The sequence below is a fragment of the Halichoerus grypus genome, chromosome 10 (assembly GCF_964656455.1).
Source record: "Halichoerus grypus chromosome 10, mHalGry1.hap1.1, whole genome shotgun sequence".
Lineage (NCBI taxonomy): Eukaryota > Metazoa > Chordata > Mammalia > Carnivora > Phocidae > Halichoerus > Halichoerus grypus.
In genome coordinates, this window is record NC_135721.1 from 138,234,509 (window position 1) to 138,370,528 (window position 136,020).

Here is a 136,020-nt window from a genome sequence, read left to right on the forward strand (position 1 = left end):
ACCGAAGCAGGGCGCGTTCTCCGTGCCCGCCGCTGCGGACCGGCACCCGCCGGTCCCCGCCGGACAGTCAGGCCCGCCCCCCGCCGGCCCGCCGCGTCCCCAAGGCGACAGGGGCGGGGCCGCCCTCCGGCCCGACGAGCGAAGGCGGAAGTCCCGCCCCGCCGGCCCGCCCCCTCTCCCGGCTTCCCGTGATGCCCCGCGAGGCGCAACGTAGCCGGAAGCTGGTGGCGGCGGGGCGGGCGGCCGGCGCGCGTCCCCGGAGCAGCTTGCGGCGCGCCCGAACCCGGCGGACTCCGGCGGACCCCCGGCGCGCGGGATCGAGTCCGGACCCCGCCCGGTAAGCGTGGCCCGAGGCCCCGGCCCGCTTGGGCTGACGCCCCGGCCCGGACCCCGGCCCGCCGCCCCTCTCTCCTCGGAAGCCGCCCCCACCTCGGTTCCTGGAAGCCTCCCGCAGCCGGGGCCCCGCGCACCCCGCCGCTCCCCTTCCTCCCGGGGAAGGGGCGCAGCGTCCAGACGGACAGCCCGGGGCTGCAGGCTGAGGGCTTCCGCCCTGGGGAGCTAGGGTTCCGTCCGGCGGGTGCGGGGGAGGCCGGTGTGGTCAGGAGCGGCAGCCTCGGCCTCGCCCGGCGCCGTGGACGACCCCCTCGGGGAGAGAGGGGGAGCCGCCCGGGAGGGGCTCGAACGGCCCTTTTCGGTTCCCGTGGGGTATGCGTCCCTCTGCCCCGGTCAAGGCTCCACCGCAGACCACCAACGCTGGGAAGGGATGGCGTTCGTTCGGGGCAGGCCTAACCCTCCTGCCGCGCTCTGGCCGTGACCGTGCGCCCGGGGGGATGGCCCGGGGGGTGCTGAGCTCTCCGGCTTGCTCTGGCGTTGCTTCCCGGGACCCCACCCCGCCCAGGTTCACAACAGATCCGTGCGTCCGGGAGAAGGGGCTGTGCTTTCGCACAGGTGCCCTGGATGCTCCCGGTGGTTTCTGTCTCCGTCGCTGTAACAGCCCTGGGGACCCAGCCCTGCCCTTCAGTCATCCCTTTTAATTAATTTATGATACGGACAGGTCCCAAGTTCAGGAGCAAGCGTTGTGCAGTTAACAAGTGGCTTATGTGGTGAACTAAGAAAAAGTGTCCTCATTTGGTTCAGCGTTTACCGAAGTTATGTCCACTTGCAGAAACCTGCATTTTACCGTCTGGTTTCAAGCTTTAAAGAGTTCTTGGATGATTTTTCAAGATAAACCGTATTTGTGGTTTTGAAAGTTAGGATGCATTTTCAGGTATCAAAGTTAGCATTTCAGAGTTGAAGGATGCTCGCATCCAAAACTGGCCCCCAAGGGGAGTGTCTTTAAAATCCAGGTCATTTCCTTTTCACACGTTACTTTGCTACTAGTTCTGCAAACATTTGGTCTGCCTAATTTTATTTTACACAATTAGAAATTCGGAGCATGCTCAACCCAGTTCTGACTTCCGTTTGCCGGCGCCTTTTGACCAGAATGTGAACCTCTGAGGGAAGGCACAGTTCTCTGGAAAGAGCACAGGGCTGAGTATGGAGACCTGAGCGGGCAGGTGTGCATGTCAGCCCCACACAGCAGGCCGCAAGGGGCTCTCCAGTGAGACAAATGTGTGCAGAGGGCCTTGTGAATTCAGATCCAGCCCGATGTCTCTCCAGGTGTGTGTGGTGTTTACCTGTTGATGCCTTTCTCATGCGGTGGCATAGACGCTCAGTGTGCTGAAAGTATCCCACTTGAATGAGTCCGACCAGGATGATGTATTCAGGTGTTTGCCCTTGAGATCCGATGGTTTTGGTAGACTGTCTGTACACAGAGTACAGAAAACTGCAGAGGGCAGAAGAGCCGCGGGTGGACTCTGAGTTTTGTCCATCAATTGTAAAAAACTGAAAACCAACGTTTATTTGTTATTTCCTTCAGCTAGCTTCAAAGTGGGCACTGATGAACACAGGAGTCCTGGCCTTGCAGATTTAGAAGGTTTGGTTGTGCAGAGAGTCAGGGTTTCCACCCGTGACTTATTTCTGCGTACTAAGATTACAGGTGAGGTACAGCCAGAGATCCTGGAATGTTTACACTGCACGTCCATAGAAAGCTCCACCTTCACTGTCAGCAGAGAAGCTGGCCGCATGAAATGTCCAGCAGCTGGGCAGGTGTCCAGTTCTGAGCCACTTACAGGGTCCCTGCGTGTTCTGCAGTGGGCTCGTGTTGCCGTGAGAGTTAGGGGCAGCAGCTCACAGGCTCCGTTCACGAGGGAAGGGCGAGCTTCAGGGGGACACACGCTGGTGGTGGTGGTAGAGGCGGCCTGGGGCCAAGTGGTGGCGGGGTGTGCAGGACCGTGGGGTTGCTTTATGGCCAGCACCGTGCAGGCTCCCACCCCCTTCCTCCAGCTTGAATCTGCTGTATCGCTTTTCCTGGTCATGAATCCAGTGGGCTGTTGCTTGAACTTGAGCTTTGCCAAAGCTAGGAGCTGTGTAAAGACAGAAATGGTTTTTCTCTTCAGCCTGAATTAAGGGCTGTGGTGCCCCGGCAGTGTCCCCGTGAGGCATGGTGGCAGGTGTGCCCTGCTGTGCTCATGCCGTCTGTCACCTCCACCCTGTGATGGGCCCTCGGAGGACATCCCTGTAGGCCCCCCACAGACCGGCCTCTGCACGTATCGGTCAGGGCTACTGCTTCGGCCCCACACCACAGGCTGGGGAGTGGAAGGAAGACGTGGCGTGCAGAGAACTGGGGTTCCCTGTCTCCGAAGGTTATTGGCCCCAGTCTGAGGTGTTGGCCTTTCAGGTGGGCAGTCAGATTGAGCGGCCAGTCTGTGTACGTTGTAGAAAGACCACCCCTTGCTATGGGCTTCGTCACAAGACGGGACGTTTTATAAATTATGCAGTGTGGGTGGTGTATGATGCTTAGACAAAGCGGACGCCAGTAATCATGTTATTCTTAATAATCGCGTTGCCTTTGGCTGGAAACATCCAGACAGCTCTGGGTTTTTCTTAGCGTGTGGAGGACAGATTCCTTCTGTAAGTGGTTCCCTCAGGCCGCCTGTAGTGAGCAGGGGCCTTACCCCGGAGCTTCCAGGCAGCTTCGTGGGATTTCTCTGAAGCTGTGTGTGCTAGTGTTTTTGCACTCACTCGTTTTCTCGTAAAGTAGCCTACTGGTAAGTTTTAAAACTTTGTGTTTCTCCTTTGCAGCATCATGGCCAGCCCCAGAACGAGGAAAGTTCTGAAAGAAGTCAGAGTGCAGGATGAAAACAACGTAAGCGTCTGCTCTGCTCGGGTGCTTTGAGGTTTAGCAAACCTCTCAGAGCTCTCCCTGTTACTGTTAGCCTCGGGCCAGTCTCCTCTGCTCCCTCTTGGGGCCACCTGTCGGGTCTTTGGGGTCCCAGGGCCCCAAGTGCCAGGGTGAGTCGCACGTGACCCTCTCCGCAGGTGTGTTTTGAGTGTGGTGCGTTCAATCCTCAGTGGGTGAGTGTGACTTACGGCATCTGGATCTGCCTGGAGTGCTCGGGGAAGCACCGCGGGCTCGGGGTGCACCTCAGGTCAGTGCCCTGCCCCTGTTGCCTCGAGGGCCTCCTGTCGGGTGTGCGGTGACAGGGTAACGCGCGCCACCTTGCCTGCTCCGCGCTTCTGTCAGGGAAGTGCCTGTGCCAGATTCACGACCTGGCTGGGGGCTCTTGGACGCCTAGTGCTAATAAGTAGGTTGGCTCTCTGGTTTCTAGCTTCGTGCGCTCCGTGACCATGGACAAGTGGAAGGACGTGGAGCTGGAGAAGATGAAAGCTGGAGGGAACGCGAAATTCCGGGAGTTCCTGGAGTCTCAGGAGGACTATGACCCCTGCTGGTCCCTGCAGGACAAGTACAACAGCAAGGCCGCGGCCCTCTTCAGGGACAAGGTAGGGACCGGCTGACCAGCGGTGCTGAGGCTCTGCCCGTGGGAGCTGGCGTTCTCCTGTGGGCTCTGACCTCCCTGCAGAGGCCGTGCGCGGTCTGTCCACAGACAGGACACGTGGGCCGTCGTGTCCCACCCGGGGGAAAGCAGGTGGCACGTTGTTAGCAGGGGTGAAGAGTGGGCCTTCCTCCCCACCCTCGGGGAGAGTGTCGCGTGCCCGCTCTGTACGTGGTGGGTGAAACTGCCGAGGATGGCAGCGCGCCACGTGGGGTCGGAGCCACTGACCAAGAACTCGCCAGCACCGCTGTTCGTTGCGGTCAGAGTGAGACCCTGTCTCGGTGTTGACATGTGGCAGAGAGCCCCCAGCCCGTGGCCGCTGAGCCTGGGAGGGACAGCAGGCAGGACACGCTAGAGCGGGTGACGTCTCTGTCCTGGGCTGGCTAATGCCTGTGTCCCCTCGGCAGGTAGCCACTCTGGCTGAAGGCAGAGAATGGTCTCCCGAGTCATCGCCTGCCCAGAACTGGACCCCACCCCAACCCAAGACTCTGCCGTCTACTGCCCACCGGTAGCTACTCCTCTGGCCTCTTGTCTGGCTCCAGACTGTTCTGGGCCTGGCCCTGATCTCGGCCGTAGCTCAGGACCCCATATTGGTGTGGGAACAGCTGCCATTGTGAGTTGCTCCCGAGAGTCAGTGGGAAAAACAACTCTGTGGGTCATTGAAGCAATACAGGCTCTCAGTAAAAATGCAACCCATAAGCGGTGTCTTGAGTGAAGGGAGTACCTCCCCATTTCTCAAGAGCCCGTTCGGTGCGAGTCCTTCCAGACACGCACCCATGACACGCGTGCATCTCCGTAGGAAACGTCCTAGCTGAGTGTTGTTTACCTCCTGTGTCCTCTCTGAGGATTGCCCACCCCCGAGTGCCGGTGTGATGCGGACAAGCTGGTCCCCCTGCGTCCTCTCGCATGTCAGAGGCTGGTGTTCTGGAGTGACCGGTCCACAGAAGGCTCCCTGTTTGCACCGTGGGTGCCCAGGGACCCCCACCCCACCCCTGCACTGTGCATTTTATGTGGAAGGTCCCTGGACCACTGCTGATGTGCCTGCTTCAGCCTCCGTCTCTCCAGCCTCTCTGCTGTCTCCCTGCCGGCGTGGGCTGGCGTGTGCCCGCTTGTGGCCAGCCTGAGCCTGAGCCGCCTTTCACACAGACTGGGAGGCCAGCTGGCCTTAGGTGCTCCATTCTTGGAGGAGCCCAGGTGTGACCAGGCGGATGTAACAGCATAGAGGCCCGGACGGTTCCCTCAGGCACCTGCCTGTCCTCTGTTGGCCTCGCTGACCTCTGACTCTCCCTTTCAGAGCCTCTGGCCACCCACAGAACTCGACCTCCTCCTCAGACAAGGCGTTTGAAGACTGGCTTAATGATGACCTGGGCTCCTATCAGGGGTGAGGCCACGGGCAGCAGGGGGTTCAGGCCCTCAGGGCTAGGGCCTGCTGCTCTCCGTGTGCAGGGCGTGCACAGCCCGCACGCGTCTGGTTGTGGTAATCCCCGGGCCAGCCCAGGTGTGAAGAGTGGTTTTGAGTGGAGAGAAAAGGAAAAAAGAGTAGTTTTCCTTCTTGGAACCAGCCTGACCTGTAAGCGAGTTTTGTCCTTGGAGCTGTCGGATTAAATCATCTGGATGCTTCTTGTAATAACAGGCTGTGGGCTTTGGGTGTTGCCAAGGTTCCTGGCTAAATGCAGCAGGAGGGTGTTCTCCAGTGAGCAGAGGGGAGCCTGACCTGTGCGCCCGCCTTGCTGTGGATGCGCGTCCTCCCCGGGGCCCTCGCACCTCTGCCCGGGGTCTGGGTGCCTCCCGCCTCGAGGCTTTCAGGAGCATGCTGCTTTTTGTCTCCCTGTCAGGGCCCAGGAGAACCGCTATGTGGGGTTTGGGAACACGGTGCCGCCCCCGAAGAGGGACGAGGACTTCCTCAGCAGCGCTGTGTCGTCCCTGTGCTCGGTGAGGACCCACAGCCGGCCCCGCCTGCAGGACAGCCTCCCCTTTCCTGCAGCGAAGTTTCTCTCTGACCCGGCCTGTTCCTTCCGGTCCCGGCGTGTGCAGTTGCTGACGTGCTTTGTTACAGAATGTGTGTTTCCCGCTAGTCAGGCGCGTTTCCTCCAAGCACGACGTCCTGTGTGGCGCGTGCCCGGTCCTCCTGTCCTGCCAGAGCACTGGGCACAGCCGGTCCCGGCGCTCTGCCCGCCAGCCCCGCTCCCCAAGCCACATGGGCTCTGGCACGCTCTGGGTCTGGCGCTCGCGGCCCTGCGCTTTTGTCCTCAGCGTCAGGTCAAACCATCATCTTCCAAGGAAACTTAACTGTGTTTTTAGACAACGTTCGTTCATTTTAGCGCTGTCTGTGATGGTAGCTGCAGACCCCTGGGGGTCTGGCCAGTGACGACTGGCAGCGGCCTGTCTCTGGGTGCCGCACGCGTGAAAAGGCGAGACGTCCTCCACGCTAACAGGACGGGGTCTTCGGTGCCCTGGGGGGGGGGAGGCAGCAAGTGCAGAAGGAGCAGACGTGACGGGTAAAAACGCAGGAAGCACCCGGGAGCGGCCGTGCGTCCGCCGCCACTGTAGGGTCCTGCGTCCTGGGTGCAGGGGGAGGTCTGCTGAGCACCACTGTCCACTGTCCTCTTCTGATCGTGCACACGTGCTGTTCCCCACGTGATGGAACTTGTCAGAAATTAAGGCTGCCCCTCCAGAGCCGCGGGCTGTGGCAGCCGCGGGCAGCCAGGGTCCCTTCTCCGGGTCCCACCAAACGTAGCACGTTTGTGTTTGTGTCCCCCTCCTACGGGTCTTTAATTCACCGAAGAAGCTGGATGTGCTTGTCTCCTGAGCTAAGGGTTCCTCTGCTTCCTTGGGGGGAAGAGGCTCTGCTGGGAAGTTGGGGTTTGAGAGAGACGTGCGTGTCTGTAAATAGTTTCAGTCAGTTTTGGGGGCTTAGGGGGAAGACCTCGAACTCAGAACAGGTCTGCCTGCAGACTAGGTGCCAGGCCCCGACCCCTTCGAGGGGAGGGAGGAGGGACCGAGGGCAAAGGGAAGCACGGGCACGTGCGTGCAGTGGAGGTCCAGTCAGGTGGCGTGGCGCAGACGCACGCGCTGGGCCGGATCCGTGGCTGCCAGGAGTCGGGTGCGTGGCGTTCAGGTGTGCCCACGGCTTGCGTGCCCGCTCTCCGTGGGAAGTGGGGTTGCCGCTGGGAACGGGACCCTGGAGGTGGCCATCCTGCAGATCTTGGGGGCGGAATCCGTCAGCCCCTTGCTGAGCGGTGGATGGCACAGCAGACAGCCTGCCTGTTCGGCCGCCCGTGGAACCTCGACGTGGCCTCTCTGTTGCTTCTTTCCAGGGCTGGAGCAGTTTCACCACCGGAGCGAGCAAGTTTGCCTCGGCCGCTAAGGAGGGTGTGAGTAGCCCATCCCAGCGCCCTGCCTGCAGGCCCACACAGGCTGGGCTAGTCTGGGGTCTGGGGGCAGACAGGGGTCTTGAAGGGGCTCCGATGAGGGGTGGAGGGCGTTCCCAGCCGCAGGGCTTCCTCCCAGGCCGTGTGCTGTTGGCCCTGAGTCTGCAGCAGATCTCAGGGCCCCTCCGTTCGCTGCTTCAGTGGCAGGCATCTGTCTGCGCGTCAGAGATGAGCTGTGTGCAGAGGGGCGCCACTCTAGAAGAGGGGTTTGCCGTGCTCAGGTGCGGCATGTTGTGAGCCCTGCAGGCTGAGGGTTCTGCCAGCCCTCCAGTTTCTGCTGCTGGGCACGGAGCAGGGTTCAGGCAGTGGGACTTCTCTCTCCCTCTTACCTGCCCCTCTGCCCAAGCGAGGGAGGGTTGGGGATTTAGTCAAGACACACAGGTGGGGAGTGGGCATGACCTTGGAAAGGAACAGGCAGAAACCGGTCTGAGGACATTACCCCAGAGGGGAGACTGTCGGGGGCATCCGGCAGGTTTCCTGGTCAGCGTGGCCTTGGTGAGGAAGGTGACCTGGAGAAGGAGGAGCCCAGGGCAGGCTCAAGGGGCCGCCTGGCTAAGTAGGCCCTGGACAGGAACGTTCTGAGGGCCAGACGGGTGCCCGCAGCTCCACAACCAGCAGGAACCGCAGGGCTGGCTCTGGGCCAGAGCGAAGGCGCTATGGACCCCTCTCCATGCTCCCCGTGGGCCGCAGTGCCCTGCATCCTCCCCCATGTGGCCTCGAGGGGCACCAGGCCCTGTGGCACCACTGCTCTGGTGCGGGGCCTCCGCTAGTTCTCCCCAGGCCTCGTCCCTGGAGGGCACAGCCAGGAGGTTCAGGCCCCTGTCAGCGGGAGCATCTGTGGCCAGGCCTTTTCTTTCTTTGTTTATGAAAGTGTTGGGGGTGCTGTGCTAAGGTGAGCTGTGGGATGGGCCCGCACTGGGTGCCAAGCAGGTGGCATGGTCGGGGCCACGGCAAAGCCCACAGCTGACGGGGCTGGGGTGGCCGTCCCCTACCGGGGACCTGCTCCCCCTCCAGCGGGGCCTGGCCTAGTGGGCAGCTTTGCTGGGCCCCTCGGAGCTGCTGGGAGGTGGGAGGCCATCAGGAGACAGGCCTAGGACCGAGTGCTGAGACCTGGGGATGTGCAGCCAGGGGTCTGGTGTCAGGACCGGTGACGGAAAGCCATGTTTCTTTTCAGGCAACCAAATTTGGATCTCAAGCAAGTCAGAAGGTAACAACGGAAGCTTCTGCGTTCCGTGCTGTTAAAATTTCTAGTTCTGTCCTGTCGTCGTCTAGACGCTGCCTGGTCTGCCCTCCTGGGGCCTGTGCTTGGGAGAGGGGGCGTTTCTGTGTGCATCACTTCAGGTGCTTGTGGGTCAGGGGGGTGAGAAGCTGCTCCTGTCAGGGCCCGCAGGGCTGAGGGCACCCGGACAGCTGTAAGGCTCGTGTGCAGTCGGCTGTCTGCACCCGTGGGTGGAAGGAAGCCTGGTGTTGCCAGGACTGCGGGTTGTGGGGTGGGGCAGGCTAGCCCTCCTTTCCCGGTTAGTTTCTCTCGCGGGCGGTGGTTTGGGGCGTTGGCGTTTCTCTTTTTCTTCAAATCTTGGTTGGTAGCCCTGGCAGGCCCCAGGTGGTGGCAGGGCTCTGGACCGCCTGTGCCCTGGTGGTGGGGTTAGCACACAGGCCGGAGGCAGCGGCCCCAGAGGCTGTCCCAGGACGAGGGTGGTTGGTGTTCGAGGATGGCCTGTCCCTGTTTCGGGCTCCTGACCTGCTTGCGCGCGTGTGGTTCTGGGGGTTGTACGTTGGGAGTGGAAAGCAGTGAGGTTTGGTGGCAGTCAGTGGGCACTCCAGGTCACTTTTGAGGACACCTGCTGGGGTGACGCCATGAGAGCGTGAGGCTAATTAACCCGTCTGGAGGTGCTTCCTGGTGGTTGCTCACCACTGCTCCTGCCCGAGCTCGCTCGCTCTCTCACTTTCTCCCTCTCTCCCCCTCCGCCCCAACCCGCTCCCTTGCTGTCTGGGTAAAGTTTTGGGGCTCCAAGCAGCAGCCCGAGATGGTAAGGCCCCAAGTCTGTTCTCGTGCATGCCATTCCCCGTCTCTGTGCTGACCACACGCTTTGCCCTGAGCTTCCCCGGACCGTGGCCTGTATGTGTCCTCGCTTACGTGCCCTCACCCTCGGAGCTTCCCGCCAGCCTGCTGGGCTCCTGTCTGGCCCATCCTGGCTGTTCAGGGACCCGAGACCCTGGCAGGAAGCCAGGGGTCCAAACCGGGGGGCACGGCTCCTCCTGGGGTGCCAGGAGCTACTGGGCAGATTTTCATTTCGTGGCTTGATCACCTCGAGCTCAGTGAGCGGAAGGAGGGTTATCCCAGGGGCAAGGTGCTCACAGGTGTGCGGTTACCCTGTCCATCAAGGCTACTGCTGCCTGGCGCGCTCCCTCTTAGCTGCCCATCGTCCCGCTGCCGCCCCACCCACCTTGGCTCTGTGCTCTTCCCTCTGAGTCAGGTGCCCGGTGGCGGGCAGGTGGGCTCACACCCCCTCCAGTGACCAAGGGTGCACCCGCCTGTACCCCAGCTGAGGGGGGTAGCATGTGACCTGCTGCCAGCACACGGGCTGTCCTCACGGGATGGGATTGCGTGGGCTCCGATGGGAAGACCCGCGGGAGGCCGCTGGATTTGCTGCCACTCTGGGCCTCTCCCCTCTAGAGCGGGTAGGCCTGGGGCAGTGTCTCTGGCCGCCCCCCAGCCAGGGTGCCTGGGGGGCACTTCGTGCAACTGCCTTGGGTGCCGTGGCTGCCGGGGGTGGGGGGTGGCAGGGAGCCCTGGGTGCTGGTGGGCCGCTCACCATCTGCTGCCTTCCCTCGGTCGGCCAAGCTCGCGGCCAGTGCTGACAGCACTGACATGCTGCCCGGGCTCACCTGACTTCCCTCTCGTCACACAGGCTTCGGAGCTGGGCCACAGTCTGAACGAGAACGTCCTCAGACCTGCCCAGGAGAAGGTAACGCAGCCGATGCCCTGTCCCTCTCCTCCGTCCCCACCCCCGTAGGCCCTCGTTCCAGGGGAGCAGCGGGTGCTGGGGGCTCCAACTCCCGCCAGTGCCGCGTGTCCCAGGGGGCCCCCACCCCCGGGCTCCGGGAGGCCTGGCCTCGAGCTCCGTTCCTCAGAGTGCGGCTGGGTGTGGGCAGCGCGGAGGCGGCTGCCTGAGCCAGGGAGGCCCCCCGCGGGCTGGGGCCTCGGGGAGCAGTGCCAGCCTGCCCTCAGGAGGTTGTTGCTGACACAGAGGCCCCCCGGGAGGATGCTGCGTTCCAGCAGTCTGGGCTGCAGTCGGCGGCCCCCGCCCCCTCTTCCCTTGTGGGGAGGGGGCCGCCGAGGGGGAGACGGGGTCACACAGAGCTGCCGCCATGTCTCCCTGAGACGGGTGACGGTGGGCTTTCTGCCGCTCGGCTCACGGCACTGTTTTAACCCACGCAGGTGAAAGAGGGAAAGATTTTTGATGATGTGTCCAGTGGGGTCTCTCAGTTGGCGTCCAAGGTAGGGCAGGCCCCGCCTGGTGCTCAGGCGCAGCCGGAAGCCAGTCTCCACATTCTGGGGCGCCCGGGCCGAGAGCAGGAAGGGCCTGGGCTCTCCGTGCCCCTGCGCGCTCGTGCGGCCCGAGTGCCCACTGAGCGGTGGGTGAGGAGGCTCAGCGAGACGCTCCCGTGCCGGCCGCCAGAGGAATATGGAAACGGCTTGGCGGGGGGAGGGCCTCTCACATCTGCTAACTGTCGCTTCTTTTTCTTCTGCCCTCATTCTGCTGCCGCTGCCCTTCCCCGGTGAGTGCGACCTTCCTGACGTGCTGGTGGAGGGCCGCCGTCGTCCTCCAGGCTGGTGTGGGTGTGCGCGGCCCCCTGCTTCCCAGCCCACCACTCTCCGCACGGGGAAGCCTGCAGGGGGCTTCGCACGCATGCTGTTTCCTCGAGCTCCCGAGCCCGTGGGCCTGAGCCTGGCCGTGCCGTTCACGTCTCTAAGCTTTGCCGGGACTTTGAGCGGGACACCGTGTATGTGTGTGAGAACCCACCCTGAGCTGCCGCCTCCCGTCCCCTTCCAGGTCCAGGGGGTTGGCAGTAGGGGATGGCGGGACGTCACCACGTTCTTTTCTGGGAGAGCAGAGGACCCATCGGACAGGTACGCCGGTTCCCTGGGTCTCTTCCACAAGGCCTCTGGGAGGCGGTCGGCATCCCCGCTGAGGGACAGGCATGTTATCCCCCAGGGGCACGGGGGTCACAGCAGCCCCCAGAACCGTAGAGATACCAGCCCTGTGGTAACTGCTGCTGCCCAGGGCAGGGAGGGAGGGGGGAGGCTGGAGAGGAGGGGCACCAGTGCTGATCCCTGTCTCCGTCTGGGTGGGTGGGGCCGGCGGGGGCGCCTCAGCGACCCTGTCCCCTCACTCACCGTCTGCTCCGGGCTGGCGTCCTGGGCTGTCTGCTGGAAGCCCGGTCGGCCTGGTTTCCCGTTCTTCAGCCGCAGGGTGGGCGGGGCGGGAAGACCGGCCGTGGTGGGGGCCGCTCCTGGATGGTGGCACGTTCCCTGTGCTCACGGGCACGGGCCGCACGTCTTCCTGACGCGCCTTTTGGTGGTTCAGGCCGCGTGGCTGCGCTCGTCGGGGTACAGCTCTGCTGAGGGGCTCTGCGGGGCCCCCTCTGTCTCGACAGCGCGGGGAGGGCCGACGCACTCAGGGCTCCCCTTTTCCCTCAGTCGCTGCAGAAAACCGGCGTTGTATTTTTTCCTTCACAACGAGCTCCTTTTGGGGTGGGGCTGACCCAGCCGGGCTCTGGCAGCAGGAGGCCCGAGTGCTTCTGGCGGGTTCTGTGCCCCAGACTCTAAGGTGGAGCTGCCCGGGGGCCTCTCCCAGGCCCCGTGGTCGTCGGGGTCTGGGTGGGGCCTTTGCAGTCTGGGGCAGGACACCAAGGGACGGCCTGGTGGCCCAGGCCGTTGTTCAGTCTCTCTCTGTCTTCCCAAGACCCCTGGAGGGCCAGAGCTACCAGAACAGCGGTGGGGACCACCCCCAGAACCGCGCCGTGGACCAGAGCTTCTGGGAGACCTTCGGGAGTGCCGACCCCGCCAAGGGCCACAGGTCCCCGAGCAGCGACAGCTGGACGTGCGCGGACGCCTCGGCCGAGAAGAGGAGCTCGGACAGCTGGGATGTGTGGGGCTCGGGCTCCGCGTCCAACCATAAGAACAGCGACCACAGCGACCTCGGGGAGGCCTGGGGGGGCGGTGGGGAGGGCAGAACCAAGACCGCCAAGAAGGCCGCGCTGCCCGCCGTGCCGGTGGACGAGGGCTGGGACAACCAGGACTGGTAGGCCCGCTGCGCCCCGGCCCCAGCAGCTGCGGCGGCCCCTGCGTCCGCACTTTGCCCCCACACTCCTCCCGTCTGACCCCAGAAACCAGCCATGGTGTGAAGACAGCACCTCAGCGGGAGCCGGGGGGGTGCTGCCAGCTGGCTCGGGCGCCGGCCCCGCAAGGCCGCGGTGCGGGACGGTCCGTGTCTCGCCCGTGGGAACCTGGCCGGGGTGATGCGGGGGCAGAGTCTGCTCCTGCAGGAGGCGGGCCGCGCCATCGTTCCCAGAACGCCCTCTAATAAACCCTCCCGAGTGCAGTGCAGCTCGTGCCGCGTCGTGTGCGAGGCGTGCGTGCGCCCAAGCGTCGGGTCCAGGCTTGTTCCAGGCCAGCCTTCCTGCGTGAGGGACGTGCCCAGCTCCCCTCCCTGGCCCTGCTTCGCTGCCGGGGCTGCTCTCCTGTGTCGCCTCTCCAGGGCCCCGCACACGGCTCCAGGGCCTCTGGCTCGGCCCCAACACCTGGGTCCTTCGTCCGCGCTCTCACTTAGCCGTGCCCGTCTGAGCCGAGGCGGCACCCCCAGGATGCCCCAGACGGCTGAGGAACGGGGACGTAAAAGTGAAGCGTAGGGAGGGGGAAGGCAGGCCAGCACGCTCCCTCCCGAGCCTGGGTCTGGAGGTGCACGGCCGCAGGGTGGGCTTGAGGAGCCGCGTGGCGTCCGGGCCTTCCCGGCGAGGTGTGCCTTTGTCGGGCTGGGTTGCTGCCGTGTCCCTGCTGGCACCTAGCTGTGCCCGCCGCAGCGGCCTCCCGTGCTGTGCTCCCGGGGCTCGGCTTGTGACGGATGGAGCCCACCTGGCACTGAGCACCCACGGCTGCCGCCCCCTTGTCCACGGTCACGGTCCGGTACTGATGAGCCTTTCTCCACGTGAGCCGCGGCTGTGGTGGGTCCTCCGTCCCCACACCCCCTTCCTCTGGCTCTTAGGTTGCTGTCAGCCGCCCTCTGAGCAGGCGCTGTGTGTGCCTGGGTCCTCCTGGGTGATTCGTGCCGGACGCGTCCATCACGGCCTCCGGCCGCTGCCGGCTGTTCGCGTCCCGGGACAGGCCCCCTGAGCGCGGGCGCCGGCGGCAGCCACTGTCAGTCTGTGGCGTGTCTGAGCGGGTGGTCACCGCGGGGCCGTCCCGGGACAGCCCGCTAGCGCCCTGCTCTCCCTGGAGGAGGACCCCCGAGGGGCAGGGGCGGCCAGCGTGGGGCAGCTGTGTGTGTGCTGCTGTGAAGGGCTCGGTCCCTGAGGGGAGGGGAAGCCCAGGCAGGCTGGGAGCCAAACCCACGGGCGGTCTGCGTGCCCGGGGCCAAGCGTCCCAGGGTGACGGTGCTCAGGAGGAGCCCGAGCGTCGGGCGTCCGCGCCCTGTCGGGACAGGCGCTTGGTTTCCGCACTGGGGCCCCCACCCGTCGGGATGGGAGCTCGCGGACCTGCTGGCGGCTCGAGAGGCTTCAGCAGTGCCCAGGCTGTTCTGTCCTGTGACTTCTCGTCGGGAGGCCACGTTCCGTCGGGAGCGAGCCACCCTTTGGTCTGGGAGCCTCCTTCAATGCCGCCTGCAGTAATTAGGGTGGCGTTGAGTTTTTAGACGTGTGCCGGCAGGGGGCACTCTGCTTCCCAGACCCCCTTCTGGAGTGCTGGGACGTGGCGGCCCGAGACCCCTCACGGGCAAAGACGGGTGCTCTTGTTGTGCCCGGGATGGGGCGCAGGGACTTCCAGCTCTGCGAGTCCTGGGGCTCGAGCATCTCCCTGGTCTTCTCCCGTACAGGGGTCACTGGCACAGAGTAAAGCAGAGTGATCTGGGCGCACACCACGTGGTTGCGGGTGGCACGGGGCTCCTGGAGGTCTCCAGTGGGTGTCTGCCTGGGACCTGGGGCCAACGGCGGCTCGCCTGGCTCTGGGTAGAAATGCTTGGAAGCCGTGTGCCCTCCGCCTCAGCCTGCATCCTCCCGAAGCCACCTGATGGGGAAGCGGTCGGAGGCCGGCAGAGCCGGGGGCACTGTGTGCACTTTGCAGAATGGAAGCTCTCTTCCTGGGTGGTCTCCCACAGGTCATCCTGTCTGGGTGGGGCGTGGTCCCGGGGGGCTGGGTCCTGCACCCGGCAGACCCAGGGTCAGTTCCTGGCCGAATCCCAGTGGTCCTCCCCGACCTGTACGGTCTGGCCAGCTTGGGGGGAGTCTGGGCTAGTGGCCACGAGGCTGCCCTCACCCCCTCTGGCCTTCTGCATGCAGTCTCACCCAGGCCCCAGCTCCAGGACGCTGGGCCGACCAGGGACTGGTGTGACCACGAGGTGAGGCCCCCTGGTTGCTGCAGATCCCTTGCCGAAGACACTGAGACTGACCAGCGGGTGCACTAGAAGGCCAGCCCTGCTCAGCTTCCTTCTCTCTCTGGACTTCCCCATGACCGTTCCGCACTTCCTCCTGGCCGTGCCCCTCACGCAGGTCCACCTCTGCCACCCGGTTCAGTCGCCCGGCAGGCCTCCGTGCTGCGACTGTCCTGGGACCTCACACCCAGAACTGGGGCCTTCCTGGAGCCCTACTCTCTGCACGGTCGGGTGTGCACCCCCGTCCCACCGGCCCTGCTGGGTCTGACCCAGCTGACACGGTCAGGTGGCTCAGCCCCTGCAGCCCTCCTCACAGCTGGGGGCTGGGGGAAGTGGGGCCTGTGCTTGGGGTGGGCTCAGGGTCCCTCCCTGCACGCTGGAGTGAGGGCCCATGATGGGTGACGGGCCAGCCAGCACACGGTGCCGTCCTGTCCTTTCTCAGTGACCCGGGTCAGCCCTGACACTGCTGACTGGTCTCTGGGGCTCCCGGGGTCACAGGTGATGAGCTCCTGCTCTGTGCAGGACTCTGGGGGGGCACACAGGTGAGGGTGGACAGGGTCCAGCCAAGGGTGCGGAGGACTTGGCTTGTATGTGTGCGGGCGGCGCCTCGGTGGGGTGCGTGTGAGTGCGTGTGAGTGCGTGTGTGTGTCCAGAGCGCTCACGAGCCACGCCTGGACACTGTCCAGGGCACGATTGTCTGTGGTTGCTGTGCCCAGCGCTCTCTGCTGGTCTGTACTCGGGCGTGTGGGTCCCAGGACTGGGCAGGTGCCCAGCACCCTGGGCACAGCATCCATCAGCACTGGTGTCCTGGTGTCCAGCCGTGGGTCCTCAGGCTCAGGCGGCTCCCGGGCTATGGCGAGTCAAAGAGCTCCATCTGGCCTACGGCCTGAGGCCCCTCCCAGCCCCCAGGAAGGAAGCTGGGCTCACAAAGCGGTCAGGACGGGGGTGGGGTGGGGAGCCAGAGGGGCACTCGGGCACCTGGAGCCAAGCCACCTTGGTTTCCTGGCCCAGGCCTGGGATCGTGTGCCCCCAGCCCCTAGCCACGTTCCCAGGTTTGGGGCTGGTGGACCAGCAGGGGCGAGGCAGTGTCCTCCCTGTGGCCAAGAGTGCGGGGAGGGGGCTGAGCCCCCTTGGGAGTCGGGCAAGGGCTCCCCTCCCCCAGCAGCATCTTTGCCCACTGAATGCTGCCAGCCTGCAGTGAACACCATGTCTCAGACTGTGGGCCTCTCCCAGCCCAAGAGCCCCGTGCTGCGCCCGCCCCCCAAAGTGCCTCTGTCCCCGGAAGCTGGACCCCACGTGGGCCGCCAGCCCTGCTGGGCTCCTGGTTGTCAGCTCCCCTCACCCCTCAGCTGCCTGGGGTGGGTGGTCCCGGGTCAGGTGGGTCCAGGGGTGGGGCTGGAACGGGTCTGGTGTGGTCAGTGTCCCCACCCAGGCAGCAGGCCTGGGGCTCCGGGCCTGGGGCTGTCTCACTGGCAGGGAGGGGCCGAGCTTGGCTGGCCCTTCAGACCCAGGAGGTCGAGGAGAAGCCAGGAGTGTGGGGGAGGCTTCCAGGCAGGGGCAAGAGTGGGCCTGGGCACTGGGGCTGATGCTGGAGGAGTCGGGAGGAAGTGATGTGCCCCCCCCCCACCCCCGGCCACCAGAGGCACCCGGCCCGCCATCTGTCCACACGTGATGGCCGTGGTCCCTGAGATGCCTGTCCCGTGATTCCCGCTTTGGGGCCAACCCAGAGGAGTGAGGGATAAAGGTGTTTGGTGCCGTGGGATCCCTGCCCTGCGGCGACGGGGTCCTTCATGCTGGGACTCTGTGCCCCCACTCTTGGGCTGTAGCTGGGAAGGGGGGAGAGCCTGGGGAGGGGAGGAGGCCAGGGGTGGGCCAGGGAGTGGGCTGAGGCAGTGACGTCAGAGGGACAGGGACCTTGATAAGCCCTCGCCTCTCGGGGCTGCGGCAGGACCAGAGTGGGGTGAGTGTCTGGGGACCCAGGGACGCCACCCTCGTCCAGAAGGTTAGTGACTCGCCTGTGGTCCTGGGGGGCTGGGTGATGGGGAGGGCCACCAGGGGTCTGCCCAGGTCTGTGATCGGAGGATGATCTCGCCTTTTCAAAGAGGCCTGGGGCATTGAGGGCAGACTGCGGAGGGTTCCGGTTCACAGCCATGACCTCTCTGCCCCTGGGAGGGGTCCCCCCGAGTCAGGTTTCTGGGGAGCGGAGGGGTCTGGCTTCAGAATGTGGATCAGGAGGGGACTCTGGGGACCTGGAGGGTCCAGAGCCCGTGCACTGCCGTCCAGCCCCCTGCAGCCCCAAGGACGCTGGCGAGCTCAGCAGCTCTGCACCGCGGGGCTGGCCACCACCTCCCTGGGGGTGGCTGGGGTCCCGAGGTGCTGTGCTGTGTGTCCCTTCCGCACTGTCCGCAGAGGCAGCCCCCCAGGCCGTGTGCAGCTTGGGGATGGAAGGGTGACCCCAGAGGGCTCCCTCGGGACCCCAACCCTACCTCCAAGGACCTCTCAGCCCTGCTGAGAGGCTGACTGGGGCCAGTCCTCAACCAGGACACACCCTCCTGGGTCTGGCAGAGGGCAGCTGCGTGACCCCCAGGGGTTGTGCTCAGACTGGGGTCCCAGCTCTGACGCCCCTCGGCTGCAGACAGGGTTTGCCCCTTCCTGGCTTCGTTCCCTCCCCAGGCCCCTTGGCCCCGGCAGCAGCTGTCCCAGTCTGTTCTAATGACGAGCGAGTGACCAGGCCAGCAGTCAGGGCCCCGTGCCGGCCTGTGAGAATGTCCTGAGGGCAGGATGCAAGACCAGAGGCTGTGGCTGGGCCAGACGCACCCGGGGGCGGGCAGGGGAAGGGCAGCTGACCCCTCACCCAGAGAAGCACCTGCCCCGCCTTGCAGGACACAGGTCCGCCGTGGACAGGGCATGGAGCAGCTGTGGGGTCACTGCATGTGGGGTGCCCGGTGTGGGTGGAGAAGCTCAGGAGTGGTTGGGTGGACAGACGGACGGACGGCTCTCCTCCCACAGGCAGCGCGCCATGAGCGCCCCCGTGTGCCCTCTCCTCAGGCTCTGGCTGTGGCTGTGGCTGGGTGTTTCCCTGGGACTCGGCCGGGGACAAGGTAAGGACACCGGCGGTGCTTCCTGGGAATGTGGCGCCGGTCCGTGCCCGACCCACCCACTCCGAGGGGCCTCTGCCTCCACTCCTGACGCTCCGCCGGGAGCTGTTGTTCGAGCTGAAGGCGTGCTCGAGGAGGAAAGACAGGACACCAGAGGCCACCCGTGTCCTCTGCCCAAAGCACCACCCGCGGCTTTTTGCGGGACCCTCGGCCTTGCCGTCAGCCCAGCGCGGGGAGGCTGTCGCGTGCTTTCTGACAGTTACTGACATGCTTGGCCCTGAGCTCTGTCTTACGCTCATGCTTTATTTTGAATTATTTCAGGACACCTCTACAATGTAAAACTTCCAAACAGCCCAAGTCTAGAGTAAGGAGGGAAACCCCCTTTCCCTCCTGTCCCCCCAAGGAGAGCACCGTTCGCTGCCCTCTGCTCCTGCTTCGGGTCCTTTCCCTGCTCACTGTCAGTCACAGGGAGAACACAAGGCTGCCCGGCTCTCCCCACCGCGTCTTGTGACCCAGTCTGATCGCTTCCCTTTGGGAGTGACACTCATCTCCGTGTCTTTGGAATACCCCAGAAGGGACGCAGTGCGGAACGTGGTGGACGTCCTTGCCGAGCTCCCCACGAAGGGGGCCGGCTTGGACTGATTCTGGGAAGGCCAGTCTGCAGCTGCCGACGCCCTGGCTTTGCCCCCGGCCCGGGCAGCTCCCGGCGAGTCCTGTGAGGGCAGGAGACCTGCCTCCTCACTGGTTGAAGCTGCCCCTCCTGGGCGACTGCCCGAGTCTCGCTGTTTGACTCACGGTCCCTGTTAAGAATGCGTGCACGGTAGAGGGGCACGCCACGCGGCCACACCTCGTGTGGAGGGAGGCATGGGTCTACTGACCGCTCTTCCTCAGTGCTGGTTTGGCATGCAGACTGGCCGCGGTCATCAGGCGTGTCCCTGGGTCCCCGTGGCCCTGACAGGATCACGCCACAGTGGGGCCAAGTCACTAGTGGGCCCACGGACACACTGAGCTCCGCATTCAGCAGGGTCCCTGCGGACTCTGGGCAGACCTGGGTCTCCCGGTCCCGAGGAGGGAAGGGTGGGTGGGGGCCCACATGTCCGGGCTGCCTGCCCCGGGGGTGACCCTGGTGAGGGGGCGCTCCTGGGGGGTTTCCCACTGGCAGGCCCCCCACGGTCTGCCCCATGCCCCACCAAGGCCCCCTGCATGCAGATCCCGAAGGCAGCTGGGAATGTCTCCCCCAACGTGTCAGAGGCACCGCGAGAGACAGAGGGCCCTTCATGAGCAGGAGTTGGGGGGGGTCCCGCTCACAAATGGCTTTTCATAGCTCCCCCATCAGGCATTCCTGCCTTTCAGCCTGGTGCTCCCGGGAGCCGCTGGGCACATCCGGAGGCCCAGTCCAGCTGCTTCTCCCTGTGAGCCGTTGCTCATTGTGTCTGCCCTGGGCGCCCCCTACCCCTGCCCTTCTCCCGTGCCCCAGCTCTCATGGGGCAGCCAGAAGAAGCCCATCTCTGTCCCCCTTTTCCAAAAATAGCCACCCCTGCCACAGAGCTTCCGGAAGCTTCCCCGGGAGGCCAGGCCGTATCCCAGGCCTCAGTCCTTTACTGCCCCTCCTCCTCCTCCCAGGATGGCCATGGACCCCACAGCGCTGTGTAAACTGCTGGGGAAATGAGGCGGCTCCAGGCCCCGGGGCAGGGGCCATGTGGGCTCCACGCTGCTGGTCGCCAGTGGGGCTGTTCCTACTGATCCTGGATGCTTGCCTGGGCCCCAGTGGGCAGGGCGGGGGGCGCCCCTCACAGAGCCGGGCAGGCCTCCCTGGGTGGGGGCAGTCTCCTCGCCCCTGGGACCCTCGGAGGGCCCGGTCCCCCTTCAGCCCCAGACGGGGCCTCGGGTTCTCCTGTGTCCCCCTGCTGGGCCCCCACGGCTGCTGGGTGCTGTCCAGGGGTCAGTCCTGACCACCGGTCGTGTGTCCCCAGCGAGCAGCCGCCTGAGGCTGGCTGTGCTGCCCGAGGACCAGCTGCAGATGAAGTGGAGGGAGTCGGAAGGGGGCAGCCTCGGCTACCTGGTACAGGTGAAGCCCAGGGCAGGTAAGGGGTCTGTGCACCTGGCGGGGCCGGCGGCCGGCGTGCTGGTCTGTGCCCAGCTCCTCCATCCCAGCACCCATGCTGTGCGTGGTGGGGAAGTACCGCGGGAACGGGAGCAGGGGAGGAAGTCCTATGAGGTCCCATCCCCACATCCAGCTCATGCCGACGGCGCCGTCAGTGCCTTTAGAAGAAACAAGGACTCCCTCCTCGAGCTTGGGTCCCTTTCAGAATTCTGCACGCCCGCGAGCTGGCCTCTGATGGGCAGGATTAACTCACATTTTACAGGAGGGAGGCCACGAGCACCCCCAGCGTGGTGCTGGCTGCTCGTCTGAAAACGTTTTCAGCAATCGGGGCATCTGGGTCACTCAGTCGGCCAAGCGCCAGCTCGATTTTGGCTCAGGTCGTGATCTCAGGGTCATGAGTTCAAGCCCCATGTGAGGCTCCACTGGGCGTGGAGTCTGCTTGAGCTTCTCTCCTTCTCCTTCTGCTGCTCCCCCCACCCAAAGAAAAAGAAAAAGAAAACTTCTCAAAAATTGAGGTTTGACACCCACAGGAAAGCCCGCAAACAGGAGTGCGTAGTTGCAGAAATTGGCAGAAAGCCAGTGAGCCTGAGCTCCCCTCCCAGAGTGGGAAGGTGCTCCCCCAGCCCCACTCAGGCCCCTTCCCCATCGCCATTCTGTCTCTGCCACCAAGAATAACCCCCTTTCTGACTTGGGGGCAGTTTTCTGATATTTTGATTAAGCCAAATTTACTTACCCTATTTTTCAAATCTTTTTAATTTTTGTTAATTTTTTGGTCTACTTATCCTATGAGTCACAGAGAGAAACATCTTAAATCACCACCTGTGCTAGAAACGTCTTCCTCTGCTTGTCTCACCAAATTTTGCTTTGTATGTTGAGGCCATGTTTCAGGTGCACGCGAGTCTAGATCTTTCCATCTTCTTACCGGACAGAAGCTTTCCTGCTGTGCACTGCTCCCGTTCTCGCTCGTCAGGTCTCCCTTACGCCCCCTCCACTGGGCGTGCCTGCCTGACATCATCTACTCAGCCTTCTCTCACCTGTCACCGTAGGTGCACCTTCTAAGGAGCACGTGAGCCCGTGGTGTTCGTCCAATGTGACGATCTTTGCCTTTTAATAGAAACATTTTTTTCCATTTACATTTAATGAATTACTGACATATTTGGATTTAAATCTATCATTTTCCTATGTTTTCTTTTTGTTATACTTGTTATATATATATGTATACTTTTTCTCTCCTTATCCTCTTTGAAACTCAATTTTTATGGAAAAATTTAAACACCTGCAAAAGAAGAGACCATAGTGTACTGAAGCTTCATGTTCCCATGATGTAGCTTTGACAGTTATCAACATATGGCCACTATTGTGTGATCTCTGTCTCCAACCCCTTCTATATATTGCATTATTTTAAAGCAAATCCAAGACATCGTATAATCATATAATTCTGTCTATAAATATTTTAGTAAAGGGAAGGACTCAGAAATAACTCCAGTACAACTAGCATGCCTAAAAAGTGAAAATATTTCAGAGCTACCATTAAATATTTTGTTGTGTTCTCATCTTCCAACTTGTCTGATAAATATTTTTTACACTTAATTTCTTTGAATTGAGATCCCAACAGAATCCACACACTTTATGTGGTTCCTAGGTCTCAAATAATCTTCAATTTATTTTTTTAAGATTTCATTTATTTGAGAGAGAGAGAGCACGAGCAGGGGGAGCAGCAGAGGCAGAGAGAGAAGCAGGCTCCCCGCTGAGCAGGGAGCCCGATGCGGGACTTGATCCCAGGACCCTGGGATCATGACCTGAGCTGAAGGCAGATGCTTCACTGACTGAGCCACCCAGGCGTCCCAGTTATCTTCAATTTAAAATAGTTTTGTCTCTCCCCTTTTATTTGACGTTTATTTGTTGAAGGAAGAAGATTGCTGGTCTTGTGGAACATCTGACATTCTGTGTTTTGCCGATGGCATCACCATGGTGCCATGTAGGTCGTTCTTCTCTCCCTGTGCCTCCTGTAGATTGGCAATTCCATCCCAGAAGATGGTCAGATTCTGGTTTCCTTATATTTTGTTGACAAGACTTCTTTATAAGTGATTGTGCAATTTCTGTTGTGCCACAAATGGAGGTACACAATGCCTGGTGTCTCCTTTTTTGAGAAGTGACGTCTTATGAGTAGGTATGAGTGGATTGAACACTTTCTATTCCATGTCTCCATCAGCCTGGTAGTTATGGTTCCTTCACTCATGTAGTGATCACCCTGGACATTGTCAGCAGGTCGGATACACAGCAGCTATATCACCTTCCCCAGGTAGAGACAAGGCTTCCAATCATCACAGTTGCATTTATCTCGTTTCCATGCATGCTATTTCTACATCTTCATTAAATCTCAAGATGCATCTTAATTATTGTACTTATATTGATTCAATATTAATTTAGACCAACTCACATGTTCACCCTTTATCTTTATTTCTTCCAGAGTCTCTTAATCTGGGATTTTTTTTTTCCTGCCTGAAAATAGTGTTTCCTATAGTCTGGGTCTGCTGGATGCCAGTTCTCTGGGGTTTTGTTTTTTTGTTTGTCTGAAAACGTCTTCATTCTTCATTCTTGAAAGATGCTGTTTCTGGGTATAGAATCTTGAGTTGGCACTTGCTTTCAGCACTTTGAAGAATCTTTTTATTGTCATCTGGCTTCTGTTGTTTTTCTTGAGAATTCAGCCACCACCCCAGTTGTTGCTCCATGAGCTGTGAGCCGCTCTCTCTCCTCTTGACTGCTCTACAATGCTTCCTTCTGTTTTGTTCTTAGCACATTTAGTCTGATGTTCTCGGTCTTCACCTCTTTTTATCTCACTTTGGACTCATGTGCTTCTTGAGTCTGCATCTTACTCTCTTACAGTTTTGGAAAATTCTTTAGCCATGTCTCCTCAGATATGGATTGTGCCCCGTTTCCTCTCTCTTCTTTTCATGGGACTCTACTTACACACATGTGGACCCTCTCCCTGTTCCGGTGCCTCTGACTCTTTCTTCTATATTTTTAATTCCTTTATTTCTCCATTTTTTTGAAGATTTTATTTATTAATGAGAGAGGGAGAGAGAGCACACGAGCAGGGGGAGTGGCAGAGGGAGAAGCAGGCTCCCTGGGGAGCAGGGAGCCCAACGCAGGACTCAATACCAAGACCCTGGGATCATGACCTGAGCTGAAGGCAGACACTTAACCCACTGAGCCACCCAGGCATCCTATTTCTCCATTCTTAATTCTGTGTTTTCTATCCTGACCTGTATTCCACTATTTATCTCTTCATTAATGTGTAAGAAGCTGTTAAGTCATTCTTTGAATTCCTAACTTCAGTTTTTTGTTTTTCCATTCCAGAATTTCCATTTGGAAAATGTCCATTTGGTTTTTTACATTCTAGAATTTCCTTTTTATTGTTTCTAGTTTGATACCCAAATTCATAGGCTTATCTCTAAGTCTTCAGACTAGTTAGTATAATTAATTTAAAAGCCCTTGACTCCATTGTCTGGAAAATCCGTGGGTCTCTTCCTATTGTCTGTTGTCTCTCTTAACTTTCTGTCACTTCCTCTTGTTCCTTGTACACCTGGTTGCCCTTCATTGAGTGCCAGCTGTTGTGAAAACTTATGGAAATAATTTATGACCTTATGTGACATTGTCTTACTTCAGAAAAAAATTGTGTTTGTTTCTGACAGAGGCAATTTGAACTAGCAGTTTTGGGTAATCTTTTTAAATTTTAGATGTCGAGAGTATTTACCCACTCTGTGACATGCACGCACACATGCATGTGCATAGACACACACCTGCCCACCTTGGTTGTCTCAATCTCTCCCACCCCCACCCCAGGGGATGCGGAACAGGAGGTGATGTTGACCACCAAGACCCCCAAGGCCACGGTGGGGGGCTTGAGCCCCTCCAAGGGCTACACCGTGCAGATCTTCGAGCTTACCAGCTCAGGGAATGCCTTGCTGGCGCAGCAGGAGTTTGTGAGTAAGTCCATAATCCTGCACAAGGAACCCAGACTCAGAGTGGGTGTGTGTGTGGAAAGGAGCTGTGGCCCCCCCTCCCCATGCAGCCCCCCAGGCCCTGCTCCCACCTGGGGGTGGGGGACCCTGACAGCCCCTCACGTCTTTCTGCAGTTGAGGATTTGAAGAGTCACTCTGTGAGCAGGAGTGGCCAGATGCCGCTGGAGGCAGCCGTGGAACCCATGCCCTCCCACGTGGGGAGCCCAGACCCTGAGCCCCGAGTTGCCTTGTCCCCAGGCCAAGACCCGCCCCCTCCTGGTGGTGCAGAGTCGGGTGAGGGTAAGTCACCTTCCAAGGTTTGCTCTTCATGTGGCCGGGATGCTCTTCCTCACGTCTGACCTCACATTCCAGCTTCTCCTTGAGCATGCCAGCCGCTCTCCTGCATTCACCCAGGCTCACGGGGGCAGGTCCCCCACTAGGGGTGCGCTTGGGCCCCAGTGCCCCTTGCTGCCCAGTCTGAGTGTGGCAGGTGAGAGGTGACACAACTGTGACCTCCGCAGGACTGCTTGGCAAGGAGCAGCACCCACCCAGGGGCTCGGGGGACAAGGCCCCTTCTCAGCCCACCACAAACCTGGAGAGGCAGAGCCAGGCCCAGGGCTCTGTGGGAACGATGGAGAAGTTGGGTAAAACCACCAGGGCACCAGCCTCTGTGGGCTTTTGGGGCGGGGGCTGCGTGACCCAGGGCAGGGCAGACAGGTGTGACATTTCTATCAGCCATGCCTCCTCCCCCAGACCCGGGATGTCTCTGACTTTGTCTCCCCATCATTCACACTTGGGATGGAAAGAGGTATCTCCCTCCTCAGAGGGACACGTCCCCTCTCTTGCCCTCACTGTCCCCCATTGGACTTGGGGTCTGCCAGGACGGTCTCCCCAACAACACAAGTCTTTGAGGGCAGGGCTGTGCCCATTAGATGGGGGTCTCCTTGCACTCACGCTACCCAGGAGTCCTCATGAGGGGCCTGTCCTGGGTCTGGGGCTCGGCCTGGAGGCACTGACTATAGACTCTCGGGGAGCCCCAGACCCAGGCAGTGGCTTTGTGTCCAGAGAGCTCCTAGGTCATCAGGACAAGCCACCACCCCAGCCAGCGAGGCCTCAGCCCAGAGCTGCCAACCATGCCGACCGCCCCCCCAGTCAACACCCCCTCGGCTAGCCTCTGCCCACTGGCCCCCACATTGACAACCACACACAGGGACTGGCCCTGCCGAGGTCACTGGAAGGCAGACGTGCCTGGGAGTCTCATTAACCCTCCCTGGGGGCACTCAAAGTGCTGACACGATGAACCAGGGCTCACGTGGGGTTTTCTGAGCCCAGTGAGGGCCCCCAAGACGTGGCCACCTGCCACACTTGAGGCCAGAGCCCCATGGCCCCTCACCCTCCACCAACCTCAGGGAAGGAGACCTGGGGGGCTGGAGCCCAACCTGGAGCGGTTGGGGGCTCCTGCAGTGGTGTGGGCCTGGCCCAGCTCCTCACCTCCCTCCCTCCCCACCCAGCTAGCCCCCAGTTCCGCTGCACACCCCCCACACCCGTGGACATGATCTTCCTGGTGGACGGGTCCTGGAGTATTGGCCACGGTCATTTCCAGCAGGTCAAAGATTTCCTGGCCAGCGTCATCGAGCCCTTTGAAATTGGGCCAAATAAAGTCCAAGTCGGTAGGTACCAGCCCCCTGCCCTGTGGCCCTGCTGCCAGGCGTCCCCACTAGTCCTACCAGCACCCACGGGAGGCCCAACTCTGAGAAACGGGAAGTCGGAGAGGAGGCACGGAGCCTCCTGGGGAAACCGAAGGACAGCCCTGCCAATCGGTATCACTGGCCGCCAACACACTGACCCCCCCGCCCGGCCAGGCAGGTGGGGGCTCCCACAGGGGCTGGGGGACGTTCTGGTGACTGTCCGTGTGTAAACGTGTGCCCTCCCTGGTGTCCCAGCGAGGCTGTGTGTTGGGTGGGCGGCTCAGCACCGAGCACCTGCCCCCCGCCCAGGCCTGACTCAGTACAGTGGAGACCCCCAGACCGAGTGGGACCTCAGCGCCTTCCGCACCAAGGAGGAGGTGGTGACAGCTGTCCGCAGCCTCCGCTACAGAGGGGGAAACACGTTCACAGGTGTGCCTGGGCCCCCAGCGACCCCACCCTTGGGGGGTCTGTCCAGGTCTCTGTCCCGAAGCCCCCGGCTCCATCCCGCAGGTCAGCCTCCCAGACTTGAAAACCCGTATGTAAATCAAGCCGAGTGTGATGTGGGTGCTGAGCCTGATTCACACCTTCGTAAAGAGCAGTTCGCCCCTTAATTATCTTTGATGAAAACAGGGCTTTCCGTCAGGCTGTCTTCCTAGAAGTGAGCGGCTCCTCTGATGGGTAGAAGCTTCCAGGAGGGGCCGCGAGTGGAAGCAGCCCCCAAGGAGCGTCTCCCGCAGGCAGAGCCCCGGGTCTCGCGGTGGTCCCTGCCTCTGGAGACCCCAGCCTGGCGGGGCCGGGACTGACTCGGTGGGCCCTATGCTGGGTCCGGCCGGTGGAGTGGGATCGGGCAGGGAGGGCGCCGCGAGGGGCGCGTGGGGCCGCACGCCCTTGATTCTCGATTGCCCAAGGCCTGGCCCTGACTCACGTGCGGGAGCAGAACCTGAAGCCCGGAGCGGGGACCCGTCCAGAGGCGGCCAAGGTGGTGATCCTAGTGACGGACGGCAAATCCCAGGATGATGCCCGTGCTGCTGGCCACGTCCTCAAGGACCTGGGTGTTGCCGTCTTTGCTGTGGGTGAGCAGCCCCCGGCCCTCGGCTGGGGTTCTCATGGCTGCGGGGGGCAGTTTGCACTCCCACTTCTTTGCCCCGGGCGTGGGGGTCCTGTGGCGTCTGTGCCACAGGGAGGACCCGTCCCTGCTCCGAGGAGCTGAGCACCCATGGGCGTTCAGAGGGGGGACACGATGTGGGGTTCCCGAGCAAAGCCCCGAGTTCTCAGTGCCATGTGTGGATGTTCCCCTCTGCATGTGCCCCACGCACAGTGTCACAGGCCCTGGCGCCCCCGTGACCTCGTTCTGCTCACTTCACCAGTCACTTCTTCTCTCTGTACCTTGGGAAGCGAACTGCAGATCTGGGGGCTCCTGGGGGCAGAGTACCTCCTTGGTGCCCAGATCCCATTGTATCATGGTTTTATCCCAGGCCCCGGGTTCACGAGTAGGTCTGGGGGTGCGTGGGACTCTGAGGAAAGCACACTGGCCTCCCCCCCGGCCGCAAACTCCATAGAGACCCAGGCACAGCCTGCCAGGGGCCTTTGGGAGCCCAGCCCTCCCGTACCAGCGCCCAGCCGCCGTCTCTCGGGGGGCCTGTCAGGTGACGCGGTTCCGGGGCCCGTGGGATCTTGGGTACAGGGCTTGGGAAGGCCCCCGCAGACCACTGGGTGACTCAAGCCGGGGGCCTGTGGTCGTGCTTGTAGGATGGGACAACAGCGCTGGGTGGGTGGGGTCAGGTGCATCCTGACCGCCCTCCCCTGTGAGCAGGCGTGAAGAACGCGGATGAGGCTGAGCTGCAGCTCCTGGCGTCCCCGCCGCTGGACATCACCGTCCACAACGTGCAGGACTTCCCGCAGCTCGGCACCTTGGCTGGCTTGCTCAGCCGCCTCATCTGCCAGAAGGTGCAGGGCGGGAGCCGGGGCCCCGGTGAGCGGGGTCACCCTCGCTGGCTGCGGCCCTGCCCGGCCACTCTGGGCAAAGGGAAGGGGCGCTTGTGGCCCCTGGATGGGACGCCCTGAGCCCCGCGCCCCTCGGCTCTCAGGGCTCTGAGGGTGTCTGCAGCTGGGGGACACCTGCCCTCCTGGAAGTGGCCGCCGGGGAGAGCAGGTAGTACCGCTAACGCAGGCTGCCTGCTGGGCCCCTGACCGTCCCTCGCACCCAGGTACACCGGCCGCTGCCACCCCGGCCCCGGACACCACCTGCACTCCCACCAGCCTGGTTGTGACCCAGGTGACCTCTTCCAGCGTCCACCTGTCCTGGACCCCAGCCCCCCAGCTGCCGCTCAAGTATCTGATCACGTGGCGGCCTTCCGGGGGCGGCACCCCGCGGGAGGTGAGTCAGGGCTGCACGTGACGCGGCGTCATGGAGGAAGGGCACCGGCCGTGGCCTGCGAGCCGAGGGGAGAGAGGGAGTGCGTGTGCTGCTCACGCCTCCCATGGCTGCTTGGTGGCCAAGGTCACCGTGGGAGGCGAGGACTGACCTCAGCCCCCGCAGAGCTGATCCTGTCCCCGCCCCGCACCCCTGCGCCCCGCACCCCCTGCACCTGCGCCCCACGCCCCTGCACTCCCTACCCCTGCACCCCGCGCCCCTGCACCCCTGCACTCCCCACCCCTGCGCCCACCCCGCGGGCTCTGCTGTGGTTCCTGTTCTAGATGGTGGTGGAGGGGCCCACCTCGTCCGCGGAGCTTCACAGCCTGACGGCCGGCACCGAGTACTTGGTGTCTGTGTTCCCTGTTGGCAAGGCCGGGGTCGGCCAGGGCCTGCGGGGCCTTGTGACCACAGGTGGGTGGGGTGGAGCCGGGCCGGGGCTGGGGCCTACCCTATCCATAGCCCCTGGAGCCTCCCGCCAGCAGGGGTGGTGCCGAGGCTGGCCTGGTCTCAGCCCACCTGCTGTGGGACCAAGGCCCGGTCGCTGGGCCTCTCTGACCCTCGGTGTCCTCTTCTGAGCTGCTCAAGCCTTTGTGGGGCTCTCACCCTCTCTGGCCTGCCATGAGCCCCTTCAACAGCTTTCTTGAGACATAATCCCCACGCCGTGCAACTCATCCGTTAGTGTGAGACTCAGCAGTCAGTCTAGTCCCCGGTGTGTCCGCGGTCGACTGTGGAGTATCATCCTCACCGGGAGACAAGCTCTGCTGCCCCCAGCCCCCCAGCCCCTGTCAATCCCCAGTCTGCGTCTGTCTGCATGGATTTGCCATTTCTGGGCCACACGATACGTGGCTTCCTCTGGGGTTTCTAACCTGGGGACGTGGCACCCCCACACTCAGGGCAGGTAGCCTTAACCAGAAACCCACAGGTGGCTGTGTTCCCCCAGAGCTGTCAGCTGGAAACCCAGCCCGAAATGAAGTCTGGCTGGGTCAGACTGGCCTGTGGGGCATCCCCCACCCTCCCACCTCTGTCTCCACTGAGACCCTCCGCAGGGTCTGCACTTACCTGGGCCCTTTGTCATTTGAGCAAGGCCCCCCTGGTGTGTGTGCATGCTCTCTGCAAGGTGCTGCATTCCTAAAGTGTCCCCCCTCCCCCAGCGCCTCTGCCTGCGCCCCAGGCCCTGACCCTGGCTGCCGTGACCCCCAGAACCATCCGCCTGACCTGGCGGCCCTCGGCTGGGGCCACACAGTACCTCGTGCGATGCTTGCCGGCCTTCCCCCGGGGCCAGGAGGAGGGCAGAGAGGTTTGAGGCCAGTTGGGAGGGGAGGCAGAGGAGGGTGATCTGGGGGTAGATGGGGTGGGCAGGGCCAGCACGAGTGCCACACCCCTGCAGGTGCGGGTGGGACAGCCAGAGGCGCTGCTGGACGGCCTGGAGCCTGGCACACACTATGATGTCTGGGTGCAGAGCTTGCAAGGGACAGAGGCCAGCGAGGCCCGGGGCGTCCGTGCCAGGACCGGTGAGTGCCCCGCCCCACAGGCTGCTGCCCCTGGGGCAAATGCCCCGCTCTGGCTCCTCTCAGCCCTCCACCAGGTGGGGAATCCCAGACCCCTCTGGTGGCCCCTAACCAGTTAGGGAGAGGACACTGGCTGGTCCCCGAGGCTACGATGTGTTCCACAGCCACCCTGGCGGCCCCCAGACACCTCGGCTTCTCGGATGTGAGTCACGACTCAGCCCGCGTGTTCTGGGAGGGCAGCCCGAGGCCCGTGCGCCTGTTCAGGGTCAGCTTTGTCTCCAGTGAGGGCAGCCACTCCGGGCAGGTGAGAGTGCCTGGGGCCACTGGGGGACCTGGGGTCCAGCGGGGACGAGGTGAACAGAGGGGGCCAGCACCCCCAGCCCCCCACACCCTGCATTCACAGTTGTTGGGTGTTGGCGGAGCCCCCAGCACCAGCTTCGGCCTGCTGTGGGGCCGACTCCATCCCGGCCTTTGGGGGCCCCAGTCTGCAGGGGCAGGGAAGGGACAGGTGTGAAGCGAGGAATCAGACAAATACACATAAATGACATCCGTGATGCGGGGTGCAGGGCACGGGAGGCTGTGAGCCGGGCTCTTTGAGAGAGGGGGTGGGGGCGGGCGAGGGCCCAGGAGGCCCCACACGTGTGGTGGGTACCCCCTCCAGTGTACATCCCAGGCCAGGGTCTCCTTCCTGCCAGGGCTGACCCCTCCCTGGCCTGGGGAGCTGGCTCCAGGCCTGCACCCATGTGCCTGTCCGCCTTGCAGGTGGAGGCCCCTGGGAACGCCACCTCAGCCACTCTGGGCCCTCTCTCCTCCTCCACCACGTATTCTGTCCGCGTCACCTGCCTCTACCCTGCGGGCGGTTCCTCCACGCTGACCGGCCGCCTGACCACACGTGAGTGGCTGAGGTTAGGGTGGGGTCCCCAGGCTGGCTTCATCCCTCCCCCGATGGATGGTTCAAGCTAAACACGTCGGCCCAGGTGCTGCCATGCGCAGTGCTGAGCTAGGTGGGTGCACATATAACCGGACACATGTGATGCGGGGCATGGGGCCCTGGAGGGCGTGACCCAGGGCACCTCAAGAAGCAGGGCCCGTGCCCAGCCTGCAGCCGGGCACTGGGAAAGGGGAGGAATGGGCATGGCTGTTGTGTGGGGTCTAGGGTCCCCTCTGCCCCCCCCACGGGCAGCCACCCCCAAGTGTGGTCCCGCAACAGTGAAACCTTCACGCGCACGGGGGCGGGTCTCTGGCGAGTCGCCCAGGGCGGGGGCGTGTGGGGCCCCCATGAGCCCCAGTGGGGCACAGCGGCCACTTCCTCAGGGCTGTTGCTTGTCCAGGCCCTGCCACCCCAGCCTCAGTGTCCCTGCTCTGTCTCCAGGGAAGGTCCCCAGCCCGAGCCAGCTCTCGGTGACAGAGCTCCCTGGGGACGAGGTCCAGCTGGAGTGGGCGGCCGCTGCGGCTTCTGGAGTGCTCGTCTACCAGATCAAGTGGACCCCCCTGGGAGACGGGAAGGCCCGTGAGGTGTGGTGTGGGGAGAGGAAGACCACCCTCCTGCCCCCCAGCTCCGGGAGAGCTCAGACCCTGGCGCTTCATCCTGGGGCACCCGCCTCCCCGCGGCCTGTGGGCGGAGCCCGCATGAGGACACCTGTCTGCAGGGCGCACACCTGTCCCTTTTCTCCGCAGATCTCTGTCCCAGGGAACCTGGGCATGGCGGTCCTGCCTGGCTTCCGAAGCCACTTGGAGTATGAGATCACCATCCTGGCCTACTACAGGGACGGGGCCCGCAGCGACCCGGTGTCCCTCCGCTACACCCCCGGTAGGTGACCCCTGCTCCGCCCCTCAGCTGCGTGAGGAGCAGGAACAGCCCAGAGGGACCCCAGACTCCAGAGCCGTAGACAGCTCCCTAGTCCCTGGCCCTCTGGCCTGACCGCTGGGTCCACAGGCTCTCCCCAAACCCTCCCGGCAGGTGTTCCCGGGGGGGACCGAGGTTTCACGTCACCGGGTATCCTCTAGGCTATCCTGGGGCTGACCTGTGCCAGCGGCCCCATCCGTGCCGAGGCTAGGGGCAGCAGGACGTGGTGGGAGGGCGTGTTGGCCACCCTCCGGGCCGCCCTCTCTGAGCCCCCTGCCTCACAGCACTCCGGAGCCCACCCTCCAACCTGGCCCTGGCTTCCGAGTCACCCAGCAGCCTGCGGGTCAGCTGGACCCCCCCAAGCGGCCACGTCCTCCGCTACCGGCTCACCTACGTGCTGGCCTCGGGCTCGGGATCCGAGAAGTCGGTGGGTCTTGGAGCAGGGAGGCCATGCCCCTCATGGGCCCCTAGGTCCCGGGCGCCGTGGGGGAGGCACGGCCCAGCCTGTCTGCTGAGGGGGGCATGTCTTCCCTGGCAGGACACAAACAAATGAGAGCAGAGATGCCCAAATGAGCAAAGATGCTCGGGGGGGAGGGAGGCTTAGGTGACTGTGTCCCCCCTCCCAGATCTCTGTCCCAGGACCCAGCAGCCACGTGACGCTCCCCGACCTGCTGGCAGCCACCAAATACAGGGTCCTGTTCTCGGCAGTCTATGGAGCAGGGGAGAGTCTGCCAGTGTCCGCCACAGGCCAGACGGGTGAGTGGGCACCAAGACCACCAGACCCAGCCAGACCCCAGACCCTCACACCCAGCCAGACCCCAGCTGGACCCCCAGCCAGACCCCAGACCCTCACTCCCATCCAGACCCCACCTGGACCCCCAGACCCTTACTCCCAGGCAGACCCCAGCTGGACCCCCAGACCCTCACTCCCAGCCAGACCCCAGACCCTCACACCCAGCCAGACCCCAGCCAGACCCCAGACGGACCCCCAGACCCTTACTCCCAGGCAGACCTCAGCTGGACCCCCAGACCCTCACACCCAGCTGGACCCCAGACCCTCACACCAAGCCAGACCCCAGCCGGACCCCAGACCGAGCCAGGGACCCGGAAGCCTAGAACCTTGGGGGCCTATTCAGCTGGGGTCCTGCCAGCAGGATGTGCTGTCTGTCATCCTCGGCACACGGCCCAGCCCTGCGGAGCTAGAAGAAGGAGACTGGGGTTTTCACTGAAACCTTCCCCATTGAGCAGCGCAACCACTAAACCCAGGGTTAAGACCATATTAGTCCAATAAAACGGGTGCAGGTTAGTGCGGCTGGGGGCTTCTGGCTGGAGCCTTGCCTGCAGGGGCTCAGAGCTGCGGAATGGGCTCATAATTCTATATCTGCATCCAGGAGGTCAGGGCAGACGTCCAGCCCGGCGGGAATCCTGAGCCAGCCGAATGCAGATCACAGACAGGGCAGGCGAAGGTCACAGGGAGACTACTTAGGGAGGCCCAGGCTGGCCTCCCTCGATGCACCAAGCTCATGGACAGGACATCCGTGGTCCCTGGGGGACTGCCACCCACAGGCCAGGGCCCAGCAGAGAGGATCCTGCTGATTCTGTTTGTGGCTGTATGCTGGTTTTCTTGGAAAATCACAGACGCTCAGAGCAGAGGACCCTCAGAGGCCATTCAGCTCGGCCACTCCAGCTTCCCTCTGTGTCCCTCCACCGGGTCATCTAGTTTTGGCTTGAATGCCTCTGGGGATGGGGGCCTCCCTACTCCGTGGTGCCTTCACCGGCCCATGGACAGCTTCAGAGCACCCCCTGTGCACCTGGCCGTGGAGTAAGCCCGCATGGCCAGGCCAGGTCAGCACACGCCCCAGGTTAGCGTGTCCCCACAGCCACGCATCTCCCCGGCCCTGCCACCTGGGACACGTTGGGTGGCCAGTTTGGGGTGCAGCACCCAATGGGAGCACCCCTGGCCAGGCACTGTCCCCAGGGGAGCAGGACACCGTCCCTGTCCCTTCCCCATCCCGTCCCTGAGGTGTGGGGACCACAAGCCTGGAGACCAGCAAGCGTGTGTGGATGGGGACGTGGCTCCAAGGCACCGTAGACTTGAGGGCAGGGCACCTGGCCACAAGGGGTCCCAGGTGGAGGCGAGGCCCCTCGCCACTGACCCAGACTCCCTTTGCCTCCCAGCAGCATGCCCCGCCCTCAGCCCGGATGGCCCCCTCCCAGGTAGGCCCCCCACCGTGTGACAGCTGAGCTCCCTCCCCATCCCCCACCTGTCCCTCCTCCTCCTCCTGTCGCGTCCTCCCGGGGAAGGTGGCCTGGGACCCCCACCCGCCATGAAGGGGCAGTGACAGGGCACCAGGGTCACGGGGTCAGTAGAGGCGGTCAGGCAGGACTCTCACCTTCGTAGGGGGTTCCCCATGAGGCTGGCTGGGCCTTTATTCTCACGTCTCTGTCGAGGTCACAGCTGGGACATGGCCATGCGGAGACGAGCCTGGGGCCCTGGGTCCTGTATGGGCTCCTGCAGGCTCTCTGCTAACCGGGAGCTGGGTGAGGGGCCAGGGCCGGGGGTCACACGGGGACGCTCCCGACACGGGGCTGAACTGTGAGTGGGAGATCTGCCCGGAGCGGGGGCGGTGCCCCTAACGTCAGAGGAGATGCAAACGCCTCGAGCCCGCTGAGTCGGGGCGGGTGGTGTGGCCGGCTGCTGGGCACCTGGCCGCTACCGGGTGTGGGGTCACCCCTGGAGCGCTGTGGGGGGCCCCGGGCGCCCGACTCCCACCCACCTGCAGGTTCTGAGTGTGCGTCCGTCGGTAGTCTTCATGGTCACCGTCTTCCCGTCTGCGCGCGTCCTGTGCGGCTCCTCTGCTCCTGCCCCTGCCTCCCTCCCTCACCTCGAGTCTCTGATCACCCCTTCGTTGCTGCCGTGGCCACGCAGGCTTCGACCTCATGGCGGCCTTCGGCCTGGTGGAGAAGGAGTACGCTTCCATCCGTGGTGTTGCCATGGAGCGCGCGGCGTTCAGCTGTGCCAGGACCTTCACGCTCTTCAAGGACGCTCAGCTGACCCGCCGGGCCAGGTGGGGGGCCGGGGGTGGACTGGGCCCCAGAGGGGCAGCTGCAGAGCAGGGGTGGGTGGTCACATCCTCCCTGTAACGTCCCCCCAGCCCCCCTGGGGGGGCTGTGGCAGGTTCAAGCCCCCAGAGCCGACCAGGGACTCCCCTGAGCAGGTGGGGTTTTACAGATGAATAAATCTCGCGTGGGTGGAGCAAGGCCGCGTGCAGGTCCTTTTCCCGCGTGGCCCCAGCATTGATCAGACTTGCAGACTTCTGCATAGAAGCTTGTGTCCCTTGAGAACTCCCGCGTCCCGGTGGGCGTGGGTCAGGCAAATCTGCAAGCAGCCGGGTGCTCCGCAGGCGCCACCCCGTGACCCGCCGTGAGCAAGGCTGGGGGCTCCCGGCAGCTCGCAAGCGCCCCGCCTTGTTTGTGGAGAGATCCTGAATCAAACGGCAGCTGTGATACGCATAATCCTTCCTTGAGTTAAGACCCCGCACGTTATCAGCACGGTCACATGCTTTGTGCTGGGAGTTTGAAAAGTACGAAGCAGATCACTGCACAGCACTCCCCGCGCGCTGCTACGATTCAGGCCTTTCTGCCCAGCACGGGCATGGCGGGCATGGTGGGCGTGGCTACGGCAGGTGCCGCTCTGCCCGCCGCCATCCTCCCGTCTGAGCTCATAGCTCCTTCACCGTCCTCTTCCTCCCGCCCAGCCCAACCTGCTCCTATGTTAACGTAACAGGTGGTGACTGGTCTCCCTGTGCGTGCGGGTGGCTGAAGCCGGTCTCTTTCTCAGTGGCCCCATCCTCCCGGCCAAGCTTGAATCTGGGGTTCTTTATCGGGGCGGGCTGCTCTGAGCATCTGGGGCCCCGAGGTCTACCCTCCCTGGATGGCGGCCACACGATGGCGGCTCTGCCGTGCTTGTCCCTTTTCTGCAAGCGCAGACTTTCCCAGGCCCTCGCTGTCGACGGTTCTGCTGGTGTGACCCCCACTCCAGATGTGATCAGCCGCCCCAGGCGAGGTCACCCAGCACAGGTGTCCCCCCACCGTGGTAGCTGCCACAAGAGGGGTTCTGGGTTGCTAAGAGCAGAGGGATCCCTCCCTGTGTTGGGGTCAGAAAGGCTCCCCAGGAAGTGGCAGACAAGTAAGGGCCACCAGGGAGACAATAGGGAAAGGGAAGGGCACTGAGGAAGAAGGAGCAGCCCGTGCCAAGGCCCTGGGGTCAGTTTGCTTAGAGAACCACAAGAATGGACAAGTCTGGGTCTTTTGGGCTCTTGGTTATCCTAAGAGCAAATGAAGGGCAAAGAGCGAGGCTATAGGCCTTTAGGAACACTGTTATTGGGTGACCTAACACCCTGTTCCCTGCCCTTCCCACCCTTCAGCACGCCCCAGCACAGACCCCCCGCCTGCCCACTCTGAGCACTCCAGCAAGCTCGGGTCCGTGGGAGCAACTCCCGAGGGCAGAGCTGCCTGTGGGCTTGTGGGCTCCTGACCCCAGGACACAGGCCCGGAGACCCTCCTGCCAGGCCCCCATGACCTGCCCCCTTCCGCCCCCGCAGAGCCCCTGGAGGATGGGGTCTTGGAGGACCCTGCCCAGGAGTGTCGTGAACACAGGCTGTGGTGGGCTGGCCTTCGGTCCCAGCCACAGAGCATGTCTCGCTGAACCCGCACCAGCCTGGGGGCGCTTCTGTCCCTCACATACCCAGTGTTACTGCTGGGGAACGGAGGCAGGAGAGGCCCAGCTTGGTGGTGGACCCCTGCCCTGCAGTCCCGTGGGTCTGGGGGGTGGCAGGACCCCACCTCGTCCCAGGCCTGCAGTCGCCCCCCACCTGTGCTCCAACAGTGGCCTCCAGCTGGCTGCCCCCCCACCAGAGTACACGGTGGTCTTCCTGCTGCGTGTGCTACCCGAGACCCCCCGCGAGAGCTTCGCGTTGTGGCAGATGACGGCTGAGGACTTCCAGCCCGTCCTGGGGGTCCTGCTGGACGGTCAGTCCACAGGGAGGGTGGTGGGTCCAGGTCCGTGGGTCCTGAGGAGGTCTGCGTCCGGGCCAGGCCGGGGACGCCCCAGGCTCAGCGAGAGGCGTCCACAGCTCGGGCCCCTGAGGCTTGGGGTGTATTTGCATGCTGCCCGACCGTGGGGCCACCCCGTTCTGCTCTGGGGGTCTCACGTGCTCCCACCCCTCCCCTGCAGCTGGCAGGAAGTCTCTGACCTACTTCAACCACGACCCCAGGGCCACCTTGCAAGAGGTCACCTTTGACCTGCCCGAAGTGAGGAGGATATTCTTTGGAAGCTTCCACAAGGTCCTGGAAGGTTCCTGAAAGACTGAAGTGCGCCCCTCGAGACCCGCCCCCGCTCCCCAAGTTCTGGAGCAGACCCCTCACACACAGGACCCGCAAGACGTGCCTGCCTCCCAACCACAGGCTGCCCGTCACACACCGCTCTCCCCGCCCCACCCCCGCTCCCCCCCTTTTCCTTGGCAGTCATGTTGGCCTGTCCGAGCCTCTGCCCCCCGGTCCCCTCTAGACAGAGGTCTTCATTTGGGTCAAAGAGCATCCAGCCCTTCCTGGGTCCCACAAATCCCTGGGAGGGGTCTGCAACAGGTGTGATTTGGTCTACTCTATAAAGGGGAAACTGAGGCCTCGTGAGACCTGGGGTGGAGTTAGGATCCTGACCCCCAGGTGCTGGGCCCCGCTGGTGGCCTGGCCTTGTGGGCACAGGCGGGTGCCCACCCTGGCTGGGGCTGCAGGGGAACCTTTCTGGTGTCCGGCAGGTGCACGTGGCTGTGGGCCGCTCCAGGGTCAGACTCTACGTGGACTGCCGGAAGGTGGCCGAGAGGCCCATCGGGGAGGCGGGCAGCCCGCCTGCCGCGGGCTTCGTGATGCTGGGGAGGTTGGCCAAGGCCCGGGGCCCCCGGAGCAGCTCAGCCACAGTGAGCACGGACCTGGTCCCGCTGGGCTGGGCCGGAGGGGCCACAGAGCCGCAGCCTCGTCTGGCCGACCCGCTCTGTGTCACAGTTCCAGCTGCAGCTGCTGCAGATCGTGTGTAGCGAGTCCTGGGCAGAGGAGGACGTGTGCTGCGAGCTCCCTGCGGCGGTGCGTGGCCTAGCGCCTGCCGCGGGTCCCAGAGTCTGGGGGCGGACAGCATGTCCACCATCACGGTGCTGGCAGAGATCAAGACAGGCTTCCTGGAGGAGGTGGCCTCTGGGCCAGAGCCGGAGCCCTGGGCAGCCGGATGCAAGTGTCCCGGAGGCCCTGGGGGCCAGGCAGGCTGGAGCGTGTCAGGACGTCCCAGCGGCAGGGGTGGCCACGGCCTTTCTCTGTGGGCACAGCTGGGGTGTACGCAGCGGGCCAGGAAGGCGCTCGTCTGGCGAAGCCAGAGGGACTGCCAGAGACTCGGGTGGCCTCCGCACCCTGTGGGTGTGGGCAGGGTTCCTCACGCTGTACCCACACCGGGCTTGGCCACGCTCGGGACTTGGGAGGGACTGGGAGACAGCCCGGGCGGGGCAGCCTGGGGGGTGGCACCCAGGGTGGGGTCCTTGCCCCTCATTCCCAGCCTCCCAGGCGTCCTGGAACCCAGGTGTCCGTGGCTACTCGGAGCTCTAGGTCAGATGAGAACAGCTAGGGGGCCACTTAATGAGTGGGGTCTCCTTTCCCCCAGAAGGATGGAGAGACCTGCCCTGCCTTCCCTTCCGCTTCCGCCTGCACCTGTTCTTCGCAGACCCCTGGGCCCCCGGGGCCCCAAGGACCTCCGGTGAGTCCATCCTCTCCTCCCCTGGGGTGACCAGGGTTCCCGGCAACATCCTGCTGCCACAGCACCGAGCAGCTGTCCCAGCCCGCCTCCAAGATGGGACGTGCTCCTGCGTCCCCCAGCTGCCTCGTCCACCCAGCCTCTCCTCCCCACCCGCTGCAGCTGCCCTCCCCTGGGCTGACCCCTGTCTGGGGATCCAGCATATCCCCAATATCCCGGTGGGAGTGCGGCCCTGTGCTGGGGGTGGCCAGTGGGTGTGGCGAGTCACCCACGTGGGTGGCCTCTGTCCTGGGTACTCGCTGTGGGGCCTGGGAGGCGGCTCTCCAGGCCCTGGACCCCCCCATGGGGTGGGGCCTGCAGTGGGAATGCTCGGCGGTCCACACCAGACAGGGGCCAGGATTTGAACCAGGACCTGCTGGAACAGGAGTCTGCTCTACCAAGAGGCTGTGGGAGGGAAGGATGGGCTAGGATTCTCTTGCCCCGAAAGACCCTTCCCCTTCTCCACCGAAACTTGGGGACTGCAGTCCAGGGCAATGCTGTGGGGCCCTCGGGTGGACGGCGCTGAGCCCTGACCATGCCCTTGCAGGGCCTCCCTGGAAGGATCGGAGCCCCAGGAGAGCAGGGCTTCCCAGGGCCCAGGGTGAGTAGGGGGGAGTCCCGTGGGGCTGGACCCTACCTTTCATGAGAATGCAGGAGCGAGCCCCACAACTAGAAGCAAGGTGCCCTCCCCAGGGAGCGGCCAGCTTCCCACCCCACCCCAGAAATCGCAAATCTCATCTCGTCTCTGACCATGAGCACTCTGACAGGTGAACTGTGTTGACACGGTCTTAACTGGCTTTTCTCCTAAAGCAGCTCCAACACCCTGTGGAAGTTGCTGGAATTTTCTTGTTGGACAAATGTCCTTTGAATGCTTTCCCCTGGGTACTTTTCTTACTAATTCTTGGGAGCACAGAATACTTTATGGAAATCAGCCACACATGTCAGTTGTGACCACGTTTGCCACACCAGTGTTGGTGCGGAGCAGGCTTGGGAGCAGAGATGGATGCGTTGGGTTGTGTGATCGCCACGTCCGTGTGCTCTTAGATTTAAAAACTCAAGTGTGGATATTAAGTAAGATTTGCTGCTTTGGACACAGCCAAATGATTTTGCTTCCTGGAGCTGTTAGTTTGGTGAATGATCTTAGTGTCTTCCTGAATCCTGAACTGCTCTCTTGCATAAACTGGGTACCTCCCACCCACGTGATGTGCGGCTGGGCTCTGTCTGCCGATGTCCTACTGAGGATTTGCTCACTGATATTCACACATGAGAATGTCTGCAGTTTTCTTTACGGAGTTCGGTACACTGATATGCTTAATTCACAAAGATTGCCTGAAGGCATTCTCTCATCCCCCCGCCCCCCGCAATCCCAAGTGGTGGAAATAGCGGGTGTCCCCTGTCCCTTAGAGATTTGGGAGAACGCTCCAGCGAGGCTGAGTCTGTGACTGGCCTGCCTGGGTCGGCTCTGCCACGGTGGTTTCTGCACGCCTCCGGGTCGGGAAGGGAGAGCAGGCCCGGGCTCCGTGACCTGGAGCCACGGCCGCGGTCTGTTCCCAGCAGTAGAGAGGGTCTCAGCAGGACCCCTCCCGGGGTGGGCAGGGAGGGTGAAGACGTCTCTGCACAAGCCCGGGTCTGGTACCAAAGTCAGCCGGAGGGCCAGGAGGGCCACTGAGGACAGGACTGAGGGAGGGGCTGCTGGAGGGCCCCCCGGGCCCTCTCAGCCCCTCCCCCACCTGCATCTGCAGGGGGAGCCTGGGCCACCTGGACAGATGGGGCCTGAGGGTCCTGGAGGTCAGCAGGGGTCGCCAGGGACCCAGGGCCGAACCGTGCAGGGACCTGTGGTAGGTGCGGCCTCCCCTCCCCCTCCTCCATGCTGCCCCTCCCCCGTCCTCTGGGACAGACTAGCTGCTGAGTCTCTTTCCTCTCCAGGGTCCGCCAGGGGTCAAAGGAGAGAAAGGGGACCATGGGCTCCCGGGCTTGCAGGTAGTGGGATCAGGGAGGGCGTGGACTGGGGACATGGGTCTCCTCTGCTTCAGACCTTGGCCTCAGCCTGGCCAGCCGTCTCTGTTCCCTTCTAGGGCCATCCCGGTCACCAGGGAGCCCCCGGGAAGGTCGGCCTCCAGGGACCAAAGGTGGGAGAGAAGCCTGCCACGGGAGGGTCTTGGACAGAGGCTGAGGGGGCGGTGGCCTGGCCAGTGGGGAGGGGCGTGTTGTCACTGCCCGGGGCGGGGAGGTGGGCCCTGAGCTGGGCTGGCCTCATGGGCTCTCAGAGTGCCGCACAGGTTCACAGGGACGGGTCACTGCGTGTCTGCTCGTGGCGGCCACGTGGGCATCCACGGGAGGGTGCGTAGTGGTGCCGGGCCCCCTCCCCGCCCCAGCTTGCCCCTTCCTCTGCCCTCAGGGAATGCGAGGCTTGGAGGGGAGCGCTGGCCTGCCTGGACCTCCGGGCCCGAGGGTAGGCACCACCTGCCCTGAGAGGCTCCTCCCACCACCTCCTCAGGGCTGAACACAACACAGGCCACAGCTAGAGGAGGTGACCCGGAGAGGCCTCTCCTCCTGGGCTGGAACCCTGCAGAGCTCCGCTGGGCGTGCGAGTGCCCTGTGCCCAGAGGCTTGCCGCACACTGTGGGAGGCTCTTTCCAGCCTCCCCTGGGCAGGTTGGACAGCCCCAGGCACCCCTGTGCGAGATCCACGTGGCGGGAAAGTGCCCGGGCTGCCGGGTCTGCCCGGGGAGGGTGGAGGGGTGAGGCTGGCTACAGGACGTGACCTGGGCCCCCTTTTCCCTCTCGGCTGCCTCACTCAGAAGCACCTGACCTCCCCATCCAACCGGGTCCATGCTGCTCTGAGTGGGGGCACCCAAGGTGGCCTCGGCCAGGTGCCTGTCCCGCAAGAGGCCGCCAGGGGGCCGGGGGTGGGGGCGGGGGGGAGGACCGTGGTCACACTCAGATGGCTGGAACAGAGCCGGGGCCGGGGGGGGGGGGGGGTGTTTTAGTGAAGAATCAGAGCTGAGGGGTGGGGCGGGCAGGGCTCTGCCCTGCATACGGGGCCTGGACCGGCCCCGAGGTGGGCGATGAGGCGCAGCCCGCGGGAGGCTGGGAGGAGTGAAGGATCTGGTGTGGGTCCAAGGCCGCAGGGACCCAGACCACAGGGAGCCAGGGTGGGAGGGAGGAGGGGCCTCGTTGTCCGGGGCCTGCAGCCAACCGCCCCTCCACACCTCTGCAGGGCTTCCAGGGCACGGCGGGGGTCAGGGGCACCGGTGGGGAGAGAGGACCCCCAGGGGCCGTGGGGCCCACGGTAAGTCCCCTTCCCACCTACCAGCTCCCCAGGAGTGGGGAGGCAGGGAGCAAATGTGAGCAAATTCCTCCCTCCCGACCGATCAGGCCACTTTATAAAGCCAGGCCTGGCTTTACAAGAGCTTGGGTTTGGGGCTCACCGGAGCAGAGGGAGCCCGGAGCTGCCCCTGCCAGACCCCAGACCCAGGACAGGTGGGGCACAGACGGTGGAGCTGTGGGCTCCAGGGTGTGGGGGCAGACCTGGGCTGACAAGCCAAGGAGGGGGCTCCAGCTGGGGACGGGGAGGAAGGCAGGCCCGGGGCGGGGACGCACTCCCTACAGGCCTGGGGGGCTTCTGCCTCCCCGGCTGGCTGGCTTGCTAGTGGCAGCCCTTTGTCCACTGGGGACTCCCTGCGGCCAGCTCCCTAGGATCAGGCTCTGCCTTGCCTGATCTACCTCCTGCCAGATGGGTGGGACCCCCGCCCCCACCGGGAGCAGAGTCAGGAGACGCGGACCCCAACCCCAGGCTTGGCACGTGGCCCTCACCTGGCCAGAGAGGAGCTGACCCCGGGCCTGGCATGCAGCACTCACTCCGCCCAGAGGGGAGCCAGGATGGGGTCCAGGCACGTCTCCTCTGCTGTTGGTTTACTTCTCTGTCCTGACCTGCTTTTCCCCTTTCCCTCCACTCCAGGGGCTGCCAGGACCCAAAGGGGAGCGAGGAGAGAAGGTGAGTAGGCCCCTGTCTGGGGTCCGGGCACTTCCTGGGGAGCATGGGGGAGGCACCGGCCCTCGTGCCGCTGGGCATGGACCGTGGCCACATGGCCCATCCTCCCTTGCAGGGCGAGCCACAGTCCCTGGCCACCATCTACCAGCTCCTGAGCCAGGCCTGCGAGTCTGCCATCCAGAGTGAGTGGTGTAGCTTCCTCGTGAGGACCCCAGAGCCTCCCGTGCCCCCCGAGCAGCCTCTGTGCTCTCAGCAGCGTGGGCCCCTCGTCACTAGCAGTCCCAGCCTGGCCCGGCCATTCTCCTTGGCCGTGCACCGTGGAGTAAGGGGGGGAAGGCACGTGGGGGCCCCTGTGCCCCGCGCCCCACCCTCTGATGCCCCCTCCACCCCAACCCCCAGCTCATGTGCTGAAGTTCCACTCCTTTCTCCATGAGAGCGCCAGGCCCCCCAGGCCCGTCTGGGAGGCCCCCAGGCACCCCGGCACACTCAGTGAGGCCTGGCTCCCTGGAGAAGGGGGAGATGTTGGCCCCCGCCCTGCGAACAGAGGTACTGGCCGTGTGGGGAGGGTCTAGGGGCCCTGCAGCTCCTCTCCAGGTAGTGGGCTCCCCACCCTCCCCGGGCCCCCAAGCCCACACAGAGGTCACTTAGGCAGGACTGGACACTGCCTGGCTTCCTGGGGTCCTCAAAGGGGCCCCTTCCCCATTCTCCCAGGATGCCCAAGATTAGGGTCCTTTGCTGTCCTGCCGTCCCCTCCCCCCATCCTCCTCCCCGCATGCTCGATGCCCCAGGAGGCTTGGTCTGATGACCTTGTCCTGCGTCCCTCCACCTGACTGGGGCTGCAGTGCTGGTCATGGCTCAGGTGCTAAGATGGATGGGAGGCTGATTAGGGGAGACAGAGCTCATGGGCCTGGATCGGGGAGAAAGGAGGGGGGTGGGGCTGGGGCACTGTGCTGTGGGCAGGGAGGGGTCCTGCCTCACCCCCCGGGCTGTGCATTGGGTTAGGGGAGAGGGCCTCACTCATGGGAACCCCTGCCCACCATGGCCCATCACAGTTCCCCGGACACGGCCTTTGAGGTGAATACCCCCTCTTTGACAAGGCTGGCACATGCTGTCATGAGGACCCCCCACCGAGCCTCCCCAACTTGGCGGTGGAGCCAACAGCTGGTGTCTGTTTGGGGCTCAGGCACCCACCTTCCCGTCAGTCAGAACAGGGTCCCTGAGAAGGGAAAGGAAAGCATTGCTTTCTGCACCTCTTCGTTCAACCATGCCCTCCTTCTGCTCAGGTGAGCCCAGAGCCCTCAGTCACATGGGCAGCCCTCAGCCTAAAGGAAGCGAGCCTCCAGGACCCCCGGGAAGAAGAGGTGAGCGCCCACCTGTGGGGAGGGGGAGCCCCGAGGGGCAGCTGCGAAGTGGGGGAGCAGCACGGACAGAGAGTGCAGGTGCCGAGGAGCAGGGCCTCCTGGCTGGTTGGGGTGAAGGCATGGGGGGTTCATGGGCCTTGGGGGAACCTCACAAGCCTGTGGGCAGATGTGGGGAAGCCAGGAGAGCCCAGGGAGGCCCCGGCTGGGGCGAGCATGTCAGGAGGGGAGAGCAGGGGCACACCGCCGCGGGCACCTGACCCGGGTGGGTAAAGGGACCAGGGCAGGAGGCATGTGGGAGCAGCGTCCTGAGGAGGAGAAGCCTGCTGCAGGCTCATGGCTCTGCTGGACACACTGAGACCCGGGGGGCACAGGTCCACGGTGCCAGGCGGGCTGGGCTGCTGTGGTTTGGCTCAGACCTGCCCACCCTTCTCTCCTGCCAGGACGGTTCCCGTGCTGCCCACAGTGACCCTGCACCCCTCCCCGGACTCTGGGCACCAAGAGCGGCTGTGCCGGCAGGAGGAGCGAGTCCGGGAGGGACCTGGGAGGGAAGGAGGGCGGTGGGGAGCCTTTCTTTTGTACTGTTTTCTATGCTCGGATAAACTGCAGCATGCTCGCCAAGGCAGGGGGTTGCTCACTACAGGGAGGGGTGTCCCCAGGGCCCAGAGTCCATCCCTGCCAAGTGGAGTCCAAGGCGCCCCACCCCTGGCCCTCAGAGAGAAGCTACCATCCTCCCATGGCTTCGAGGACCCCCACCCCGCCGTCGCCCTGTTACTGCATGACTCTGTGCCCAGGACGCGGTTTCCCAGCTGCACTCTGAGCTACCGGTGGGGGGGGTGCTTTGAACGCGGTGCGCAGCCCCTCCTCAAACACTGACCTCCTGGGCCCAGCCAGGCATTGGGTTTGGGCAGTCTCAGGGGGCTCCCCACCTCCCTAGTAGCAGCCCCCTCTCTAATGTCATAACGTCCGGCTCCCCTCCCACGTGCTTGGGCCCTGTGGGGACCCTGACTGGCCGGCCCCCTGCCTTGTCACTGCCAGGGCCCCCCCTGCTCCCGCCCAGCAGCCTGGACAGCGCAGCTGGTGCCGTAACCAGCCCCTGGCCGTGCCCCACACTCACTCACCTAGAAACCTCACCAGCTGCGGGTCTGGGGCCGCATCTGCTATGGCCTGTCGACACCACATCATGTTCCAGACTAGGAGGAATTTGGGGTGGGCCTCCTTTAGATGCGGAGGCCAACAAAGCCTTCCGAGGTGACATTTGAGCAGAGACAGAAACAAAGAGGGGCGTGGCAGGCAGGAGAAAGCTGTAGCAGGGCCACGGCTCGCGGGAGGCCAGGACCACGGTACCGCCCAGAGACGGCGGGAGGCTGCAGAAGCTGGAGCGGCGAGGGCAGAGGAAGCTGAGCCTAGGGCCAGGGGCAGGGTCAGCCCCACCAGGCCTCGGGCAGCACGGGGGCGTGGGGTCTGGACTTGGACTTAGGAGCAGGCCACCAGGGCTTCTGAGCAGGGGACTGATGGGACCTGGTGTCTGCTTTGCACGGTCTGTGGGTAAGACCTCAGGGACCTCGTCCGTTGTCCTCTGAGACGGAGGTGGTGAGGGCAGGTGGAGCTCGGGACAGGCTGCTGGCGGAGGCTGAGCCCTGGGGTGAGCAGTCTGGGGTGGGCGAGCAGGTTCCAGGTGCCCCCTGGCAGCCAAGGGCAGAGGAGGTGACGAGTCCGGGGCTCATGGGGACAGAAGTGTGGGGGCCGCTGTCTCAGAGTGAGGGGAAGCCTCGGGGCTGGTTCTCTGGGTGTGAAGGCAGGCCAGGCTCGGCCGGGGGGCACCGTCGGGGGGGGCAGACGGGAGGCACCCGCCCTGGATTGTTCGGTCGGGGAGGCAGGGGAGGGAGTTGCCATCCAGCATGAGAGCCCAGCAGGACCGGGCACCGGCTCCCCGCCCTGCCCGCCCCAATCTGCCACGGCCCTGCCTGCCACCTCCAACCCGGCTCGGCAGGCTGGAGAGACAGCAAGCCTGCCGCCCGCCCTCCCGACCTCAGCCCGTGGCCGACGGTACGTGTCCACGTGAGGCCACAGCGCACCCAAACCCTCTGCACACACTCACATTCCCACGCACGCACTCGCAGACACGTGCACACGTGTGTGCCCGAACGTACACCCGCCGCACCCGCGTCCACAGGCAGCCACCACCGGTCTGGGAGACCGTGCAACGGGAAAGCAAGGCTTCAGGGGAGCAGAGCCTGACCTGGGCAGACAGCCTCCACCAGACCAGCACGGACGCATGTCCCGCCCGCCATTGACCTAAAAATCACAACACCGTCAAAGAGGGAAGGATGCACAGCAACGACACGAAGCCAGAATTAACAAGAATGAAGAAAAGACCATCGGCAGCCCAGCGTGGAGGACACAAAAGGAGAAGCAAGAGTAAGGCAGGCGGGGCGGTTACGGGACCAGCCGGAAGACGTCTCCCCGGGGCTCAAAACGGGATGAAAAAGAGAGAATGTGAGTGTCGACATCCACATGGCGGGGGTCCAAGAGGAAAGGGGCGGCGAGTGAATGAGGACTGCAGAGTGTTGAAATACTTCGTTTTTAAAATTAGAGAAGATCTGAGACCTTACACTGAAAGGCTTAGAGAACCAAATGGGATCGATTTTTAGAGTACACCCTTAGAGGGGCGCCTGGGTGGCTCAGTCGTTAAGCGTCTGCCTTCGGCTCAGGTCATGATCCCAGGGTCCTGGGATCGCGGGGTCCTCTCCTTCTCCCTCTGACCCTCCCCTCCCCTCTCAAAAAAAAAAAAATACACCCTTAGATTCTTTAATGCAAAACACGACAAAGATAATAGAAATATTCCTTAGGAGTCAGCTCTGTGTTAGAAGACAGGAGCATAATGACCCAAAGTGTTGAAGAAAAAATACTCAAATTTTACATCCAGTGGAATTATCACTGAAATCAATGTGGTAAAAACATATTCTGAGTCCACAAATCTCAGAAGGGGAAACAAGATTCTCTTTGGCAGTCCAGTTGGGCTTCTGCAGAAAGGGGAGAATAACCAGAAATTAGACCCAATACACAGGAAACCCTATAGTCACTGAAAGGCAATGAAATTTGCTACTGACTGAATAATGAAGCCCTCCACACGGACAAATCACTACAATTCTAGATCCTTCCACGGTGGCTGGTGTGTGGGAGGGCAGGTTCCTGAAGGCAACCAAAGCGCTTGCTTTATTTGGCAGTGGGCGGCATGATATCAATTTATTAAATTCTTAAAACATACAAACCTTGGTCTTAAGTTGGGAGCAGCCACTAGGAGGAAAAAATTAGAACGTAAACCTTCAAGATTAGCCAACTAGGTCAAGTTTTCTTTTATGGGAGGGGACAGAATACGTAAACAGAAAAGAGAAACAGCTTAAACATATCCCAATGTAGCAGAAATTACAATAAATATAAGTGAGTTTAACTCGTCAAGAGATGAGCTCTCCAAATTGCGTGGAAAGGCAAGACCCAGCTTTCTGTTCCTAGCCGGGACAGAGAAGCCAGGATTGGACCAAGAACCACCAAGGCCAAGAGGAGGTGAGAGGCAGCTGTGCTCGGCATTTCGATGCGGAAGATGGAGTTTTCTACAAATGGTGCAGAGACAACTGGAGGCTTGAGGCAAAGGCATTGACCCCCCCATCTCACACCATGCACAAAAACTAATTTGAAAAATGTTATAAACTGAAACATAGGGGCGCCTGGGGGGCTCAGTCGGTGAAGCGTCTGCCTTCAGCTCAGGTCATGATCTCAGGTCCCAGGATCGAGTCCCGCTTCGGGCTCCCTACTCCACAGGAAGCCTGCTTCTCCCTCTGCCTCTCCTTCATGCTTGTGTCTCTCTCTCTTGCTCTCTCTCTCTCTCTCTTGCTCTCTCTCTCTCATGCTCACTCTCCCTCCCTCTCTCGCAAATAAATAAAATCTTTAAAAAAGTAAACTGAAACATAAAAGCTAAAACCAAACTTTCTGGAAGGAAATACATACGTACATACAACCTCGGGATAAGCAGATTTCTCAGAAAGGATCCATAAGCAATAACCATAGAAGGGAACAGTAATAAATCGCACCTCATCGAAATTAAAAGCTTTTCTTCAACACACCGTTAAGAAAATGAAAAACATAGTCACAGATGGGAAGAAATATTAACAACTCGTTGGAAGAAAGCGGTATGTAATGAGAAAATACTTCAACACTTCACTGAGCGAGACACACGGTTGGCCAGGGAGCCCCCAGCATGGCGCTCAATGCCGCGGGTCTTCAGGGAAGTGAACCGAAGTGCAGGCTGCCCTGGACGGCTCGTCACTGCTGCCGCGTGACCCACACCCAGGGGTCGCTGAGGGTGGCTGCAGGGGCGCGGGGTGCACGACCGGGCAGTTTCTCAGCTCCTTACGAAGACAGAAGCACCAGTCTCCTGCGGCCCCGAAATTCTAGGTATTTGCCCCAAAGAAATGAAAACACGTCCACACAAAGACTCGTGTGTGAGTGTGCGAAGCAGCATCATCCATCACAGCGCCAACCAGGAACATCCAAATGTCCATCAGTGAATAAAGACATGGCGGTGCATTCGTGGACATGAGCGATCTCATACAAACTGTGGAGGAACGGCCATCCGCAAAGGAGTGTCTTCCATTTCCACGAGGTTCTAGAACACGTGAAGCCTCTCTAGCGGTGGCGGTCAGGGTGGTGGTTCCCTGGGGAGCGGAGGGTGTCCTGGGGTGATGGAAATGCTCCGTCTCTTGACCTGGGTGGTATCCACATGTCGTCCACGTCGTAAACACTGACATGAGTCAGGTTAGTGGTTAAAGGTGGAAACACCCCCAAAAGGAAGCTGAACGGCTATGTAGTTGTCAGAAAAGGTAGACTTCGAAACCCAGAACACCGCCCGAGACAAAGGGGGGAGTTACGTAAGGGTAAACGGGCCCGTTCGGCAGGAGGACGTGGCCCCAGACGTGACAGAGCAGAAGCCGACAAACCCACAGCGGTCCTCGGTGACACCCGCAGCCGCTCAGGAATCGGGACGGAAAGTAGACAGAAGGCCAGCCGTCTGCAGCGCCCAGCCAGACCTCTCCCCTGACCTGACCTGGCCGGCATTTCTAGAACATTCCCCACGGCAAGCCGCACCTCCCTGTCAAGCGTATGTGGAAGTGGGCTGCGATCAACCACACACTGGGCCCCAAAGCGTCACGAATGTAAAATCAAACCGTCTGCAGTGGGACTGAATCAGAAGCCCACACTGAGCCCTGGGAAGCTGGCTAAAGGACAAGAGCACGAGTTACGCAGCAGGCGAGGAGCATATGGTAAGAACCCGGCCTCGCTACCGAGCTGCAGAGTGCCGGTGACAGCTCAGTGAGGGTGAGACGCGGCTGGGTCCTCGCGGGGGGGGCGGGGAGCAAAGGGACGCAACCGCGAGCCATCGGCCGCAGTTCACACAGTGCGGGCACGCACGTCCCACCCCGCAGCAATCGCTCCTGGTGGTACGACCGACAGAAATGCATAGATGCACCAAAACGTGCCCCGAGATGTTCACAGCGGGATTACGCCTGACAGCCTCAAACTGGAGACAGCCCAGACGCCCAGCGGCAGGGGGTGGGTAGATGAAGGCTGGTGTGGCTGCCACGGAATCCTGCGGAACGGCCGGAGCCCACTGCCTGGGGCTGCGCGTAGCAAATGGACGGAGCGTGGACACAGCTGAGGAAAGGAAGCTGGTGCTCCCAGCAGCGTGTGCTCCCCTCTCTGCGAAATCCAAGAACAGGCGAGACCGGCGGACGGCCAGGGGCGGGGCTGCGGCACGGCCGGTCTGTGCGGGAAAGCCGGCCAAGCTATGGCCTTGGTCGGTGCACCCATGAGGCAGGCAGATGTCCGGACGCGCCAGCAGGATGTCAGGAGGGGCCCCCGCCATCATCCCGGTGTCGTGCGGTGCCGCCCAACTCGGCGTTTTTATTCAGACTGAAAGGGAAAACTCTAGACTAGAAGGACCGGAGCCCGGGACCATCGTCCAGGTAAGCGGTTACTGCGGTAGAAACACACACTGGGATCACGAACCTGTCCTGTGAGGGCTCAGGCGGGAAGCAGCTCCTGCTTTGTGGGCCACGAGGTCTCCATGGAAGCACCAGGCCTGCCGCCGTGGGCCGTGGCCGGCGTGGCCACGTGCAGGCAGAACTCCGCGGGCCGTGGCCTGCTGGCCTGGGGGTTGCTGAGGGTGGGGAACAGCCGGACCTGAACACACTTGTGGAGGGAAAGCAGAGGTGCGCGGTGAGTTCGGGAACCCGGGCGCCGGCCAGGTCCCGTGACCGAGCAGCATGACGACAGCCCTCCGTGCCCGTCTCCACCCGTACAGGTGACGAGGTGAGGCCATGGAGAGGCCTGTGCCGTTGAAAGGAGGATCTATGACTTCATTTCCACGCTGGGCCCCCCAGGGCCACAAGGCAGGATGAGGGGAAGGCCCAGGCCACGGCCTTACTGGGGCTTCCAAGGCAGGGTGGGGCGGACGGCTCAGGACCGGCTGGTTTGGAGCGCGGGGCCGCCCCAGCACCTGGCCGCGGGTGAGTGAGGCAGGGGACAGTGGCTCGGGGAGCGGGAGAGCCAGGCATGCGGGTGGTGGGGCCCGGCCACGGGCGGGACGGGGGACACATGCCTGGCGCACTCTAGGCAGATGCCCGTCACTCCTGGGACCCCACTGCCCTGGGGGCTGTCCCTCCCCAGGCCTGTAAGGCCCCCAAGATGCGCTGACATCACAAGATGCTGATCGTAAAAACACGGTTAACACAATGGGAGATGAGAACATGCTCCACACAAAGACGGCACGGCACTCACGGCCGCTGAGCCAGGGCCCCAGGGACTGGGAGCAAGGACTGTGGAAGGCGACCCAGAAGCCAGCCTGCTCTCGTTTATGAAGCCGCTCGGCAGCTACTGTTAAAAGTTCACGGGTGGACCCAAGACCACGATGGGTCTCGGCGATGCCGCCCCGGCTGGAGGGTGGCGGGAGGGCCCCACACCGCAGGCCTCCCCCTTACCGCCAGAACGGGCCGGGCGGGCTTTCCGGGGACCGCAGCGTCCCGTGTGCACAACAGGGTCCTGGGTCCCTGGTGTCTCATCCGTCAGACTCACTGATAGGACGGCAGACAATCGTGCACTTTGTCACAAGGAAATGTTGCCTCGATGGAAAAAACAAAACCCTGGAGGCAAATACGACAAGACAGCGATGGTGGCTCATCTGCTGTGATGGGAACATGGCGCTGAGTTTTCGAGTGTGGATTTTCTGACATGGTGTTTGAGTCTTAAAAAAGCACAACAAAAACTGAAAACAAGAAAGGGACAGGCGAGAGTCTCCGTGCCATAGCCCCGTGGTCTCTCCCGACCCAGAAAAGAACATCCACGCTGGGCCCAGCGCCAGGGACCCTCCGCGCCGCCACGGTGCATCTGGACCTGCTTACGTCAAGACTGAGGAGCTTACATCTGAAATCCGTGTCCGGGCCCCGCCGCGGGGACCTGGTGCCTCCCGCGCCACATGGGGATGGCCGCCCCAGACAGCGCCCCGGGAGGCTGGTGCAGGTCACAGCGGGGCCCTGGGGGCTGGAGCAGCGACAATGCCCGGACTTAGACACTGGGGTCTCTGCATCCCTCTCCTGGACGCGAGGACCGCCCGGGCCCCAGTTGGGGTCCAGTGTCACAGGTGCCCCAGGGGAGGGCGAGGGTGTGGCTGCCGCCCTGGTTCTCGTGCACCCAGCGTCGCTGCCGAGGGGGACCAGCGGTCGGGCCTGACAGCAACAAGGCCCATCAGATGCTTGGTCACCATCTGCGCCCCTCTCCTGACCCGGGCACCTCGCAGGCAGGGAGGTGGGCTCCAGGGCCAGCTCCCACCTGCCATGCGGCACCCCTGAAGTAAGGGGGTCAGGGCAGGTGGGATTTTGGCCATCAATAGGGGGCCCAGATTCCTTAGCCTCCTGGGCCTTGTCCTCTATGAATATCGTCCTTACCCCCCCTTCCCTGGCACTCGGGGCCTAAGGGCTCCAAAGAATCAGGGAGAGCCCGGGGGCAGCACCTGCCTGCCCCCATGCCACCCCCAGGGGCACAGGGATACTGTTGGGGCCGCCTTGAGGAGGATGACACCAGGTACCCCAGGCTGGCGCCCTCAGGTCTCCTCGGCTGTGCTGGTCCCCCCCCATGCCATTTCTCAGGGGCCCCAGCCCCAGGGACCACACTCCAGAGGGCCCCAGGGTCAGCCTGGCTGAGCTGTCCTCAGGGACCCCTCACCGTGGCTACCACGTTTGTGCTTTAGAGAGGTGTCCCGAGGGGCTGTGCATAGAGGGGGACCCACAGGAGGTCGGGGAGAGCCTGGACAAGGGCCCGGAGCCCCTGGTCTGGACACTGCTCCGGGGCCCTCACAAACTACCGGTGACCAGCAGGACTCTGGCCGCATCACTAGGCCCCTGCAAATGCTTGCCCAGGACCCCCCAGGACCGCAGGAAGCCAGACGTCGGACTCTTGGGGGCAAAGGGTGCCCTCGCCGTGGGGCATGCGTCCCCTTCAAGCAGGCCCAGGCCCAACACCATTCCCCAAAGCCCCTGACACTAATTTACCCAGAATAAAACGAAACAAGAAAATCCCTGCTTGGACCCACCCCTGGCAAATGAGATCTGAGAGTCTGCTGCCCGGCCTCTGTGGGGTCCAAGAGAGCCTGCCTGAGGATGCCTCCGGGATCTCCCAGGGATGAGGGGCGTGTGCGGCTGGGGGGCCGAGGTCGTGGCCCTCAGACAGGGGGACACGCTGGGCTGCATGCTGAGCAGTCAGACGCGTGTCCGGGGCAGGAAGCCAATGTGTCACCATGCTCCAGATAAACTTTAATAAGATGTGGGCGGTGACCCCGCCCTCCAGACAAGAACAGGCGTTTACCCGCTGTCCTTTCCAGCCCGGCCGCCCCCCGGCAGGTCTCAGCAGGGCTGAGCCACACCGGCCCCCCCGGGGGCAGTGGCCTTTCCCAAGGCCGTCTTGCAGTCAACAGAAAATGGGGGGACGATTTAGCATATGACGTGACCCCACAGAATGCAGGAGTCCCTTGGACGGCCAGGCACAGAGCCCCGGCGAGCGGCCCATAGACGCCGCGGGTGTCCTGCAGGTGCCTGGCCCCTTCCCGCTAGATCATGCCGGCCAGCCAGGGCGGGAGGAAGAGGCCCGCGGTGCCCAGCAGGCAGACGATGATGAACACCCAGAGGAAGATGCGGTCGATGACCATGGCCACGTACTTCCAATCCTCCTTCACCTGCAAACACAGACACAAATGGTCACTCCCAGCCCACCGCCCTCGGGCCTCCAGGCCACAAATACCTTCTAGAACCTGAGGCTTCCTGAGGCAGGTTCTCCGTGTCCCCTCTTTGACACCAAGGTAACCACGGGAGGCTGGCAGGGAGCCCAAGTGCCAGGGAGGGGGAGACAGGGAGGGCCTTTGGGGATACGGGGGTCTAGGCTGCTTCATGGGGACATCTGTTCTCACTGGGAGAGCAGTGTGGGAGGGGCACCGTGGACGCCATCCAGTGCACCCCCATTGTGCAGATGAGGACAGTGAGGCTCAGACGGGACGCCCACACCTTGGCTATTCAGGGCCAGGAGCATCCTGCTGGGGGCCCCACGGTGGTCGGCATCCAGAGAGTGATGGTTGAAGCCCAGCTGCCCTCTGCACCTGCCCACCCTGCTCCAGGGACAGTGCTCACAGGTCAGCTGCCCTCCTGGGTCAGCAGGATCTCTTAGCTCCGTCCCTGAAGCCCCTCAAGGTAGACACAGACCTGGGCACTGCGGGCCGGCTCCAAGTGGGGCAGAGCTGCCCGGGAGAACAGGGCCCCTCGGCGGGGGTGAGGGAGAGGCCCTGGGTTGAGGTGGGGTCCGGCACGCCGAGGCCGGAGGGCGGGCGGTGGGCCATGTCCCCTGTGGTCATCCACCTGAAGAAAGGCGGTGGAACCATCCATGTGCAGATGGGGACCCGCGGCACCGGGTGGCTGGGGGTGGCCATGGTCATGCATCCCAGATCCCAACCCAGGCCGGCCGCTCCGCAGTCCTGGCTCCCGATCCCAGTCCTCAGCCTCCCCCAGGGCAGAGGCTCCACGAGGCGGACGGAGGCCGTGGCCACAAGCACGTCCTGGGTGGGCAGCCCGTCGGTGCCTGAGGGACAGGAAAGGAGGCGGCCCCCGCCTCAGGCCAGCCAGGCACAGAGGGCAGGATGGCGGAGGCAGGGGGCAGGCTCAGCCCTCCCGTTTGGGGGTGTCATGGGTATGGAGGGCTCTCCGCTGCCCTTTTCTGCTCTGATTTCTCAAGTAATCAGAGACACCCTGATGGTTTTAAACCAGACCAAAACCAGAGAGCAAACAAGGTCACTTATAAATAAAAAGTCCCTCCAGGACCCTCTGTTCCAGGAAGGTTGAGAAGCAGTCCATGGCCTCATCCTCCACTTTGTCTTTGATCCCCGCTGGGCGCGTCCCCCATCCTGAGGATGAAAGGCCTCGTGGACAAAGCTGCCCAGAGCACCCGAGGTCCATCCACGTCAAGGCAGCTTCACTCCCCAGAGCCTGGCGTCGCTCTGAAGCCGGAACCAGGTCGCGGCAGCCCGTCGTGCCACGCAGACAAATGCGGGGCTGGGCCCCGGCCGGACAGGTGCGCACGGCCGCCGGAGCCCCTCAGGATTCTGGTCACACTTCTACAGGCGTTAGTCACTCCTCAGCGGCGCTCAGCCTGCACGTCAAGTCAGGAGGCGGCCTGCTATTTCAAGAGCTGGCAGCAGAATGGGGTCCCCAGAAGCAGGTTCTCCCAGGCAGAATGTTCCGGAAACCTCCAGAATAGCTTCACAGCCTCTTGAGATTCCGCAGGGTGTCCCACTCCCAGGGGTGTGCTGCATGGGTCCAGGGCTCGCTCAGCCATGGGGCAGGGGGTCCCCGTGTGTGTCCCACACACAATCAGGGGCCGTGACCTGCCGGGCCCAGGCTGCCCCCAAGTGACGGCCCCGCGGACTGAGCAGGGTGGGCGACCCCCTCACTTCTGCCCATGCTCTGACCTGAGGGCTCCCCACCAGCCTGGACCCGTGTAGACACCCTCCCTCCCTCCCGGCTCTGTGGGGTCCTGAGTGTCAGCCAAGGCTGAGCTGGGACCCCTGGCCCCTGGTGCGACCCCATGACCAGTGGACAAATATCAGCAGAAAGAAAGAGGAACGTTCCCTTCCTGGTGGGGGGTCAGCAGAGCTGGCCAGTCCCCGGCCCACTGCCCACCAGCTGGGGGCCTGGGCTCGTCTGGTCACCTCTCCTCCAGGAACTGGGAACAACAGGAGCGTCCTGTCTCCGCCCTCGGGGCTGACACTCAGCAGAGGGACTGGGGACACTGGGCTCCTCTGATCCCTGCTGGTGAGTGAGGAGCCCCCAGAGGAGGACCAGCTCCCTGGGTCCCCAGGTCCCTGCGGCTGGGCCAGCGTTACTGCCCCTACACCTACAACTCCTTCTCCCCAGCTTGACACGCGGGGTGCTGGCCAGAGAGGCAGGACTGTGCCCCAGACCCCAGTCCACCCCTCCCCATTAGGCCTCCTTTCAGCCCCTCTCGCTTCCTGTCCACCCCTGCACCGGGGCCCAGCCACCCCCCGTCCCTCCCCAGAGACCCACTCCTGGCCCCTGAGGGGACATTCCCGGTGGCCAGCAACAGTGCCCAGACTTCCCGGGCAAGGCCGCCCTGCACCCTGCGGGCTCCCCGTGTCCTGGACGACACAGAGGACACCCCCACAGTACACTCTCACTAGCCACCCCAGGGACCGCCTGCCAGAATCAGACGCTCGGGGAAAAGACAGCAGGACAGGGTGGGGGCTGGGCTGCACGCACCCCAGAGCTTAGTAGCCTGGGTCTGGGCCCGGGTTTGGGGATTTTTCACCGGCCACACCCTCCTCCAGAGAGGAAAGGGAAGCAGACAGAGCCTGTCCGGCCACAGGCAGAAACTCACCGAGAAGTCTGTGTCTTCGGCCTTCAGATGGTCTGCGATGTACTGGACACCCTCGATCGCCCGCGTCAGGGCTGGAGACAGGGGCAGGTGCGGGGGGGGCACTTTGGTGCCCCGGGGTTTGAACACGGCATTTGGGGACGGCTCCTTCTTGCACCTGCATTTGCACGGAGAGGGCTGGTCTGGGGGCAGGGGCTCGGCGGAGCCGGCCTTCAGAAAGGCAGGGGAGCCGGCCACGGGGCCCCCAGCCGGGGAGGCGGCATCGTCTTGGGGAACGCAGTACTGGATGCTCCGAGACCGGCATCGAACACCGTCTTCCACGGCTTCGGCGGGGCTGGACATGTGCTGGACGCTCAGAGACCGGGCTTTGGTGAGCCCTGGGGCCCGGGTGCTGGCGGGTGGGTGGCGGGGGTCAGGCGAGGGGCAGGGGCTCCCGTTCTCAGCCTCTGAGGGCGGCAACGCAGGGACCTGGTCCGAGGGTGACTCGCAGGCTGGCTGGGGCTTGGCTGGCTCATCCGGGGGGCTGCAGAAGGACGGGGAGCGCGATGGGCCCCGGCTCTGGGCTCCGCCCACGAAGCTGGGCTCCCCCTCAGGCTCGGGCCAGAAGCCGGGGGCGCTGGCCATCTTATGCACGGACTCGATGAGCCGCCTGCAGTTGCCCTTGACCACAGACGGCCGCTTCATGAAGAGCAAGCGGGGCACCACATCCAGGAAGACCCGGCGCACCCACGCGGGCATGGTGTGTGTGCGCGGGGAGCGGTGGTGCACGTTGAGCACGAAAACCGTGATGACGATGGACAGCGTGACGAAGATCATGGTGAAGAGCAGGTACTCGCCGATGAGCGGGATGACCAGGGAGGTGGAGGGGATGATCTCCGTGATGAGTAGCAGGAAGACGGTGAGCGAGAGCAACACAGAGATGCAGAGCGTGATCTTCTCGCCGCACTCAGACGGCAGGTAGAAGACCAGCACCGTGAGGCAGGAGATGAGCAGGCAGGGGATGATGAGGTTGATGGTGTAGAAGAGGGGCAGGCGCCGGATGACGAAGGCGTAGGTGATGTCCGGGTAGACCTCGGCGCAGCACTCGTATTTGCGGGTGTTGTAGGTGCCCACAGCGTCCACAATGACCCACTCGCCGCTCTCCCACAGGTCCAGCTGGTCCACGCGGCTGTGCATGCTCACCAGGTCGATCTTGGCCTTGTCGTACGTCCAGGACCCGAACTTCATGGTGCAGTTCTGCTGGTCGAAGGGGAAGAAGGTGACGTCGATGCTGCAGGAGCTCTTGTAGATGGCGGGGGGTGTCCACTGGACCCGCCCGTCGTGGAAGAGGTGGGCCTTGGTCAGGTGGGTGACCGCAAAGTCCCCGTCCGCGCTGTGCAGGAAGAGAGGGGCGTGAGACCCACCAAAACCGCAGCCTGGCTCTCACACGCGTCTGGCTTCCCAGGTGAGCGAAGAAAGGCAGGGGACCCGGCCAGGGACCAGGCTAGGTGTAGCTGGGCTGGCGGCCCCGGGCACTTCCCTCATCTGCCTCAGCTTATCGCCCCTACCCTAGGGGGGACACGTGGCTTGGAGGACATCTAAGCGGCCCCCGTCATGCCTGACACACAAGCTTGTTGGTGACAGTGGCGATCACTTGGCGGGTAGAGCAGGGACTGGGGTCCTACACCTGCTAGCACCAGGGTGAGGTGGCACCCGGTCCGTCTCTGTCCTGGAGCTGCCAACTGTCTGTGCTGGGAACGAGCGGGCAGCCTGGGGCGGGGGGGGGGGGTCACGTCCCTGCAAGGGCCCGAGGTCAGGGAGCTCCTGTCCGCGGTGTGAGGGCAAGTGGGGCCTGACTCTGGAGAACAGCCCCACACTCTCCTGCCCCTGGGCCTAGGGCAGAGGGGATGGAAGGTCTCAACTCCCACCCGTCTCCCATGTAGATTTGTATCCAGGGGGGTTGGGGGCCGAGCAGCCCCTCCTGGGACCCATCACTGCACACCTGGCCATTCGCGCCCTCTGGAGAACACGGACATGAAAGTGGCTCTTGGGACAGAGCCGAGTCCCCTGCAGGTCACCCTGGAGGACGGGCCAAACTTGGGGTGGGGGCCTGCCTAGCCACCGTCTCCTGCCACAGGCCGAGTGTGCAACACCACTGAGCACCTTTTTCTCCACTATCCCCACGACTTACAGGTGAGGACCCCCTTTCTTGCACAGGTGAGGACCCTGGGCTGCCTGAGCAGGAGGGGACAGGGCCCACCCCTGGCCATCCGCCCTCCTGCCTTGTCCTCAGCCTCAGGGGTGTTGGCGCCTGTCCGTGGCCGGGTGGGTGGCAGACGGGGAACTGCTGTCCCTGGGCCTGGGCTTCACAGACAGCAATGTCCGCCTCAGTGTCTCCGCAAGGACGTGCACAAGTTGGCGTGCCACGCTGGTGCCTTGTGGAGTGAGAAGCCAGGGACAGCTGCTAACAGGCCCCACCCCGAGCCCTCATCGGCTCCTGGACTCGGCCCTGCTCTGCTCCACAGCTGGAAGCCCCTGGACGCAGGTTAGGGTCCCCAGCAGGTGCAACCTGAGCTGCGTGCATACCGCTCTCCTGGCCTCAGTTTCCCCCCGGGCTGGGCTGTCCACTCTGACCATGAACAGATGGAGGCATCTGGCTTGGCTCTGAAGCGCTGACGGGGAACCTCCCCACGGCCCCATGGACCCCCAGGACAGCACCCGTGGGCGCCACGCTGCCTTGACACTGCGGGGGGGGCCACCGCACAACCTGCCGGCACAGGCTGTGGACGTGAGTCAGGTGCCCCACCAAGGGCTCAGAGCTCGGCCGTCCGTGCCCGCCCACACCCACCATGGCCTAGAAGCCCCCAGACATCGAGCTCAGACGCCCCGACGGTCTCAGTTGCTGCCAATCCGATCCTATGACCTCCAGGAACCCTTCTGGGCTGACGTCTAGGTCAGTGGTCAGTGGAGACCCGCAGATGCATCCACAGGACAAGCGACAGGGGCTTTGCATGCGGGACACACAGCCTGGACTCCAGCGTGGGACTGAGGCTCTCTCTGGGGCGGGATGAGGTGGACTGTCCTCCCTCAGCAAACTCGCTCTGAAACCCAAAGCCTTGTCCCTCTGAGGCATAAAGCAAATGCGCAAACATGGCTCAGCAAACATTCTGCAGGGAGATTAGAGGCTCCAGTCAGCGGCGTGAGCCCGGGGAGCCCTGATCCCCAGGAAGGGAAGGGAATGTTCCAGAAGTTCACTGAAAGCAGCCCAGGACTAGGAATGTGCACCCAGGCCTCGGGGTCTTGATGCCCACAGACAAGATCCGAGTCTTCTCCTGGTGCACAGCCCGCAGACCCCCATGGCTGTGCACCCCTCCACCCCACGCCCCCAGCCTGGGGGGCTCCTGTGTCCTCGCCCAGTGCAGACCTGGCTCAGATCCCGGAGACCCTCCCAGGAGGGCGTCCCCCTCGGGACGTGGGGTCAGGACCTGCGGGCAGAGGTGGTCCCGTGGTGCAGCATCTCACTTCCACCGGCCCGCCCCTCGAGGAGGCGGAGGATCTCAGAAGGCAGCCCGGTGGGGTCCAACTTCCTCGCCCGCCCCTCGAGGAGGCGGAGGATCTCAGAAGGCAGCCCGATGGGGTCCAACTTCCTCGCCGTGCTGGCTTCGAGGCCCCCAGTTGTGCAGGGGCCGGTGCAGGGGCGAGGAAGCACCCGCCAGCAGGTTCCGGCCCCGCGTCCCACCCCCAGCAGCACTGTGCCTCCAGGAAGCCGCGGGGCTCCGGACGCTGGGACCCAACGGTCAGATCTTGAGCACACTCTGGCCTCGCTGCGTAGAGCTGCGGCCCCAGCAGAGCAGAGGAGGCTTCCTGGCCCGTCCAGGTTCCTGCCCAGGCCCCGCGAACCCCCATCCGTGTGGTGTTGCGTGAAAGAGGCCTTGCGAGACCCTCCTCCCCAAAGGGCCACCACAGAGAAGCCCCCAGGTGGACAGCAGAGCCTCCCATGCAGGGGGTTTCCCAAAGCCGTCTGAAAAGGTGCCCCCACCTTTCCCCTCGCCCAGTAGCCCCGGCTGGTCACCTGGCCGCACTCAAGTGCACACGGGCCTGGCCGGCGTCAGCCACCCCGCGGCCCCGTCCAGAAAGAGCCTCTATGCCGACCACAGCCCCACAGACAGGCTGGGGGCCCACACCCTCCCCCGGGGCCTGGAAGAGGAGAGAGGAGGGAATTTGAAGTGGCAGCCCCATCTCCCGGCCGCAGTCCTGGGGGGTCTGCACAGGCCCCGGAGCTGCTCCTGCCTGGGGAGGGTGGAGCTGTCCCCACAGCACGGATGCTCCCCTGGGTCCCAGGACGCGGACACCATGTTCTCTGAGTCAAACGGCCCCTGAGACCCGGGGCAGGGGCTGTGGGGAGCTGAGTGCAGACCCCAGGAAGGCTGGGGAGGCTGGAGAACCCCGGGCTGGTGGTTCAGCGGGGCTGGCTGTGGAGAGCAGGGAGCCTGGCCTGCGGGAAGAGCAGCACCACCGCCTTCCCGCTCACGGAGCTGACCCCCTAATGCGTCCCGAAAACCATCAAGCTCTTCCCACTGCCATTACTGGAATCAATTAAGTTGGAAGAAGAGCCCAATCGTTCTTAATCAAATAGCAACATTTTATAGGTCAGGCCCAGTGCCCGGGGCCCTGGAAGGAGCTTTGTACCAGAGCCCATCGGGGTCTGGCTGTGGGGGGCAGGGGTCCGCAGGGAGCTCAGTGCTTCCATTTGCTTTGTCTGTGGCTCTGTGGGAGCTGCGGCTCGGGCCCGAGCCTGAGACGGGATCACCGCCCAGCTATGACCCAGCAGTGACCTGGGGACACAAGCGGACGTCAGGCTGCCCCGGGCTCAGGAGCCCCAGCAAGGGTCTGGCAAAGGACAGTTTGGATCCCACTCTCTGCCTCGGCCATGCCTGGCAAACACCTCTGTGCTTCCGGCACAGAATGATGGTGTACGTGAGCAGGTTCAGCGAGGCGTCCTGTCCCACAGGCTGCTTGCTCAGGGCTGGGGAGGGGCCGAGCACCCAGGTGAAGAGGCACCCAAAGGCCAGGGGCAGCGGGCAGAAATGAGGCTGGAGTGGGGCGGGAGTCTGGGGGCTTCCTGCATGGAAGGACCACCGCCCGGCCAGGGGTGATCCGGAAAACACAAGTGCTGCTCCGGGCCCACGGCCCCCTTGCCCCCACGGGGAGAGGAACTGATGCCTGAGCGGAGCTGGCTGGACCCACGCTACACCCAGGACCCCTGTCCCCTGCTTTGCTCACCAGCGGCCCGCCCCCCAGACCCTCCACCTCCTCCTTGGCGCCCTCCACTTCCTCCCAGAGGCTTCAGCACAGGCTGCCGAGGGGGGGCACACACAGGTCAGTACCTCTTGCTCATGCCTGGATCCCCTGGGTCACTCACACCTGGAGACAGGTGCCTGCCGCCCCCGCCCGCTGACTTCCCCGGGGCTCACTTATTGTAGAGGACGATGTCCGGCCGCCAGATGAGCTCAGAGGGAATGCGGATGGAGGTGACGTTCTCGTAGTCAGCGGGGTCCCAGCGCAGCTTATAGTCATGCCACTCCTGGGCCAGGGCGGGAGGAGGAAAGCACAGCCGGTGAGGGGGGCGAGGAGGGGGAAGGGGGGAAGGGGGTGGGGGGAGGAACGAGGGCTGGAGGGGCCCCCACTCACTCACCTGCTTCACCCACACATTGGTTGTCATCATCTGGTTCTTCTCATCCTAGGACACAAAGGACAATGGCGGCTGTGACCCTCTGGGGGACAAACGTGTGTGTGTGTCTGTGTGTGTGTGTGTCCCTTGCTCTCTCTCTTGACCCTGAGTTTCCTCGCCCACAAAGACAGGCCTGAGATGAACATGGGGAGCAGGTGACCCCAGAAAGGAATGAGTACCTCAGCCCTGGAGGCAACCAAGTCCAGGACGGTCAGCCCGAGGGGACTTAGAGAGGTGGGGACGAGGCCCCTGAACTTCTCCAGAAGGAGAGTGGGGACAAGGATTGTCTGACGTGGCGGGTGGCCAGCGCCCGGCCCGCCCCCAGCTACGTCAGATGTGTGGGACGTGCGGAGGGCTCCCAGGCTGCTGGAGGAGAGCCTCCGCGCAGGCCCCCTGCCAGCTTGCATCGGCCCTCCCGGCTGCTCATGGCAGCCCGTCTGCAAGCTCCTAGGTGGGCAACCCCGGTATGCACAGGTCCCACTTGGTCACCAAGCTGGCCCCTGGACAGACTGCCCCTTTAGGAACAGGGTCCCAGGACCCTAAGGTGGACAGGTAAGGGGCTGGAGCAGGGGAGGTAGAATCGGGAGACCCAGCTGGTTCCGTCTCAAGGTCACTGTGTGGGTCACACCCCTCCACCGGCAGCTTCCCCCGCCACAAGCTGACATAGCCTGGGGTCCTGGGAGGGGAGCGAGGTGGGCATGTGGGGAGATCCATGGCCCCCCCAGTTGGATGAACTCCAGTGCCCTCCCTGCCACCAGAGCGGGCTGCCTCCTAGTGCGGGAAACTCAGGCCCTTCCAAACCCAGCAAGCCTGGAACCTCCTCGTGTGCACGAACCGAGCTCCCGGAGGCCCCCGCTGCTCCACGCTGCAGCCCATACTCCCAGGCTCCTGGGGTCCCACCCCACTGAACCCACTACCTAGTCCCCCCCAGCGGATGCCTCAGCCCTTCCAGAGCCACTTGGAGGCTGGACTCCCAGCACCCTCCCAGCAGCCTTCTCGGGTCCTAACCAGGAAGGTAAACACACCCAAACCTGTCTGGGCCTTGCTGGGACACATATTCCAGACCGGTGGACGGGGGGCTCTCCTAGGCGAGGTCTGCCAGGGCAGCCCAAGGCCCGCCCCTCCCCCACTCACTGCTACAGCACACACAAGCTCCTCCCGCCCCTTGCAGCTCCGGCACCTCCCCACCCCCACCCCCACCCCACAGAGGCATTTTCTGCTCTTTGCTCCTGAAGGAGATGGCCCTGACCTACTGCTGAAAATCTGGCATTTGGGTTTTCCTATGTGGGGGGCCTCCCTGTCCTCTGGGCTCCACCACGAGGGCACATTTGCGGGGTCCTGCAGGGTCGACACAAAGAGCCTGCGTGCAGTGCCGATGCGGCCCCCCCACCCCTCCAGGCTCCCCAGGCTCGGCGGCCACCGCCAGGCCGGCCTCCCCTCAGATGCGGGTGCTCCCTCAGCACGAGCCTCCGCGGCTGTGTGTGATGGGCCGAGGCTCAGAGCTCCCCGCCCCCCACTCTTGGCACCTACCACATCAATGAGCTGTGCGATGGACAGCCCAAAGTGGACAAGAACCACGTCCGAGATGTTGGCCACGGGCCGGGACCACTTGTTGTAGCCAGAGAAGAGTTTCTTCAGCAGCCGTTCCTCCGCATGGGCCCGGGTCTCCACGTGGCTGCTTACTATGGGGACAGGAAAGTGGTGCAGCTCGGCGGTAGAGGATGGCAGTCATCCAGGCTGCCCCTCGGACCTCCCACCAGGCCCTGGCTTCCTCCAGCTCCATCCACCTCAGGACATTTGCACATCCTGCCCCACTCCTGGCCTCAGTTTCTCTCCTGCCCTCTGGGTAAAAGTGTAACTTCCTCAGGGAAGCCTCCCCAGACCCCTTAGGTGCCCTGCACGGCACCCCAAACAAAGACAACAGTAAGTGCTGACTGGGAAGGAGGAGCTGGATCTTCAGCTAAAACCCGGCCTCAAAGCACAAGGTGAAGGTAACCGCAGGACTCCAGGACAGGCCCAAATGGGGGGACGGAGAGCCTGCTTCTTGTGGCTGCCGGTGGCCCTGAGTTCTCACCAGACACTGCCGACTCCAGCACCCTGGGTTCCTGGACAGATGGCCTTCTGTGAGTCAAGGGTGACCCCCCCCCACATACACACTCTGCTTCTTGAGGAGGGGCCACTCTGATCCAGCCCAGCCCCACTGACCAGTCTGTTGTCAGAGGGCCTCTCTGTCTCTCCTGGGCACCTGCACTGGGGTCACCGCATCATATGGGGATTTGGGGAGGGGAACAGGGTACCAGCTGCCTGCACTCAGCTCGGTCCTGCTCACCTGTATGTCCTAGACCGGATGTTAAGAGGGGATTCACAAGCACCCTAGGGTCAGTCTTAGACCCCCTGGGACCCTTTACTCTGAGTCCAGAGGCCCCCCTCCCCCAGCCTTATTCTGCCTGGTCCATTGCACCAGGAAGGTCCAGCCCACTCCTCACTGGGGAGGCCGGGGGCTGAAATTCCCTCCACCAAACTATGAATAGCAAGGTCTGCCCGGGGCTGGGGCGGGGGGCGCAGGGGGCAAGGACTTCCCCTGTCCCAGTGAGCTTGGGGGAGCAGAAAAGGTGTGGATGGGGCGCGGCCAAGGGCGGAAGCCACCCCTCTGCTCCCCCAAACCAGGAGCAGGCATGGGGGGTGTCTGCAGGGAAATTTGGCCGGAGGGATGAAGACGGAGAGACGGCCCCGCCTCTCTCTACCCAAGTTGGAGCTTCTGGGTCCAGCTCCCAAAACAGCAGCCCCCCCACCCCCACCCAAACCCCTCTCCGGCATTCGCGGGCGAGTTAACTCCTTCCTTGCCCCGCTCAGTCCGCACCGCGGCACAGCCTTTGCGTCTGGGGGTGGGGGAGCCTGGGCGGCCGCCCCGCTGCGCACACCCGCGGCCGGGAGCTTCCCCTCCTCTGGCTCTGGAGGTCCAAGGCCGCCCTGAGCTGGACGAAAGGGGCCGTCTGGCGCCCCGAAACTTACCGGGTAGGAAGCCGGCCCCCAGCAGCATCAGCAGCGGCGGGAGCAGCGGCGGCGGCGGCGCCCCGGGGCCCCCGAGCTCCATGGCGCACCGAGCGGGCTCTAGACGCGGGCGGCTCCCGGCTCCGCCGCGCCCCCGCTCCCAGGCCCACGCGCGCCCAACTTCATGCCCCCGCGCCGCGCGGGCCGCTCCGTCCACTGGGCCTCGTTCCGCCGCTCCTCCCGCGGGGCGCGGCGGCGGCGACCCGGCCGGGAGGGGAGCTCGGGGCTGTGGGCTCCGCGGCGCGGCCCCGCCCGGACCTGCCCGCCTCCAGCCGGCGAGGAGGAGACGGAGGAGGGAGAGGGGGAGGAGGGGGGGAGGAGAGGAGGGGGAAAGCGGGAGAGGACGTGAGGGGAGGAGGGTGGGTGGGGCGGGGGGCAGACCGCCAGCTGAGAGGGGGCGCAGAGGCTGCGCTGGGCTGACGCCTGGGTAAAGTTTCCCTCGTCCTCCCCGGGGCTGGGGACGTGCCCGAGCCAGGGGTGGGGGCCCGTAGTCACTGCGTGCGACTGGGGGATCCTGGCGCCGGGCTGGTTTCCGGACCACGACACACTGACCTCCACCCCCGTCCCCAGTCCTGGCGCCCCACCGCCTGCCTGGATGGGGGCCGCGCACCTAGGGGCCCCCGGCGGCCCGCACGCGCCTGGTTAACTCCATCACCCCCGCCCCGCTCCGCAGTTCAGAAATCACTAGCCCCTCGTCTTCCTCCCCAGCGAGGCGTTCAGGAAAGACCACCCCCTATCAGCCTGTCCCCCGTGGACCGGAAAGCGTCCAGTGGGGGAGCCCAGGCGCCGCGGCCGGCCCTCCTGGGGGAGAACCCTAAAGCGCCCGCCCCAGCGCAGCCGCTCTGATGCCTCTAGCTCCGGCCTGGAGCACGCTCTGTGGACAGTGGCTGAGGGGCAGCGGCCGAGGGTCTCGGCCCCGGGGGCTGGAGAACAGCCCAGCAGCCCCGGCGGACAGGTCTGGAACAATGTCCCCCACAACTGAGGTGCCTGGCGCGACCGTGCTCAGTGCCCTGGCAGGGGCTCTGCCCCAGGTGGGTCAAGGTGGCCGCCGACCCCGCAGCAGGTGCTCTGAGGAGGGCTGGGAGTGGCCGCTTTGTGCTGGCAACCCCAGTCTGCAGTGAGGAGAGGGCGTGCGCTGCTCAGAAACGCACCCACGGCCATCCTTGCACGCTGGGCTTCCAGGGCCCCCACACGGAGACTTTGGGTCAGGGATGCGAGCAGAGAAGAACCTGCAGACTTCACTGAGCTCCCTGGCTTAGTGCCTGCCCTTGAAGGGGCAGAATGTCTGTCAGGAGCCCCCTGCCTCTTTCCCCACCCGCACAGACCCTGGGGATGCTCCTGGGTGACAGGCATCAGTCCCAAGGGCCCCGACCCCTCCCCATCTCTCTCAACCCATACCCCTCCTTATCTCCCCAGAGGCCCTCCAAGCTGATCTCCTTTCCCCCATCTCTCCCTAGAGCCCCCTCCAGCTGGTCTCCCCTCCCCCATCTCTCCTGCTCTTGCCCCCTCCAGCTGGTCTCCCCTCCCCCACCTTTCCTGCCCCCTGCTCCCCAGCCCACCCGCACTCTGGCTCCAGGTTGAGCTCTTTACACCTCACACACCTGCTTTGAGACCTCCAGGGGCTTTTCTCACAGGAGCCCTCTGTCTGCTCTCCTACACGTGCCTACAGAGATTTCAAAATGCTCAGCCCTGAGCAGTGGCCAGTCTCAGCAGCGATGAGCTGTCATCCACAACACCCCTATCAGGTGGGCTCTTGTTATCCCTGCATCTGGATGAGGAGGTGGATGCACAGAGAGGTTAGGCCAAATGCCCAAGGTCACACAGCTGGTAGAGGGGTTCCAACCCAGCACCCCTGGCTTCAAGACCTTCAGTCCTTGAGCAGAGTGTGTCCCTACTGAGATGGCCTCCTGGTAGCACCGCATGGTCTGTCATTTCCTGGAGCAGAGGGAAGCCTGCCCTGGGAAACCTGGACTGCCCAGCCCAGCACAGGGCTCTCCTTCGGCCACGCCCACAGACCCAGAGCCCGGTCTGGTTTGGTTGGCGTCCTATAACTGCAGGCAGGACCCCCACCCCTCCCCCCTCCTTTTCACAGCCACCAGCTTCCCCTCCCCCCAGCAGTGCCAGATCCTGGATTCCTCTGATATTAGCCCTTCCACAAGCCAGCTCTGCGCTAAGCACTAAAAGGCCCACCAACCTGATCGGAGAGCTGGATTGACCCAGGAGCCAGTGAACAGGCCTGGCCTACCCCTGCCTGGATACAAAGGAGGGAGGAAGGCACCTGGGCTGACCCCGCGCCTCACCTGGACACAGGCCACAGGAGGCTTAGAACCTGCCGGAGCCTCCCCCTCAGAGAGGGGACCGGGGAGGGTGACAAGTGCCAGCAGATTGGAAAAGCCGCCTGTAGTCCCCTGTTTTTACCTCCGGTCTTGAGAAATCCCCTGTTCGGTGCTGTCCCAGAACAAATAGAACAGCGCCTTGCTTGACAATCTTGAGCCGATTCCATACTCCTTTATTAGTGACAGAGGCCAGCCATGCTCTGGGTCCTTCTGGAAGCCTCTTCCAGCTATCTCAGCATCCCTATGAAGCAGAGGTCATCGTTACACTCATTTGGCCATCTAGGAAGGTGAGCCATAAACAGATTTGTCACTAGCTGGTGAAGTGTCCTTTGCCTCATCCCATTATCCCTCGGCAAACACAACAGCTTTGGGGTTGAGAAGGATCCCTCATGCCTCTGCATTTAGGTTCATTCCTCGGGCCTTGGTAAAGTTGGGTGCTCCTACGATTGTCAGGCTGGGGTCAGATGAGAAGGGGGTGTATGGGGGGCTGGGCCAATCCGTGAAGGCTTCCTGGAAGGAGCACACAAGAACATAGGCCCAAAGACTCATGAGGAGGGTCCAGCCAGGCCCCCAGCCCCTGGCAAGGGCTTGGAGCCAGCCTGGCGTCCTGGCCTGCAGCAGGTCCTGGAACGGCCGTGGCGGGGGGGTGGGGGGGTGACACACCGGTACAGGGAAAGAGACTCTTGGCTCTCGGCAGAAGCCTGCAGCAGTTCGTAGGCTAAGTCAGCTCTACCTTCTGTTTCCCTTCACTTTGGCCAGCTCGAGTGGCCAAGATGGTGGCCCTTGATGGCCATTCTCATGGGCAAATTCAGCCAGGGAGCCCAGCGGAGGCCAGCAGGCCTGTTTCTCCTGGTGCCAGGGCCAGGCTCTGGCGGACATAGCCCTGTGGCTGGCGTGTGCACGCTCATACACATCTGTCCAACCTCATTTGGCTTTCCCTGCAGATTTGCTAACGCAGCAAGATTAATCGGGTCTAACTCATTAATTTGCAAGGCCCTCCCTCCCCACCTGCACCCGGCTGGAAAGCACTCTTGCGGGAGCCTAGAAATCATCATCGTAGCTGCTGCTGAATTAGACTCTTACTCCAGGCCTCCAGGCCCCTCCCTCCGCTGCTCCTCAGACTGCTGTCTCAGTGGAAAGGAAAAGCCCCAATTCACAAACAAATGAGACCAGCTTTGGAAGAGGGGTGCCCCCATGGCCCCAAGTCCCACAGCCTTTGTGGCAGGAGCGCTGTGTCTTCTAAGGGTGATCCCTGGTGGGGGCCAAGGGGAGGAAGGAACAGGCTCTTCAAAGACCCCTCCCCAGACGCACCCCCAGCCAGTGTCACACCAACAATAAAGATTGCTGCTGGCAAAAGTGGAAGGTCATCTCTGCAGGAGCAGCCTGTCTCCCTCCCTCCCGTGGCCCTCTCCACCCTCCACCCTGTCCCAAGGACATTTCCATGGTAACCAGTTGATGGCATAAACAGGGATTTGAATTAAAGGTGGGAGATTCAGCTGGGTCTCCAGTCCCATCAGCACTGAGAAAGAGGCAGCAAGGACCTGCAGTGGGGGCCAGGAGGGGCCCATCAGTACCAGGACCCAGTGGGGCTCCAGGAGCCCCCGTGAGGAGGGGGCAGCATTGGCAAGCTCAGTCTAGATGTGGGGGTCCTGCATGTACTCCCACGACCCTAGGGGACCTCCAAATTTCACTAGCCACACCCTGACCTGCCCACCCCTGTCTCACCCAGGCGACACTGCACATGATGTCCCTCCATTCTTTCTAGGATCAACTACACCAGGCCCTTCAAAACCCAAATACCCCTGAGGAAGGGGGCACATGAAAAGCGTGGTCAGTACTCCACTGGAAAGGAAAATTTCAGGGTGCTCCCCCACACTCTACCCCAAAGCCAGACTTTGTTTCTCTCCCTAGGACTTCTCACCACCAGAAAGTTTATTGTACCTTGTACATGGGTCTCACCCCACCCTGCACCTCTGCCAGCCAACAAAGTAAGTTCAGAGGGGAGACTGTAGGTCTTGTACACAGTGTCTGGCTTTTAGTAGGAGCTGGGTAAACATGTTGAATGCATGGATGAGTGAATGAATGGGTGGATGGATAGATGGGTGGATGGTGAATGGATGGATGGTGGATGGATGGATGGATGGATGGTGGATGGATGGATGGATGGATCGTGGATGGATGGGTGGTGGATGGATGGTGGATGGTGGATGGGTGGATGGATGGTGGATGGATGGATGGATGGTGGATGGATGGATGGTGGATGGATGGTGGATGGATGGATGGACAGGTGGTGGATGGATGGTGGATGGATGGATGGTGGATGGGTGGATGGATGGATGGTGGATGGATGGATGGTGGATAGTTGGATGGTGGATGGATGGTGGATGGATGGATGGGTGGTGGATGGATGGTGGATGGATGGATGGGTGGTGGATGGATGGTGGATGGATGGATGGTGGATGAATGGTGGATGGATGGATGGGTGGATGGATGGTGATGAGTGAATGGATGGTGGATGGAGGGATGGGTGGATGGATGGTGATGAGTGAATGGATGGTGGATGGAGGGATGGTGGATGGGTGGATGAATTGATGGATGGATGGTGGATGGATAGGTGGTGGATAGATGGTGGATGGATGGATGAATGGTGGGTCGATGGATGGTGATGGATGGATGGATGGTGGATGGGTGGATGGATGGATGGATGGGTGGGTGGTGGATGGATGGTGGATGGAAGGTGGATGGATGGATGGTGGATGGGTGGATGGATGGATGGATGGATGGATGGATGGTGGTGGATAGGTTAATGGTGGATGGGCTCATGGATACCTGTCAAAGGGCAGAAGGGAAGCCAGGCCCAGAGTGGGGCCCTGTTGCACCACCCATCAACCACACTCTAGCCTGGACCCTATACACTCAGGCTGAGAGGATCCAGGTGTTTGGGGTTGGTCCTGGGCTTCTGGGCATGTGATACCTGGGAGGGAGAAATGATCAGACAGGAGCAAGGACATTGGGAACTGGGGAGGGTTCAGAGCCACCCCTTTCACCTCATTGATTTTTCTGTCATCTATCAGGAGTGTATCAGGAGTGAATCAGGATTTAGTAGCTCTCACTTCATGGGGCCTGGAAAGGCCACCCTGCCCTCCCTCAGGTCGGGGGTTATGCCTGCCCCCTGGCTGCCCCTGAAGCACTCCTCTCAGTCAGTCCTGACCATGAGACCCTCCCCTGATGCACAGTGGACCCTACCCCACCAGAGCCCTGGGCTGGCCCTGGCTGCCTTTTCCCTGGGGCTACTAGAAGGACCCTGGTCTGGCCTTGGGATTGAATCCCCCAGCAGGAGCCCTGGTCCAGCACACACTACCAGTGGGGCCTTGAAGGAATGCTGTGTCCAACCCCCAGGCCATGCTGACCGCTACATGGAGACAAGAATCCTCCTGGTCCAGAGGGTTCCATGGGCCTGCCTCCCGGCTGGGCTCTGCTGCACAGCTCCCTGCTCTCAGAACCACGGACAGCTCTGCCCCTCACCTGCTCTGGCCTCTTGCAGGATGGCTTTCCTGGGGCCCTCATCTCCAAAGGGGCAGTGCCCTCCTCTGTCCCCAACCGCAGATGTTTCCAACCAGACCCCTTATAGAGACACCGTTGCAGGTCCCCTGACGGCCACACAAATGCTGATGGGCAGGACAGAGGGGAGAAGGTGGTTGGGAGGCCCCAATTTCTTCTAAGCATCGCAGTTTAAAGACCCCCAAATGTTTTCCTCAGAGGAGAGGAGTGGGCAGTAGCAGAGGAAGGAAGACTGGCCCCTCCCCAAGACACAGACGCTCACCCCGGCTCTGGATCTGAGTCGTGGACAAGCCGTGCTGCTCCAGGACTGGGGCCTGCTGCTCTAGCTGGTTCCCCGGGCCCCTACACCCTTGGTGTCCCATAGCTGAGTCTCTTTGCAGAGCCAACCTGAGTGGGGCTGGCCCTGCTCCCCGACCTTCAAGAGCACCCCTGCGAGCTGGGTGTCCTGTGAGCCGGCTCTTGCCCTCACCACTCTGCAGGATCTTTTTAGACAGAATATTGATCTGCGACTGGCCAGACTCCAATTTCACAGCTGAGTGTCTCTGCCCACCGCCGCCCCCACCAGTCCTGCCTGCTTCTCTGGTAAGTAGTTAATTATCTATAAACACATTCCAGAGGAGGCTCCAGCTCCAAGTGAAAGAATGCAGCATGAGGGATCTTTTGTCCTGAGCGAGGGGACTGGGGGCTTGTGCGGTAGGGCGGTAACACGTGGGCTCAGACCCTGGCTCTGCCCTGCCGGCCGATGCCTCTCTGAGCCCATTTCCTCCACTGCTAAGTGGGGACAGCAACAGTCCCCAACTCACGGGGTCGTTGTGAGGATGGAGGGAGGCTGCCAGCCAGGCACATGGGACCTGGCTCAGGGTCTGGCAGCTGCCGAATTGGGCCGCTGCTAAATGACTGCTAAATGGCTCTTCTTCCTCAAGGGAAGGGTCCCTGTGCTGACAGCCAAGGGGCTAGACTTGGGGTCGCAACTCAAGTTGCAGAGCCCAGGCATGGAGCTCACGGGCTGGGCCAAGGGTGGCACAGAACCAGGGCCTGCACCTTAACTCTGGGGGCCCTGCCACCTGCCCCAGGGGCTGCAGAACAACCCAGCAGCTTCGTGCTCAACTCAGGGGCCAAGGACCCCCACATGGGGCTCTGTCCAGGTGGCCTAACCCAGGACCCAGACAGCGGGCCTCTGGACACGTGCCCGTCCCTTGAGCTGGCAGATGCATCGAGCCCTCTGGCAGAGGCCCCTAAGCACACTTTAGGAGAAGGAGTAAGTCCAGCTCTGTGTGAAGAATTGCATCCTGATGGCTGTCGGCACAAAAAAGCCCTTTGTCCCAGCCAGCTGGCCGCCTGCTGATTCCTAGCCTGAGCCTTCAGGATGGATCCAGGCAGTGCTCCTGGGAGGAGGGGGCTCCAGGGGAGGGGCAGGCGGGTGGGCCGCAGGTTGGATGGCTCTTTGTGTGGAGGGAGAACAGGCCCAGTGGGAGATTCCATGACCCTTCAGAGAGAATGTTTAATCCTCTCCTCAAAGCCTCTTCTCTCTCCCTCACCTCTGAGTCAGCTTGCCCTCTCTCGGCCCCCAAACCTGGCACAGGGCAGAGAAGAGACTTCTGTGGTTCCAGAACGAGCTCTGCCTGGGGCCATGAGACCCCCAAGGCCTGGCCCCTTCTGGGCCGACAGAAGCACCACATCAGGACAAGGAGAGGCCCCGAGCCTGAGCCAACAATCCCATGTCCCCAGGCCACTTGTGGTACTTCCTTGCTGAGAGCACAGCAGTGTGCGAGTTCCGAGGCTAGCCCAACTCTGCGGATCCAGGACTAGCCCAACCCTGCTGATCCACAAGGGGCCCAAAATTGCTAGTTGTGGGTATCCCTCTTCCCCACCAGACCCTGAGACCCTCGAGGTGGGTGGCTGCCAGCCCATCCTAGAGGAGGGGCCGGGCAGGCCATAGGTGCATCCTGCCTGGACCAGGCTTGGTCGCTGCCCACAAAGCCCCACTGGGCAGGCCCAGGGACCTCCAAGGGAGGGAGAAGCACCTCCTAAAGTTGGAAACTGGGACATGATCCTCAAAAACTGGCCCCGTCTGCCAGGGGAAGGGAGAGGAGGCCTAGTTCACACTCCCGTTGGCCCATGGACATGGGAAGAGGGCTCTGCTCCCTGCAGATCTGGGGCAGAGCTAAGGCCCCTCCCCAGCTTGTCACTTCCCCCTTGGGCACATGCCCTGGGACCCCACTTTTGGAGAGGCACGTGTGAGCCTTGGGACCCCAAGTCAGCAGACCTAGGCCCAGGCCTGATCTTGCCCCCTCCAGACAGCAGAACTTAGGCAATCCCTTTCCCCAGCTCGGCCTCCCACCCATAAAATAGGGTGCTGCCCCTCACTTCCCAGGCTTTGAGACCGGGGATGTCTTAACCAAGCAGAGGCTCCTTGGCCAGGCGATTGGATTTTCAAATCAGCACATTCCTCTGGAAGTGCAGGAAGGGCAGGGGGCAGGGCCCCATCCTCTGCGTCTTGTCCTTGTCCTCCAAGCAGCACTGGGTACCCAGGATGTCTGAGACAGCTCAGGAACTGGCAGCAAACCAGGACGCTGGCCCCCCTGCCCCAGTGGAGGCTGCTGATCCCACCCTCTGTGGGACTCCCTGGATGGACACACCTCTGACAGGGGCTCCAGGGCTGGAGCTCTGTGGCGGGGCAGGTGGGTGAAGTGAGACCTGCCACCTCTGGTTCCCCAGGTGCTTTGGTGAGGAACCCCGGGCTCAGGTCGAGGTGGGCAGGGCTGCTGAGGGCAGCCTGGAGGCAGAAGCCCCAGAGAGCAAGAGGAGAGCTCCGAGGGGCACCTGGCTGGCTCAGGATGGTGAGTTCAAGCCCCATGTTGGGCATAGGGCTTACATTTGAAAAAAAAATTGTATCAAATCAATATGTTGTGCACCTTAGACTGACACAATGTTACACGTGAATTCTAGCTCAGTAAAACTAGAAACATAATAATAAAATGTAAAACAAAAACAAAAACAAAATGCACTCTGGTGGTTGCTGTGTCCTCAGACCAGGTCCTGGGGCCTCGTGGGACCCCAAGGCCCAGCCCTCCCTGCCGAGGCCTCAGTGCCTTTCTGGAAGAGATGCCGGAGGTTCTGCCTCCACACAGGGAGCCAGGAGCCAGGACTGCTGAAGACGCCCATGGGAGGAAACGGAGCTATTGATCAGTCCTTACCAATTAGTGTATTGATTGGGACCCAGCTGGCCACATCCCGAACCAGGCACGGGTACCTGTCGCTCTGCCAAGCGCCAGGAGTCCCACTGCACCTGCCTTTGCATTTCGGAGCTCATTGGTAACACTTGGGGAGCAGGAGAGGAAAAGAAAGAGGTGCTCATCTGCAGCATGGAGTACTCTTGATTTCCGGCACGTTCTAACATTTGTCCCAGCCTCTGGGAACACGTGACTGTTCTGTGGCTCCCGTGATGAAAAGCTGAGGTCGCCTGGCCACCTCCAGCATCACACTGACTCGATGCCAGAAGCTTCCCAGACCGGGGCCCCCTCCCCACCATCCTCCCTGAGCTGGGCCCAGAGCTGACTGCTCAGGAGAGCTCGTAGGTCCAGCTCTGCATCCTGTTGACAAAGACGTGTCTGCAAATAGCTCCTCGTGGTTTGAAATCCCAAGAGAAGGGAGCCGGCGGCTGCCCCAGTGCCAGCCCCACCTCAGCTACCTGGGCAAGGCTGCCGGCTCATGAATATTCATGGTACCTTCTTAATGAGCGAGAATTAAGCCAGCTGAGCTTCTGTGCAGGCTCCAATCCCTCTGACCCTCAGGCCCTCCCCAGCCTCTCACCTCCTTCGGGTGGCCGGGGTGGTGGCAGACAGGGCCCTCCCTCTCTGTGCTGGGGTGGGGTCAGCAGCATTTGGGCTGTCCCCGTGCCAGCACCCTGCTCCAGCCCACAGTCTCTCTCCAAAGCACTTGACACGTCCCTGGCCTGTTCTCAAGGAGACCCTGGCCCTTGTCCCAGTCCTGGGAGGAGAAAATTACCCTGACGTCCATTTGCAGAGTTTTCTCGGCACTGGCGACAGATCTGGCTATGGGAGCTGTGGAGGGTGGCATGAGTCCCTTCCTTGGCTCATCTCATCTGGGATGGCGCTTCCGCCACTGAGGGGCTGGGTGTCTCTCCATCAGGCAAGCAGCACGGAGCTCGGTGCAGACACACACATGGTGGCGCCTTGTTCTCAGAACCTCCTGGTTGGGGGGCGTCATGCCCTGCCCAGGGCCCAGACACCCCCACGTGGCCCGTGCTGGCCCAAGAAGGGGGCTGTTCCTGTGCTTCCACACGGAGCCTGGCCGCCCACTCTGCCACGGGACGGGGGCCTGGGATCCAGGCAGACAGGAGGGTGGGAGCTGAGAAGCTGGGCTTGTCGCAGCCCGGGCGCTCCCCACCATCGTGTGGGTGTCCCAAGAGTGTCCACGGCTTGGATCTCACCTGAGGGGCTCCGGGCTGTGCTGGGGTGGACGTGCGGCCGCGGGGAGGACGGGGGCGGTGAGCTGAGCAGCCGCAGCTCCTGGAACAGCTGCCCTTTGTAGCAAAGCCCCCAGGAGGAGACCTGCGGGGTATCAGGAGGGCTGGCGCTGTGTGGGGAGGGACGCGCGGCCGGGCACAGGCGCCCCCCACGCCGCTCTGGCCCTCACTGACCCTACAGGCTGCTGGCGCCTCAGGCCCCCTCTGAGCACACACGGGGCAGGCGGAGCCCCCGGGCGGCCCAGGGCCTCGGGTGCCTGATGTCTGTTTGAAGGCGTGGGTGGTGCCCGTGGATGGAGGGGCCAGAGCCTCAGTGGGCAGGGGTGGCCTGTGCTGTTGGGCTGCAGGGGAATGGGGCTCCTCGAAGCCCCGGTCACAGAGGGTCGCCTTGGGCCTGGGCTCTTCCGTCCCAGGAGGGGGTGGTCAGACAGCCGCCATCAATCAGGGCCCAGGGGCGGCCTCCAGCCCCTTCACCTTGATTCTGGGACCTTCGCCTTCCCTGTGTGACAAGTTTGTCCTCTTCCTGGATGGTCACCTTCACAAAGTGACCAGGAGAGTGAGACCCGTGGTGATGCGAGCCCGGGGGGCTCTGGCCCCACTGGCCAGATAGTCTCTCCTCCAGCTCCCCCCACAGCCCCCCTGCTGCGCCCTGCTGCCTGGCTATCTCAGCAGACCTGCTGGGCTGAGAGGGGCATGCCTGCCTTGGAAGACACGGGCAAGCTGGCCACGGCCGCCTCCCCAGAATCAGCCCAGGGTCCGGGAGCCCCAGAGCACAGACACCCCTGCAGCCTCTTTCCGCCCCACACCCGGCCACTCTCCCTGCGTGGGCAGCTCTAGCAACCTGGGGGGGCTTCCCCCAAGTCCTTCCCCCAAAGCCTGTCCCGTGGGCCGAGGCGGAGCTGCTGCCCACAGAGCCGCCTCCTGTCTCATCCGTTCTGCCAGAGGACCCGCCGGGCTCACTGCAGCCGCTGACCGGGCCTGCGAGGGCCTGCCTGGAGGCGCGTGGCCGCCGGCTCCTGCTCTTGCAGGCCCCCACAAAGACCCCTCCTGCGGCTACCCCGTTTGGTGGCCCCACCCGGGACTGTCATGCCCTGCCTGGCAGGTGCACTATTGAAAAGAGCCCGTCTTCAGGACCAAGGCCTGAGAGTGACCCCAGGCCCCGCGCCGGCAGACACCAGCCAGGGGGGATGGGCCAGGGGAGTGGGGGACACCACGGGAGGCCCAGCCAGGGAGAGCCAGGGAGAGACCACCCCAAGGCACTGGGGTCAGGGAGAGTGGCCCCAGGCCTGCCCTCCCCACCTCCAGGCCAGTCCTGTTAGCTCCCAGTCGGGGCGCCACCTCAGGCTGCCGGCCACCAGCAGGGGCGTGCACTCCAGATTCTAGAAAAACCCAGCACCCCAAGTAGTGGACAGATAAACTTTTAAAATCTAGGTCCAGCGGAGGGGCCCTCCAAGGGTCTGTTTTCTGCTTTCCCTGGATTTTGGGGTGCTAAATTCCAGGGCTGCACACCCGAAGGGAAACCGACTGCCCCCAGCATCCCAGGAGCAGACCTCAAGTAGGAAGGAAGGGGCCCGACCCGGCCCCCCAGGAGGGGGTTTGGGGCCAGGCTGCCAGGAGGCTCTCCTGCCCCCAACGCATGTCCTCATCCAAACCACACTTGTGCCAACAGAGCACCTCCCAGAAACTCGGGCGAGGCGCCCACAGGTGAGGGGAGCTGCTGCTAATGGAGGTCCCCACTCTTCACCTTCCCGGCTGACTAGCTGCGACGCCCCCTCTGCTCACAGGGAGCTCTCTCCCGCCCTATCCAGAGACGCCCGAGGCTGAGCTCAAGCAGCTAGGGCATGTGGATCCTTATCTCCCAGCTCAGGATCTGGGGGACACTCCACTCACCAACTGGGCAGGCGAGGCGTTCTGTGCGAGAGATTACCGACCCACGGAGCAGAGATTTTAATGGGATTTCTATGCCCGCGGCTGTCCTTGCTGGATGAGGCCTCCCACGAGGAGGCACGTGTCCCCAGGCAGGGCCGTGCCCCCCGGCCTTGCCGCCCTCACCTCCCTGCTGGCCCGGAGCTAGTGCCCAGGCAAGGGCAGAGGGTCACGGCTGCCCCTGGCCTCAGGACACACCCAGAGTCTGGGCAGAGCACACCCCTCACCAGGGCCTAGACACACCTGGCGTCCATCCAGGTCACCCCAGCCGTAGCCTCCTCCTTCCTGGCGTCTCAGGAATAGATTGACCAGGCACAGTCCCCACCTGCTGCCCAGCCCAGCTCAGACAGACGGGAGGGAAAGGCCCGCTCCTGAGCCTCACCCCACAGACCACTCATGGGCCAGAGGAGGAGCCCTGGAGGTCTAGACGTAAAGATAATGCCCAGAGTGGTCCTGTGGGAGGAATGGTGGTACCACGGCCGGACTGTCCCAGGGTGGACGGTGACCCAGCCCCAGGCTCTGTGTCCTCATTGGCCCCTGAAAGGCATACTTGTCTCTGGTCACCATGAGACTGAAGGTGATGGGACCCCTCCCCATGCCATCCCATGTGGGGTCTCGGCAGCGGTCCTGCGTCTGAGCTGGTCCTGGTGCTCTTCCCACCACATGAGCTAAGGACACATGGTACTTAGAGGGACCACTCGGGACAAGTGACCTCTGATCAAATACGTTTGTGGATCCCGGTTAAAGAAAACTGATTACTCAGCCCCTTTTTGCCTCCCGACTTCTCAAAGCCCGCACAGTGCTAATACTCCTGTGGTTCCTTGGAGGTGGGGAGGGGTGGTCCGGGGGACATCACTGACCATGTTGATATGAATGCAGAGCCGTCTGGAGGCCTCTCAGGGTGCCTTCTGGGAAAGGCCAGACCCCAAGGTTGTGCTGGACAGTGGGGTCTGGCTCTGCTCTGGGGCCCAGGAGATGCATTGTAGGCTCCAGGGGGACCTGGAGGCCAGAGGCCTAAGATGCGGTCAGGGCCCATGGTGCCCGCTCACCTCCCATCAGCCGCCGCATTGTGCTCTCAGCCACCCCCTCCAGGCCTTCCTTTCTTCCCAGGAGAGGCTGCCCTCAGAGAGTGAAATTTGGTGCAGTGGGACTCCGTGTTTTGCCCAACCAGCTTCCCCGTGTGCTCTGGAAGGGTAGGCAACAGGGAGAAGCTAGCAGGGGAGGCGGTGAGGGCCTGGAAGCCGAGCTGGCCCATTTCAGCCCGGCGTCCACTGCTCCCCTTGCAGATCACCCCAACCCTCCTGACACCCAGGACCTCGGGCAAGAGCCGCCAAGCCAGCCACAGACGGTGAGGCCCCAGCTGCCTGCGTCCTGCCAAGAGGAGGTGCCCTGGGCAACCTTGCCCACTCAGGCCTCCTGAGAAATCCGATGACTTAAAAGATGATGTGTCAGGGCAGAGGGAAAGGAAATATGCGAAGGTCAGAGTCAGGGCTTTTGTGGGGACAAGAGAACACTCCTCGGTCTTGATCAATGGCCTTTGAACAAACCTCACCCAGGGAGCAGAGACAGAGAGCAGCCCTCAGGACGGGCCTGGGCCCCTGGAGGGACCCTGACGTCAGGCCCGAGGCGAGACGCTTCCCCTCGCAGAATCTCCCCTGGGCCACAGCCCCAGCAGGATGGCCATCTGCTCCCCACACATCTGCCAAGGGCCACGCTCGGACACGCCACCGAGCTGTGCGTGGGAAGGACCCCTCCCCACAGCAATCTGGGATGAGCTGGCCAGAGCCGCGTGGCAGGAAGTCAGCACTGTGAGAGCAGACGCAGAGCAGGGACCTCGTGTGCCCAGCCCACAGGCCCACCCAGTAGGCCCTGGCATGGTGACCTCGGGGGCCCAGGGAGGCTGAGTGCCAAGCAGTCCCTGGTGGGGGGGGGAGGGGCGAGAAGCACTCAGGATTTGGGGCTTGGCCTGGCTGACCGCGGGGCGCCCCCACCTCTCCAGGCCAGAGCTACCCCTGACCTAAGTGACCAGGCCTGGCGGGTAGAGGTTACATGTGAGGACACTCTGGCTGGAGCCCCACAGCCAGTTCTGCTCGGCAGGTTTAAGCGAGCAGTCACCGGGAGCCTCGTGTGGACCCGGGTTCATTAACGGCGTGTGTGAGGTTGCCTCTGGTGTCCCAGAAGGTCACGTGTCCGCGCCCCTCCTCCTCCTCCGCGACCTGCTCTCCTCAGAAACTCCTTCATCTTTCCAGACCTCACCCGAGACCCTCTGGGGCCCACCCTCCAGCCCACAGGCTCTGCGTGTTTCCGTGGCAACCTGCACGTGCCTCCCAGCGTGAGCTCTTTGAAGGCAGGGCCCCACCTGGATCACACAGTGGGGTGGGGGGCCGGGGAGCTTGGGCGCTGAGCCGCGTGCCCATGACCTCATTCGTTCCAGAGGACAGCCTGAAAACAGGGAAACTGAGGCACGGAGGGGGGACTTCCCATACAGCAGCCATACGAGGAGACGGTGCGGCCCAGCAACATCCACACCCCCTCCTAGGAAAATGGAAGTGTCCCTGGGACAGGCCGGCCAGCGACAGGCCCTCTGAGTGGGGGCGGGGGGCGGGCCTTGCTCTCCCCTTGCCTCCACACCCAGAGCGCCCTCGGTGGGGCTGGCTTCTCTGCTCGGGCTGGGCGGCAGCGTCTCCCTCCTAGGGCAGAGACATTTCCGCAGCAGCTGCTTTCCTGTGTGCTGGGCGTCCCTCTCAAAGCAAGGCTCTCTGGCATCCCCGCGTCTACCTTGGAACTATCTGGGGCATTGTGGGGAGGGGCCGACTCCGTGCCGGGGAGCGGATGGCCGCAAGGCCCAGCCCCGGGGGTGACGGGCACAGCCCTGCTCCAGCCCGTGGGCTTCCCCACGCTGAGCAAGCGGAAAAGGCTCCTGTCGGCTCCTGGATGTTCTTTCCCCGGGGCGAAGCATAACTAGTATTTCAGACACACACGGCCTATGTTTCTGTTTCTGATCGTAAAGTCATTATTTCTGAGGCAAATTTCTCAGCCCACAGACACTGCTGGAATTTGGCTGAACAAAAATGGGAGCCATCTGTCCTTCCATGACCCCAGGGCCGTTCCAACCCCCTCATTCTTCCCTCCTTCGCCACGCCCTCGCTCCTGCCCCCGTCCACCTTCCAGCCGGCACAGGGCAAAGTGTGTGGGGACACGTGGGGCATCTTGGTGCTTGGGAGACATCTTGGGCTGTGGGGCACGGGGCTCTGACTTGGGTCTCCTGGCTTGGAGAAGGAACTTTAGGCTGGGAGGGAGGGCGGGGGCCTGAAAGCCTGGAGCTCCCGCCGCGGTGTGGTGGCGCTGTCCTCGGTGCTGACCCCATCTGCTCAGCCAGGGAGGGAGACGGGAACGTGAGGCTGACCTGTAACCAGGACAGAGTGCCTGACAGTGAAGGCCGGGTAGGGGGAGCAGGAAAGCACCAGGGGTCAGCCCCATAGGGGAAGCCTCCTAGGGGGCCAGGCCCACCTGTGCTCTCCGTGGCACTCTGAGAGGCCTATAACCACACACAGACAATGTCCGCCTTTCCCCAGCCCACTCAGCTCCTGACCAGTCCACTCAGACCTCCTGACCAGTCCGCTCACCTCCTGACCAGTCCACTGACCTCCAGGTCAGTTCACTCAGCTCCAGACCAGTCCACTCACCTCCTGACCAGTCCACTCAATCCAGGCCAGCCCACTCAGCTCCAGACCAGCCCACTCAGACCTCCTGACCAGTCCGCTCACCTCCTGACCAGTCCACTGACCTCCAGGTCAGTTCACTCAGCTCCAGACCAGTCCATTCACCTCCTGACCAGTCTACTCAGACATCCTGACCAGTCCACTGACCTCCAGGCCAGCCTACTCACTCCAGACCAACCCACTCACTCTAGACCAGTTTACTCAGCCCCACAGTCATAAGGGGGCAGCTGGGATATGCACAGGGGTACCCCTGGGGAGGGTGGCAGTGAGGTTCGAGTAGGGTTCTGTCGTGAGCGCTCGGCAGTCCACCTGAAGGGAGGTTAAAACAAGAGCACATGGGAACAGATGGACCGGTGGTCAGCTGGATGTGAAATGCCATATTCTTGGGTCACCCTGAGCTAAAGTTCAAACTCATTTGAGTCTTGGGGTCAGCCTCATTTCCCCAGTGGTCTTTGACATTTATCAGAGAAAGAAGGAAAAACTAGACGTATATTTGTGAACCCAGGAGTCAGAGCGTCTGGTTTTACCTGCCCTCCACGTAACGTTCAACTCAGAGAAATGGCAAGCAAGCTGTGGGCTCCATTGCCCACCTCCAGATCCTCCCAGCCCCCAGCTTTGCCTCCTGCTCGACTCCAGGGGCATCTGCTCAGGCACCAGCTTCCCTCCTCTCACAGCCTCTACCCTGCCTTTTTGTTTTTGCATCTGGGGAGCCAGGAAGGAAGGGACCCTTGTTTCCTCTGTGAGGCCAAGTTGGGACGGGGCTCTTCCTAGGTGGAGCAGAGTGTGGAGGGGGCTTCAGGAGGGGCAGGCTGACCTGGAAATCTCCTTCCAAGGGGAGGCCCTGTGTCGTCTGCTTCCTCAGTTGCTGATTTGGCTCAAATTGGACATTTTTAAGTAGAAGCCAGTTTCAAGTACAGGAGGGAGATGGGCTATCCCTCTAGGCCCTTAATACTTGGCCTCCCTGCTGGACAAGGCAGATGCAGATGGTTCACTCTGGAGAAGCACCAAGGTCCCACCCCAGGCTGCTGGTGGGAGATCCTGACTCAGCAGACACCAGCCCCCCGCCCCCCACCGCTGGCTCCAGGCCTCCACATGGCTCGGAGGGCCCGTGCCCTTGCAGCACCCCTGGGAGGGGGAGCTTGGAGCCAGGCAGCAGTCCGGGGCCCTGGTCACCACAGGACCCTGGACTCGCTGTTGGCTGGTTATGGATCCTGACTGCTCACCGCTGTCGAGGGCTGTGCCCTTGGGCTGAAGAGCCTGTGTTGGACAGAGGCAGTAGGACTGTTGGGAGGCAAGATGAATAAACTGGAGAGTGGGGACCCCTTGGCCTTATCAAGACAGAAGGGCTGCCATCCTGGGACTGGGGCTCTCACCTAGCTCAGGCCCTGCCCACAGGGGAGGGCAGCATGGCCCTGCTGGCCCTGGGTGGCCTTGGGGGCAGATGGGCTGGGCAGAACCAAGAATCCCCCATCTGCTTGTGCGTTCTGCAGCTGGACCCCTGCCCGCGATCACTGTGTGGACCTGTCACCTGGGCTAGGCCTCTCCCGAAGGGGCAGTCCTGTCCGCCCTTGACCTAACCCTCTCCTTTCAAATGAGGGGTCCTGCAGCCAACAGCACCTCTCCCCGGCCCAAGCCGCCCAGGATGGCCAGGCACCATCCCCCGGAGACGTCTACATCGCCGGCCTGGCCGCTGCCTGTAGACTGTGGGGCAGACGGAGGCCTCTCTCAGCCCAATTTTCTTAAAAAGGACATAAAATATTTACCAGATCATTTCTTTTTTTTTTTTTTTTTGACATTTAAAACAGAAACATCACTTTTATTGACAAGTTAGGGCCACAACAGACAGCTTCCAGAACAGAAATAAGACAGTCCCAAGACAACGGAGTGCAAAATCGTAGCAGACAGGTTAATACTCTTCACCCTCATCATCTCCCTCAGCACTATCTGCTCCAACCTCCTCATAATCCTTCTCAAGGGCAGCCATGTCCTCACGAGCCTTGGAAAACTCTCCTTCCTCCATGCCCTCCCCCACATACCAGTGAACAAAGGCACGCTTGGCATACATCAGGTCAAACTTGTGGTCCAGGCGAGCCCAGGCCTCAGCGATGGCTGTGGTGTTGCTCAGCATGCACACAGCTCGCTGTACTTTGGCCAGGTCTCCACCGGGCACCACAGTGGGAGGCTGGTAATTAATGCCCACTTTGAAGCCAGTGGGGCACCAGTCCACAAACTGGATGGTACGCTTGGTCTCGATGGTGGCAATGGCAGCATTGACATCTTTGGGAACCACGTCGCCACGGTGCAACAGGCAGCAAGCCATGTATTTACCATGCCGAGGGTCACAGTTCACCATCTGGTTGGCTGGCTCAAAGCATGCGTTGGTGATCTCTGCTACAGGAAGCTGTTCATGGTAGGCTTTCTCAGCAGAGATGACCGGGGCATAGGTGGCCAGAGGGAAGTGGATGCGGGGATAGAGCACCAGGTTGGTCTGGAATTCTGTCAGATCAACATTCAGGGCTCCATCAAATCTGAGGGAAGCAGTGATGGAGGACACAATCTGGCTAATAAGGCGGTTAAGGTTAGTGTAGGTTGGGCGTTCAATATCGAGGTTTCTACGACAGATGTCATAGATGGCCTCATTGTCTACCATGAAGGCACAATCAGAGTTCTCCAGGGTGGTGTGGGTAGTGAGGATGGAGTTGTAGGGCTCAACTACAGCTGTGGAAACCTGGGGAGCTGGGTAAATGGAGAACTCCAGCTTGGACTTCTTGCCATAATCGACAGAGAGACGTTCCATCAGCAGGGAGGTGAACCCGGAACCAGTTCCCCCTCCAAAGCTGTGGAAAACCAAGAAGCCCTGAAGACCTGTGCACTGGTCAGCCAGCTTCCGAATGCGGTCCAAGACAAGGTCAATGATCTCCTTGCCAATGGTGTAGTGCCCTCGGGCGTAGTTGTTGGCAGCGTCCTCCTTGCCGGTGATGAGCTGCTCAGGGTGGAAGAGCTGCCGGTAGGTGCCGGTGCGAACTTCATCAATGACCGTGGGTTCCAGGTCTACAAACACGGCCCTGGGCACATGCTTGCCAGCGCCCGTCTCGCTGAAGAAGGTGTTAAAGGAGTCATCTCCTCCCCCGATGGTCTTGTCACTTGGCATCTGGCCTCGGGCTGGATGCCGTGTTCCAGGCAATAGAGCTCCCAGCAGGCATGCCGATCTGGACACCAGCCTGGCCCACGTGGATGGAGATGCACTCACGCATGACTGAGACTTATAGGGTTCCTCGGGGCGGGAGCAGGCGATGGGACAGCGACAAGGTTCTCCCTCTGACAGACTACCAAGGAGTCCGGGGGAGAATACCAGATCATTTCTTGCTGCCTGAAGAATATAACGGAGTCACATCCTCAGCGGCCGCGGCCCCTCCCGCTCGGGGAGGTGATGGCCAGCCAGCCAGTGAGGACTGAGGCCTCCGGGGGGCCTGTCTGGCCACCCCCCCGGGGGACGCTTGCCTGGCTGGGGGCCCCAGCCTTGACTGCCTTGTTCTTCCATTCTGTTTCCTCAGTGGTGAAATGACTGAAGATTTGTTTGGTGTTTTTAAATTACAAAACCTGCGTTCCGTGCCTGTGACCATTTCCACAGAGCAGTGGGGTTGGAAATTCTCTCCAGCTGCTCCTGCCGCCCACGTCCCACCGTCTGCTCCTGGCGGGCGAGCCTGCCTGCACCCCCGGTCTCCCGTGGCTGGGAGTGCAGAGCTAGGGGTGCCAAGTGCAGGGAGCATGGGGCCCCCGGCCCCTGCTGCTTGCCTGGGCGAGCGGCGTCCCCACTCAGCCCGCCTCGCTTCTGCTGGTGCAGCCCTGGGAAAGCCCTGGGCACAGTCTAGCCCTCGCCTGCCCTCAGGGAGGGCCTCATCAGCCTCCTTGCAGCCTAGGGCTGGGGAAGCCCGTCTCCCTACGACAGCCCAGCTCCCCACACACATGTGGGGGGCCATGATCTCGTGACACACCCCAGGCAGGGACTGCAGCTGAGAGGCACAGAAGGGACAAGCCCGCACTGGCCAGGCTGCAGCCTGGGCCTCACACCTGGACACTTCTCCTCCCCTGGGAGGTGCGGAACTTGCCAGAGGTAGCAGTGGTGACTTTGAATCTTTCCTGTGGCTCTGAGCCCGTTCGTGGACCAGGCTCTGAGGCGTGCGTTCTTGTCTGACTTTGGGGTCAAGGAGATCCAAGTCTGGGGGCCCTTCACCCAGAACCTGGACCGCCCTTAACTGCCCGTCTCCACCCCAGCACCGGGAACACCAAGTACACCCAGAACTCACAGGTGCCAAGTTGCAGGAGGAACCGTGAGGGGAGGCCTGTCCCCAGAGGTGCTGGACCAGGGGACGCAGGGGCCCCAGGCTGGCCTGTGTGTGTCGGCATCCTGCTGCCGCCATCTTTACTGGAAGCCAGGCCCAGGGTTTGTGGTAAGTGCGTGAGCACCTGCCAGGTGTTCGGTGCTGTTGGACACAGTGAGGAGGCTGCCCACCACCCAGTAGCTTGTTGAGCATCCTCTGTCTGCCCCCACGGCCCGCCCACGGTGACCGCAAGACTGCCCAGATGGCCTGCACAACACCATCAACTGACCTGATCCGATGACGCTTCTGGACCAGCAGCAGCATGTGGACACGAGACACACTGTATTCTGGGCGTCCGCGGAGACTCACCGTATCTGGGTCGTAACACAAACCCCAGCAAACCAAAAAGCAAAGCAATCATACAAACCACAGAAAATGCTGTCTCAGAACATGAGGGCATTGAAGGAGAAGTCAGGGACAGAATGATATGTTGAAACCCTCCCCCAAATATTCCCACACTCCAAAATAATCCAGGAAAGAGGAAGTCTCGAGGGAAACTTGGAAATATTTTGAACTAAAATGAAAATGAAAAAAAACTCTCAAACTCTGTGGGAGGCAGGCAGAGCTGTGCTCGGGGGGAAGTTACAGTCCGATGCTTCTGTTAGAGAAGAGGGGTTTCCATGAAGGGACCTGAGCTCCCACCTACGAATCTGCAAAAGGCAGGTAGGGCCTAAGGAAAGCAGAAGGAAAAGAGACAAACCAAGGTCAGAAAGGCTGAAGGTAGAACAACCAAACGCTGAGGCCTTGAAACCAGCAATAAAAACTATTAGACAGACTGACCCCAGGAGGGAAGGAGGGCCTCGCTCTGGACAGCCCGGCCCTGCCGCGGGAGAACGAGGGAAGCCGCAGACACTCAGCGGCTTAGACCAGACGGACCGCGTCCCCAGCATCCCCGGCAGACACAAACCGCTGAAACCCCCGCCAGAAGCAGATGCAGGGCAGTCCCGTACCATAACAGAAATTAAGTGTGTAGTCACAAGCCTTCTGACAAAGAACTCAGGCCCGTGTGGTTTCGCTGGGAAATCCTGACACGCAGACAAGGCAGGAATAGTGCGATTTACACATTCCCTTTCAGAGAGGACACACTTCCCAACTCATTACCCTGATGAGCACAGACCAGAGCACGAGTGAGCGCACAGGATCCCGCAAACATGAAAGGGCCACACACCATGACGCCTTCAGGCTCATCCCCGGGCACAAGGCTGGGTCGACATTCAGAAAGTGTTCGCTGTCATCCAGCATATTAACAGAGTAAAGAAGGAAAGCCGTATGACCGGCCAGCGCCGTGGATGCCAACAAAGCGTTCGGCAAACATCCGTTGATGATAAGAGCTTTCAGCGAACTAGGAGCAGCCTGGCTCTCCCCTGCCTTCCCACCGCCAGGCTCCCCAGAGCACGCCGGCATGTTCCTCCGGGTCTGTGCCCACGGGGCCACACCCTCATAACGCGCCAAGGACTCCTTTCCCGTAAATCCCGACATTTCACATTTGTGTATCTGTTGCTGCACAACAAGGGATCCCAGAACCTCGTGGCTGGAAACGTGGCCACCGTGGGTGACTTCTCACAGTGTCTGTAGATCAGGACTCCGGGCAGGACACAGCGGGGACCATGGTCTCTGCCCCCAAGGTAGGTGCCTGGTTGCCTGGGCAGGATGGGCAGCCACGTGCAAGGTCTTGGTGGAGGTGGCCCCCCAGCTCTGGGTCTGCGCCTGGGTGGTCGGGGTCCCAGAGCCTCCCCTGCGCAGGGCAGGCCGTGGGCGGGGCGGCCCCCTCAAATTCTCAATGCCAGAGCAGCTAGGAGGATCTAGGCTCTGTGGAAGCTGCAGGAAGTTAACACAAACCAACTCCAATGCAAATGTCAAACCAACCATGCAACGAAACATCAGCAGCTCTGAATGTCAAGGAGAGTCCCAGCCCCAGCTGTGTGGCTCTGGCTGGTGGAGTGGACGTGGCTGGGGCGTCCCTCTAGCTCCTGGGCTGAGGGCCCCCGCCAGGCACAGACCGGCCTCCCACCCTTCTGTGAAGCCCCAAGGGAGACAATCTCGGGACACGTTGCCTCTGGTGGGGAGGAAGGGCCTCATCCAGGGAAATCTGGCCGCCAGGAGCAGTGTTTCCAAGAGCCCTCCCTCCGAGACCAGGGCTGCAGATGACAGTGTCAGGGTCTGCTGAGTCCACACGGAAGACAAAAGCTAACAGGTACAAAGTGCTATCCGATCCAGAGTTGCCAAACTGAGACCTGAATTCACTGCCCTAGGCTGAAGTTGGGTCACGAGAAAAAGACTGAAGGTATTAGTGGACCACAAGCCGCCCAGGACACAATTGGCCTGCATCACAAGAGATCTCCTATCTGGAATGCAGGAGGGGCTAAGGCCATTGGCCTTTGCCAGGGAGGGAGCCGTGGGGGCCTGGTTGTGGCCGTGGACTCCATGCTGAGGAGCATCTGGGTGACCAAATTGCCATGATGCAGCCATGGCGGGCGTGAAAACCCGCCTGAGGGTGGTGGACAGTCCAGGGCAATGGAGGCCGAGTGACCAGCGGTCATGGGGCGGCTGGGCTGACCATGCACGGAGTCAGAGAGGGTCAGGTGATGAAGAGCTGCCTCGAGCTCCCCCGACCACAAGCTCAGCCGGCTCCTGAGCCTCCCACGATGCTGGGCACAAGGTGTGTGCGGCCGCTGCCCTCTCCGTGCACTGGCCGTTTGCAGACCTGTGCAGGTCCCTGGGCTGACTCGGGCCGTCTCACGTGGCAGTGCTGAGAATGAGCCCTGCACCAACATCAGACCTCCCTCTGCGGATGCGGAAGTAAAAGGCTTGAGCTAAACCGTTTCATTTTTAAATTGAAAAAGAAATTACTTTTTTGCATCTTATAAAACCAGATGATGGCTACAAGCAGGTGGGGAACCCCGAGGACCCAGCACGTGCCCAAGGACTCGGGTGCCCAGGCCAGGGACAAGCGAAGGGAGCAGGGCCTGGCTGGAGGGAGGAGACTCAGGAGGAGCCCCTCTGAGAAGAATGGAGGGGCCACATGTCACCCACAGGATGCAGGTCCAGACGAGGGAGGGACCCTGGTGCAGGGCAGCATGGGGGCCCCGAGGAGGAGGCAGGAGTGGAGGTGGGCCTGGCAGGCCTAGGAGGATTTGGGAAGAGGGCAGAAGGCAGGGAAGGTGGGGAGGGGGCAGCACAGAGAGAGGAGCGAATCTGGTATGCTGGACGGAGAGGCAGCAGACCCCCCCCCATGACCCCCAGAAGCTCCAGATGTGACAAGAAAGTTGGGACTTTTCCCTACAGGCACTAGGGAGCCATGAAAGCCTTCAGAGCAGGGAGCGCCCTGGCCAAAGGAGCAGAAGCCTTGAAGGAGGAGACTGGGGATGGGAGAAGAGGAGGAGAGGGCCAGCCAGGTGGAGGGGTTAACGGAAAGCTTCACAGGACTCGGTGAGGAAGGTGCACAGTTGCACACACGGAAGAAACTTCCAGCCTCCCCGGTGCTGGGTAAAGCACGAGTGTGCCTTTCCCGGGGCTCACGCTGGGGTCCCTCCATAGTAAACCCTCTCTCCTCCCTGTGAAAGCTCCAAACTGCAAAGAGGGGCCCCGACTTGCCCGGTTGAACAGCCAAGGGCAGGCGTCCCCGCTGGCTCTGGGTTCCGGTCCTGCCTGGTCACTTGCCTGGCCAGTCCCTCCAGCCTCCGGCCTCAGTTTCCAAGTCGCAGAGCAGCTGGGTGCTTTGTGCCCTTCCTTAGCCCATCCTGAGGTCCAGCCCCAGTCTCATTCCTGCACCGGTGCTGGAGGGAGAAAGCCCAGGAGGAGGTGGGCGCGTTCAGAGGGCAGGGTGGATTTCCTGGCGGGTCACAGGGGGAGAGGGGGAATCTGGCCGCAGACAGGGGTAATGGGGAGCCCGGAGTGGGCACGGAGTGCAGGGGCTGCAGGAGAATCTGCACGGTGGGGAGAGGGTGGGCTCCGGACAATATCCAGGGCCAGGGCACTGGATGAGGTCACCGAGGAGGGGCCACCAGACAATTCCTAGACTGTGCGGCCCAGTGCACTGGGGGAGCCCCCAAACCCAAGGCCTTCTGCTCCCAATACTCACGCCCACCCAGGGCAGGTGGGGGGGGCTTGTTTCTATAACACAGGACGCATCTAGGGACATTCTGTCCAGGAGACAGGGGCCGGATGACGCTGTGAGCAGGTACAGGGCCAGTCCAGGCAGAGCGGGAGGGAGGGAAGAGGGCGCAGCCCCCCTGCTGCAGCGCCCTCGGCCCTCCCTGAGGACCCCCACCACACTCCAGCTGCACTCCCCATAACCGGGCTTTCAGAAGAGAGGGGTTGGGAGCTTGGGGCGCTGGCCTCCTTCCTCCCCCGGGGCCCTGCCAGAGCGGAGACGAGCCTGAAGGGCAGGCGGGCCTGGCGAGTGTAATAAAGGTCAGCAAACAAGCTCGGCGCTCCTGCCTCGTTGACCTGGCTCGGGACGGAGCTGCGGCGCGCTAGAAGGTCAGGGAGATTTGTTCCGTGAGCTTCCAGAAACACTGTAACCACAGGTTTGCTCTGGGCAGGTCGGCCTCAGAGGTCGGGAGACAGACCTTGGTGGGTGCCCCCTCTTGTGCCCCAGGCTCTGGGTCCGGGTGAAGATAGACACGGCGGCCCCGAACCGGGCCAGCCTCCTGCCCGTCGCTCCCTCCCTGGGTCTCAGGTCCCCGAGGGGCTCCCGGCACTGGGCAGGGAGGGTCCAGGCTCACCACGAGCCCCCCAGAACCACTGACCCAGGGTTGGGCTGGCCCCACAGGCCGGTCGGGCCAGCCTGTGACCACCCCCCCGCCCCGGCCTCCCCAGGGCCCCTCCTCCTGTTGGCTGCTTCACGGATGTTCCTGGGCCCTGCTTCCTGTCGCACACACACACGAGCACACGCATGCACTCACACACACTCACACACACACACATATACGAGCACTCGCACACGCATGCACATACATGAGCACACACATGCACTCACACACGAGCACACGCATGCACATACATGAGCACACGTATGCACACACACATGAGCACACACATACACGAGCACTCGCACACGCATGCACATACATGAGCACACACGTGCACACGCACGCACAGAGCAGGAGAGGTGGCAGTAACCCCTCGGCCAGGGGGACAGGGCCTGAAGACCCTCTGGACAGGGAGTTCTCCTGGCAGGAGCTCAGAGCAGACCTTATTTGGGGATTGGGTCTGACCTCTAACCTCGCTCACCCAGGGTGAAGAATCCCAGGCGGGAAGCTGGAGGGTCCCCTGTGAGCGGCCTCAGCCTGGGTCTGGCTCCGCAGGCGGCCTTCTGTCCAGTGAGCGCTGCCACCTAGTGGCGTCCTGGATGCGGCGGCTCCAGGCCCAGGAAGGGTGAGAGGGGGCGTCCAGGGGGCCGCGTCCAGGGGGCCACGTCCAGAGGGCTGTGTCCAGGGGGCCGCATCCTGGGGGCTGTGGGCAGGGGGCCGAGTCAGGGGGCCACGTCCAGGGGGCTGTGGGCAGGGGGCCGCGTCCAGGGGGCTGCAGACAGGGGCCCACAGGCAGGGGGCAGTGGCCTGGCACACATGGGAGTCGAGCTTCCCTCGAGCCCACGCCTGCCCACTGTGTCCATCTGCACCATGTCCTGTCCCTCTGCCGACCACAGCCCCGCTGACCGTGTTCCAGGCATCGTACACACCCTTGGGTGGCCCCACGACACCTTCGGACCCTCAGAGACGCCTGCAACGTGCCCCCACGTGGTAGGAACCCCAGTGGAGAGTGAGGTCACCACAAGCAGGGACAGCGCGTTTGTGGGGGTAACAAACATCCTTGAAATCTCACCAGCCACTTGGGAATGCTGATGTCACTCCAAAATCGTCTTCCATCCCCATGATCTTGTCCAGGGCAGGAGTGGGGGAGAGCAAGGGGGCAGGACGGGGCCGGGGGGATGTGAGCAGCTGACCACTGGCACCCCTCAGTCAGCACCCCAGGGGGGACAGCTCTGTCCCCCAGGAGTCTGCAGCGGCCCTCCGCCCCAGCCCCCACCCTCTGTTCCACAGGCATCCCCCTCCCTGTGTCCATCCCACAGCCCTGGAGGCCAGTCGGGAAGCCCCCTGCCCTCATCCCTTCCCCTCGCCTCCCAGGCTGCCCAGATCCAGCCCAACCACCTGCAGCCTTCCCCACCTTCCCTACAGAGTGGCCCTAGTCCCCAGGCCGGGCCATGGTGGCCCATGGGCCCAGGAGACAGCAGGATGCAACTCTGCACCTCACCTACCTGGATGGTGGCAAGGAGCACGCAGACCTTCTCAGAAACCAGGGCACCCACTGCGGGGACCCCAGAGGGCAGCACAGCCGGGGGCGGGTTCCACTGTGACTCTGGCCACTTTCCCAGGTGGGCTCTGGGGCCACATACTCTCCCCTACTTACCTCTAGCCGGGGTGCCCCAAGCTCTCCCACTGTGGTTTCCTCCCCTGGGCAACGTGGTGATGGTAATGCCACCTCATGGGGGTGTGTGTGTGGCCTAATACACAGGGTGTGTGGCCATGTGGGAAGGAAGCAGCGGGGACCACGGGGTCACACTCTGCCCCACGCTTCCCCACGATGCTCATCCTGTGGTCTGGCAGCCGTGTCCACCCGGGGCTGGGAAGGTTGCTGGGCACAGGCTGCTGGATGGCCCCGCACAGAACCCTGGTGTAGCTGGGCACGTGTCAGGAAGACTACATTTTCTCATCTTCCATACAGATTGTGACTGGGTTTTAGCCGATGGAAGGAGAAAGAAGACTTGCGTGCACACGCACGTGCATGTGTGTGTGTGTGACTTCAGAGACTGGTCTCTAAAGGGACAGGGTGCCCTTCCCACACCCCACACCCCATTTTGCTAGCTGGAATGAAGATGTAATGGCTGGACTCTAGCAGCCACTTTGGTCCATGAGGTGAACCTGAGGAGAAAGTCATGTAGAACAGAAAAAAATCGGGAGGGTCCTGGGTCCCTAGTCCCGTAGGTCCACCGGCCACACTAGTCCAGATAGCTTCCCTCGGGCTGTGTAGGTCATCAGAGACAAATATGAGTCTATTCTATTGAACCCATGGTTATTTAGGGTTTCTCTGTTAATCACAGCCAAGCCTAAACCTAATCCGAGGTGACAATTCTAGAGAAATGGAGACAAATTTCTCGGCACAGAGAAATAAGGCGACCACTCCAGGACCACGGAATGCAAGCAGAGGACGACCTTCTCTTGTGGCCGTGGAGGGGGAGAGGCGGGTTGCTGCCTCCCTGCACGGCCTCCTCCACACAGTGCAGAGGGCAGTGCCAGGCCCCCCTTGAGCACCCCAGGGCCGGGCTTACTCACCAGCACCCCCAGAGCTGCAGAGAAATCTGGGCAGGGTGGATTGTGCTGGCCCAGGCGCCCCAGGGCCATGCAGCACAGGCTTCGGGCTTCCCGGGACGGCTCCGGGGCCCATGGCCTCTTGGCACCAGCACAGCTGGGCAGGGGACACGGCAGGAGCCAGGTCAGTGCTGAAGGGCACAGTGATGACCTCAGCAGCCAACCCCAGGCCTGCAGATAGGAGCCCGGCTATACCTGGAGCCTGGGGCAGTTCTCCCCAAAACCCAGGCAGCCCAGCCCAGAACTTTCTGGAAGTCTTGCAGCACGAAGGCCTCTGGGTGGTGGCCAGGCCTGCCAGAGGGCCAAGGAGACCGCGAGCCTTGAGCCCCACTGAGGTCAGCAAGTCTGGGCACCCACCCAGGACAGGGCGCTGCATCTCAGGCCCCTGCTTACTGCTCTTCCTGCTCAGCTGACCCCCAGGGAGGGTCCAGCAGGGTAGAAAAATCCAGAGGGCAGGGGGCAGCATGGCTGGAAACATTCACAGCATCTCAGACCTGACTGCAGCCGGGCCCTCACCCAGGCCACTGCAGGGCGGGAGATAGGACGGCCGTGTCCACCCCAGCCCCCAGCACCTCAACCAGCTGGGCCTGTGCAGCGGCCGGGGCGGGAGGTGTGTTGGGCGGACAGCGCCAAGGACAGCGGAGCCCCAGGCCGAGCGCCAGCAGCACAGTCGCGTCTGCACGGGACCCACGTGCACGGAGCTCACGCCCAGGAACTGGGCCCGCGTGCCGGACCAGAGGGCTCGCCAGCCTGGCCAGTGGCTCTCTTCCCCAGATGCCAGCTACTCCTGAGAGCAGAGGGAAGGGCTCTGGCAGGAGCCCCAGCAGACTCAGGCCAGGGCACAGGGTGAGCGAGCACAAGTTTCTACTGTTGCAGCCACCAGTGTGTGGTCCTTCGTTCTGACAGCAAAGGACACCGACAGAGCCCCAGGCCTTGACCCTGGACAGCGCGCGTCCCTGCCCTGGGAGCGCGCCCCCCGAGACAGAGCCCCAGGCCCCAGGGACGGCGTGCAAGACGAAAGAGGCCACACACCGTGCAGGTTGAATCACTGTGTTTTACTAAGTGCACAGGTCCACTGGGCTTCCAAACAGGTCCCCGTGGCAGTAGAAATTTCCGGAACTTTTCACATGCGTCCCTGCTGCCAGATTCCACCCCTGAAGTCGCTGGGCAAACCCGGGCTGGGCCCTGTTCTTGGGGACAAGTGTGAACCGGACAGTGAGTTGAGCAAGTTAGCGTCTCGGCTGGTCCGTACAAAACTAGAGTTCATTCCCTGGGCGTCTATCCCTAGAAAACGGACAATGCGCGAGTCGAGGGTCAAGTGTGCGGTGGTAACACATTCACGAGAACAGAAAGGCCCGGCGGCTACGGTGCAGGATGCATACACGCGGTTGGAAGTGTACGTCAGTACGGAAGGCATCATGAAGAATTCTTTGGAGCATGAACAAAGTGCAGACGACCAAGGCAACAGCGCAGATGGGGGCCGCGGGGCGGCGAACGGCAAGGGTGGGCGCAGGACGGGGTGAGAAGGGTCCCGGCGGACGCACCGCCTGGAGCCCCGCCTGGAGCCCCGGCGGGCGCGAGGCCGGGTCCAGGTCCGCTGCCCGCTCTGCATCCGTCCGTGGCGCTGGTCCCGCGGACCGGGAGGAGGCAGGGTCCGGTGTGGGGCCGGGAGACGCCGGGGGCCTGGGGCGATTTCGGTGAATTTCCGTCAACGTGCATTAAGGCAAGACGTTATGAAGCCCGGCCAGAGTTGGGCGTGTGGTGTGGGGGGCCCGGGGTTGAGGCCACCCCCTCAGGGCCCCCTCCCCCTGCACCCGACCTGGGCGATCCCCAGGGTCTCCCTGGCGTCCTCCACCAGCCAGGGACATGCACGCATCTGTCCAAGAGCCCACCCAGCTCCTCCAACCCCCCGGATGCCTCTGAGCGGTTGACGGAGGGTCTCACCTGCCAGGGAGAGTGTTTTCCTCACTCTCTCTACCCTGTTTGCTAAAGCCACTCTCCCTCCAACGTCTCCTCCTGGGGTCTGCTGTCAGCCCCCACCCCCCCACAAGATGGCATACCCAGAGAACCGTGGCCCCCACTCGCACACGCTCCAGGGGCTACCCAGTGTCCTGGCCTGGACAGCTGGCTTTCCCGGGTCTCTTGGATAGAAGAAAGGAGCAAGCCCCCAGTCCCAACCACACTGCCTCCTTCAGGAAGCCTTCCCTGGTTGTCCCTCCTACTTAGTGCTTGGCAGGGGCCCAGCGGAGCCTGCCCCAGGGGGCAGAAACACAGGAGGGCAGCTGGCCTGGGACAGCACACAGCCTCCCCTGGGTGCTAGAAGCAGGCAGCCCATTACTTCTGGGCCCCACCCGGCCCTCCTGCCCCTCACCCAGCATCAGTCCATCCAAGCAGGTGGCCTGAAGATCCACTCCGGGGTCACGGAAGGCAGCTGAGGACCACTCAGGACAGCGTCGGTCAGGGAAGGGCATGTCTGATTCTGAGCCAGTGAGCACTGGGGGGCACCAGGGGCACGGAGCCCCACCGGCTGCTAGGGACTCAGCCACCCTGCTGGGTTGCCCCCAAACCCTCCATGGGCTGTCAGACCGTCCCTCTGCACACCGTGTTTATTTCAAGGGCTCGTGACATCAGAGGGTGGGACGCCGTGTCATCACTCTGGTCTTGCAGTGTGACATCAGGGACAAGCGCCCGCCGCTCTGTACATTATTTACAATTTGGGGAATACGAAATAGATACAAACATCAGCATTTCTACAAAGGCCTCCCAGGGGCCGTCCACACCTCTGGGCTTCAAGAAGCATCTAGAAACGTCTCAGGGCCGATTCCATCCACAAACAGCACAGGCGGGGGGCACCTGCTCTACGGAGTGCCCCCCGAATGTGGGGGCCGGCAGAGGAGAGGATGCCGCCCCCTTCTCTCCTGTGTTAATGTGTTGAATCCGTGACCACCGGGGGACTCCAGCCTAGTACGAGGGGAGAAGGTCAGTTAAACTAAACCACCGTGTTAAAGACGCCGACCCCGCCTGGCTGGCACGTGCGCTCTGGGCTGGGGAGCTAGGGCTGGCCGCGGTGCACGTCCCGACCTCCTGCTGGGCTTCCAGAGAGCAGCCCCTGCAGTGTGGGGTCCCGGGGCCTCCGAACAGGGGCTTGAGGTCAGTGCCGCAGAGGAGGGGACGACTGGCCTCCCATAGGGAGGGGAAGGGTGGGCAGGCCAGGGGGAGCCTCTGCCATGTGGCCAGGACCCCTCCGTCCTCCAGGGAACCTAGTGAGGCCACGGCTCATGAGTTTACGTGACGATGGGGAGATGTGGGGCCACAACATGCCAGGGAGGGAGGGGACAAGGAGGGCAGAGGGAGCCAGCCAGGGCCCCAGGGTCACAACCGGACACCCAAACCTCCCTGGCCCAAGCCATGTCGTGGCATCCAGCTGACCAGAGGCTCTGGACAGCTGCTGGGCCAGCAGAACCCCAGCCAAGGGCCACCTGTCACTCAAAGTTGCTCATTCCTTGGAGCTTAAAGTGGGCAGACCCAGACAGAGATCAGACGAGGGCCACCGCCATCAGGAACGCCATGTGCGCACATGAGGACAAGTGTGTGTGGGTGCGCACATGCGTGTGCACATGTGTGAGCTGAATGTGAGCACAGGAGTGTGGGCTTGTGGGGGGCGCAGACTCCAGCCCAACCCTTGTCTTAGGAGACCTTTGCTGCACCTGCCAAGGGGTGACAACTGCCCTGAGCCACACTCGCATCACACACACGCCCCCCACACGTTCCGTGGAAGCACCAGCCTCCTTCTGCTGTTCTTCTCCGAAGGGGGGGCCCCAGGGCAGGGACGCACACTGCTCAGGCCTGGGTCTGCACGTCCCAAGAAGGCGTCTCTACAACACCATCTCCCCAAACTGTGCCCCTAGACCAGCCTCCCTTCCAAGGAGTCAGAGACTCCACGCAGGAGACCTCACACCCTCCCGTGGATGCAGGACCTGCCGGCGGGCTAGCCCGTCCCCCCGGCTGCAGCCTGGGAGACCCCCCCTGCCCATCCAAGGCCAGCTCCTCAGCCTCCGGGGCGCACGGCACAGGGAGTGTGTGGGACAGCAGTCTTTCTGTGGGGACGAAGGGCCCCTCTTCCCAGGGCCTGAAGCCCCCGACTGGGGAGGGGTCCCTGTTGCTGGCACCGCGGCTCTAACTCTCCCAGGGCCTCGAGAAAGCCTGGCCAGAGCTGGGGACGGATGTGGTCGTGTCACCCCATGGCTCATGCCCTGCCCGGGGGCCTGCAGCCCGAGTCCCCCATGGTGGGAGGGTGAAGGGGGCTGAGCCCAGAGGGAGGCAGTGATGGGAGGACCACGACACACAGGCCACACCAGGTACCCACGTTATCCGCACAGGCAGGGACTTTTCTCATCACTGTGAGGCCCAAAGCCAGAGAAACACTGCCCTCAGGAACAAGGTTCATCCGTGCGAGGGAAAGCCAGTGTGGCCTCCCTTCCAGGCCACGGGGCCACTTACTTCCACGCCTGCCCCTCCCGGAGGCTGGGAAGGGGGACATCCTCGTGCTGGGGCCCTGACATGAGCAGCGGTTCCCAACTCTGAGCCTATGGCTTCCCACTCTGGGCAAGGATAGGCCGGCCCAGCCTCTGGCTGCCCGTCAGGCAAGGAGGTGCCCATGGCAGGACCCGGGGTGTTCTGGCAAGGGGAGGGGGCAGGGCCTACAGCCGTGGTCCCTGCCTGGCCAACAGACATCACTCCAGGACCCCATGCCCAGAGCCCAGGACCCTCAGATACAGCTCTCCACACCCTTCCCAGAGGACAGGACCGACTCTCTCACTGACCACTTCTGGTCCAAGTCACAGCAAGGCTGTCCCAGGAGCTAGTTTTCTGGGGAAGTCGTTCCGTAGCGGGCCTCGCTGCGCCCAGCCCTAGTGCACCAGAGGTCACTGCCTCAGAGAGAGCGTCAGGCCCCCAGACTTACGGTTCCCAATGCCAGATGCCCCCCACACCGACTGCTGAGGGCCCAGAAAGGAGATCCCAAAACTGCTGTCCCTGGGGTCGAGGTGCCTACCACAGGAGAGATGGGGGCCCTGCTCCCTGAGGCCCAGGGTGGAGATGGGCATCCCTTACTCCCAAGAAGTCACAGCCAAGGGACAAGTCAGTGGAGAGCAGGGGGGCAGATGGTCAGCCCCAGTGGGGACAAAAGAGGCTTCCTACAGGATAGAGCTGCTTCAGCTCCGCGGAGGGAGGGAATCTCACCAACCCCTGAGGGGCTTTGAAGGCTTTTCCCAGGAGTTAGAGCATCATCATCCAGCCCTGGGTCCTGCCAAGGCACCAGTGAGGGACCACCACAACCCGCCTGGCCCTGGGACCCGGAAACAAGATCCCAGCCCAGGGGATGCCCCCAGCACGCTCCCTGCACACGGGTCTCCATTTCAGTGCTGGCCGTGGCCTGGTGGCCAGAGCCCAGCCTGAGCAGAAGAGAGAGAACACGGGGATGCCCATCCCCAGATCTCCTGTGGCTGGGGGATCCTCCAAGCACCCTCCTCCAGAAGACTGTGGAGCAGCCCCTCCCCCCAGGAGCCAACGCTGGGAGGTCCTGAGGCCCCACCGTCTCCTCTCCAGGCCAGCATCCTGGACTTGGGATTGGCTCAGAACCCGGGGTCGGGGGGAGATGGCGCTGACCAGCAGCTCTCTGGAAGTCACCCATCACGCCTGACTGCCCTGCGTAGACTAGCGGGGGCAGGGACGGAGGGACAAGGACAAGCCACGCCCCAGGGGCCAGCGTACCCCCTGCCGCCATAGCCACAGGCCCAGGTTCCCTCCCCACCAGGCCTCGAGGCCACCCATCCTGCCCCCTAGCTACCACCCTCACCCGGGCCCTGCTCCTCGGCCCCACGCCTCCCCCCCACCGGCAGGGGTCTGTCCTCAGCCATCAGCCCCGCTCACACCCGGGCCAACGGTCTCAGAGTGGGCACAGTCGGCCTGGCTGCCCCTTGTTAAAAAAGAACTTTTGTCAGCCTGCAGTGCGTGAGACCAAGGAGCCCCCCGCCTGCCTGTCGCCTCGCACAAACCCCCCACCCGTGTCGCTCTAAGGAAAGGGCCCCGGAGAGTCCCATCTGCAAACCTGGAAGGCCAAGAGTCAGGGAGAGGCCGGCGGGCAGCCTCATTTCCGGGGCCCGGCCCAGCCCACGTCGCCGAAAGGGCCCTCCCCAGTGGCGGAGCGCGGCGGGGGCCCGCACGGGGTGCAGAGGTCCGAGTCTGTGTCCGACTCGCCCTCCGCGATGTAGGGTCTGACTTTCGCGCAGGGCGCCACGGCCGCGTAGCAGCTGTTGAGCGCGTCCAGGTTCTCCTTGGACTGGGAGATGCTGAAGCCGCTGAAGGAGCGCTCCAGCTCCTCGTGGTCCACAGACGGGATGGAGATGGACGTGTCGCTGTCCCGCAGGGCGCCCTCGTGCCTCAGGAACTCCGTGCTGGCCCTGTTGCCCCCACTGTAGGCAGACAGTGACCGCTCGTGGGCAGGCGGGGGCGGGATCCTCACCAGAGAGCCGTGGTCCCCCACAGGGGAGGTGCCGTGGCCCTGGCGTGTGTGGCATTGCTGTTGCCACGAGGTGGAGGGTGGACACTGGGCCGGAGGCCCGGCTGGAGGCGCCGAAAAGTTCTTCTGGCCCCCGGAACTGGCAGAGCGGATGAGCTTGATGATGCAGCCGTTCCTGTCCCCGTGCTCCCGGCTGTCCTCGGGGCTGTGGTACGGCGGCGCTGGTTCTGGCTCCTTGGCCCCAAAGTAGGCCTCCGTCTCCGTCGGGGGGATGCCCATGCGCTGCATATAGATGTTCACCAGGAAATCCAGCTTCTTCTCCATGGACAAGACCTGCAAGGGGAGCTGCTGGACCAGGCCTGGCGCTCTCCAGAGGTGGGGACCCCGGGCTGCTCGTTGGGGGGGCCCGGGCTGCTCCCGGGAGATGGGGGGACGCTGGGCTGTTCCCCGGAGGTACAAGGACTCCAGGTTGCCCCCCACAGAGGTACGGAAGCAGTGGGAAGCAAACGCAGCAGGAGCTCAGCCTCTGACCCCTCCCATCAGTGTGTGTGGCCCCTTCGGGTAAACCCCACAGCTCCTTTCGTTGCTTCCCAGAAGCAGACCCCGAGTGCAAGGTCTTATGCATGGCCCCTGAGGACCAGCTCCCAGGAGAGGGCAGTGGCCCACCCTGGAGCTCCAGGACCTGCCTGCAGGGTCCGTCTCGGCCCCTCTTACCTGCTTCTCCACCTTCCCCAGCCGGCCCATCATGCTGGGGTCCTCGGGCAGCTCTGCCTCAGCCGGACCCTTGGTGCGGTCCTTGTCAGTGATCGCTGGGCCCCGCCCCACGATCTGGTCCACTCTGCCGGGAAGAGACCCCACCCCCCAGCATGAGCTTGGGTGGGCACGGCGGGGCCCGTGGCCCTCTCCTCCTGGGCCAGGCCACGGCCCCCCAGATCCAGGCTCCAGGCTGAGCCCAGAGCCGACCAGGGGGGCAGCAGGGTGCCAGGACAGGTGGACATGGGGCACCTGGTCTCACCCTGTGCTCTGAACCTGAGCTCCTGTTCCATTCCAGTGGGCTGGCACATTAGCAAGGAGTAAAGTGGAGGGATTGGGACCACGCACCCCTCAGCTCCCCTCCCCCATGCCCTGCCCCCACCTCTGAGCTTTACTCCTACACAATGTGCCACGTGGTCCTCAGCCCAACAGGGGTCTGGGGAGGGCAGAGTGCCACGTGTGTGGCAGGAACAGAAGCAGATGACCAGAGCCACACCTCCATGCACACCAGATGGGGGAGGGGCACGGACCAACACAGGAAACCGCCAACGCACCATGGAGGGGGCAGACAGAGCCACTGCCAACCAGGGGGAGTCTGTGTGCTTGCTGCACGTGAGCATGAGCTGTGTGTGCTTGCTGCGTGTGTGCACAAGCCGTGTGTGCTTGCTGCACGTGTGTGCGTGTGTGTGAGCTGTGTGTGCTTGCTGCGTGTGTGCACGAGCCGTGTGTGCTTGCTGCACGTGTGTGCGTGTGCATGAGCTGTGTGTGCTTGCTGCGTGTGTGCACGTGAGCGTGTGTGCTTGCTGCATGTGTGCGCATGAGCTGTGTGCTTGCTGTGCATGTGCGCATGAGCGTGTTGTGCTTGCTATGCGTGTGCGCGTGAGCTGTGTGTGCTTGCTGCGTGTGCACGTGAGCTGTGTGCTTGCTGCACGTGTGCGTGTGAGCGTGTGTGTACTTGCTGCGTGTGTGAGCTGTGTGTGCTTGCTGCACGTGTGCACGTGAGCTGTGTGCTTGCTGTGCGTGTGCGCGTGGGGGAGCTGTGTGCTTGCTGCGTGTGCACGTGAGCTGTGTGCTTGCTGTGCGTGTGCGTGTGAGCTGTGTGGGTTTGCTGCGTGTGTGCACGTGAGCTGTGTGCTTGCTGCGTGTGTGCGCATGAGCTGTGTGTGCTTGCTGCGCGTGTGCTGTGAGCTGTGTGTGTGCTTGCTGCATGTGTGAGCTGTGTGTGCTTACTGTGCATGAGCGTGTATGTTCTTGCTGCGTGTGTGAGCTGTGTGTGCTTGCGTGTGTGAGATGTGTGTGCTTGCTGTGCATGTGCGTGTGAGTGCATGTGTGCAGTGAGCTGTGCGTGCTTGCTGCGCATGTGCACGTGAGTGTGCCTGAGCTGTGTGTGCTTGCTGCACGTGTGCACGAGCTGTGTGCTTGCTACACGCATGTGCTGTGTGCTTGCTGTGCATGTGTGCACACGAGCTGTGTGTGATTGCTGCGTGTGCACGTGTGTGCATGTGAGCTGTGTGTGCTTCCTGTGCGTGAGCCGTGTGCTTGCGTGTGTGTGCATGTGTGTGTGTAAGCTGTGTGTGCTTGCTGTGCGTGAGCTGTGCTTGCTGCACGTGTGCACGTGAGCTGTGTGTTTGCTGTGTGTGCACGTGAGCTGTGTGTGCTTGCTGCGCGTGAGCCGTGTGTGCTTGCGTGCGTGTGCATGTGCTTGCTGTGCGTGAGCTGTGCTTGCTGCACATGTGCGCGTGAGCTGTGTGCTTGCTGCACATGTGCACGTGAGCTGTGTGTGCTTGCTGTGTGTGCACGTGAGCTGTGTGTGCTTGCTGTGCATGTGCACGTGAGCTGTGTGCTTGCTGTGCGTGTGCGTGAGCTGTGTGTGCATGAGCGTGTGTGAGTGCTGTGCATGTGAGCTGTGTGTGCTTGTGTGCGTGTGCATGTGTGTGCTTGCTATGCGTGAGCTGTGCTTGCTGCATGTGTGCGTGTGAGCTGTGTGTTTGCTGTGTGTGCACGTGAGCTGTGTGCTTGCTGTGCATGTGCATGTGAGTGTGTGGGCTTGCTGCGTGTGTGCACGTGAGCGTGTGTGCTTGCTGCGCATGTGAGCTGTGTGTGCTTGCTGCGCGTGTGAGCTGTGTGTGCTTGCTGTGTGTGCACGTGAGCTGTGTGTGCTTGCTGTGCATGTGCGCATGAGCGTGTGTGTGCTTGCTGCATGTGTGTGTGTGAGCTGTGTGCTTCCTGTGCATGTGTGTGTGAGCGCATGTGTGCACGTGAGCTGTGCGTGCTTGCTGTGCATGTGCACGTGAGTGTGCCTGAGCTATGTGTGCTTGCACGTGTGCACGAGCCGTGTGCTTGCTGCATGCATGTGCTGTGTGCTTGCTGTGCGTGTGTGCACATGAGTTGTGTGTGCCTGCTGCGTGTGCACGTGTGTGCACATGAGCGTGTGTGTGCTTGCTGTGCGTGTAAGCTGTGTGTGCTTGCTGCGCGTGTGAGCTGTGTGTGCTTCCTGCGCGTGTGCATGTGAGCTGTGTGCTTGCTGTGCATGTGCGTGAGCGCATGTGTGCACGTGAGCTGTGCGTGCTTGCTGTGCATGTGCACGTGAGTGTGCCTGAGCTATGTGTGCTTGCACGTGTGCACGAGCCGTGTGCTTGCTGCACGCATGTGCTGTGTGCTTGCTGTGCGTGTGTGCACGTGAGCTGTGTGTGATTGCTGCGTGTGTGCACGTGTGTGCATGTGAGCTGTGTGTGCTTGCTGCGCGTGAGCCGTGTGCTTGCATGCGTGTGCATGTGTGTGCGTAAGCTGTGTGTGCTTGCTGTGCGTGAGCTGTGCTTGCTGCACGTGTGCACGTGAGCTGTGCTTGCTGTGTGTGTGCGTGAGCTGTGTGTGCTTGCTGCACGTGTGAGCTGTGTGTGCTTGCTGCGCATGAGCACGTGAGCTGTGTGTGCTTGCTGTGCATGAGCCGTGTGTGCTTGTGTGCATGTGCATGTATGCGCATGAGCTGTGTGCTTGCTGCGCGTGTGCACATGCATACAAGCTATGTGTGCTTGCTGCACGTGTACATGAGCTGTGTGCTTGCTGCGTGTGTGCATGTGTGTGCATGTGAGCTGTGTGTGCTTGCTGTGCGTGTGCACATGAGCACTGTGTACATGAGTTGTGTGCTTGTGCGTGTGCGTGAACTGTGTGCTTGCTGCACGTGTGCATGAGCTGTGTGCTTGCTGTGCGTGTGCACGTGTGTACATGAGCTGTGTGCTTGCTGTGTGTGCGCGTGAGCTGTGTATGCTTGCTGCGCATGTGCACATGAGCACGTGTGTACATGAGCTGTGTGCTTGCTGCGCGTGTGCATGAGCTGTGTGCTTGCTGTGCGTGTACATGAGCTATGTGTGCTTGCTGTGCGTGTACATGAGCTGTGTGCTTGCTGCGCATGTGCGTGAGCTGTGTGTGCTTGCTGCGTATGTGCACGTGTGTACATGAGCTGTGTGCTTGCTGCACGTGTGCACGTGTGTACGAGCTATGTGTGCTTGCTGCGCATGTGCATGAGCTGTGTGCTTGCTGCGCGTGTACATGAGCTATGTGTGCTTGCTGCATGTGTACATGAGCTGTGCTTGCTGCGCGTGTGCATGAGCTGTGTGCTTGCTGCGCGTGTGCGTGAGCTGTGTGTGCTTGCTGCACGTGTGCGTGAGCTGTGTGTGCTTGCTGTGCATGTACGTGAGCTGTGTGGGCTTGCTGCGCGTGTGCGTGGGCTGTGTGTGCTTGCTGCACGTGTGCATGAGCTGTGTGCTTGCTGCGTGTGTGCATGAGCTGTGCTTGCTGCATGTGTACATGAGCTATGTGTGCTTGCTGCGTGTGTGCATGAGCTGTGTGCTTGCTACGTGTGTACATGAGCTATGTGTGCTTGCTGCGTGTGTACATGAGCTGTGTGTGCTTGCTGCGCGTGAGCACGTGTGCACACGTGTGCTGTGTGAACGCAGGTGCGGGATGCGGAACGCTGCTGAGCTCGTCTCAAAGAGGCCGTGGGTAAGAGGCAAAGGAGGTTTCTATGTGGGAGGGGGATAGCAGCTGGGTCCTGCGCAGCAGGAAGGGCCACCGCTGCGGTGTGGGCTCCTAACGCTCCGCGCCAGAGACCCGCATGTTACGTGGGAGCTCAGAAACAAAGACCCTGGCTGTCCACAAGCTGCTGGGTCAGCCACTCCACGCCTGCTGGGCGCACAGCGCTCCCCCCCGGCTGAGGCCAGGTAGCCCCCGCCTGTCTCTGGCCAGGAGCCTCAAGCACAAGGCCCTCCTCAAGTTTCTGAGTGCAGGAGGGCATGGCTCCCACACGCTGGCAGGCGCCCTGTGAGCTGGCCGGGGCCAGGTCTCGGCGTCCTTCCTTACCCACAGGCCGCCCTGTTTGCCTCTGGTGGGGAGTGGGGCTTGGGGTGGCTTTTTCTTTCTGTTGCATGAAGCAGAAGAGGGGTTGGGACTTGCGTCAGCCATGGTGCAGCCTCATGCTCTACGGAGCTGCATGCTTGCCTCATGCACCAAGGACAAGGAGCGATGGGGGACAGCGGGGGGACCCTCGGGCTCCAAGCAGACGCCAGTGGAGAATGGAGAGGGAGAAGGGTTCTCTGGTGTTTCCAAGTGTCCACACAGTCCAGGCATAAGTGCTCAGCGCCTTCACCCCTGCCACATGACGGGCCACCTGCCTGGCTGGTCCCCCTGGGAGCCTGGAGCTGCCGCGGGCAGGGGGTTGGGAAAGGGCCCTCCAAGGGGCCTGGGCCATCCCTCCCCAAGGCCTTAGGCGGAGGAGTCAGGTTTAACCCCCATGTGCCCACACTGTCCTTCCAGCCCCTTCTGTGTGACTAAGTGTGTCCTCTGGCCACAGCGGTCCAGAGGCCTGGGAGGCCCTGAGGGCTGCAGGACCTTCCCGGCTCATGGCTCTGAGGACCCAAGTGCCACCCCCTGCCACAGAGCCCAGGAGGATGGGCTTGAATCTCAAGGCTGGAGAACACGAACCAGCAAACACTGTCTGAGGCTGCCCTGGGTCAGGCCTGCTCCCCCAGGGACTCCTTTCTCATGGAAGAGCCACCGGGTTGAGATGTCCAGTGTGCTGACCCTCAGCCTCACATGCAGAAATCCTGGCACACGGGGAAGATGGGTCAAACACACCAGTCCCTCCACCAGCCAGCTTGGACCCAGTTGCCAGCATCCCTGCTGGCCTCTGGGATGCTCTTGGGCCCCTCTGCCCTCGCCCTCCTCCCTGCCCCAGGGGCTCTGCTCTCCCCCAGCTGACCAGACCTGTCCAAGGGGCACAGGTCACAAAAGTCATCTGAATCTCCCCAGGAAGGCAGGAAGGCCCTGAAGCTTGAATTCGTCACTACAGAAGCTACTTCTGCTAACTCACCACCTAACCGTGCTCTCGCCTTTCTCTCTGCCGGTCAGCCGGGACCAGCTCCAGTGATGCTCATTCCGATGGCCGGAAATAAAGCTCCAAAATTCTCGGGCATTCCCTGGGAGCCTCGCCCATTGCTGGGCACCTGGCAGGGACTTTCCTATTTATTCTTCACGACAGTTCAAAGGCAAGAGAAGCAACAGGACCTGCTCAGATCCATGGAACCGCCCAGGTCAGCCCCACTGAGGGGAGGGCGTCGGGGGAGAGCCCCGGAGGGGCTGGGGCGGGAAGGACTCCACCAGCCATGGAGTCCCGCGGCTCTGAACACATCTGATCTTCACAGTGGTGCCCCTCTGCTTCTGCCCAGGAAGCACCCCCCAGGCAGACGTCACTCGGGATGTCCACGGAAAGGAGCCCCCCATGGCAAGCTTCCCCAGACCCTGCAAAGAGGAGCAGCTCAAGGCCACCCTGACACCGCCTACCCGGGGCCCACGGGGCGCAGCCTTCCCCCCGATGCTGCTCTGTGTGGAGATGCAGGGCAGGTGTTGCCGTCATGTGGCCTGGGGCGAAGGGGGCTGGCCATTCCACAGAGACAAGGCGGGAGAGGGTTGGCATCCTGACCTAGGTGAATACTGGGGTGACTCTCTCGGAGGGGCCGTGGGTCCTTTGGTGGGGTACTTCTTGTGCCGGGGAGTTGAAGGGGGTGGGGGGCCCACAATCATATCTATCCTGGCGAGTGAACAAGAAAAGAGACACCAGCAAATGCATCGTGAAGAGCACGGAAGGGGAGTCGGCTGAGGGACGCTGCACGCGGAGTGCAGTGGCCGCGACGCCCGCCTGGCTGGGGCGGCACCCGATCTGTCCCGTGTGCGGGCGAGCGCGGGACCGGGGAGCTGCCGCCTCACGGCCGGGCCCAGGCCTGCCGTGCGAGCAGGTGTGTGCACGGGAGCCGCCGCGAAGGACAGCCGTGACGCTCTGCCAGGGAGGGGCAGAGCACCCCGGCTCCTTGGGGTGGCCCATTTCCGTTGCTTTTCCAGACAGAAAGCGGGGAGAGGGAATGTTTAGGACAGAAGAGCCTGGTGAACAAAATCTGCCTCCGTGAGAGAGATGTGGGAGCAGGCCCAGCAGCCGAGACACGCGCTGCTCTCTCACACACACAGCTGGGCGTGTGCACGCTCACGCGTGAGCACACACATGTGCACGCACACAGGCTCGCACACTCGCACACATCTGCTTGTATGTGCACAGTGGCGCACATATCCGCTCACACGCTCGCACAGACCGCACACATCTGCTCACACGCAGGTCTAGCCGATGCTCTGGGGAGGACAGTGAGCGACTGGCTTCCTAGCCTCAGTCCGTGTGGAGGAAGGGGTCCCCGCCCCACGGGAGCAGCTTCGGGCCCAGAGGGACCCCTCCTGGGCGTCCCACTGCAGGACTGGGGAAGCACCCCAAGGCAGGCGCACACTGACCTCCCCAGAATGAGGACTACACTACCCAGGAGCTGGGCTGACCCTGAGGATTGTCCCCTGACCGTCCAGACCTTCTCCCAGCCGGGGCCCAGGCTTCTGGGGCAGACAGCCTGCAGCGGCCCAGTCTGAGGGACCCTGGGCAGGGGAGGGAGCGTTGACTGGCAGAACCATGGGACCCACTTCAGGAGAGACCCGTAACAACAGCCCTGTGGGCTCCTCACAGACCCCACAAACACACGTGCACGCACATACTTTTTTGGATGTGGCAGAGGGCACACACTTCTGAGCACGTGTGTATTTGCGGTACAAGTGTGTCATGGACGTAGAGAATGCTTGTATGTGGGCATGAGGCTGGGCGTAGCTGCGTGTGCACGTGTGTCCATGTGTGTGCGTGTATCCATGTGTCTGTGTGTCCGTGCATGTGTGTGCGTGCGTGCCCATGCATGTGCCAGCATGTGTATCACACGGGGGTGGACACGTGTCCTGTGTGCCTGTGTGTACACGCCTGTGCCCGCGTGTGCAGCTAAGTCCGGGAGTGAACAAGCCTGTCCTCACACCCACGGCTGCACACAAGCAGAGCGGTGTGTGCCCGGCCGTCATTGGGCCTCAGACGTGCGTCCCAGCCCCACTTCCTGCTGGGGGAGTGGGGAGCCCCCCGTGAGGCAGGGACGTGGACAAGCCTCTCTGTTCCCGTGTAGTGTCACTGCTTCCTGATGGGGGTCACGAACCCGCAGCCTCATCTCCTGAGAACAACCCCATCCCCAACACACACGCACACAGGTGTGCACGGCTCACACATACATGCATACATGGCACAGCACACAGAGGCACATGCACACACCACACACATGCATAACATGTGTATGCACGTGCGTGCACCCGGCACACGCACACATACACGTGTATGCACACACATGCACCCATGCATGTAACCACAGATACCCGAACACGTGCACACACGTGTGCGCATTCACACAATACACACGTGCACGCGTGTGCATTCACACAGTACACGTGTGCCCGTGCATGCATGTGAATGCACACACACATACACGCTTGCCCACTGTAGCAGGGGCAGGGGGGTGAGAAAGGAGAGACAACAGAAATATTCAAACAAACAGACCACATGAGGACACAGCAGGACGCCCACGTAGGGCCGGTGTGGGGCCAGAGAGGAACAGCCCGGAGGCGGCAGCAGGTAGGGCCGACCACCGTGTCCTCACAGCCTTGTCCACCATCCCCCCTCTGGGGGGGCAGCGCGTGGACCCCCACGCTGCACCCCACCCCTGTGCTGGTCCCTGAGGGACACCACCACACTGGGGCCACACTGGCCCAGAAGGACCCCGCCTCCATGCCCTGGGGCTGGGCAGGCGGGGGGGGGGGGGCTCTTGCCTGGACTGCAGGTTTTTGATGCGGGACAGCATGTCCAGGTGACCAGCCGAGTATTGCTCAATCACATCCATCACGTCGTATGGCCGCAGGCTCTCTTTGAACTTGCGCTTGGACACCAGGAATCGCATCACGCTGGGGGAGCACAACTGTGAGCCCTGGGCTGGCCCCTGCCCTGGGCCCCCCCAGCATCTCCCAGAGCATCCACCAGAGGACTCGTCACAGTGATCTGGCCCAGCCACCCACCTGCCACATACACAGGCCACTCCTGGGCCTGGGGTGCAGACAGACCCTCGTCTACCCGGGACCCCTGCGGGGGCGGCTCCTGGCTGCCCCCTCAGAGCCTCGGTGCTCCACACCCAGGAGGGGCAGAGGACAGCCATGACGGGAGGGGCCACGGGCGCCATCACCAGCCCCCAAAGGACCCGCACCCCAGGGACAGCGGACAGCACCCTCCTGGACTCTGTGGGGAGGCCCCTTGCCCTGGACACTGAGTGCCTCACCACACGGCCCGGATGCTGACTTTGAGGCCCGGGGTCAGATCTTCGGTCACAAACTCGCAGTTACAACTCTTGTTGTCTTCTGCAATGTCCTCCCCAGGGAGACTTGCTTCTAGGTGGAAGGAGACACGGCCCATGAGGGGCGGAGACACGGCCGGGGACCGAGGGGGCCACAGCACATGCTCATCGGGGACAGCGTCAGGGAAGCCTTCCGGCACTCTGGAAACCTGCCCTCTATCCTGCCGAGGCCACGAGGAGAGGCCCACGCGATGGCTGAAAAGTGGACGAAGGGCAGACCCAGTGTGCTACGGCCATAGGAAAAACAGAACATCAGCCCGCCATAAACAGGCGTGAAGCCTGATTGGCGACCCAGTGTGGAATCATCTGGAAACAGGCACACACGGCGTGTGATTCCACGTGTGTGAAATATCCAGCACAGACTGGTGGTGGCCGGGGGCTGGGAGGGTCTCCTCCGGGGCATGGAATGCTCTGGAACGAGAGAGGGGGTCTCTGCTCAACACTGTGAATGTGCTCACTGCACTGAGATGTTCGCCTGAAAGTGGCTGGTTTTATGTTACGTGACTTCACCTCAAAAAGAAAAGGAAAAGGGGGAGCCGCTGCTCAAGGGGGTTGCAGGGCTCCCAGTGGTGCCCGAGGGGCAGCTGGACCGCGGGAGGGCAGCGGCCTGACCCACCTTCTGAGTTCTGTCGGGACGCAGCACCCTTAATCCGGAAGGCCTGCCGAGCCCGGCTGCGGTCCCCGAAGCTCCAGCTCTTGGGCACCTTGCTCGGACTGTCCTCCAGACTCTGGTCGGCACTGGGTGACCGCCGGACGGTCTGGGCCTGCGGGGACCCCTTTCCCTTGGCAGCCACGCCTCGGGGGCTGGAGAAGACACGGTCTTTCAAACTGACCTTCTGACTGCTCCCACGAGGACCGACAGGAGGGCGGACACACACAGAAAGACAGCAAGAGAAATCACTCTGGAAAGAACGCTCACAGCTGACGCCTACACGTGGGGGTGGGGGCAGGGAGACAAGGAGCGCAGGCGGGTGGGCGCTCCGAGGGCCACTCAGGGGCTCAGCCTGGCTGGGGAGGTGGTCAGTGGACACTTAAATCACTTTCGGTGCTACGGAAAGGTGTCAGAGTCCTCTCCACACGGTCCTGTCAGGCCTCCCTCTCCAAGGTGACATGAGGGCCCCCAAATGCCCTGCAGGTCCCCCTGCCCGTCCCACCACACCGCACACCTGCCCCCGCAGCAGCCCCCTCCCCCTGCTGCCTGCCCCAGGGGCTGGAGGGGTGAGGTCTGCAGCTGACCACTGGCCTCTGCCAAGCCCCGGGAGCCCCCTGGAGGAAGGGTTTGGGTCGGGAGCAGGAGCATGGGCGTCGCGGAGGGGGTGAGGGCCTCCTGTGGGCTCCGCAGCGTGGGCCCGTCCAGCTACCCTGCACCCAGGGCCAGCACAGCCTCCACACCCACACACAGGATGTGACCGGGTGTGGGACTGAAGGCCCACGCTGCCAGAGGGACGGAGTGGACGCACCTCCCCTGCCGGCCGCCTCGCTGGAATAGGCCTTGCTGGCCCGAGGCCACTGGAAGGGGGCAGCCCTGCCGGCCACAGCCCTGCAGGCGTCCTCGGGCCCCCGGCCCCGGCCCCGTGTCTCTTGGAAGCTGTGAAGATGGGTCTGGTACCCTCTGGGCAGCAACTGGGAGGCACGAGTGGGTCATGATGGTCCGGGCGCAGGTCAGGCCCGGGGACCCAGCAGCCACTCGCTTCCTCCCCCGGACAGTGTCCACTGTCTCAGAGCAAGGCTCTTGTGACCTGCACACCTGCTCACACCCAGCCACAGGCAGGAGCCACAGAACTTCCTGGAACAGCCTCCAAGCCAGGCCTCGTGCTGCCCCGGGCTGTGCGACAAGCCTGCCCGGAGGCCCAGTGGGGTCTCTGCTGTCACTGGGAGGCCGCCATCACCTGCTGACCCCTCAGACGTCGCCAGACCCCCGTGTGGCTCCCCTGGGTCACCGCCTCCATCGACCCCAACCAGGACCCACAGCCGAGACAGGTCCCTCGGACGGCGCAGACATGACTGGCCACGGAGAAGAAGTGGCCAGGGGCCTGGTCTATCCCGCCTGGACACTGCAGTCCCAGCCAGTGCCCTGTCCCTCCCCCCGGGCAGCGGAGATGGTCCCTCTGCTAGATCGAAGGTCTCGTGGGACAGGGAAAAAGGGAAGAAAGGAGCCCCCAAGAGCCGGCAGTCGGCCTCAAGTGAGGATCCCACTCGGGAGTGGGGCAGACGTCTGCTTGCTCGGGACACTGGCCCCAGGCCCGTAACAGCACAAGGCCAAGAATGGGCAGATGGGAGCTGAGGGACGCCCAAATCCAGGTGTGCCGCGGGGCCCTCGGCACAGATGACCTTCTCCTTCCCAGTGGAGAACAACACCTGGTCCAGGGAGACCACGGAAGCCATGGCGCCCCCAAGCCCCCAGGCGCTGGACCCCACGCAGCTGCCTCGAGGACGGAGCCACAGGAAGGCCTTGCTGTCCCAGCCCCTGGAAGGCCCAGACCGGGCAGGGGCGCTGTGCCGGAGGAGGTCACCGTGTGGATGCCTGAGCTAGCTCAGCTCAGCCTGCAGACGCCCAGCCCCCGGCCACCCAGACCAGCCCCACGGCCAGGTGCCCACGCAGCTCCTGCTCCCACAGGTGTCCAGGGAGGGCTGCCCTAACCTCACAGGCCAAGGACAGAAGCAAACAAACACGAAGGATGGGGCTCTGGCCACCTGCTGCAGGGGAAAGAGCCCTCGATGAGACCACCATGTGTGTGAAAGGGGCACTTTCCTGCCATCTGCACTTTGGCGTTCACACGGGACTGGGGAGCAAGTTCGGGAGGGCCTGGGGGAGAAAGCCAAGCCCCAGCCTTTCCTCCCCCACCTGCCACCCTACAGCGAAACTCTAAACACCCGGGGCCGGCTCTACAGGGACGGGGCGAGTGGGAGGCCCCACCTGCCATCGACCACACCTGGGTCTGCACAGCCGGGGCCCGGCTCAGCGGTGAGGGACCCAGCGTCCTCTGGGAGAACGGCCCTGCCCACACTGGACCACGGATGCCCAGGGCAAGTGCAAAGGACAGAGTGACATTCGTGGGACTTACACACAGCAGGGCTGAGCTTGGCCCGGCCTCCTGGACTGGCCGTGGGCACCTCAGGCCCTTCTGGTCCCAAGCAGCCTGACCACAGCCCCTGACCCAAGGGCCAGCGTGCGGCCCCACAAGCTCTGTAAAGCAGGACAGCTTTTGCTGGGGCCCCAAGTCTCCACTCCTGCGGCTGCAAGTCTCCCCCAAGCGCCTACCTCCGGGAACACACAGGCAGCGTGGACAGGTTGGGGGAGGCAGGCCTCCAAGCCCCTCTCCGGGAGAGGACTCAGAGCATGCACAGATGCAGACGGACAAGCATGCTGCCGCCCGGGGGCCCTGGTCCTGCCGCACAGCCCCTCCCCACGCCCGCCGCTCGACACCATTGCTTCCAGGGCCGGCGCCGACCGCATGCACAGGACAGGCGGACACAGCTGCCCACACGCGGCAGGGCTACACACTGCACTGGTCAGGGAGGGGGGCAGGCGGGAGGGAGACGGGGGCGGGGGGCCCAGAGCAAGCAAGAGGACAGACGCTTCCACACACCCGACAGCAGACGTGGACAGAGAAGTGGAGGTGCGGACAAGGAGCCCACGGTGCAGAGGGCTGGGGTGGGGGTGGCTTTTCTACCGTCCCGTCTCCAGTCCGCCCTAAACCAGGCCTGTAGTGGGAAGGGGGAGCCGAGGGCCTCTGGCTCTGTGGCGTGTCTGGTGTGTCAGGACCGTGGGGAGCCCGGCACACGCAGGACGGAGCTGCCTCCCGCGGGCGAGGCGGCCGGGCCAGGGTGGCCGTCCTCGGGTGCGTAGTAGAGGTGCTAGACTGGCGAGCCCCGGAGAAAGGGCTCCCCAGAGAGCGACGAGGACCCCAGAAGCCCCCAGCGCCCGTTCTGGGCTTCCGAGCCCCTGGCCGGCCCCCCTCCTGCTTGGAGCAGGGCATCGTTTGGCTTGGGGAGAAAGGCATGTTGGTGCGGCCGCACCACGGTCAGCCGGAGGCCGTTTGGAATCACGGGGAGGTCGCGCTGCCAATCAGAATTGGGGCCTGGGGGGCCGGGGGAGGGGGGCGCCAGCCTCGCCCTCGCTCATCTAGAACCTCTAGTAAGCAGAGTGTTTGGCGCGGGAGGGGAGGTGGGGAGCCGTGCAGCAATGGTCGGTGCGTGCGACACGCCCGCGGTACCTAGAGTGTCCAGGGCAGCATCCACACAGGGACTCTCTGCACGGTCTGCCTTTACTGGAAATGAGGAGAGCACAGTTAGTCCTGGCAGACGGGCGGACAGGACGCACGGGCCCACCCGCAGGGCGGCTCTGGGCTCAGGGTCCACCAGCAGCACTTGGATCTGAGCAACGACACTGAGAGGGCCGCACATAAAGTCTCCCGCCGGCCTGGAAAAGAAAACAGTGCCCTATTTTTGGAGAAAAAAAAAAAAAAAATCCCGGTTTTTTTTTTCCTCCAAAAATACCTTTTCCTTCCAGAGTCAGAGTTTTGGGCCATGTCTTTTTAAAGATGTATTATTTTTTGCTATATTCATGCCAACAAAAAAATAATACATGGGCAAGACTTTGCAAAAGGCTGGTTGTAGATGGGCAGGATTCCGGAAAGCACACATTTTAGGGAGGAAAAACGTGCAGTCTGGTGTCACAAACCAGTCACCAAGGCTCCGCCAGGCCCCACCAGCTGCCCTCGGAAGTGGCCTCAGTTTACCCTGGAGGGAAGCTCAGGAAAGCGGCCTTGGGGGTGCGTGGATCTAAGGGGACTGTGGACGTCGGTTCCCCTGGGGCTCGGTGCTGAAGCCCTGGGCCGGCGGGCCGCACCTGCCGGCAGCTCCTTAGGAAAGCCCCCCAGGGGTCCACACTCCCCGAGAACCTGCCCCGGAAGGCCCGCGATCTGTCTATGCACCAGCGCGTGCACATTTCTGAGCAAAACTAAACACACAAGAGCCTTTCGTTTTCCTGGAGCCTCCCTCCCGCCCTCCACCTCCACAGCTGTTGCCGAGATAGCCGCCCTCACACCGTGGGTCCGAGGAACCAGACGCACCGACGCCCCCCCGCCCGCCCCGTGGAAACCAGCTCCAGGCCTCCGTGCCCAGCGTCCACACAGGTAAACGCTGGTGGCACCTGCCAGCACCCCAACAGGACCTCACCAGCCACTAGAAAGGACACGCTCTGCTAGTCCCACGGGGTGAGCAGGTCAGGCTCCTCTGAGAGAGCTCTGTGTGGCCCGGGGGGCTGTGAGGGCCACGCCCCCCCCCACGAGCCACCATCCCCTCCAGGGGGGACTTCCTCCCTGCAGGGTCCTCCCGGGTAGGGACCTGGGGTCCAGCTGTATCAGCAAGCACTCTCACGTGGGGGTGAGCGTCCCTGTCACTCAGTATCCCCTGGACCCGACCCCCCACCACCCAGCAGCTCTGGCTGCTCACAGAAGCCCCTCAAATTTGGGGCAAATGCTCTTTCCCAAGGCACACCCTCACGTCAGCCACAGTCCCACCACAGCTGAAGACGGGGACCCTCGTGCTCCCCCTCCCAGGGCTCCGCAGGCCTGCACACGGCCCCCCCACACCACCTGGAGACTCTGTCCAGGGAAAGAGGACGACGGGGGGATGGTCTCTGCCTCCAACACCTTAGAAGGGCTCCAGCTTTGAGCAACCCCCCAACCAGCCTTGCTGTCTCTCCCAGCGCAGACACGGGGCCTAGAAGCACGACCCAGGGCCCCCCAACGCCCAATCTCCTGGGGAAATGTTCCCGCCCCCCGAGTCTCAGAGCCTGAGGCACGGCTAACTGTACTTAGCGAAAACTGACACAGTCCCACGTGGCCAGTGGCCCCTGGACGGGGCAGTGTACCCAGAGAGCCCGACCAGAGCTGGAGGGAGCTGGGCTGCCGGCGCCCACAGCCTCCCTGAGCACGGCCCCATGGGCTCGAGGGGGCAAGGACCCCCAGCTCAGGGGCTTTTCCTGCCCACAGAAGCCGACAGCAGGGCCCCGAGAGGGGCGGGCAGGCCAGCCCAGGGGGCCTGGGGACCACGTGGGTGGAAGGGCGCCCACAGACACTCCCCAAGACCAGACTGAACAGACAGGCACTCGGACACAGCACACTGCTGCCTTCGACAGAGGGACCCACACGGACACGGGGGCAAAGCAGCTGGAGAACGGGGGTCTCCTCCAGGCACAGGGGGAGGGGCAGTGAGAAACGGGGTGGGGCAGAGGGCAGGCCGGAGACACACCCAGAGCAGCACAGCCCGAGACCCGAGGCCTGCCCCCCACACCCTGACCCTGACCCAGACGGCCTTGGCCTGACTCCAGCACAGCCTCGTGGGTCCTGCCCAGCCAAAGGACCCCCACACCGCTGGGGCGCATGCCCACCATGAGCCCAGACCGGGAGGGGGCCTCTCGGCAGCTGAGTGAGGGTCCCTGTGCCCACCCCATCCACCTGCCCAGACCGTCAGCGCCAGCAGGACCCTGGGGTACAGGTGGCAGGCAGCGGCCTGGCCACTACCACCCGCCCACCATGGGGTGGGGGGCAGGGGGGCCGGGGGGAGCACACCCCCATGAGCACTTCCCAGAGCAGGGTCCCCTTGCCCAGCAGCCCTGGGACAGACCCACCCCCTCGTGGGCCCCAGTGGCAGAACAATTTCCTGCATCCCTACTATGCACCAGCTGCCAGAGAGAGGGTCTGCGGCTGCCCCGGGGGATGGGACAGAAATGCCGCCCTCCCACACCCAGCTGATAAGTGTGCATCCCAGGGCCTCAGCCCAGGGATGCCAGGAGGAGGGCTGGGCCAGGCTGGTCCTCGGGGAAGCCACTGGGTCACAGGCAGGCAGGGACACACGACACACGGGGAGGAGACAGAGGAGTGGTGTGCGGAAAGCAGGGAGAGGGGAGCCACAGAACGTACCGGAGAGCCCGGGGGAGGGCTCCCGTGTGTCCTCACCTTGAGTCCTGCTTTCAGGGTCAGCCACCTCCTCCCCAAAGACAGACGGACGTGAAAGGGGCCCAAGAAGGGCAGTGACAAGATTAAAGGCACTTGGGGGGGCAGGCAAGAGTGTCCAAATTGGGGGGAGGGCAGGAGAGAGAGAGAGAGAGAGAGGCTGAGACGAGGGTCGTGGGGAGGGCAACGAGAAGCCGCATCAGGCCGGGGGGCCTCGGGTGGACGGGGCAGAGCCGCGGGCCCGCCTCCCCCGGGCTCAGGGTGCGGCACGCAGAAGCGCCCAGGGGCCTGAGGAAGTGGAGGCAGCCCCCTGGTCCCCCACACGCCAGGCGGAGCCCGGCATGCGTTTCCCACTCCCCCCAATGATGAGCACAGAGCTCTCTATGCCGGGTAAAGCAGCTTGGCCCCCTGGCAGCTTTCTGAGCCTCTGTGAAGGGTTCGTCCCCGTTGCTCCTCTGGCTGGTTCGGGGCAAAAGCAGGGTCACTCTTTTTGATTCCAGACATAGGCTGTCAGTCCCCTTTGGGGCACTCGGGGGACGGAGGAGGGTAGGGCTCAGCCTAACTCCAGCTCCACAAACTGAGTGGACAGCTGAGTCGCCTACGGTCCAGAAGGGCACTCACGGAGGGCAGCCGGACTCTGGCCCGGGGTCGGGGGACTGGGTGCTAGGGGACCCCGGGCTCAGAGGACTCAGCACAGTGACACACACGCAGGCTGGGGTCCACCAGACTTGCCAGTCATGAAATAGCCAGGATTTTCCCTTAAATACAGGGAAACAGCAGATGGCTGTCCGCCCTTCTCTGCCCGCAGATACGGCCCCGGTCTCTAGTTAGCCTGACAGCTAACCCACCTGCAGAGGCTGGGCAGGCAGACACAGCACTGGGGGGGTCCGTCTCCACCAAAGAGGCGGGATACAGGGCTTGAGAGTCTGGCCCTGACCCGGAGTGGGGGTGTTCACAGATCTGCTGCCTTAGGGCCCCAGGCTGGGCGGGCGGGCGGGCAGAGGGACCTGCCCTTCGGCTGCCCCACCCTGGAGCAGTGGGACAAGGTTGCTGAGCACAGGCAAAGTGATTTAAGGGCCCACAGCGCGGCCGGCGGGGTCCAGACACACAGTTTCACACGTGGGCACGCACAGACAGGGAGGGACCAGCACGGCTCATGGCAACGTGCCCGGGCAGCAGGGGGCAAGCAGGCACTGACCTTGGAGAGGGCTCCGGCTGAGGCTCCTTCCTTTAAACAGAAGCGACAAAGCAGTTAGCAGCAGGGCCGCCAGGCACCCACCACGGTCCGCCCCACCTGGCGCCCACCTGAGGCCCACGCACCCCGAGAGCCCCTGGAGGGCCCGAGGAGGCAGGCCTGCAGGAGAGAGGGAATTCTGGAAGTGGTTATGGCCCCAGGTTTTAAGGAGAATCACCAACATTAACTAAGTTTCACGGAGGAAGTGAGCGCAGACGGAAATGCTAACAGAGTCCGGCTTCCACAATCCGTGTTCGGGACAGACAGCTGCTCCGGTTCTTCCACTGGGCTTCACGGGATCACTCTCCTCCGCGTGGCCACAGCCCTGGGACCGCGCTCAGCCCACCCTGCCCGTGGCTTGATGACGCCAAGTGGCAACGTTCATCACGAACAGGAATAGAAGGATGGAGGCTGGGACTGCACTCGGCGGATCCCCAGGACGACTGCAGGGGAGCCCGAGTGGGCTCTTCGGGGCACCGCCGAAACCTTTGCAGAGCACCTGGTGTATTGATGCCACTGGCCGAACGCCTGTAACTGAGGCGGCAGGAGGGCGTGCCCACACGTCCTGCTTGGGGCTGGGGTCCCTGAGGACCAGCCCCAACCTCCTGGGCTCCCCTTTCCATGCGGTCCAGGGACACGGTGTGCAAAGGCTTCCGTGGGAACCCCAGCCCTGCGCTGCCCCATCCCACAGCCGCCCTGACCTCAGCCGCCAAGGGCTGCTTGCCGCGCATCCCTGTGTGTCCCTGGGACCACAGATCCGGTGGCTCCAAACAACGGGAATTTCCCTCTCAGTCCGGAGGCCAGCAGTCAGAAATCCAGGTGCCGGTCAGCAGCCCCCTCCCCGCCCCCAGGGCTGGAGGGTTGGGTCCCCCTGCCTCTCCCAGCCCCTGGGGTCCCGGGCGCCCCTGAGCTTGTGGCCAAGTCCCTCTGGTCTCTGCTTCCTTGTCACACGGCCTCTCTTTTGTGTCTGTCTTTTCAGGACGGTGTCATTGGGTCTAGGGCCACCCTAATCCAGGGTGACCGCATCTCAAGATCCTTAACTACATCTGCAAACCTTCCCTTTCCCCAAATTAGGTCCCATTCATGGTTCCAGCGCATGGACATATCTTTTGGGGGCCACCATTCAACTCACTACATTCTATGCCCCTTACACCCCAACACCCCAAAGTCTCAACCCATGACAGCATCAGCCCTATGTCCAAATCTCAACAAAAGCTCAGCGACTCAGAGAGTCTGGAATCCCAGCATCCCGGTCATCTGAACCGGGTGTGAGTGAGACTCTGGGGGTGATCCTTCCTGGGGTAAAAGTCCTCCCCAGCTGGGGACCTGTCGCCTCTAGAAAACCAGTGATCTGCCCCCAAAACACAACAAGACAGACACACCATCTGAACAGGGAGAAGTGGGAGGAATAAAGGTCACCAGTACCCAAAGTCAGGCCCAGGGGAAACCCCACTTGGTGACAAACGCCCCAGTCACCCCCAGGGGCCCCGGGACCCAGGCCTCAGCATGCTTGTGGCCACATGCCCCCATCTCCGCCTCCCTTCGTGTGGCCGTCTTTGCTGTCTCTTATACAGACACTTATCATCGGACTCAGGGCCCATGCTAATCCAGAATGATCTCGTGTGGAGATCCTTCACTTAATAACATCTGCAAAGACTTCCCAAATAAGGTTTCGTTCGCAGGTTCCAGGGCGTGGACAAATCTCAGGGGGAGAGGCGAGGGCCACCACTCACCCCCCACGGCGGCTCCACCCCACGGACAGCTCTTCAGAGGCGGCAAACCGCTGGGGGCTACCCTGGGCATGGGGGCCCAGGCGGCCGTCCCTCTGTCCACCCTACTGTCAGGTGAGCCCTCCTCCCCCGCACACCTGGCTCTGTGCCCCCCACGCTCCAGAGTCACAGATTTTGGGATTACAAGAGAACCAGCAAGCGCCATAGTGGGTGCGTCCACCCAATGCTCCGGGGAGATGTGGGGCTGGCGCTCCACCCCCGTATCCACCCCCCAAACCAGCCACCCTCTGGGGATGCGAGCCTCCACCGAGTCAGCAGAAGTGGAAAACCACCAAGATCACCAGACCCCGGGGCATCCTGTAGCTGCCTGCCCCTCCCCGAGGACCCCCCCAGGAGCCCCTCTGCTGACCTGAAGGTGAGCCCAGATTTACTCTTGAGGTTCCGCAGCAGCTCCAGCTGGTTCAGGGGTGGGATCAGTCTGCGGCGAGAAGAGACACAGTGAGCTCCTGCCCGCCAGAGCCTGGGGGGCCCGCACCCCGGCTCTCACCAGCGTCCACTTCACACACAGGTGCCTGCAGTGGTCATGCTGGGGGCATGGGTGTGGCCTGTCCCAGGCAGAGGGAGGGGAGAGCTCCCCAGCAACCGTGACCTTGGGGGCCCTCTGCACCCTCTGGGCTGCGCCTTTCATAGGGGCCGTGGCCCTGGCAGTGGGCATGACCAGCATGCACGGCAGAGGGGCAGGAATGCCCCCAGGCTGTCATGGAGGGCACGGAGTGGGTCCAGAAGGTACCAGAAGACAGGTGGGGGGGGGCCTTCTACCCTCCCTTCTCCCTCTCCAATCCCTGAACACCCCAAACACCCCCAAGGGGCAGTAGAGCTGCAAACAGTAGCCCTCTCTGCAAAGCCACGCCCTCTGCCCAAGTCAGGGCAGGGGCCAGGGTCCTAGAAAAGGGCTTTGCTGAGCAGAGAGAAGCCCACTCTGGGTGTGATGAGCTGCCTGGGCAGCTGGAGGAAAAGCCCCTGGATCTTTGGCAAGCTGGCCCGGCTCTGCTCCATGCCCCCTCCTCCCAGACCAGGTCACACCCACCGAGGACAAGCTCATGTCCAGCCCCCTGCCTGCAGGCTGGGCATCCACCCACGGTGGCCCCTGGGCAGCTCCAGCCAGAACTTCCATGGAAACCGAGAGGGTAATTGAGTCCTCACCCTGACACCAAGGCAGGGGACCTATAAACCCTGGGAGGTTCCTGGGAGACCCCCCAGCAGCCCCCACCTCCAGCCACAGGACCGGGGCCTCACGGGGGACTCCAGTCCGTCCCAACATCTGGGGCAAGCTCTGTCCCTCACCCAGCCTCTGCCTGACTCAGGATCTCACTACTTTCTGCCCTCAGACACCTCATCTCATGTTGAGCACACGCCCCTTGTCCTACTCGACCCCAGGCCCTGGTTGCTCCTTCCTGATGCAGCCCCCGCCCGGATGACACCCCCATCACGCTCTGACACCCTCACCCTGTCATCCCCACCCCACTGTGATCCCCCATCCCACTCGGTGACACTCTCACCCCGCTGCGACCCCTTCACCTCGCTCTGACGCTCTCATCTATTCTGTGACCCCAACTCCTCTCTGGGACCCCCCACTCAAACCCTCAGCTTTGGAATCCCACGCACTCCTTTAAAACCACGCTCAAAGACCCCCACCCAGCCTCAGCCCCCAACCCTGTCCTCTATCCTTCTTGACCCTGGGGACCCCTGACCCGCCCAGGCCCGTGGGCCCCGGTCAAGCATCAGTGTCTGAGCCTCTACTTGGTGCGCGAGGGGGCAGCACTACTTCCCTGCACGGCTCGGCCTCACCTGCTGGCAGGTCTCCGCCTCCTCCTCTCCCTCCGCCCGCAAACCTGGCCGGAGCCCACCCTGCCTTCGCGGGTCACTCAGTGGCTCCCCAGAGCCCCAGAGTTGGATTGCTGCCCCCCCGGAAGCCACGGCACTGACAGCCAGCCTCCTAGTCTCTGGCTTTGCTCCGTGCCCCCCCCTCCCCGTCCAGCTTCCTGACGCCAGTGCCGCCCCCCACCGTGGGTCCTGCTGTTTGGTCCAGCTCAGCTCCCTCTGGAGAGCTCTCTTTCCTCTCCCTCCTGCTCGCTCTTCCCTCCCCCTGCCCCTCCTCCTCCTCCAGGGCCGCCCAGTCCTAGGGGCCAAGACTAAGCAGAAGGTGTGGGCAGTCAGATTGGCTCACGCCACGGGCACAGCAGAGGCCCCAGGGCTGGACAAGGGGACAATACTTGCCTCCCCACTGCCCCCAACCACCCACCCATGGGCCTGCAGCAGAGACCCTGGACAGCCCCCACACACACACACAGGTCCAAGATTAGGGACACGCAGATAGGATGTCATGCCTTGGACACACAGCAGCAGGGCACGGAACACGGATGGGCAGGGCCACGGCAGGGGCGTGCACGCACCACACGTGAGGGCCACACACATGGCCCCCATCCCTTCGGGGGTGGTCGTGGAGGACGGGAGTGCAGTGTGCCGACGGGAGTAGGGGACGTGTCGGGGGGCATCCCACAGGACAGAGCAGTGGCTGGTCAGGGGTCAGCTGGCTCCGAGGGGACCGGCTCGGAGTCCAGTCACCCAGGCCGAGGTGGGGAGGGCCTGGGACTGGCTGAAGAAGATGGACCAAGGGAGGGTAGGAGGAGCCTCAAGCAGGGTACCCCCCAACCGCCGGGCAGCCTGGAGCCCCAGGAGCCCAGGGCCAGCACACAGGGGAGGACGCTGCCCCCTGCCCGCCTTCTCCTCGGAGCGAGGCCTCTGGGGTATGCAGCCAGTAAAAGGCAGATGCTGGGGTGGAGATGCCCGTGGGGCTCAGCACCCTTCTCCTTTCCGAGAACAGAGGGTTAGCGGTCTAACACAGTTCCCACGCAGGGCGCCACAGGCCAAGAGCTTCTGCCCAGGAACCCCTGGCTCGGTGTACACGGGGAGAGGGTGGACCCTCGCTCTGCAGGCCTGTGTGCGGACGCCCTCACCCAGCACCGTCCGCACCCCTCCCTCAGGGAAGGGCCTACAGAGGAGCTGCTCTGTGCGTGGGGTAGGATTTCCTGTTGCAGCTCAGCACCCCCACTCTGGGCAAGTGACCCCCTTTCCTCCCTGCAGCAGGAGTGAGAGCTCCACACCCCCCTCCCCTGCCCCGTGCAGACACAGTGATCCCGGACAGCACACAAGGACCACAGGCCCTCGGTGCTCCCAGGTCCAGAGAGGGAAAACCCAAGCAGCACCAGAGGCCAGCTGCCTGCTGGGAACAGGGTGCCCTCCCCCAGCTGGGATGGAGGAAGCCCCATCTCCACCAGCTCTGTGCCCTGTGGGCAGGGGAAGAGGTGCAGGGGAGGGACGCGGGGACTGAGACAAGGCAGGAAGCAGGACAAGGAACAGAAGACAAAGTAGGACAGACGGATCCAGCCTGAGAAAGCAGCTGACGGGGGCGGGGACGGTCAGAGAGGGAGCCGGGCTCCAGGCAGGGGCCATGGGGAGAGCAGGGCGGTACCTGCGCCCGGCGTGGGGAACACAGGCTGGGCACGGGTGCGGGGGTGCTGGCCAGCAGCCCTGCTCTGCAGACCGGGGGGGGGGGGCCCAGGGGGGGCTCCGGGGCAGCCCTGTACCAGCCCCAGACAGAGAACAATCACACCACACACGCTGTCCGTCCCATGCATCTCCTACCTGGAGGCCCCGTAGGTTTGAGTTTGCGAGCTTTCAAGTGTTTTCACACACACACACAAAGGGAAAAGAACGGAAATTTTAAAAGAACGGGATAAGAAAAAGAAAATGAACCAAATGGTCAAGGAAAGTGGGGGAAACAACAGAACAAAGAAAATTAGCACGAGGGTCCGCCCTGCTCAGGCCCGAGGGCTGGGGCAGGGGGCTGGGAAAGCAAGAGCCTTCAGCATTCCCAGGGAAGGTGTGTGTCCCTAAGTGGATGTTCCAGAAAGTGCCCGGTGGGATGGGTGCTGAAGGAGGGGTGGGGCCGCATCCCCTGCCTGGCCACCACTGACTTGGGGATCCTCAGGGGGACGCTGGCCCAGCCTAGAACCTCGCCCCACGCCGGCCGCCCAGCCTAGGGTGGAAACCTCCAGGGCAGGTAAGGGACTTCCTTGGGCTGGGAAGCCCCAGGGCTCAGCTTCACGCCCCAGGCGAGGGCAGGCCAGCAGGGTGGTGTTCACCCCAAGGGTCCCCAGCCCCTCTCACCCCAGACCTTGTTCTAAGCCAGAGCCTGGCACAGACGTACCCTGGGGGTGGCCACACGCTCGCTCTGGGCTGCCGCCCGCCCTCAAGAAAAGGTGGGAAGCTGCCTGCTGGCGACCCCGCGGCTTCCGGGGCCACGGGCTCTGCCTCCACCAGCGGCCCCCATCGAGGGCTTCCCGGCCCTCTCCTCCCACCGCAGGGCACCTGTGTGTTGTCTGCGTGCTCTGTGCTGGGGTGGGGGGGCCTCCTGGCCCTGGAGCCTCGACGTGGCCCTTCCCCCACACTGTCCTCGCTGAAGGACAGGGTCAAGGTTACCCTTCCACTTCCAACACTCTGGGGCTGGCCCTGCGGGGGCTGGGCTCCACACTGTGGGCCACCGCCAGACGCAGCCGGCATTTACCTCCAGGAGCTCTGGGGAGGAGGGCCTGTCTTCGCAATGCTCACAAACAATGCGACCGACAGCAAGGAAGCTAAGCAAAGGGGTGGATGGAGGTGAGAAATAAGAGCCACGAGCTATAAAACAAAGAACAAAATTAATACTGCGAAATAAATCACACACAGAACTCCTTGAAAAGTACATACGTTGTTTAAAAAAAAAGAAAAATCAATGAAAATCATGAATAACAAAAAATGGGGTTTCAGAACAAACAGGAAATGAATCCCAGGCGATGCAGCGCACGCGGGCCGGGCAGTGGGTACCTGTACATGGGCACGGTCACGGTGCGCTCGTAATACTGCCACGTGGAGTGCAGGTCCGTGCGGGACAGATTGGTGGCGTAGAACCTCCAGGCCGACTGCAGAGGGGAAGCGGCCAGGGTCAGACGCCTCCCTGCGCTCCCCGCCCCTGCACATGCCCCCCAGGCCCAGCCCCCGCCAGCCTCAGTTTACCCTTTGTAGGCCGGACACACGCCAGTGCAGCCAGCCTGACCTGCCTTCCCTGCCGCTGGTGGTTGTGACCTGTCCTGGCGGTCACTCCTGCTCCCCCAACCCTCAGGGGTACGTCACACTGGGTATATACACGGGTGACCCCAGGAACCGAGGCCAGGGGCAGAGCCAGGGACACGCGCCGCGCTCCTCCCCAGCTCCCCGGGGCGCCTGGCTCCTCCCCCGGGCAGTGGCGGGGTGCTCAGGGAGGGAGGGAGCCTGAGCGCAGAGCCAGCTGCTGGGCTCCCAGACCGTCCTCAGCTGGCGACTCGGGCACAGGTGGGCACAGGTGCGCTTCCGCCGCTGCGCAGCCGCCCTCCCAGCTGCTCTGCGGGAGCCCGGCCCCCGCCAGCCCGCGGCGCCCACCTGCGCTCACCTGCGCCCCGCCCTCTGCGCTGGACGTCCCCGCTCCGCGCGACCACACAACGCCCGGCCTGTGGTGACCGGTATCAAGACCTTTGCAAGACCCCTTGGCTCTTTTTCATGATCGAATAATGTTCAATTGTACCGAACACCGTATTTTGTTCACGCACGGGACGCGCGGCTGCTTTCCGCCTTCCCCCACTGGAAATAGCGCCGCTGCAAACATCGTGGAAAAGGTTTTGGTTGAACATCAGTTTTCAGTTCTTTGGGGTCTGTACGGGGGGCGGGGGTTGCCGGGTCCTCAGGTAACGCAGACCCCCGAGGGACCACCCCACCGTTCTCTGCGCCGCTTGCACCCCGCGACCAGGCGCGCGCCCCGCGACCAGCCACCGGGGCTCCAACTTCTCCGCATCCCCTCCAGTTCTTTCCTACATTTCTCACTTCAGTCGCCCCAGGGGGTGTGAGGACAGCTCGTTATGGTTCTGACTTGCATTTCCCTGATGACAAATGATAGGGAGCATTTATCTCACGTGCTTATTAGCCATCCGTAGGTCTCCTTTGGAGAAATGTCTGCTCAAATTCATTTCTAAATTGGTCTTTTTGCTCCTGAGTTGTGGGAGTCCCTTATGTGTTCTGGATACTAGACTCTTACCAGAAATATGACGTGCAAATATTTTCTCCCATTCCATGGGTTAGCTTTTCACTTTCTTCACAGTGTCCCGTGAAGCACAAAAGTTTTGTATTTTATTTTTAAAATATTTTTTATTTTTTATTAGAGAGAGACTACAAGCAGGGGGAGTGGCAGGCAGAGGGAGAGGGAGAAATGTGGGGCTGGATCCCAGGACCCCAGGATCATGACCTGAGCTGAAGGCAGACGCTTAACCATCTGAGCCACCCAGGTGCCCCAAAAACGTTTTAATTTTGATAAAGTCCCATGTATTTATTTTTTTCTCTTTTGCTTGTGCTTTAGGTTTCCTATCTGAGAAACCAACGCCATGGAAATTTACACCTGTTTTCCTCTAAGAACCTTAGAGTTTGGCTCTTATATTTAGGTTTTTGACCCATTTTGAGTTAATTCTGTGTAAGAGTCTAACGTTATTCTTTTAAAATTGGATATTTGGTCGTCCCAACACCATTTGTGGAAGAGACTATTCTTTCCCGTTGGATGTTTGCAACACCGTGGTTTGAGACTTGTTTTGTGGCCCCAAATATGGTCCGTCCTGGGGAATGTCCCCTGTGCTCCGGGCAGGACGCGCTGGGCTGTCCTGGGGATGTCTGCAGGTGCAGCTGGCTCCTGGACCGGGTCTTCTGCTTCCCGGGCTCTTCCATCCAGGATGCGAGTGGGGCGTCCAGGTCTCCAGCTCTTATCGTACAAACGTCTGTTTCACCCCATAATTCTGTCAGTTTTTGCTGCATATACTTTGGGGTTCTGCGTTAGTGTGTACGTGGTTGTCACTGTTCCTTGTGGACCGACTCTTCTGTCAACGTGTCCTGACTCTCTTTGTCTCCCGTCACAGGGTCGGACGCAGTCTAGACCGTGGCCCTCAGAGGCCACGGTTCCCGGGAACATCTCTCTCCTTTCTTGTACTTTCAGCCTGTCACTGTCCTGGGGCCTGGGGTGAGTCTCCCACAGACAGCATACGGCCGGGTAGATTTTAAATCTGTTCTTCCCCCTCTGCCTTTTTCAATCCACATCCGTGTAACGTGGTTACGGACAGGCCTCCTGCTGCGTGTGCTTCTGAGCCCCCCCCACTGCCTTCCTGGGGGGTCAGGTTTTCTCTTGCCCTTTCCTGAAGTTTTAAAAGCTGTTTTCTGAATGTCACCTGTGGATGACAACTGGCGTCTCACACCCACAGGAGTCTAGTCTGAATGCGCACCCGCCTCTCCGCAACAGCTCACAGGCTCTGCTCCCCGCCCCCATCTGCCCCCCACCCCGTGCTGTGACCGCTAGCAATCACGGCCGATTCGCCGGGAGCCAGAAATGGGGCTCTGTGAATGCTGCCTCGTGCATTCGTCTTTTAAATCACATAAAGAAACAAGAGATGAGTTTTTCAAAAACATGCCGCTACTCCTTTGATATTTGTCCACCGGTGACCTTTTACCATCTGCATGCCTGGCGGCCACTCCACCCCTCAGACAGTTTCCAGGTAAAGCCCTGAGCTGACCCTCTGGGGGCTGTCAGAGGTCAAAGCAAACCACCACACTTCCAGAACGAGGCGCACTTCTGCCTCCCTGGACACCAGCAGCCACGCCAGGAGTGCCCCAGGGTGGGGGGCAGATGGCGGGGGGCAGGGCTGGGGGTGGGGGGAGGGGCAAGGCTGGAGGGGGCCCGGCAGGGGCATTTAGACCCACACGCTCCTGGCTGGGCGGCAGCTCTCAGGCGCACGCCCCTGGCTGATGTAAGATTTTGATTCAGTTCCTGAGAACTGAGAAGTAGGATGCCCCTGAGGACGACCCCATCTTTAAAAAGGAAAGACGTGGGAGGGCGGGGCTGTGTCCACCGGCTCCCCAGCTCTGGAGAGGGGCCCTCGGGCAGCCTGCTGCTCGGACGCCCCAGCTCAGGAAGTACAGCTGGACCCCGAGGGGCCTCTGAGCCCCAGGCAGTGGGATGGGCTGCGTGGCTCCCTGAGGGGTCTCCACAGAGCGTGGCTGAGCCAGCACGCCGGCCCACACGGGACAATGGCCACAGCCCACACGGGACAACGGCCACGGCCCGCGCTGTCACAACTGCAGGCCGCAGGCGTCTGTGCTGGTTCCCAACACACTGCCCTGACGTCCCCGCCCACCGTGCTCCTGCAAAGGGCTGTGGCCCGTCCACACAGGGGAGACACCGGGGCTCCGCTCCCAGACGGGGCAGGAGCCCGCCGGGAACTCCCCTGGTCCCGGGGGGGCCCACCTGGACTCACCTGGATCAGGCCCGCCGCGGGGTTCCGTCTCTTCTCAAAGTGCTTCTGCCGATGTTGCTCTTGAACTTTCAGAGCAAAGCCAGACCCCAAAATGCCCTGCAAGTCATCAGAGTCAGACCATGTGCCGGGGGCCACAGCCCCCACTCCCACCCTGGCCTGTAATGCTGGGGGCCTTGTGGGCTCTGCCTCCCCATCTCCTCAGTCCCTAATCATGTGGGGATCTAGCTGGGGGAGAACACTTGGATTTAGGGTAAAGGAAACCTCTGGCTTGCAGGAGCATGGCAGCGCCCACCCGGAGCACGCCCGGACCCGGAGATCATCCTCCTTCCTGACTGTCCGCACTGAAGCAGGTGAGGGCCCAGGTTCTTGGTGAGCAGCCACGTAGGAGAGCAGTGTCCCCCCACCAGCCACCCCTCTGCCCTGCCCCTTCTGTGAGGGTCCCCTAGAGACCTGACGAGGGATCCGTGTCACTGCAAAGCACTGCTCTTGGCCACAAGGACCCTACTGGCCAGTCCCATAGGGCTGGGAGGCCCGAGAGTGACCGACAGATGCCACAGCTTGAGGACGGTCAGAGTACTCCCACGGTGCGTCACGGAAGCCACCAGCCCCCAGCCAGGGCAGCCCTGAAAGGGCGCCTCTTTGCACCAGACCTGCCGCCTCGAGCTCCTGGGGTGCTGGGGACCCTGCTGGGAGCAGTGCTCCTGTCCCATGGACCCAAATGGACAGGTGCCTGGGGCTGCACGTGGCCCCCACCAAGGGCAGGAAGGGGCAGCAGGACTTACCGCGGGAAGAGCAAAGAAGGAGACGCCAATGAGGGTGAACGTTGCAGCCAGGAGCCTCCCGTTCCAGGTCTGGGGGTATTTGTCCCCGTAACCAATGGTCGTCAGGGTGATCTGTGGGACAGCAAGGCCGGTCACTCAGCCAGGCCTGGCAGCGACCACCGTGGAGGCCATGACCCTGACCTGGACGCTCTTCCTAGCCCCCAGCGGTCTTCCACAAAGAGCTGCCCTCAGGACAGGCTGGACAGGCACAGAGGCCAGCCCTCCCACGCCACCCACACGAGGCCCAGTGAGGCCAGGGCCCGCATCCCCGTCCTTCATCCCCGCAACAACCATCCCCAAACTCTCCGGATCCCTCCTCTTGCCCCACATTCCAGGGCGGGGTGTGGGGTCACCGGGAGCCTCTCTTCCCACTCCACACCCGTCAGAGCCTCCCACGGAGGGGGCGGGCGGCCGCTCTGGGTTCAAGGTCAGGCAGCAGCCAGGAAGCCCAGAAAGAACCAGCAGCTGGGCAGGGATGGGGCTGAGCAGGAACCACAGGCCGGGGACAGACGACGGAGACAGGATGGGGGACTTCGGAGGGCGACTTAGAAGCGGAGGCCAGAAGTGCGGGAAGGGCCCTCCCCCAGGTGCGGCTGGAGCGTCAGCTGCCCCAGCGCAATGCGGGGAGCAGGACGGGCCTCCCTGGTGCACAGCGGGGAATGCCCACGCACAGGGGCCTCAGGCACACAGGAGGGCCCGCTGCCCACGGGGCGAGCCCCAGGTGGCTCCCACCAGACCTGCCAATGGGGGCGGGCATCTGTCAGCGCCCCTGGGGGCCGCCCCCCACACTCCAGTGCACGGAGCCCACCTAACCCCCACCGTGGAGTCTGGGAAACAACACTGGATAAATCACGGCAGGGACTTCTGGGCCTGTGTGCACACAGTGAGAAACAGGGCACCGTCCCCATTCGGGCCTGTGCAGAAGGTTCTGGAAAGGCACCAGTAATGAGGAAGGGCAGCCGGGAGTGGGCGTGGGCCAGAAGGGGATCCACTCCTCACCACAAAATCCCCTGGTCAGAACTTCACCAAGTGCGATTACCAAGGTTTTCAGTATAAGTGTATTTTTAAAAAAGACAAAAGACACTTCAAATCACCACTCCCTCCAAAAACTCTGCTGGGTAACAGCTGAGGTTGTGGAAAGGAGCCCCAAGGGCAGGAGCAGGACCTGGAGGACGGGGCTCAGGGCCAGGAGGCGGGAAGAAACCCAGAGTTCGCGGGACGGGAGTCTGGGTGAGAGACCCCAGCCGAAGGGAGGCACCTCCAGACCCCAGCCCCAGCGAGCCCCTCCTCCACTCCAGGGCAGGAGTGAGGGACAGACCGGAGGGGGACGGATGGGCAGGCAGGGGGACGGGCAGGTAGGGGGACACACCGGCAGGGGTGGGACAGGCCAGGGGACAGACCACATGAGAAGGGCAACAGTGCAGGTGGACCCAAGCTCTGCAGAAAGCCCTCCAGGGGGCAGATCTCAAAGACACCAAGATCCTCCCACAGAGAGAAGAAATCTTATCCATAAAACAAAGGAATTTTGAAAATGAAATGAAAATCAAACTGGCTGAGACGTAAGGTTGGGGAGGTCTCCTAGGAGCTGGACAAACACATGAGGAAATTGAGAGGAACCAGAGGACACATCCCAAGGTCCTGAAGTCCGTGCTGGTGTCGTCAGGCCCGGAGGGAGAGAGACGGACTGGCTCGGGGGTCCAGGTGGCAAAAGCACGTGCACAGGAGGGCGCCTCCCTGAGGTCCCCGTTCCAGAAGCGCATGGGAGTGGGTCCCCGAAGTGCCCACAGGGAACGGCCATGCACCCTCAGTGGCCCCCAGCAGCTGGGGTGCAGGGAAGTGGGACTTCCACAGACACTCAGGTCTCAGAGCCATCAGCCTGCTCCTCCAAAGTGAGGTCAGACTGGGGCGGGCTTGGGAGGGACCCAGGGCGGGGACCCCCCAACACCGGCCAGGGCCCCCCATAGCTGTGCAGGCCTGCAGAGCAGAGGGAAGGGGGCTCAGGCAGGACGTCTTTCTAGAATGACGAGGACAGCGGAGGGGCCGAACCTCACTCTATCACAGCACCAGGTGGATAATTAAGGTCTAACGCTTCAATCGGGGAACAGCAGCATAAGCATGTAATTTGGGAATATGGAGGTAAACCCCCAACAAAAGCCTCCCCACAGGCAGGAAGGGGCTGCACGTTCACTGTTACCTGCCCACTGTTTACTCGTCCTGTTTACATCTATGCAAGCACTACTTCGGTCAAACACTCAAATAAGAGTTTCGATTCAGTTCTCAAAGATGGGAGGACTGGTCCATGCACAAGGCCGGCGGCGGGACAGGCCGCGTCACCAGCCACTGGGCCAGGGCCCGCCCCCGCTGCTTCCCGCACGCTGGATCAGAGGACAGATTCCAGGCCTCCCGGCAATCAATACAGTAATTACAAATAAATTACATTCTCACTTAAATGCGGGGAAAAGCTACACATTCCTTCTCCCCGTTAGATGTGAAGTATCTGCCGAAGGCCACACAGCCAGCTTCTGTGGCAGGGGGTCTAGAGCCCCAGGAGGCAGTGGCCCAGTATGACCCTCCATGCACCCCCAGGCCAAGTGCTCAGCTCCCTCAGGAAGAGCCCCACGAAGGAGGGGCCCTCCAGCGCCCTGCCTGGGGACATCTGTGGACACGGGCCAGGAGAAGCTGGGCCAAGCTCCATCCAGCTACTGGGGGTGAAGCCCGCAGGGCTCAGCCTGGTCCCCACAAGGCACACTCCACAAACACGGGGCCCCACTCAGGGTGGCCCAGGAAGAGGCGGGTGACAGGAGAGGGGCCGTCCAGGAGCCTGGGAGTTGGGCGGCTGTGAGCAGGGGCTGTGGGTCCAAAGGCTCCAGACCTCCCCTGGGTGGGGCAGCCTGGAAGGTGGAGCCCAGGAGAGCCAGGGGCTCCGGTGTCCCTTTTTCAAACTGTCCTGTCCCTCCCGCCCCCTCCTCCCCTCCAGCACAGAGGTCTCACACACAGGTGGCCAATAAGGAAGGAAGGTCGATGACCAGCCAGAGCCAGGCACAGGCTCCCTGGGAGCTGGGCCTCTGTCCACCTGCACGCCCGCCATGCACCCCCACCGCTGCCAGCCTGGGCAGCCTGCTTACGACTGGCCAGCAGGTGGCCCCAGAGAGAGCCCTCCTGGCTCCTGTCCATGCCCGGGGGGCAGAGGGCACATCCTGGGGGGGGGGGGGCGGTGCAGACGGTGGGCAGGACAGGACCCCCAGGGAAGGACGATGACCCAGCGGCCAGGACTCACCAGGCCCCACCAGAGGGCATCAGCATAGGTGTCAAAGTGATCATTCTCCCCCTTCTCAGCCAAGTACACCAGAAAGGAGGCCAGGATGAGGCACAGGAAACCGATGTACCAGGCAGTCACCAGCTCCTAGAAGAAAGGCTCACGTCCCAGCCGCCCGGCCCCAGCAGGCAGCGTCCTGCCCAACCCATCCCTGGCGGCGCGGAGGGCCCACCACCCTGGGCAGGCATGCTACGGGCTCGGCGTCTGCAGGGCTGTGTCCCCACAGCGCCCCCAGCCGCCCAGGCCAGCACCGGCTGGGCTGCGTGGCCCTGGGCACGGGGCGGGGGGCGGGCGCCTGGTTTTCTAGTCCCAGCGCTGGGTGGTCCCTGGACCTGGGCGCCCCCCACGCGGAAGCCCAGCACACCCCGTCCCCCAGGCTTGGAGCGCTCCCCCAGCAATCAACAAGCATTCAGGCTGCACTTGGGACAATCTCCCTGAGCGTGGAGGAGGCTCCTGGAGGGGCTGGGGGGCCAGCATCTCAGCACCTTGGGGACCGACACCCGCCCTGTCCACCAACCAAGCCCCCAGCTCAGGGCTCAGACGCCGAGGATCGCCGAGCTCCTGCTGGGGCGCAGGGCTGCAGGCCCCTCACGCGGCCACCTCGAGCCCAGCCTCCGGGGCCGGTGTCTGGGGGTACCGACCCCGCGCACCCACCGACCGCAGAGCACGCTGCGGAGCGCTGCTCCGGACAGAGCCGAGCGGGACGCGCAGCTCACGGGAAGACGCCGGGAAAGCGGGGGTGGGCTGGTTCCTGTGTGCCCTGACCTGGACCCCACCCAGCAGGGCCTGGGACCCACGCGGCACCGCTCACCTTGCTGTGGGCGTAGACCACGGAGCCCAGCAGCTTCCAGGTGCCACCACGCCGGTCCATGCGGATCATGCGCAGGATCTGCAGGAACCGCAGGCTCCGGAGCGCCGACGTGGCGAAGACGTTGCCCTGGGAGCCAGCGGCCAGCACGGCGATGGAGGCAATGAGCACCATGATGTCTGCGGGAGACGGCGGGGCTCGAGGCAGGGCTGGCCCCCTGCACCTCCATTTCTGGCTGCAGGCGAGGGGGCCCCCAGGATGATGGACAGACGGACGGGAGGCACATGCAAAGGGCCAGCAAGGGGACAGCACTACTGTCCACCCCACCCAGCCCTGCCCTGGGCAGCAGCTGTCCCGCCCCCTCTCCCCTCCCCCCGCCGCTCAGGCGGTGTTCACCACAAGCGCGGACGCCAAGAGGGCAGGTGGAAGAAACTTCCGGAAGCAGCCAGTCCGCAGTCTCGGCCTGCCTCCGGGCCAGCATGCACACTCGGCTTCTCCGGGGCTGGCAGCCGGCCTGCACCCACTCCGGCCTCACCTATCACACAGAAGGGCTTCCGGGCAAACTTGAGCCGCCCCCGCCAGCCGCGGTACCGGCAGCAGCAGCCCGCCGCCCAGATGCGCACGAAGTACTCCACGCCGAACACCACGATGGTCACGATTTCCTGCGGGAGAGGCCGCACTGAGCCACGTGCCGGTCGGGGCAGGGCAGGGACCGAGCCGCTGCTGGGGGTGGGGGGGGTGGCCCGTCCGGGGGGGCCGGTGTTAGTGTGGAGGGGTCGGTCCTCGGTGAGCCGGTGTTAGTGTGGGGGGTCCATCCAGTGAGCAGGTGTTAGTGTGGGGGTCCGTCCAGTGAGCAGGTGTTAGTGTGGGGGGTCCGTCCAATGAGCAGGTGTTAGTGTGGGGGGTCCGTCCAGGGTGAGCAGGTGTTAGTGTGGGGGGTCCGTCCAGTGTGAGCAGGTGTTAGTGTGGGGGGTCCGTCCAGTGAGCAGGTGTTAGTGTGGGGGGTCCGTCCAGTGAGCAGGTGTTAGTGTGGGGGGTCCGTCCAGTGAGCAGGTGTTAGTGTGGGGGGTCCATCCAGGGTGAGCAGGTGTTAGTGTGGGGGGTCCGTCCAGTGTGAACTGGTGTTAGTGGGGGGGGTCCGTCCAGTGAGCAGGTGTTAGTGTGGGGGGTCTGTCCAGGGTGAGCTGGGGGGGCACAGAGGTCAAAGCTGAGGAAGGGTCCCAGGTAACTGCAAGGGGGTGTGGCCTCCCTGAGGCCCGTACACCCCAAGCCAGAGCGCAGGGCCGGCAGGGGAGTGCGCTCTGCGGCTCCCGCTACACAGGATCGGCCTCCTCCTGCCGCCCCTCCGTCACCAACAGCAACAAAGACATTACACTGTGGTTGCCATGGCGCCCGCCCCTGCCTGTCATTTGCTGTCAGCTTCTCAGCCCCCGCCCCGCGCCCACGACCTCGGGAAACACCCCACACCTCCCCACACCTCCCGGGGAGGGGGCCTCCTGGGCCCTCAGGCTCTAGTGAGCAGGTGGGAACGGGATGGGGTTGGGGTGGGCTGTCAGATGCTGCGGGGACACAGGGAGGGGCGGCAGGGCGGACTGGGTGTTGGGGAGAAGCAGGTGGGGGCACTGTGACCGTCAGGCCGGTGGACACTTCAAGGTCGCTCGCTAATGTCAGCAGGGGAGGCTGGACGGGCCTGGCTCCACCAGGCTGGAGCCGGGAGAGCAGGGGCCACGGGTGGGAGGGGACGGGGGCCTCTGCAGGGGAGGCCAGGCTCATGCAGGAGCAGGTCTGGGGGTCAGAGGCTCCGCAGCAAGGGGCTGGGGGACAGACCGCCGGCCACCGTCTCCGCGGCCGCACGTCCCACCAGGGGCTCACCAAGATGTAGAGCGCTCCCTCCGAACTCTTCTCGTACTCCTTGATGGTGGAGAAGACCGACAGCACGAGGCAGGAGAAGACCAGCAGGAACCTGGGGCCGAGGCGGAGGGCGGTCAGCGGCGGCACGGAGGGGTACAGGGGGGCCGAGCCCCGCACCCACGCCTGCAGCGCCCCCCAGGACTGCACGCCACCCCGCCCGCCACACCCGCCTCAGCAGCCTCGGGCTTTGGGAAGGTCCCCAGAACTCGGAGAGGGAACGCCGGCTGCCCCGAGGACGTCCCTCATTAGGTCTGTGTCCTCTTCCTTGCACACAGTCGTCCCTTTCTAGGCTCAGGAACAGAACAGGCCTGTCTTCCAATTAGCACGGTCCTTCACGAACGCCCACCCAGGGCCCTGGCCGCCAGATCTGGGTCCTGCCTGGTGGGTGCACAGAAGGCCCGTCAGTCCCCGAAAAGGGGAGCCGGGAGGCACCGTGCAGCTAACGCAGACGCCAGGCCCCATCCGACGCAGCAGCCAGGGGGTCCGGCCGAGGGGGACAGTGTGAGGCTGGGGTCTCGGGGAGCAGAGTGCCTGAGGCTGAGGGCCAGGTCCAGGGCTCCTGAGGGGCACGAAGCACGTGGTGTGGGGAGCTAGAGAGGGGCCCGCACACCACTCCCCTCCTGGGTGTTATTGCCACCCAGGAGTGGAGACCACCAGGCTCCCAGGTGGCAGATGGCGGCTGCTGCACGGTCCGGCCGGAGCCCAGCCACTCGGGTGCTAACGCAGGCCCAGCCCCACCCGGTCCGCTGGGGTCCTGCTGGGGTCCTGCTGGGGCACCAGTCGGGCTGCACCAGCAGCTCTGAGCCTCGGCCGGGTCCTGGCGCACCTCGGGCAGCCCTGCCCCGTGTGCCCCGAAGACCCTCCCTGGGAGCGCGTCTGGGGAGGGGGCCCGGCGCACACCCAGCTCCCGCAGAGAAGCACTGACAGATAAAGAGGAGAAGCCAGAGCCCGCCGCGCAGACAGGACATGAGCGAAGAAGCAGTCACATTTCAAAACCACAATTAATTTCCTTTCATTAGACAATTTATTCAATTAAGTGAGCCCTGGAAAAAAACATCCAGATATCCCATGTGCTTTATGTATATATTTGTAATTCTCTGCCTGGTGGTATTTTCTCTCAACTCAGTCAGTGGGGAAGTCGCACCCACGCAGGGTGGATCTGCCTGGCACAGAGGACGCAGAGGCTCCAGGTTCTGGGTCAGGACCCTAGAGTCCTGGGTGATGGCAGGGGCTGAACGTATCACCCACGGGAGGAAGGGCACCCAACCCAGCCTGGCTCAGTGCAGAGATGCAGGGAGCCAAGGGGAGACGTGCAATCTGGCAGGCTTCCCTGAGGAGGTGTCCATGAAGGTGAAGAGGAGTGGGTGGGGCCAAGAGGCGATAAGGGAAGAGCACAAGGGGGGGCCCAGAAACAGGGAAGATGCGTGTTCCGGGACTCAGCAGAGGGCAAACCTGACCAGACGGAAGAATGGGGCAGGGGGAGGCTGACGCCGCTGTCACCCGCGTGGGGGAGGTCGGACTCCACGCTCAGACTCACGCTGTGAGAAAACGTTCCCCTGAAGTGAAAAAGAGAAAGCCCAAGTCCCAAGGCGACCAGGCCCTGTCAGCCCTGCTTCCCGTGGGCGGCTCTGACCGGCATCTTGGAACATTCCGGAATGGCCTGGCTGTGCTCTGTGGATGGGCTGCCCTTCCCAGCAGGCCATGGCTGGGAGGTCCAGAGCCACAGAACAACTCCGGAGAAGAAAAGCCCAAAGCCGGACAATGGGAACGCTCCCGCTCGGCCAGGTGAGCGGAGCCGACCCCGAGCTGCCCTGCTTCTGAGGTTTTAGAACAGACAGCCACAGACGGCAGGCGGGCTGGGGGTGCACACTCCGGAAGAGGCGGGGGAAGGGGGCAGGCAGGGCGTGAGGCCGCAGCGAAGACGAGCAGATCCCCAGGGAGAGAGGGCTCCGCCCACTGAGCCGAACCTCCAGGCCCAGGACGAGGTCCCCCAGATCCAGAGAGGAAGGCCTCCGAACGGCGATTACGTCCCCGACCCCCAGCTGCACGGAGCTGAACAACGGAGAATGTTTATTTCCAGGCACCTTCCTGTCTGCAGGCGCCTTAGGGACCGCAGCCCCCGCCAGCCCCCTGGTGACATCCACACTCATGCCCATCTTAGACATGGGGAAACTGAGGCTCGGGAAGCCAGTAGGGGGCCCGAGCACAGTGTCCTCGGTGACGCAGACACCTGAGTGGGTCCAGCCCTGGGGAGCCTGGGGGAAGGGCTAGCTTGGACACAGGTGCCCCCCTCCTGCAGGGCAATAGGGGAGAATCACCGAAGCCCGTGGGGGTCACCTGGCTGCAGGTGTGGGGC

At 62.8% G+C, this 136,020-nt stretch overlaps 4 protein-coding genes and 1 pseudogene across 31 annotated transcripts in view; 2 read left to right on the forward strand and 3 right to left on the reverse strand.

Annotated features, from left to right (window-relative positions):
- The first annotated feature begins 203 nt into the window (after positions 1-203).
- Positions 204-12,975, forward strand: ARFGAP1 (ARF GTPase activating protein 1). 11 transcript variants are annotated; one of them, XM_078057377.1, is made up of 16 exons: positions 211-337; positions 1,425-1,659; positions 1,919-2,038; positions 3,184-3,247; positions 3,421-3,530; positions 3,711-3,882; positions 4,343-4,443; positions 5,230-5,316; positions 5,771-5,867; positions 7,253-7,309; positions 8,541-8,573; positions 9,367-9,396; positions 10,279-10,335; positions 10,809-10,868; positions 11,425-11,501; positions 12,337-12,975. In XM_078057377.1, the coding sequence occupies exons 4-16, from the start codon at positions 3,188-3,190 to the stop codon at positions 12,677-12,679; spliced, it is 1,284 nt and encodes a 427-aa protein (XP_077913503.1). In that variant the 5' UTR covers positions 211-337; positions 1,425-1,659; positions 1,919-2,038; positions 3,184-3,187; the 3' UTR covers positions 12,680-12,975. The 11 variants fall into 11 exon arrangements, with proteins under 11 accessions (XP_035940668.1, XP_077913504.1, XP_077913503.1 ...); XM_078057375.1 differs by lacking the exon at positions 1,919-2,038; XM_036084775.2 differs by lacking the exons at positions 1,425-1,659; positions 1,919-2,038 and having other exon boundaries at positions 204-337.
- Positions 12,976-18,034: 5,059 nt separating this feature from the next.
- On the forward strand, positions 18,035-43,076 carry COL20A1 (collagen type XX alpha 1 chain). The gene is made up of 33 exons (XM_078057476.1): positions 18,035-18,116; positions 20,087-20,197; positions 24,064-24,207; positions 24,357-24,500; positions 25,733-25,891; positions 26,219-26,338; positions 26,818-26,982; positions 27,723-27,881; positions 28,117-28,286; positions 28,607-28,736; positions 29,477-29,622; positions 29,713-29,836; positions 29,998-30,137; positions 30,596-30,725; positions 31,206-31,348; positions 31,511-31,643; positions 31,949-32,106; positions 32,306-32,435; positions 33,861-33,896; positions 34,609-34,747; positions 36,568-36,710; positions 36,916-37,025; positions 37,496-37,654; positions 37,740-37,817; positions 38,383-38,475; positions 39,059-39,112; positions 40,438-40,491; positions 40,587-40,640; positions 40,910-40,963; positions 41,731-41,802; positions 42,472-42,507; positions 42,620-42,668; positions 42,904-43,076. Exons 1-33 carry the CDS (start codon positions 18,035-18,037, stop codon positions 43,074-43,076), a joined length of 3,792 nt encoding a protein of 1,263 aa, XP_077913602.1.
- Positions 43,077-52,705: 9,629 nt separating this feature from the next.
- Positions 52,706-64,881, reverse strand: CHRNA4 (cholinergic receptor nicotinic alpha 4 subunit). 3 transcript variants are annotated; one of them, XM_036085006.2, is made up of 6 exons: positions 64,570-64,877; positions 63,088-63,239; positions 61,522-61,566; positions 61,301-61,410; positions 55,851-57,219; positions 52,706-53,145 (listed from the first exon to the last, which is right to left on the reverse strand). In XM_036085006.2, exons 1-6 carry the CDS (start codon positions 64,649-64,651, stop codon positions 53,020-53,022), a joined length of 1,884 nt encoding a protein of 627 aa, XP_035940899.1. In that variant the 5' UTR covers positions 64,652-64,877; the 3' UTR covers positions 52,706-53,019. The 3 variants fall into 3 exon arrangements, with proteins under 3 accessions (XP_035940899.1, XP_035940895.1, XP_035940908.1); XM_036085002.2 differs by having other exon boundaries at positions 61,301-61,566; positions 64,570-64,881; XM_036085015.2 differs by lacking the exons at positions 61,522-61,566; positions 63,088-63,239; positions 64,570-64,877 and having other exon boundaries at positions 61,214-61,357.
- Positions 64,882-82,437: 17,556 nt separating this feature from the next.
- LOC118531146 (tubulin alpha-1C chain pseudogene) lies at positions 82,438-83,957 on the reverse strand (annotated as a pseudogene).
- Positions 83,958-94,982: 11,025 nt separating this feature from the next.
- Positions 94,983-136,020, reverse strand: part of KCNQ2 (potassium voltage-gated channel subfamily Q member 2) — a 54,417-nt gene continuing 13,379 nt past the window's right edge. The window contains exons 2-18 of one of the 16 annotated variants that reach the window (XM_036084871.2): positions 133,626-133,716; positions 132,289-132,415; positions 131,757-131,932; positions 130,907-131,032; positions 127,591-127,701; positions 126,809-126,904; positions 123,315-123,409; positions 122,094-122,123; positions 118,798-118,866; positions 116,623-116,652; positions 112,680-112,733; positions 109,079-109,302; positions 108,388-108,493; positions 107,888-108,019; positions 105,645-105,752; positions 99,629-99,752; positions 94,983-99,247 (exon numbers count right to left, since the gene is read on the reverse strand). In XM_036084871.2, the coding sequence (XP_035940764.1) occupies positions 98,543-99,247; positions 99,629-99,752; positions 105,645-105,752; positions 107,888-108,019; positions 108,388-108,493; positions 109,079-109,302; positions 112,680-112,733; positions 116,623-116,652; positions 118,798-118,866; positions 122,094-122,123; positions 123,315-123,409; positions 126,809-126,904; positions 127,591-127,701; positions 130,907-131,032; positions 131,757-131,932; positions 132,289-132,415; positions 133,626-133,716 (2,404 nt within the window). In that variant the 3' untranslated portion in view covers positions 94,983-98,542. Of the gene's footprint in view, positions 99,248-99,628; positions 99,753-105,644; positions 105,753-107,887; positions 108,020-108,387; positions 108,497-109,078; positions 109,303-112,679; positions 112,734-116,622; positions 116,653-118,797; positions 118,867-122,093; positions 122,124-123,314; positions 123,410-126,808; positions 126,905-127,590; positions 127,702-130,906; positions 131,033-131,756; positions 131,933-132,288; positions 132,416-133,625; positions 133,717-136,020 lie in introns of all 16 variants that reach the window. The other 15 variants (XM_036084862.2, XM_036084929.2, XM_036084880.2 and 12 more) reach the window with 15 other exon arrangements.

Excerpts from the sequence above, each read along its gene's own strand:
- COL20A1 (XM_078057476.1), top strand. The coding sequence starts at position 18,035 with ATGAGCGCCCCCGTGTGCCCTCTCCTCAGGCTCTGGCTGTGGCTGTGG. Across the intron at positions 27,882-28,116 it reads GGGCGGGAGCCGGGGCCCCG|GTACACCGGCCGCTGCCACC; the intron begins GTGAGCGGGGTC and ends CCTCGCACCCAG. Across the intron at positions 31,349-31,510 it reads GAGACGGGAAGGCCCGTGAG|ATCTCTGTCCCAGGGAACCT; the intron begins GTGTGGTGTGGG and ends TTTTCTCCGCAG.
- ARFGAP1 (XM_078057375.1), top strand. The coding sequence starts at position 1,610 with ATGTGTGCAGAGGGCCTTGTGAATTCAGATCCAGCCCGATGTCTCTCC. Across the intron at positions 5,868-7,252 it reads CTGTGTCGTCCCTGTGCTCG|GGCTGGAGCAGTTTCACCAC; the intron begins GTGAGGACCCAC and ends GCTTCTTTCCAG. Across the intron at positions 8,574-9,366 it reads GATCTCAAGCAAGTCAGAAG|TTTTGGGGCTCCAAGCAGCA; the intron begins GTAACAACGGAA and ends GTCTGGGTAAAG.
- CHRNA4 (XM_036085002.2), bottom strand. The coding sequence starts at position 64,651 with ATGGAGCTCGGGGGCCCCGGGGCGCCGCCGCCGCCGCTGCTCCCGCCG. Across the intron at positions 63,240-64,569 it reads GGGGGCCGGCTTCCTACCCG|TAAGCAGCCACGTGGAGACC; the intron begins GTAAGTTTCGGG and ends CTGTCCCCATAG. Across the intron at positions 57,220-61,300 it reads GACATCGTCCTCTACAATAA|CGCGGACGGGGACTTTGCGG; the intron begins GTGAGCCCCGGG and ends CTTCCTGCACAG.